The sequence below is a fragment of the Drosophila gunungcola genome, unplaced genomic scaffold, assembly GCF_025200985.1.
Source record: "Drosophila gunungcola strain Sukarami unplaced genomic scaffold, Dgunungcola_SK_2 000053F, whole genome shotgun sequence".
Classification (NCBI taxonomy): domain Eukaryota; kingdom Metazoa; phylum Arthropoda; class Insecta; order Diptera; family Drosophilidae; genus Drosophila; species Drosophila gunungcola.
Genome location: NW_026453217.1, coordinates 137,287 through 276,933, shown reverse-complemented (window position 1 = coordinate 276,933; position 139,647 = coordinate 137,287). Strand labels below are relative to the sequence as shown.

The following is a 139,647-nucleotide window of genomic DNA, read 5'->3' as shown; positions in this document are numbered from 1 at the left end:
CGCGAAAACTTTGTGAACGCAGTAGTTCGAGACGATTTTAATTTGCGAAAAATTGTGAAACTATGTCGAAAGCGCGACGAAAAGGAGTGGCTACGATGATGTTCGATGGATCACTAACAATTATATTTCAATAATTTCTCTTAGAACCTAACTTATGCTACGGTGGCGAGAGACGGGGCGAATTCGCAAGAGCGAACAGACGAAAGCTTTATTAGCTCCCGCTCTCGCCCTACAACTAGTGATTTAAATACAAGCGCTGAGTGCGCAAACACCGCCCCCTCTGAAGGGACGACGTCCTTCAGCCCAGAACGGGCAACAGGGCCAGTCGGTGGACAGCTCGCCGATATTCGCCGTCCTGCGTCCTGACGTCCGCCACGCGAACCTTGCTATCGGCGCCGGCGTGCACCGCTACCACTCGTCCGATCCTCCACTGCTGGGGCGGAAGATTGTCTTCTGCGACGACGACGAGCGCTCCCACGACGAGGTTGGGCTCCCCCTGGTGCCACTTGGACCGCTGCTGGAGGCTGGAGATGTACTCCCGGGACCATCGCTGCCAGAACCTGTGCCTGAGAGACGAGACACCTCGCCATCGTCGCAAGCAGGTCAGGCTGATCTGGTCCGGGAGCGCCGCTGATGGTGGGGCCAGAAGAGGGCCGCCGATGAGCAGATGCCCGGGGGTCAGGGCCTCGCCGTCGTTCGGGTCGCTGCTTAGAGCGCCGAGGGGCCTGGAGTTGAGCACGGCCTCCACGCTGGTGAGCAGAGTTCCGAGCTCCTCCGCGGTCAAGAGGTCTTGGCCTACCGTCCGAAGGAACAGGTGCTTTGCAGACTTCACACCTGCCTCCCATAGTCCGCCGAAGTGCGGTGCTCTGGGCGGTATGAACGCAAACTCGCATCCTTTTTTTGATGCGAATGTTTCGATACCGCCCCCCTGCTCCTCCAGACGGGCTCGGAACTCTCTCATGTGGCGATCTGCGCCGACGAAATTGGTGGCGTTGTCGCACCACACCTTTTCCGGAATCCCGCGACGACTCACGAACCTTTGAAATGCCAACAAGAACGCATCAGTGGTTAGGTCAGACACTAATTCTAAGTGGACCGCTTTGGACGCAAAACAGACGAACAAGGCCACGTACGACTTGTACGGTGGCTTACCACGGATACGATACGTTGTGCTGAAGGGACCACAAAAATCAACGCCACAAATATTGAACGGGCGGAGAGCTCGAAGTCTATCTGCTGGCAAGTTTCCCATAATTTGCGTCAAAAGTTGCGGCTTACAGCGAAAGCAGCGCATGCACGACCGAACTGTTCGTCGGCAGACTTCTTGAGCATTAACTAGCCAGATTTTCTCGCGCAGACGACTTACGAGAGCTCGTGGGCCAGCGTGACAGTTCGTAACGTGCAGGTATGACACATAGGATCTGACGAACTGTGAGCTTTTAGACAGCAACAACGGGAATTTGGCTTCGTACGGGATAGGAGCATTCAATAACCGACCCCCAACTCGTAGCAATGTCGAGGAGCACCAATCCGATTTATTTTCCTGAAGAAAAGGGTTTAACTTTTGAATATTCGTTGCTACCGGTTTATTCTTCCGAATTTTACTTATGTCGTCCCTGAACTCGTGAAATTGGACAACTTCGACAATTTTATCAAAAGCGAAATCCAGTTCTCTTGGCGAAATACTTTTTTCAAAGGGCTTCGACACCTTTCTGCACCTTTGAATAAAACGAAAAACCCACACGAAAACTCTCAGAAGCTTCAGGTGCGACGAAAAAGACTCTATTTTCTGAAGCACATAATTTGGCTCTGGGCTGACTACGAGAGCTATTGCCGATTTGCGTAGCTCCATCGACATTACATCAGCCGGCAGTTCGAAATGTTTATTTACAGGCCAATTATTTTCTGAGTCTAGCAAGAACGAAGGCCCACCGAACCAAATGGACGTTGTAAGCTCCTCTACGTCACATCCTCGGGACACTATATCTGCTGGGTTGACTTTCGTGGGAACGTGTCTCCAAATTGCTTTCTCCGACCACTCCTGAATATCTGCAACCCGGTTCGAAACAAAAACCGACAACGACGAGGGATGGGTTTTAATCCAGTGTAAAGTGATCTCGGAGTCTGTCCACAGGAAAACATTCTCAATGGGAGAATTTAGCAATGGCCTGACACGATTATAGAGATCTGCTAAAAGGTGAGCTGCACACAGCTCAAGGCGAGGCAAAGTTTTCGTCTTGAGGGGAGCTACTTTCGATTTGGCGGTCAATAAAGACACTTTCAAACCTTCAGCAGTTTGAGTCCGAATGTAGATGCACGCTCCATACGCTCGCATGGAAGCGTCAGCGAAACCATGTATTTGAATCGGGACTTGTGGATCTGTGTTGACGAATCGCGATACCTTAATTTTAGGCAGCTGCAGAAGCGTCGCTTTAAACGTCTCCCACGACGTGAGCAACTGCATCGGTAGCGACTCGTCCCAATCTAATTTTCGAAGCCACAGTTCCTGCAACAACATCTTTGCCTTTGTGACCAAAGGACACAAGAGGCCAAGTGGGTCGAAAAGTCGAGCAGTCACCGACAAAATATTTCGTTTTGTCGCGCGAAGATCCAGGAAAGAGTCATCCAACCGAAATTGAAAGTAATCTTTAACCGGTAACCAAACCACGCCAAGGGTCTTGGTTACGTCTGAGTCTGCCATAAGTGGCATTACAGCGCTATCAGATGCGGATAACTCTGGGCAGTTTGAAAACCACTTTGCCAATTCAAAGCCTGCCTCTTGCAAGACCTGAGAAACTTCGTCTCGAAGGCTTTGCAGGTCCTCAACGCATCCGGCGCCAGTCAACAAATCGTCAACATAAAAATCATTCTGAATAACCTTTGCGGCTTTTGGATGAGTTGCTTGCGCCATCTCTCCTAGCCGCATTAAACACCGAATCGCCAAAAAGGGTGCTGGCGAAGTTCCATATGTAACGGTGTTCAACTTAAAGATTTTCAGGGACTCAGAAGGATCTCGTCTCCATACTATGAGCTGGAAGTTACGATCAGCTTCGTCCACCATCACTTGGCGATACATCTTTTTGACGTCGGCCGCAAGGGCAAACTTATGCAATCTAAACCGAAGCAGAGTCGAGTACAGCTCCTCTTGAATAGTTGGGCCTACCATCAAGATGTCATTCAACGCTACCTGCGTAGAAGTACGGCTCGATGCATCGAAAACTACTCTCAACTTAGTTGAAGTACTTTGTGGCCGTAAAACGCATTGGTGCGGAATGAAATAGTGCGGAGTATTCGGAATTTTGTCATTGGTGGAAGACATGTGGCCCAGTGAAACATATTCCTCCATGAATTCAATATACATCTTCTTCAGCGAAGGGTCCTTTGACAATTTCCTTTCTAGCGACAAAAATCTACGTTTCGCAACTTCGTATGACGAACCAAGAGTATTTGGGTCAGATTTAAACGGCAAACGAACCGAAAATCTACCGGACGACAATCTTTGAGTATTTTTCTCAAAGTGTTGTTGACAGAGTTGTTGCTCAGGAGTATGGACTTTAGCCTTGGGCGGCAAGTCCTCCACAGACCAAAATTTCTGCAGGGTTGTGTCAATTGACTCCAACGCTTCCTCCTGGCAGCTGAGATGTACCATTTTTTCAGCGTTTTTATTATTTTCAGAGGCACATCTGCCTGACACTATCCAGCCGAGAACTGTCTTTTGTAGGATGGGGAATTCAGGCCCCTGCTTTATCTGGCCAATAGATAAAAGTTCAAAGAATGTTTCAGCGCCGATAAGCATATCTATTTTTTGGGGCTTGAAGAAGAATGGATCTGCCAACTGAATATTTTCAGGCACCCTCCACCCGCTGGTGTTCACCGCTTGATCCGGATGATAACCAGAAATATTTTTCATAATCCAAAAATCGGACGACAATTGGCTGTTCCCTATTCGCGACTTCACAATCGTGTGTATTTTTTTTGTGGCTTGGGCATTAGTTCCACCAATGCCTCGCAAGCTCATGCACACGTCCTCTCTTGTAATTTTGAGCCTCTGAGCGAGCTCGTCGGTTACAAAGTTAAATTGTGAACCAGAGTCGAGCAACGCTCGAGCTAATACAAACTCGCCGCTTTTTGTTTGGACGCTCACAACAGCAGTTGCAAGAATGACTCGATCCGATGCATTCGCATGCAAAACATGCGAAGTGGATGGAGACTCCTGCATGAGCGTGGGCTGAGAAGGAGGTGGCAACGCGAGATTTGTGTTTGGGGCATATATATGTAGCAAAGTGTGATGTGAGGAATTGCACACTCTACATCTGTTCGATTTGCATTTTTTGACCGTGTGACCCTTTCTTAAACAGTTAATGCATAAGGGTGCTCTTTTAGCGAAATCGAATCTTTGCTGAACTGTCAGGGCTGCGAAGGAAGCGCAGTTTCCAATCTGATGTTCAGCTGAGTTGCAATACATGCATTGAACAGAGTCGTTCCTGGCAGCGACAAACGAAAAACTCCTATTTCCATTCTTCTTACGGTTAGATTGGGCCTGCTGAACAGTTTTGGGCTTGGAAGCCTCTTCTGCTACCATGTGTTGGTATCGCCTGTTGAGGGCCGCCTCACATTCGCTCCAAAGTGGAAGCGAAGTATAATCTAACTGTTCTTCCCATTTTCTTTTAGTTCCTGCATCGACCTTGCTCATTACCAGATGTATTAAAATGGCATTAGTAATGCGTCTATCATCCCCAATAGACAGCAAGGAGTCATACAAGGCTGTGACCGTGTCGATGAGGGTTCTCAAGGCTGTAGCTGAAGGCTGGGAAATTTTTTGCAAATTAAAAAGTGTCGATATGTTGTCAAAAAAAATAAGACAATCATTATCGTACACCCGCTTCAGGCTAGCAAGGGCTTTGGGATAATTTTCCGCAGTGACTTGGAAGGCCCTAACTGTTCCTAAAGCGTCTCCAGCTAAACACGAAATTAAATGATTGAATTTTTCAATATCGTGTAAAGTGTCATCTTTGTCAACGAAAGTTTCGAAAAGGCTTATAAAATTTTTAAATTCGGAGTGTTTTCCGCTAAAAGTTGGGAGTGCAACGCTCGGCAGACGGCATTGAGGCGGGCGATTTGCTGGCGGAGCGGATTTCTCGATATTATTTTGTTTGGACTTATTTAAAATTGAAATCAGCAATGACTTTGTCATTACGGCCCTCTCTTCCAACTCTTCGCGGTATACATCTTTTGTATCTTTCACTTCTATTTGGTTTTGCAAAAGTGAAGCATTTTCAATGTGCGTATTTAGAATCTCTAATCGACACTCAAGCTCGACCGGATTTATAGATAATTTAGCTTCTTTTAAGTGGCGATAAGTTCGGTTAATACTTTTCATGCAAACATCTCGTTGATGTTTAAGCTCTTCGATATCCTTAGTTGCCATTGCGTTTATTTGTATTTATTTAGTTGGTATCGAAGAGGTGTTAAATATTTATTTTTATTAAATTATTTTTTTTTTTTTTTTTGTTAAATAATAAAATAAAATCAACGATCGCACACGGTGTAAGGGAGCTAAGTGCCGAGAGAATTACAGCGAAAAATCTAAATAGGGTTTTTATATTTTTTTTTTATATAAACCCTGCGACAGTATATGCCGCACGCACGCACTGTAGGGGAGTTACCGCTCAAGCTCAAGCGTACCGACAAAACGAACAAACGTTTAGGCAGACCGAAAATTGCACTGCTGCAGCGATCGAGAACGAAAACGACAAAAGATAACTCGAAATAGCGGCAGCGGTGTCGGTGTGCGTGTGTATGTGTACGCGGCTAGCGGTTCTTCCTATGCAGATGCTAACGGAGAATGATACACTTACCGATAACTAAGGGCAACGAATATATAAGCCTGATGCCAAAATGCGCGCAAAATTATGAAAAGCGCGGAAAATTGGAAAAGCGCGGGAAAATTCTGAAAAGCGCGGGAAATGTTCGTACAAACTGCAGCGAAAGTTATTGCCGCTAATTTTCTGAGAGCTTCAATTTTTACAATTTGCACTTTTTTTTTTTTTTTCCAGCTATTTTTATTTATACCCTAAATTGGTGCTCACTACGACGAAAGTTGGGGGAATTAAGTTCGCACTAATTGGGTCGACGACGAGTATTTTATTGCTTGTTCTTTGGCCAAAGCGATTCACATATGTATAATTCGAAATAGATTATGTTTATTGTAGAATTTTGGTTGTTAGTACATGCAAATTTTTATTTCTTGGTTAGAATGCTCACTATCTACCGATTTTTACACGAATGCAAAAAGTTGAAAGATGGGCCAAAACACAATTGACAAAACGCCACAGATTAACTTTCAACTTTTGGCACTCTATACCTGGATGGCCGACTTGATAATTGCAACTTCCTTTTTGTCTTCCATTGGCGGCAGCAGCAAATTGAGCAATTAAAATTGCCGAAACGTCAGGCGCAACTTCAAGAACGGCAGAAAATTTCCAGCGACGAAATTATTGAATTTAATTTGTTGGCCGAACCGACACGAATAAATTGGTTGTTGTTGGTATTGTTTATAGTTTTCACCGACAAAAAAAATTAAAACTCGCGAACTCTACTGCTGATCACGTCGGGGTCACCATGAAAAATTTAATACTATTTTGTATTAACAACGCGAAAACTTTGTGATCGCAGTAGTTCGAGACGATTTTAATTTGCGAAAAATTGTGAAACTATGTCGAAAGCGCGACGAAAAGGAGTGGCTACGATGATGTTCGATGGATCACTAACAATTATATTTCAATAATTTCTCTTAGAACCTAACTTATGCTACGGTGGCGAGAGACGGGGCGAATTCGCAAGAGCGAACAGACGAAAGCTTTATTAGCTCCCGCTCTCGCCCTACAACTAGTGATTTAAATACAAGCGCTGAGTGCGCAAACAACCGACTTTTTCCATTTTTTTGGGAAGTAGCCAAGTCGTGTAATCCCGTTAAATAGTTTACAAATTACCTCAGGTCAATTAGCATCTTAGGAGTTATTAGATCACCGCCTGGGGCCTTTTTTGTTTTTAATTGCTCGCTGATGACTTTTGCAACTTCGTTTGTTTGGAACAGAATTGGCGCCGTCTCAGTTCCACCTCGAATTGACGGCGACGGTAGTGTGAATGAATTATTTGCAGGGTTTGGCTGAAAAACATTTCGAAGGTGTGAAGCAAATGTACAGGCTCTGTCTATGTCGCTTCTGGCCCAGCTGCCTGAAGAGTCTCTTACGGGAATTACTGTTTCGGCCGGCGCACTTAGATTTGGGTGGGCCCTCCACAGGGGATGCTTGGTGCTGGTGGGTGAAAGTTTCTCAATGTACTGGCGTTGTGCTTTTTCTTCTTCGTGCCTTAGAGCCCTGGTAAGTCTGCGACCAGCTTCCTTAAGACTATGTTTTGAGGATGGCGATCTGCTGGTTTGCCAAGCACGCCTCAAACGTCTTTTCTCCAAAACAAGCTGTTCGATTTCAAGGTTAGTTTTGTGTTGGTGTGTGTGCCCATCCCCCCCTTGCGGTGTAGAGACTTTGGCTGCTGCGACGAGTACAGACTCCAGTGCATTGGCATAGCAGTCGATGTCATCCTTGAAGTTGAGCTGTGGAGTTAGTTCGATGTGGGAACTTACGTACTTTTTGAACTTCAGCCAGTTGGTTCGATGCGACGTCAGCCTGCAAGGGTGCTCGATTAATACCGGGCTTTAAAGGAGAGTTATTAGCACTGGTGAGTGGTCCAATGATAGATCCAAAAGCGATTTTGCAGATATTAGATTGCGAGAAATATTTTTTGTCACAGCAAAATCAATTAAATCAGGTAGTTTTCTAGGATCTGTTGGCCAGTATGTAGGATTGCCTGGTGAAACGTAGTCCAGTTTGTTGCATGTTTTGATGAGTGCATTATATAGTTGCCTTCCTTTGGGGGTCACAAGGCGGGACCCCCAGTGTGTGTGCTTGGCGTTGTAATCACCTGCTGCTATGAATCGCTCTCCAAGTGAATTGTAGAAGTCCATGAATTGGTCTTCGGAGACTGTAAAGCGGGGTGGGCAGTAGACAGCGGCAATGGCAAGGTTGCTGGTGCCCAACTGTAATTTTATCGATGTAGCTTGCAGATAATTTTTTGCAAACCGTTGGTGAAAGTGGTGTTTGATACGGTCTCTTATTAAGATGCCGGTTCCGCCATGTGCTTTACCATCTGGATGATCGGTGCCGTAGAACGTGTATCCTCGTATTTGAAAGTTATATTTGCTGGTGAGATGCGTTTCTGCCAGCAACATAACGTCGATGTGATTTTCGTTCAGAAATTGAGTTATTTCAGGTATATGCCGTGAAACACCGTTGGCGTTCCACAGAGTTATTCGGAGGCTAGGCATAATTTATTTGAACTGCTGAGCTGCAAGCATTTGTAACAAGATATTTTGGTTTTGCATTAGAGTTTGCATGGTGGTTTTCATGAAGGACATAAATTCCATAATATTTTGTTGCATATCATCATAGTTTCCATGTTACTTTGTGGCTGTCCCATGGCCTGCTGTATGTTATCAGTTTTCGGCTCTATGTGAGCTGTGCCTGATCTTAGAGCACTGGTGTAGGAAATGCTGTTGGTGGTAATTGAAGGGCCAAATGATGACCTGGCTGCTTTTGCGAAGAAAACTTCGGGTGTCGTTTGTGATTTCATGTACATGTTCTGGCGTGCCGTTGTCGCTCTTTGCATCCGACTTTTCATCTCCTTGTAGACTGGACAGCCTCTGTAGTTTGCTGTGTGGTTTCCTTGGCAGTTTACACACTTTTTAGTGAGAGAGTCTTCCTTGTTGGCAGGGCAGGGTTCGGAGCCGTGGCAGTTTCCACAAGCTACACAAACTGACCTGAGGGTGCAGTAAGCCCTGGTGTGTCCGTATTCCTGGCAGTTTGTGCATTGCACTGGCCCGTTCCGTTTGTGCGGCTCTTCTACTGTGATCCTACGGTGCAGAAGGTACTGCAACTTGTAGATCGGGTGCACTGCGTTTTTTTTTCAAAGTTCTGCTGTCTGGCTCCAGCTCGACCTTGAAAAGTGGTTGCGGCTTCTTGTTTTTGTTCATAATGTTTATAACATTTTTGGCGCAAAAACTGTTTTCTTTTAAAGCCTCTATAATTTCGGAGGGGGTCACATCGGGTTCTATTCCCTTGAGGACAACTTGTAAGCCCTTGCAACTTTTCAGCTAGTACGTGTAGAAATTCTTTTTGGCATCGTTTTGGTACTTCGACGCTGCTCGGAAATCATTTTCGGTTTTGGTTTGCAGTTTGGTTTCGCTTATATTCCCTTTCATAAGCGGAATAACTTGAAAGTTATCCTTTCCGACAAGTTCAACTATTTTATTGACTAGGACGTTGGAGATCTTCTCCCTAATAAAGATATTTTCAGGGCCTTTGCTGGTACGTTTAGTTTGGGCATATTGCCGTCAGATTTTTTTGGGGGGGTTAGCTTGCGCTTGGAAATATTAATATAGCGATACATGCCCGCTTGCGGAATTGTAATTTTTTCTACCGTAGCTTTGTTTTTGCCGTTTGACCCGATTTTTGCACTTGGTTGTGTTGTTGCTTTACCCGCTGCAGAAGAAGAGAGTGGAGTCGTTATTGCATTGTTGGCGACAGAGACCGTTGTAGTTGACGTAGTAGTTGCTGTTGTTGTTGCACTAGGTGGCAGAAGCTCGGTTGGAGTTTTGCATTGCTCACTCCATGGTGTTTCTGCGGTGAAAAGCAGGGCGGGAGAGCAAGAACTAGCTCTCTGGTTTTCGGCGGTCAGTAAACTTGCACTTTCTTGCACTTTCGGTTCTAGAGTATTACTCGTGAACGAGAAATAAGCATTGTTTTGGGCCAAAGAGAGACGACGTTTGTTTTGCTCTCTATGAATTTTTTCACGGGCTTCGTCTTGTTGTTTTTGGCGTTGAGTGCGCTGATCCACATTCTTACTCATTTATTGATAGAGCGTAATATTAATTAATTAATTAACTAAAACTTTAGTTTACGATATGCGAATTAGCATCGCGAATCGCAAAACCTCGCGTTTATAAATTTTTTCGAACGTTTTCGACTTAGTGGCTTATTGTTTTTCCGGAGCGTTAAGAAAACACGTCTACACGCGACCGAAGTTGACTTGATTGTTACTTTTAAATTATTACAATATATGCATGTTTTTTCATAATGATCAAAATATTTGTATCTGAACTTGATTTAATCCAATAATGATTTTTAATTTGTTTTTTTTCCTCTGTTTCACACATAGGACATCAAATTCAAAAGGGAATGTGACAAAATATTTATGTGTGTATGTATGTTTGCGCTCTATAATTTGTCCTTAATTTACATGCACAAATATGAATACAAGTTTTCACAGCAACACGGAAGCTCCCAAGCTGATCATGCATAACCGACTAAAATAATGCAAGACCAGCGACACCTACGGATGTTGCACAACGACGTCGCCAAAAACCCAAGCTTCGGTCAGCGCAATCAGCGCAATGCACTCTGATGCAACGGCGGCTACCCAGATCATGCATGGGCAGCCGGGTCAGCACTTCTAGGGCACAGGGCTAGCTTTCGCTATAAGAATTATTGTACTTAGCAGTTAGTTGAATTTTGGAAACAAACCGTGACGGTCAAACCTCGCAATTACCAAGTCTTCTCATTCGTACAGTACAGTGCGTCTTAAATTAAATCCTTAAACAGGACTTATAATTAATTAACGCCCGTCGTGGGGCAAGACCCTCGACCCGTGTTAAATAAAAAAACGCGATCGTAAGACCCTCGATTCAACGTTAAAATAAAAACATAAAACAAATATTTAAAAAACGCGTTCGATTCGTAAAAAAAAAGACAAAAAACAACAACAAATCAACCAAACAAAAACAACCAGGAACGCCTACAAGAGCGAAACTGAATTAAAAGAAGGAAGACAATGACAGTGGCAACAACATTTAGTTTTATAATTAAATTAAAACCATGTAAGTAGAGTGTTCATTGATATTTTCAAATTGCAAAATATTTTTAAAATATTCGTACAGTAAAGAAGTGATTTTTAAGAGTCTCAGTCAAAAGTAAAAGAAGTTCGGAAACCTTTTTCAGAAAAAATTAAATACGAAAGGAACAAAATTCTTTGTTCTCTGTGTTAAAATCATATGAGCGTTAGAGAGATAGAGGAATTATTAGATAGATTTCAAAAACTAAATACCGCGGAAAGTTCACAACAAAATAGTTCAAGCATGGCACTAATCATTATAAATAATCCATTATAAAAGGCGCAGTTGCGAGCGCACTTGCCGCGCAAGAAAAGAGCTTTGAGAAAAAATTACAAGATGTTCAGAAGCGATTAGGCGGTGTAAATATCGGCACACCAGAAGTAGAAACGAATAAGGATGCCGAAATCATAATAGGTATCGCTTGCTGCGAAACGTTAGATATTATGAAGTCCCTACCGGACTTTGAGGGAAAGCATGAGACATACGCCTCTTGGAGGAAAGCGGCGCATACCGCCTATAAAGTATTTGAAAAATATGATGGTAGTTCCAAGCACTACCAAGCCTTAGGCATTCTCCGAAACAAAATAAAAGGCTCAGCCGATATCGTTCTTTCGTCGTTCGACACGCCTTAAATTTTAAAGCTATTATTAACAGGCTTGACTTTACATACGCGGACAAAAGACCGATATATTTAATAGAACAGGATATGTCAACACTCCGTCAAGGAAACATGACACTTCTGCAGTACTATGACGAAGTAGTGAAAAAACTGACTCTACTAATAAACAAAACAATTATGACCTACGACAACATGGTAGCTGCCTCACTGAACGAAAAATACAGAGCGAATGCGCTACGAGTATTTATTTCGGGCACAAGGAAATCGCTTAGCGACGTTTTTTTTTCGGCAAGACCAACCGATCTTCCTTCCGCTTTAGCTTTATCCCAAGAAGTAGACGCTAATCATGAGCGATACATGTTCGCAAGTAGTTTTGCACGTAGCACGGAGGGAAAACACCAAAGGGCTGAACAAAGAAGTGCATCGACAGACGCTAAGTTTAACCCAAATGGTAAAAACCCCCACTTTAATAGAATACCACCAAAACAACCACCCAGACAGGATCCGACACAACCAATGGAAGTTGATCCGATCTATATTTAATAGAACAGGATATGTCAACACTCCGTCAAGGAAACATGACACTTCTGCAGTACTATGACGAAGTAGCGAAAAAACTGACTCTGCTAATAAACAAAACAATTATGACCTACGACAACATGGTAGCTGCCTCACTGAAAATACAGAGCGAATGCGCTACGAGTATTTATTTCGGGCACAAGGAAATCGCTTAGCGACGTTTTTTTTTTCGGCAAGACCAACTGATCTTCCTTCCGCTTTAGCTTTATCCCAAGAAGTAGACGCTAATCATGAGCGATACATGTTCGCAAGTATTTTGCACGTAGCACGGAGGGAAAACACCAAAGGGCTGAACAAAGAAGTGCATCGACAGACGCTAAGTTTAACCCAAATGGTAAAAACCCCCACTTTAATAGAATACCACCAAAACAACCACCCAGACAGGATCCGACACAACCAATGGAAGTTGATCCCTCATTAACCCGTTTTAGACAACCAACCCAAAACCAACAAAATGGACCGTTTTTAAGGCAAATTCAAAACACTTACCAAAATATTCAACCCAACGGTAACAATAATCAGGGGCAGACGATTAAAAGGCCTATTATTGTAGTAGCGCTAGATATACAGGACCAAAACACCAGAGGATAAAGCATCTGGCTGTAGAAAACGGCCCACAAAATGATGAATACCCAGCAGTAGCCGAAGAGGAATGTGAGAACATCGACGATGACCTAGTACAATACGATGAAATACATTTTTTAGGCATAACTCCCTGCTCCCATTCATAGAAAGGGATATCGCAGGGAGAAAAATAAAACTTTTAATTGACACAAGGGCTTCAAAGAATTACATCAAACCTATGAAAGAACTAAAAAACGATCTATATTTAATAGAACAGGATATGTTAACACTCCGTCAAGGAAACATGACACTTCTGCAGTACTATGACGAAGTAGCGAAAAAACTGACTCTGCTAATAAACAAAACAATTATGACCTACGACAACATGGTAGCTGCCTCACTGAACGAAAAATACAGAGCGAATACGCTACGAGTATTTATTTCGGGCACAAGGAAATCGCTTAGCGACGTTTTTTTTTTCGGCAAGACCAACCGATCTTCCTTCCGCTTTAGCTTTATCCCAAGAAGTAGACGCTAATCATGAGCGATACATGTTCGCAAGTAGTTTTGCACGTAGCACGGAGGGAAAACACCAAAGGGCTGAACAAAGAAGTGCATCGACAGACGCTAAGTTTAACCCAAATGGTAAAAACCCCCACTTTAATAGAATACCACCAAAACAACCACCCAGACAGAATCCGACACAACCAATGGAAGTTGATCCCTCATTATCCCGTTTTAGACAACCAACCCAAAACCAACAAAATGGACCGTTTTTAAGGCAAATTCAAAACACTTACCAAAATATTCAACCCAACGGTAACAATAATCAGGGGCAGACGATTAAAAGGCCTATTATTGTAGTAGCGCTAGATATACAGGACCAAAACACCAGAGGATAAAGCATCTGGCTGTAGAAAACGGCCCACAAAATGATGAATACCCAGCAGTAGCCGAAGAGGAATGTGAGAACATCGACGATGACCTAGTACAATACGATGAAATACATTTTTTAGGCATAACTCCCTGCTCCCATTCATAGAAAGGGATATCGCAGGGAGAAAAATAAAACTTTTAATTGACACAGGGGCTTCAAAGAATTACATCAAACCTATGAAAGAACTAAAAAACGATCTATATTTAATAGAACAGGATATGTCAACACTCCGTCAAGGAAACATGACACTTCTGCAGTACTATGACGAAGTAGCGAAAAAACTGACTCTGCTAATAAACAAAACAATTATGACCTACGACAACATGGTAGCTGCCTCACTGAACGAAAAATACAGAGCGAATGCGCTACGAGTATTTATTTCGGGCACAAGGAAATCGCTTAGCGACGTTTTTTTTTCGGCAAGACCAACCGATCTTCCTTCCGCTTTAGCTTTATCCCAAGAAGTAGACGCTAATCATGAGCGATACATGTTCGCAAGTAGTTTTGCACGTAGCACGGAGGGAAAACACCAAAGGGCTGAACAAAGAAGTGCATCGACAGACGCTAAGTTTAACCCAAATGGTAAAAAACCCCCACTTTAATAGAATACCACCAAAACAACCACCCAGACAGGATCCGACACAACCAATGGAAGTTGATCCCTCATTATCCCGTTTTAGACAACCAACCCAAAACCAACAAAATGGACCGTTTTTAAGGCAAATTCAAAACACTTACCAAAATATTCAACCCAACGGTAGCAATTATCAGGGGCAGACGATTAAAAGGCCTATTATTGTAGTAGCGCTAGATATACAGGACCAAAACACCAGAGGATAAAGCATCTGGCTGTAGAAAACGGCCCACAAAATGATGAATACCCAGCAGTAGCCGAAGAGGAATGTGAGAACATCGACGATGACCTAGTACAATACGATGAAATAAATTTTTTAGGCATAACTCCCTGCTCCCATTCATAGAAAGGGATATCGCAGGGAGAAAAATAAAACTTTTAATTGACACAGGGGCTTCAAAGAATTACATCAAACCTATGAAAGAACTAAAAAACGATCTATATTTAATAGAACAGGATATGTCAACACTCCGTCAAGGAAACATGACACTTCTGCAGTACTATGACGAAGTAGAGAAAAAACTGACTCTGCTAATAAACAAAACAATTATGACCTACGACAACATGGTAGCTGCCTCACTGAACGAAAAATACAGAGCGAATGCGCTACGAGTATTTATTTCGGGCACAAGGAAATCGCTTAGCGACGTTTTTTTTTCGGCAAGACCAACCGATCTTCCTTCCGCTTTAGCTTTATCCCAAGAAGTAGACGCTAATCATGAGCGATACATGTTCGCAAGTAGTTTTGCACGTAGCACGGAGGGAAAACACCAAAGGGCTGAACAAAGAAGTGCATCGACAGACGCTAAGTTTAACCCAAATGGTAAAAACCCCCACTTTAATAGAATACCACCAAAACAACCACCCAGACAGAATCCGACACAACCAATGGAAGTTGATCCCTCATTATCCCGTTTTAGACAACCAACCCAAAACCAACAAAATGGACCGTTTTTAAGGCAAATTCAAAACACTTACCAAAATATTCAACCCAACGGTAACAATAATCAGGGGCAGACGATTAAAAGGCCTATTATTGTAGTAGCGCTAGATATACAGGACCAAAACACCAGAGGATAAAGCATCTGGCTGTAGAAAACGGCCCACAAAATGATGAATACCCAGCAGTAGCCGAAGAGGAATGTGAGAACATCGACGATGACCTAGTACAATACGATGAAATACATTTTTTAGGCATAACTCCCTGCTCCCATTCATAGAAAGGGATATCGCAGGGAGAAAAATAAAACTTTTAATTGACACAGGGGCTTCAAAGAATTACATCAAACCTATGAAAGAACTAAAAAACGATCTATATTTAATAGAACAGGATATGTCAACACTCCGTCAAGGAAACATGACACTTCTGCAGTACTATGACGAAGTAGCGAAAAAACTGACTCTGCTAATAAACAAAACAATTATGACCTACGACAACATGGTAGCTGCCTCACTGAACGAAAAATACAGAGCGAATGCGCTACGAGTATTTATTTCGGGCACAAGGAAATCGCTTAGCGACGTTTTTTTTTCGGCAAGACCAACCGATCTTCCTTCCGCTTTAGCTTTATCCCAAGAAGTAGACGCTAATCATGAGCGATACATGTTCGCAAGTAGTTTTGCACGTAGCACGGAGGGAAAACACCAAAGGGCTGAACAAAGAAGTGCATCGACAGACGCTAAGTTTAACCCAAATGGTAAAAACCCCCACTTTAATAGAATACCACCAAAACAACCACCCAGACAGGATCCGACACAACCAATGGAAGTTGATCCCTCATTATCCCGTTTTAGACAACCAACCCAAAACCAACAAAATGGACCGTTTTTAAGGCAAATTCAAAACACTTACCAAAATATTCAACCCAATGGTAACAATTATCAGGGGCAGACGATTAAAAGGCCTATTATTGTAGTAGCGCTAGATATACAGGACCAAAACACCAGAGGATAAAGCATCTGGCTGTAGAAAACGGCCCACAAAATGATGAATACCCAGCAGTAGCCGAAGAGGAATGTGAGAACATCGACGATGACCTAGTACAATACGATGAAATAAATTTTTTAGGCATAACTCCCTGCTCCCATTCATAGAAAGGGATATCGCAGGGAGAAAAATAAAACTTTTAATTGACACAGGGGCTTCAAAGAATTACATCAAACCTATGAAAGAACTAAAAAACGATCTATATTTAATAGAACAGGATATGTCAACACTCCGTCAAGGAAACATGACACTTCTGCAGTACTATGACGAAGTAGAGAAAAAACTGACTCTGCTAATAAACAAAACAATTATGACCTACGACAACATGGTAGCTGCCTCACTGAACGAAAAATACAGAGCGAATGCGCTACGAGTATTTATTTCGGGCACAAGGAAATCGCTTAGCGACGTTTTTTTTTTCGGCAAGACCAACCGATCTTCCTTCCGCATTAGCTTTATCCCAAGAAGTAGACGCTAATCATGAGCGATACATGTTCGCAAGTAGTTTTGCACGTAGCACGGAGGGAAAACACCAAAGGGCTGAACAAAGAAGTGCATCGACAGACGCTAAGTTTAACCCAAATGGTAAAAACCCCCACTTTAATAGAATACCACCAAAACAACCACCCAGACAGGATCCGACACAACCAATGGAAGTTGTTCCCTCATTAACCCGTTTTAGACAACCAACCCAAAACCAACAAAATGGACCGTTTTTAAGGCAAATTCAAAACACTTACCAAAATATTCAACCCAACGGTAACAATTATCAGGGGCAGACGATTAAAAGGCCTATTATTGTAGTAGCGCTAGATATACAGGACCAAAACACCAGAGGATAAAGCATCTGGCTGTAGAAAACGGCCCACAAAATGATGAATACCCAGCAGTAGCCGAAGAGGAATGTGAGAACATCGACGATGACCTAGTACAATACGATAAAATAAATTTTTTAGGCATAACTCCCTGCTCCCATTCATAGAAAGGGATATCGCAGGGAGAAAAATAAAACTTTTAATTGACACAGGGGCTTCAAAGAATTACATCAAACCTATGAAAGAACTAAAAAACGTTATTTTCGTAAGTAAACCATTCTCTATAAAATCAATCCATGGTCGCAACACAATAAACAAAAAATGTATAATGCACCTTTTTAATATAAATACAACATTTTTCTTGCTACCAAACTTAACAACGTTTGATGGAATAATTGGACTGGACCTACTAAAAAATACTGACTTCGTACTTGATCTAAGAGAAAAAAAGTTAATAACTAATAGCAGTTCGGAGGAAATTAAATTTTTGAAATGTGCTGATGTTAATTTTACAAAAGTTGAGGATATAGTGGTACCACAGGAAATATTGGAAAAATTTCAGGAAATGTTAGGAAACCGTACGGGTGTATTTGCAGAGCCAAACGAAGCGCTGCCGTACAATACTAACATTATTGGTACTATCCGGACAGAAAATGAAGATCCGATATATTCAAAATTGTAGCCATACCCAATGGGCGTGTCCGACTTTGTAAATACAGAAACACAAGCGTTATTTCGAGACGGCATAATCCGACCATCTCGGTCTCCATATAACAACCCTGTTTGGGTTGTAGATAAAAAAGGGGACCGATGAACAGGGAAACACAAAAAAACGCCTAGTAATAGACTTCAGAAAGATTAATTTAAAAACAATAGATGACAAATACCCTATCCCGAACGTAGTTTTTATCTTTAGGAAAGGCAAAGAACTTTACCACATTAGATTTAAAGTCTGGTTTTCACTCGCCGAAAACGACAGAGAAAAAACGGCTTTTTCAGTAGGAAATGGGAAATATGAGTTCTGTAGACTACCCTTTGGATTGAAGAATGCACCCAGCATTTTTCAGAGAGCCATTGACGATGTGCTCAGGGAACAAATAGGGAAATCATGCTTCGTCTACGTCGACGACGTAATTATTTTTTCAGAAAATATGCACGAGCATGTGAAACACATAGCAAGGGTCTTACCTAGACAAATTATATGAGGCCAACATGAGAGTTTCGCGCGAGAAATCTAATTTTTTTTAAAGAAAATGTAGAGTATTTAGGTTTCGTGGTTTCACGCGGAGGTATAAGAACATGCCCTAACAAAGTAGACGCAATCCGTAACTACGAACAACCGACCACACTATTTAATGTCAGGTCATTTCTCGGACTAGCTAGTTACTATAGGTGTTTTATTAAAGACTTTGCATCTATTGCAAAACCTATAAGTGACATTTTAAAAGGAGAAAATGGCAAGGTTAGTGCAGGACAATCAAAGAAAATACCTGTTAGCTTCGACGAAAATCAACGTCAGGCATTTGAAAAACTTAAGAGTGGTCTCGCGTCTAAAACCTAATGCTATTATATCCAAATATAATATCTTTTGGTTTGGGAGCAGTCTTGTCACGGGACGGAAAACCCATAACCATGATATCACGAACTTTAAAGGACAGGGAACTTTATTTTGCAACTAACGAAAGGGAGTTATTAGCAATAGTATGGGCCTTTAAAAGCCTCAGGAATTATCTATACGGCGTTATAAATTTAAACATTTTTACCGACCAGCAGCCACTTACTTTCGCCGCCTCAGATCGCAATCCAAACGCAAAAATTAAGCGCTGGTAAGCTTTCATTGACGAGCACAACGCCCAAATTTTGTATTAGCCAGGAAAAGAGAACTACGTCGCTGACGCACTGTCTCGACAGCACATTCACGCGCTAGAGGAGGATGCCCAGTCAGATATTGCCACAATACATAGCGAGCTATCACTCACCTACACTATTGAAAAAACAGACAAACCGGTCAACTGCTTTCGGAACCAGATAATCATAGAAGAAAGCAGAACTGCCTTAGTTAGAACGGTTATTATGTTTGGTGAAAAAACTCGACATCTCTTATATTTCTCGGATAGAGAAACACTTATACAGAGAGTATGCGATGTTGTCAAAAAAGACGTGGTCAATACAATTTTATGAGAACTACCAGTACTGGCATTTATCCAACATAAGTTAATAGAAACTTTCCCGACAACCACATTCCGTTACACGAACCGTTTGGTGACTGACATCCTAGACAAAAATGAGCAAAAAGAAATTACGGTGTCAGAACATAATAGGGCTCATAGGGCCGCTCAAGAAAACGTGAAACAGATTTTGCAAGACTATTTCTTTCCCAAAATGACTCATATGGCTAATGAGGTGGTCGCAAGTTGTAAAATATGCCAGAAGGCAAAATACGATAGACAGCCTCAGAAACAGATTCTCGGAGAAACACCCATTCTTTCGTACGCAGGCGAAATCCTACACATTGACATATTTTCAACAGACAAAAAATACTTTTTATCTTGCGTAGACAAATTTTCAAAATTTTCAATTGTCCAACCAATCGCTTCCAGAACCATTGCAGACGTGCAAACCGCGATTTTACAAATTATTAATTTCTACCGGCGACCGAAAACAATATATTGCGACAATGAGCCCTCTATAAAATCCGAAACAATTAGGTCTCTTTTAAGCAACCGGTTTAACGTGCAAATCGTTAATGCACCGCCGCTTCACAGTACATCGAATGGACAAGTGGAAAGATTCCACAGTACACTAACAGAAAAAGCACGGTGTTTAAAAATCGAAAGAGGTATTGAGGAAACGGTTGAATTACTACTCCTCGCGGCTATAGAATACAATAGAACTATTCACTCTGTAACAAATAAACGACCCATCGACATAATTCATTCATCAACCATAAAGCTTAACGCAGAAATTAGAGATAAAGTCCCAAATGCACAGAACATCCAACTACAAAGATTAAATAAAACTAGACAAGACACACATTTTCAAGTAGGAGACAGAGTTCTCGTAAAATCAAATAAGAGGTTGGGAAACAAACTTTCCAACTTGTACACCGAGGAAACCATAGAAGCAGACTTGGGGACCACAATCTTAATAAAAGGGAGGGTGGTCCATAAGGACAATTTGAGGTAATTAAAATAAAGTTTATTTTTCTTCTATTCTTTTATTTTCAACACGCCAGGATTTGGACGATACTTCTTCTCGCCGTATCAATAACAGCCGAAATTACCGATTACACGGCCTAAAATTTCATACCAATCATAGACGGAGACGTGACCATTTGGAAAGACTTCCAGTACCTAAAACATTCGACCAATTAAACAATGTATTCGGAGATAGTAAAGGACACGGAAGAAATGAAAGAACATTTCTCTCGGTCACATATGAGGCAGATATTAGACTCGGATTTACGACACATTAAAACTCTCATAGATAGACAGGTAATGTTTACCATAGACTTATTAGGCACCGCATTAAAAATCGTAGCCGGTACTCCAGATTTCGATGACTTCGAGAAAATTAAATTCACGCAGAAAGAACTCATAGAATCAGAAGCCTCAATGTTGTCAGTTACACTTGCGAAAATTGGAATAATCAACCCCGCAATTTTAGATTCAAATGATTTACAAAATTTACCCAATGAACATTCTTCAAATGTTACTGTTACATATCTAATGGAAGTTGCTCAAATTAAAGTTTTATTAAATAATAATTTTTTACACTTTATATTAAAATATCCTAAGCCGTATGTAGCTTGTAAGAAAATAATCTTGCACCCCGTTGAAAACAACGGCACTATTCTTAATTTTGCTGAATACAATACTATAGCTGACTGCGGTAACAAAATCATGCCGATTGGAAACTGCAGCACCGTCCTTACAACAACATTTTGCAGAGAAATGCCCTACACAGCCTGCGCACAGCAACTTCACTCAGGAGGCAACGCACACTGCTCGACTCGCACCAGCCACCTTGAACACCTAACAATCATCGATCAATGGACAACTGGTAAGCAGAACGTTCCTCATTACATTCGAAGACGAGGTAAAAATAATTAACACCGTATACCAAAACTTGAAGAGCTACGTTAAGAAGTCACCAGCCCCAGCTGCATCAACAGTCCTTAACATTACGGGCTATCAAGAAATACTGAGCTTACCATACTTACAAAAATTAAATATGAGAAACCTACGTTACATTGGCGAAAAGGGACTGGAAACACGGCCTATAATATCTGGAGTTGCCACGATCACCTACTTGGTCACCTGCTTTACTATTTACAAGCTCTACCAAAGATGCCAGCGAGATCAACGTCAGCGTGACCTTCAAATTATCATTGACAGCTTCAAGAAGTCCGAGGACGTCCTTCATCTAAGTAAGGAAGGAGTTAACATGGTTTCACAGCAACACGGAAGTTCCCAAGCTGATCATGCAAAACCGACTAAAATAATGCAAGAACAGCGACATCTACGGATGTTGCACAACGACGTTGCCAAAATCACAAGCTTCAATCAGCGCAATGCACTCTGATGCAACGGCGGCTACCCAGATCATGCATGGGCAGCCGGGTCAGCACTTCTAGGGCACAGGGCTAGCTTTCGTTATAAGAATTATTGTACTTAGCAGTTAGTTGAATTTTGGAAATAAACCGTGACGGTCAAACCTCGCAATTACCAAATCTTCTCATTCGTACAGTACAGTGCGTCTTAAAAAAAATCTTAAACAGGACTTATAATTAATTTACATATATATAAAAAATCAACTTTGTAGGTATTAAAACTTCGCGCGGATATAGGTCGTTTTAAAACATAACTCCGCGTTAGTCAATGGGGGAGCTATGTCGCTTTTAAACGACAGAGCTCCCCCAAATAAATCACGACATATCTCCGCCAACAAAATACACTGGGCGGAGATATGACGGCCAGAGCCAATGTTTCCAAAACAGTTAAAAATGTTAAGACCGATCACTTTAAAAAATAAATTTGAAAACTCTGCCTCCGCTAAACAAACTTAGAGGGAAATGAATAGGCTTGGAATATGGAAATGTAAACAAATGAATGACCACTACGTTGATGTTGAGGTACTTTGCCTACCATTTTCAAAACTTGAAGTACCTGAGGCTATGTGCAGTAATTACCTGACACATCAAACCTACTGTGATAATAGTTTTAGCTTCGGTGCGTCCATGCATGTTATGTCTTAGAGTTAAGACAATATGAGCCCTAAATTTCTTAAAATTCTGTTGCCGCTTCTTCTTCCACACATAACAAATTGGAAGAAAGCTAAAGTTATCCCAATTGTTAAACCTAATAAATATCATAGAGTAAGAAATATATAGAGGCACCATTTGCTCTGCCCGGACCTCTGCCCACGCTCTGCTGAGAGCCATGTTCGAAGCTAACCTTGATTTCCCACCCCACTTTTCAGTTTTTGGTTCGAACTTGCAATTCGGTCCTGCAGCGAACTTGCAACTGCACTGCTCGCACCAGCCCTTAGCAATGAGAGCGAGCAGTTCATATGCAAAACTCCCCGCGGGACCGAAGTACAAGTTCGAATCGAACCGTGAGAGACTGAAATTTTCCCCTATTTTAGTCTAGGTGGCATCACTGGAAAAGTCACTCGAGAGAACGGCAGAGCAAATGGTGCCTCTATATATTTCTAACTCTATGATTCGAGAGAGCGGCAGAGCAAATGGTGCCTCTATACATTTCTTACTCTATGCCTCCCGCTAAGAAATTTTGTTGTCCATTTTCATTGTATGAAATTACTAGTCTATATGTTGTATGGTTAGAGATACAAACTTGCCGCCCCGAATTTTTTCAAAATATTACACCGTCAACCTCTGCTGTCCGTATCTTGTGCTGTTTCACACAGTATATTTGGTATATTTTTATACCATCACTTAATAACTGTCATTTTAATTTATTCTTACAGTATTTTTTGAGAGAACAATGAGAAGACCGTCTAAACAAAGTGAAATTCAACCAAACAAAAAAAAAAATTTAATTTATAGGATGTTATTATTATTTTGCCCGAAATAACCTGCCCAAAATAACAAAAAAATAGTTCATTAGGATCCTAACCAACCATTTGAACTTTAAAAGTAAATATTGCAAATTGTAAGTTGAGTATTTGCACTATTTTCAAAAGATAATTTTTCTGCAGTAATTCCCTTTCTATACTCGTTCATGCGTGAATACCCCTAAAGTTTAGCTATGAACGATATTAAAACGATAGTAACGATGTTTAATCCACAAAATAACAAAAATATCGATTGTGCTAATATCTAATGTTTTTGCAGTACCCTTTTGCGTGAAAACAGTTTTTTGATATTGTTGGTTGTTTTTAGAGGTGAAAGTTGCGCACGATAGTGGAGCGAAATGTTAAATATCGATTAGATATAAAAAAAAAGCTACGAGGTCAACGCCAAACACAACTTACACACATTTTTTCCCCATCTTTAGCTGCATATGCAAAATATACAGTTGCGGACTAAAGTCTACATACGACCCTTTTATTTGGAGTTTAACCAGCTCTGTAGAAAATAAATTCCTGTGGCTGTGCGAAAATTGGTACTTTTTTACAGCTTGCGGCAGTTTTGCCGTCGATGGAAATAACACGTCTTGTTTTATAAAATTTTGTCTTTAGCCTCTATCAAAATTATTAAAAACAAGAAAGGAAGCAAACTTCGGCAAGCCAAAGTTTATATACCTTTGCAGCTATTGCAAAAAAAAAATATTCTTGAAAACACTTAAATTTTGATTTATACGAGTATAAGTATGTTTAAGAACATTTTGTCTATCATGATTTTCAGCTCAATTATTCGACCGTTCCTATGCCAGCTATATGATATCGTTTTCCGATTTAAATTAAATTAAAATCGTATATCTGGAATATCAAATAATTTCTGTTTTCAAACGAATTTAAAACCAAATTCAAAATAAAGAAGTTAAATTTTTAATTTTTTTTTTATTTTTTGATTGTTTTGATTTTTTTTACGGAAGCTATATGATATAGTCGTCCGATTTTAATGAAAATTATACTGTAATTCTGAAATATTTAACCATTACTATATATCGAAAAACTAAAAAAATTTAAGAACAGCAAATTTATGTTTTTTTAATTTTTTTCCGAGTGTTCACATGGGAGCTATATGCTTTAATCGACCGATCCGGCTCGTTTTTAAGGTTTTTGTTGTTCAATTAATGTTAAGTCATCTATACCAATGCACACTGGGCCAGCAAGCCCGTGTTTTGGCCAAAAGTTCGTTTTTTTTTTAGCAATTTAACAAAATAAGTTATTTGATCTACCAAAACTAACTACGAAAATCATCCGCCGATTTCACGCGATTTTGATTTAGTTTTCGAGATTCGCGGTTTTAAGTATGAACTTTATTTGAAGGAGAGGCAGTTTTGAATGTTTTATGCAGCCCACTGAAGCAAAAATGTATGCTGCATTTTCACATACTCATAAAATACATACGCAAAACATATACAGACCTGTTCCAGTTTTCACTCGGAAGGGAATTCGTTAACATTGGCCGATTTCCCTTTAACATGTTCAAAGTTCCCTTTCTTGCTATCAAATTTCCTAGGGAAATTACTATTTGGGGGGAAATAAAACAGCTGACTGCCGCTATTATTCTTAACAAAAGACTATGATTTGCCTAAGATTTAATCTTTTATCAACATTTGGCCCGCTGCTGTTGCTAATCTTTGTGTATTATTGGTGCACACATTTGTTATCTAAAATCAGTCAAAAAATCATTGGTAGACAAAAATAACAAATTTCACTTATTTTAAAGGCAGTTATGGAAACTGAATCAGTTGCTTGGCATTAGTGTTGCAAATTTTTCACATGTAGTTTTCGGGAACAAAGTTGCCAAAGACGATGAAAAAGGTCCCAAAAGCTTTGCAAAATAAGTACATTAAATTAAGGGGTAATAAGAACAAAAACACTTTTAAGCTAAACTTAGATCATTTTCATTTCTAACGATACAAAAACAAACCGAAAAGCGCTTGTTAAAATGAAATAATTTTTTTTTTTACCATGACAGCCCTTGCTTTGTTTCTATCAAATTTGTTCGGAAACTAGAACCGGGGCGGCGGATTTGCAGAACTCCAGTAGGTTAGACTGGAAGCGATTCTGAGGCTCATCACAAAATAATTTTTAAAAAGTCCAATATGTTACTACTAACCAAATCTGTTACACATTTATAACTTTTTCTTAAAACATCAAAGAATAAGGTACAAATTTCATTTGCACTTTAAATTATCGCAAAGTTTTTTAAAAAAAATAATTTCTGTTCTTGCGGATCTGAATCCGTCAGCCGGATAGTTCATGGATAGTTAGTCCAATCCAAAGTCGGAAAATATTTCTAGTTTTTGCATATTCTATTTCTAGAAAAGTAGAAAACGGATTCAATTCATTTTGGCACTCAATTAAGTATAAGCTACAACATTAAAAAAAAAATGTAAGCAATTAAAAAATATTAATTTTAATTATCCGATCTGGGGTAGACAGACAAAACATAAACATCGATATCGAATCGAATAAACGCACTTTTTTAAAGCTACGCTTAAGCACCGAAAAATACCTTAAACAAGGCTTAAAAAAAATAAAAACTGCTTACTGCAGCAGCATAAATAAGAGTAAAACACATAAAAATTCATTTTGCCCGGAATATATCGGTTTTAAGCTATAAAAATCGCTTCCTAATAAATCCACAATTTTAAGTGCAACATAACACAAGAGCACAGAGACAAAACCCTCAACACATCAAAACACTCAATCGAAAAACTCTCGTCACCAACACAACACCAACTCAACGAAGAATAAAAACAAAACAAAATAGAAACCTCTGGCTCTAAGCGCGGGCGCCCCTCTGACGCTGCCAATGACACTGCATCACCAATGGTTATTTGTGGAAGGAGAGAAACTAAGGCCGCTGTTTAACAAGCTCTGCTTTGCGACAGACCTTGTTTCGGTGCCGAGAGTCCGCGACATTTTTAGGGTCCGAAAATCGCAAAATTCACTGGTTGACCCGCCAATTCTGAAAAAATTGGAAACTACGAGGGAAAAAGTTTTACTTCTTCGCGCACTGGCTGATTTCCGACGAACAACAAAACAGCAACTGAGCATACACCTGTTGGGTTTTGACTCGCCGGCCGCTCTCTACGTTAATGAGCAGCTCACGAGAGATAATTTCCTTATATTTAAAGAAGCCATGCGTTTGAAGTAGCAGAAATCTCTTGCTGCTGTTTTTACGCGCCGTGGGATTGTGCACGTGAAGTGCAGTGGGAGAGAGGACATTTACATTATCCAGCAGCTTGATGAGCTCTCAGCGATAACGGCGCTGAGTCTGCTCTCCCCCTCTCTAGATCCAGCGCACTGGTTGCCGAAGGTACCCCTCGTGCTGCCCAAAATAGCTTTCGTAAATAAGATCTCTTATGCAGCTAACCTCTTTATTTTTATAGTTTTTAAAGGTAATTTGGGTTTTCTAGTGGAAATCTTTTTTCGTTCAAATCTAGCTTGTGCCTTCTCAATTCATATGTGCGTTTCCCAATTTACCTTATACCCCACTATTAATGCAGGTCAATACAAATAATGCAACAGCGAGCAGTCTGCTGAGAATTCTGTGCAAACAGAAAGTTGGTCTGAATATTGTCCACATAAATGCTCAAAGCTTGGTCAGAAAAATGGATGAGTTTAGGGAACTATTTGTAAGATCAAATTTTAATATGTTTCAGAAACATGGTTTGTAAGTAGCTACAGTGACGTCCCTTTTGAATGTGATGGCTACGTGTTGCATAGGTCCGATAGATTAAAGCACGCAGGTGGTGTAGCGATTTTTGTAAGCAACAAATACACTTCAAAGCTTATTAAATCAAACCCGATCGAAGGTAGAGTTGAATATTTGTTTGTGGAAGTCGTAGATCCTAGTTTCAAGTCAAAAATGTTAATCTGTTGTATTTATAGACCCCATCAAAGGACCGAATATACTGATCTCTTAGTTTCCGTATCAGACATATCTGTGGAGATCTTAACAGCAACATGATCAGAAAACAAAGTGTACAAAATGACTTTAACTTTCTTAGTCTAAACTTGGTAAACTGCCAACTACCTACGCATTTTACAAGTACCTGAAGCTCTTTGTTAGATGTTTTCTTTGTTAGTGAACCGTCAAAAATCCTTCTCTATGACCAGTTGTGTGTGCCAGCGTTCTCTAAACATGAATTGATATTTATGACATACGATTTTATCTCTGACAATTCAACACGATTTTTTTTTCTATAAATCAATCAATTTCAACAACCTACTAACTGAATTTGACAATTATGGACAAACATTTATGACTTTCTGCCCGTCCCGAAATCAAAAAATAAATTTAGACCAATTTCCATCTTGCCTTTCCTTGCAAAGTCTTTTGAGCAATTAGTTGCCCTGCAGATGCAAACTCACCTGGAGAACAATAATCTTCTAAGTTGCATGCAATCAGGTTTCAAAAAGCACAGAAGTTGTACAATGCCATTTTAAAGATATCCGAAGACATGCGCCAAAAAATCGATGACAGCAAAGTAACCCTCCTAACACTTATTGACTTTAGCAAAGCATTTGACTCGATAAACCACTAAAGACTCTGCACAAAGATTCCAACACTGTACAATTTCTCTTCAAGTGCAATAAATTTCATCCGAACATATCTCACAAACAGGGTGCAGGCCGTCGTCTCCGGGTCGCAAAAATCTTCATTTCTGCCTCTCACACAAGGAGACCCACAAGGCTCAGTTTTAGGTCCACTGCTTTTCTCGTTACATGTAAATGATCTCCCTGATTGTATTTCTGTTTGTGATGTGCACCTATATGTAGATGATGTCCAGTTATATGTTAGCCGTCCCCTAAGTCAAATTAGTGAGTATATTAGAATTAGCAACAATGAAATTAAACAAATAAATGATTGGGCTGATGCTTACGGGTTAAGACTCAATCCATCCAAATCAAAATGCATTTTAATTCATAAAAAATTAATTGACTTTAGCTGTCTTCCAAAGATTGAGGTAAAAAATGTTGAAATAGAATTTTTTAAACGAGCCACAAATCTGGGAATAGAATTGTATTTAAACCGCAGGGAGCACATAACATGTTACTCAAATAAAATTTTTGAACTTAGCTTTGAGTCATGGATTAAATTAAAAATACTCTTATTTCTGTATAAACTCCTGACTAAAAAAGAGCCGCAGTACTTAATTGAACATGTGCAACTGGCTTCATCTGCTAGAACCAACAACATTGTCTGCAAAAGATTAAAATGGGCGATGACGGAAAAACACTTTCATACAGGCTGCTCGCTATAGGAATAACCTCCCAATCAATATAAAATGTATAAGAAATGAAACGAACTTAAAAACGAACTTATAAACTATTTAAAGGGCACAAGCTAATTCTTATTCTTATTTTAATTTTAATTATATATTTTTAATGCTAATCTCATTTTGCCTCAAATTCAATTCATTTCTTTATGTTACTCATGTCACCATAACCTATTAAATGTATTAATCTGTAAATGCTAAAATTAGTATTTTTATTGTAACGTAATGTGATGTAATTGTACTTGTAAAACATAAACTCTTGCTTCAAAAAATATGGTCTTAAATAACTCCTATTTACAATTTGTGTTTTGTATTTATTACATTTAAGTTAGCAAACATCCGCCAACATAAACATAGTACCCGACTCACATCAAGTGGGAGGGGGCAAGGACAGGTGAGTTAGAATGTTTGCTACAATTAAATTAACAGAGCACTCAGAAAATATCTGAAATTTATATTGCGAATATAAAACGCGTAATGGATCATGTACCTCGAAATTCGTCTTGCAAATATCGAGGACAATAGGAGAACCGTATTTGACCCAGTAGGTAGATTAAATGTACAAGTCCAGTTATTAATATGTAAAGTAACATGACGCCATGGCAGGTCCGACGATCCTTCAGGTTCAGTAGACGCAGTCTATCTACGTAGGATGGTAGGTGACGATGAGCATCCCAGTATAAGCCACGTAAAGCAAACAAAAGGAACTGTTTCTGTACCGATTCTATAAGGTCCTGATAATTGGTTTATTATGATAAGGAGACCAAACATACGAGCAGTATTCAAGAATTGGACGTACCAAGGAAATATATAAGTGTTTCGTGGTAAAGGGGTCCTCAAATTCCTTAGACCAACGTTTAACAAAGGGAAAAACCTCTTTTGGGGTACAGTTTTCGCTCTCAGTTTTGCAATACCACGGTAGTTTATAATGTCCGATTTGCTTCCTTTTTTATGAAGTGGAATGATAAAAGATCCTTTCCAAACTTCAAACTTAGATAAATGTTTACACAAAGCATCGGAACATTTTTTATAACACAGATTTTGTAAAACATCATCCTCTCTAATTAGGGGCGTGAAAATACAGTTGGAGTGAGGGGGTCCCCAAATTCCTTAGACCAACGTTTTACAAAGGCAAAAACCCCTTTTGCTTTACTAACTATAATGCCAATGTGCTCAGAGAAATTTAAGTTGTGATTGAATAACACTCCAAGGTCTGCTACGAAATTAATGCGTTCAAGATTATTCGACCCAATAGACTATGAAGTGAGGAGAAGCCTCTTCCGATAAAAGAACATAAAGTTACATTTCGAGTTGTTTAAAAACAGCAAATTCTGGATGCACCAAGAATGCAGATTGTTGAGATCGGCTTGCAGAAGTTCATAGGAATTTGGGTTCGATAACGGAAAACAAAGTTTTACGTCGTCAGCATACATCATGACATGAGAAGAAAGAACTACTTGAGGCAAGTCATTTATGAAAATTCCAAACAGTAGGGGTCGTAGGTGGCTCCCTTGCGGAACACTTGAGGTCACGTGAACAAAGTTAGAGAATGTGCTTTTAAAAGCTACTCTCTGATTCCGGTTCGACAGGTATGTTGAAATCCACTTAGTCAACGTGATCGGGAATCCTAAGAATATTAGTTTTTTCAATAATTACTGATGGTCCACGGAATCGAAAGCCATACTGATGTCCGTAAAAATAACATCAGTTTGATTTAAGAAGATTTGTAGTCGTTGGCCTTCGTTTCATAAAGCCATGCTGAGTTGGGGACATTACTGAGCTGCATTGGTGCTGTAGCCGAGCGGTAATAAGCTGTTCAAAAAGGTTGGGGATCGCGCTCAGCTTTGCAATACCGAGGTAGTTTGTAATGTCCGATTTGCTTCTCTTTTTATGAAGTGGAATGATAAAAGATTCCTTCCAAACTTCAAGAAAATACGAATGTAGATAATGGCTTACACAAAGCATCGGCACATCGGCCCGAAGAGAAAGACGTCTTGATTGTTAACAGATTTTGTAAAACATCATCCTCACTAATTAGGGGCGTGAAAATACAGTTGGAGTGAGGAAGAGGGTATGGGTAGGATGAAGTGTTATCGTAACTAAAAGACGAGTATGTGGACTGGAAAAATTTTGCAAATAAGTTCGCAATGTCAGAGACACTAGAGGCGGATTTCGTATCAAGGTAAAGGCAAAATGGAAATTGTTGCTATATTCGCTTCGAATTAACAAATGCGTAGAGCTGCTTATCTGCAACACTTTAGATAACTGTTGTAACATTCGGAATTGAGGACTTAGAAATTTGAACGAACAATTAGATACCTCGAATGGTCAACTTGCAGTCCGCTTCGCTTAAATTTCTTAAAATGTCTGGAAATGGAGTTTTTCAGGAAAGAGAGTCTTCGAGAGAACCACGGTGGCTAATGAGACGCATTTGCAGAGGGAAATGAGGGAACGAACGTATCGAAAGCTGAATAGAAAATACCATAAAGCTGCTCTACAATGTGTAAGGGATCATCGTTCAAAACGACAAATCGAGTTCCGATAAATGCTTATTCATTTCATCGGTTTCGGGAGATGACAGTAATGGAGCTGATGCGTCGAAAGTGACCTCAAGTGTAAGATGGTATGCGTCTTCAGGATTGGAGAGAGGGCTAATTCGAGTTACGTAAGCATTGGCGAGCTCCGAGACAAAATTAAGGTCTAAAACTTTTCTGGAGCAGTTCAAGACTGAGTTAAGATGTCTTTATGAAAGATCAAAAAGACCGTGAACAACCTCATGGGCCGTGGTGGGAACGAGAGCAATTGAATCAGTTGATTGCATCCAAGATATGAAGGTAGAGGCTAAGATCAGAACAAGGGGGAATATACGAGCATGATATAAAAACGAAATAATCGTGCAGCTTAATCTGAACTGCAACAAACTTTATTATGCTGTCCGTATTAATGATCGGATCGCGTTCAGAGACAAGTTCGGACTTGACGGCAATAAGAACACCACTGCCAAGACGCATTGTGCGGTCACATCTGTATATAACATAATTTCCAGCATATATTTCAGACACAGAGGAATTAAGCCACGTTTCGGTAAAAGCAATCACATTGGCATCGAAGGAGACACTGTTGACGTGCAGCTTACTAAGTTCTGGTACTGTAGGGAAAAAGAATTATTTAGTTTTTTGGAACGTTGGCCCATGGTCTCGAGGATTAAGCATGTTTACGCACTCGTGAACAATAACATATTCAGGCCATATAGAAACCTCCAGAGCCTTATTAAGATGTTCCTCAGGAAGTCCAATTTTAAACAAAGATAATTCACGTCTTTGCTGTAACTTGAACTTCAAGACGCTTATTTAGGCTCGAAGAACATTCAGTTTGCTGCTCAGGTAGTTTTTGACGTGATCTTCAAAAGCACCAGGACTAAGGCGGGAGACAAAAATAAGCTTCTTTAGTGCAACGCCCCATAAAGGCTTAGGTTCCAGATGAGCGTCTCCATTTAAGGTTGACTGAGGTGGTTCCGTGTTCGTATTAGAAGGCGTCAAAATTATGCCAAAACCAACTGCAGCGGATCAGAAGGTGCGAGTCGATCGGGCGGTCCAGAATAGGCAGCGGCGGGTGAAGGACCAGAGGAAGCGTTTGCCGTGCGTCCGTCAGCAACATCAGTAGAGGCCATCCTGGTAGTTAAACGGCTTTTAAAGTTGGATTCAGCCTTTTCAAACCTAGTGGAAAAGTCCTTAACACCGGCGAATAAAGACTGGTACTCCAGATCGGCTTGCCTTACAAAAGCCATAATATCGACTTTAATATGCTGCCAACTGGGGCAGGTCTAATCCAGGTTAGAATTGGATTTAGTCCGGTGCCCAAGATCGGCACATTGAGGGCGAGCAATGTAGTCACACATCCAGCAACCAATTGTGGGATGTCGAGAGGAGATTTTACGATTTAAAATGCAAGGCTTGATGCATCAGGCAGACATAGTAAATTGTTATGTTGTAGTCTGATATATACGCGTATAGAAACCACGTAGGATGTAGAAGCGCGGCTTGCAGTTGGGACAGTGATAAGCTTTACGCGCGATGTGAGTGTTCGCGACGAAACGATGAGCAAGCAAATGCACCAACAACAAAACACAAGTGAAGAAGTTTGCGGTAAACTTAAGAATAGTGTAAAGCAACAAAGCAAACACGAAAAACGTTTTCAGATAATGTAATTATGCAAATTACGTATAAGTCATTGTGTTTTTGCGATCAAAACTTTTCGTTATGATGACGATCACCGAAAACTCGTCAAAATTACAAAAATCGATGTAGCTTACACGGGTAAAATTTGATCAGATGGAGGAGCGATAAAAATACACGTCCGACAACGTCAAGGAATCACTGGAATTGAGATAAAAAATAACAATAACAAAATTAAGGAGAATATTTTATAAGGTACAGCACATTGAGTTCAATTTTTTTGTAATACTTATCACAATGTATTTAGTAATGCATTAAAGAATCTATAAATCCATTCAATACATAAAAAACCAATCTGTATTTAATGATATTAAGAAAATGCGTTCATTTACATGCTGGTCTGTCATACGACTGCGTCACATACATCACACTTTATAGTAGAGGTCAACCTTTTTGACGAAACGGAACTAGCCGGCGTAATCAGACAAATTAATGCCACCGTCGCTAGCTTAGGCAAAGTTGACATTTCCAAGACGAGAATTCTATTGGATTTTCTGAACCATAGTAGCATTTCCTTTTTAGGGTCTGTAAACTACAGACTCTCGGAGTTCTATTGTCCTTTTGTGCTTTGTGCTTATCTTTTAGGTGGGAAGTCAGGTTGCCTGTGTTTTCAATTGTTTTGATATCCTCAATTTTACGATTTTAGCTTACCGGCTTATACTGATATTCGATATATCGGCTCAAAAAATATGGCAATAAGAACATGTTTTTCCGAGAAAAAATGTCGACATTTTGATATTTTTCCCACATTCCTACCAGTTTTGGAGTTTCGTCAACTTTAAATCATGTTTAACACAAAATTTTGTATTTAAATAATATTTGTTTGACTCGTGATTAATATCAAAAAGGGATATCGTTATGAATTTTTGGTCTATAGGCTGTCTTACACACAAAACAAGCCACAGCAAATTCAGTTCGCTTAATTTTTTTTTAATATAATATTTTTTTATAAATTAAGCAACCAAGAATATATTGTTATTATAAATTGAAAAACAGACACTGTACTTACCCGCACTGACAGCTCTTTTGTTAAGAAATAAGAATGTAAATGAAAGAACCATTTCAAGTGCACTTTCTTCATTAAAATAGACATAAATTATAGCAAATAGAATTTAAAGAAAAAACGATTATTATAAATTATTATTATACAAAAATGCAAAACAAAACGATAATAAAATATTTTGTTGTTGTAGTTTTATTAATTTTATTAATAAAAAGCTTACAAACCATTCTCATTCTCATTCATGCTCTTGTACATTGAAAGTAACAAAAAAATAATGACATAATCTAAATGATAATAACCATTTACCCCCAAGGATTAATAATTAAATATTTTGTAAAATTTGCAAAGTGTTACACAACAAATATTGATTTGGGTTTCCTAATTCAAACCCGAGGAATAGCAACGACAATGAATAAGATCTTTTGTGAAAATTTTCAACAATACAAAAAAGTTAACCACCCCATGAACCCAGGTTCCTTATGCCATTTATAAACAATTTATCCAACTTCAATCTTAGCGAAGTTTTCGCATTTGTTTTTGCCTTTGGCTTTGAGGTCCTCTCTTAATTCCCCAGCCGAGATAAACAATTCAAACTTGAAGTAAACAACAGCTGCTGACATTTCTATTCCAAAGCCAAATAAATTGCATTGGTCAGCTTTTTGTATTATAAGCTTTTACTAAAAACAAAAAAAGGAACTTCTGAAGCTCCAGAAAAGGCATCTGGGCGAGGTTCTTTGAATTAGATTTAAGATTTTATCGGCAGTCGTATTTTGACCCGAACCGAGATCAGTATAAGTTTTACTTTAATTCAATGTCATGCAAGACATATGTGTAAAATAATTTTAATAAAGGTTTAACATCATATAGTTTTTGGAAATAAAATTTATATTTGTTTTTTCTATAAATTTCCGGGGAAATAATTCATTTACATACATGTTTCTTATATTGTGTGAGGACAATTTTATTCTATTTTTATTCCTTTTTGGGGAATGTGAATGTTTTGAAATTGTGGGCCTTTACCAAAAACATATTTATATTGCAAATTGGTTTTCGTGACTTATATCCATAATAACATTATTTGCCTAGTTAAATTATGTTCTGTGCACGAAATTAAATTTCTTTAAAATAATTTTTGGACGTCCAGTTTTGCTAAAATGACCCCTTAAGTCTCTAACAATCTGCATTAACATATGTATCTTCATTACATTGGCTTGAACAATGTTCCTGTAGGGCTGGAAGGAGAGTAGTCGCTGATGGCTGACTGTGAATAATTAGAAGAATAACTAAGAAAGTTTTATTTAAAGTGAAGTTTTTTTACCTGTCTAAAAACCTGAAATATGAACCTGGTGCCGAGTTAGATCTTCCCGCCCGGACAAATCTTTCTATACGCGAGCCACTTGGTTCTGGGGATTTTTCAGAGGATCCTTTTGTGAATGGATTACCAAATGAATGTTTTTTTAACATGGTTTTTATTAATATAAGTGTGTCTAATTTTGGAATGCTGCGAATGACGGAGTTTATGTCTTCATCATCAACTTGTACCAAGCAACAGTTTTCTTCTTCTGTGGGCAATGGAAAGTCCCCATCAGAGGTAACCCAGTTATTAACCTATAAATAATATAATATAAATTATTATTATTGGAGCAAAAATTATTTTTGTATACCTTTAACTGTGGAACTGTTATTCTGAGTTTAACGTCTTTTTCCAACATTTGAACTAAGCAATTTCTTAAATTTTCAGTAACTAAATGATTTTTTGGAAATGTAACACAATCATGTTTAATTTTTTCGTACAATAAGGGAACGGAATCAGCTAAAAAGGGCACATTTCCAAATATTAAGGAATATAGAGTTGCACCTAAAGCCCAGACATCTGCTGCTTTTCCACAATATTCGTTCTAAATTAAATTTATATTAAAAATTATAAAATTTTAAATTTTATATTATTTAATGAATACTATACCTGTCCTAAGATGAGGGTTTCGGGTGCTCTAAAGGCTGGAGTTCCAGCCGTCGATCCATTGCTTATTTTTGCATCTTCTCCGAGAAATTCATTGCACACACCAAGATCTGCTATTTTGACATGTCCACATTCAGTTAATAATAAATTTCCAGGCTTGATGTCGGCATGAATAATTTTTTGATGGTGCACTGTTTAAAGAAAAGTTATTCAAATATACATAAGTTCCTTGCAAGATATTTGTAATGTTAAACATATGTTTTCTTTGGCTAGCCAAAGTTTGGAATTTTTAATATCTTAATAAAGTAAATGGACCAATTTTTAAACCAGTATTTTTTTTTAGCCTACTCGATAGTTTAAAATTTCAACAAGAGAGAACGGTTTAGAGAGAGTGACAGTAAATACTTTCACGACTTTTGGGCGTTAGAGTGGGCGTGGATTCGTTTTGAAATAAACTTGCGCTGCATAGGAACTTTAAAAATTTGCATGCCAAGCTTTTATAGTTCCGTTCATACAAACGGACAGACAATAGATGTTCCTCAATTACAGGGTATTTTTGCATCTTACATAAAAATGTGTTGAAAAGGTTTGTTGTTGTTGAAATGCAATTGGCCCAAGTCCTAGGTTAGTTCCCTCGAACACCAGTTGTAACTAGGTGGAGTCCTTTATACATATGACGCCCTTAAAGAAATTGTGCGACTCAAAGATCATTTCGACGACCTATGAATGTATCCAAACTGAAGACCAGCGAATTTGAATATTTGTAGAAGTACTGCAAGTTAATGGAACCTTTGGCAATTTTCTTCAAGGTGAACAAACTATGTTTTATGGTTATTTTGTTCCTACAATTTTAACACTGAAGGTAAAATGGTGCGTCCGAGGACCTAAAACTTCCAAATGGTAAAACAGTAGACATAGTTAAAGCGCTGGAGGAAACATGTCACCGAAATGCAATGATGCTTTTGTCCCAGCGATTTTTTGTCCATCAAAAAAGCTGAAGTTTCTACCGGCTTTGTATCATACTGCAGCGGAGTGGACAGAGAAAACAAATGCATCAGTATATGAGTATATTTTGACAAATCTATTCGAACATATACAAGAAAACAGTACTTGAATTTCTTTGATTTATTGATTTATTTAGGTTATAGGCAACCTCTAAAGTAAATAAAAATTAAACCGCAAATTCTTAAGAAGAGGAAGGTCGTACTTTGTTTATTTTGATCATAAGTGGATTACAAAAACTACAAGTTATTTAGACATTGACGAAATATACAATTGTATAACGAATCTACTGAGAATACTTTTAGTCTACCAAACACAATATATTTGATATTGGGAAGGCATAAGAAGGTCATTGTAAAAAAAACATATATACAAATGTTTTGTATGTATGTTATCAGTGTTGCTGCTTTGCTGTTAGTTACAGTTATGAGCGTAGGTATGAGCTACGGCAGGCGTCGAATTTGGGAAGTCTTTGGAAGTCGCAGTCGGGAAAGTTAATGCGTTCCACTGCTGGATGACTTTGCTTATAGTCGCTTTTGTTTTAATTTAGCAGCGTAAGTCTATAAAGTAGCAAGCAAACGATTGTGAATTGTTTACTTATTTTCATTTGCTTTGACATTAGAGCAACGATTGGCACACGACATAACCCAAATAGCTAATAATCGCTTTTCTTTATTTATTTATTTAAGATCCAAGGCATCAATGGCTTTGTCCAAAAAGCTGGGATTTAGTCTTAAATTCTCAAGAAAATCTTGGCCTAAGCGATTGCGGTGGTCAGTAAGGACCAGTCTTAGGGTAGAGAAGGTTCCTTCAATCGACATCTGTTACAAAATAAAGAAATTAATTAATTATAAGTAAACTTCAATAATTCATAGATTATCTAACCTGAATTGGCGTACGGCATAACAAACATAAATAATTGCTTATAACTAGTCGGTGTACTGTTTTACCTTCCAAAACGATAATACGTCTATTTTAATCCTTTGATAAGGAAGTAGAAGATTTTCAATTTTCGTATATATGTACGTCCAATACACTGTTTTCTCCCGTCCAATACACTGTTTTTTCTTAACACCTTGTGATAAGTATGCATCTAGTAATGCGTCTTCCATGTCAAAAAAAAAAAACGCTGTCTATTTGGTTTGAGCTGGAGCTCGGGGTTTGGGCACAAATTTCCAGTAGAGCTAAGCCTGTATAGTCTATCCCAAATGGATTTCAATTTCAGTATGCTGAAAACGGGGATCCAAAAACAAGCAGGAAACTACGAACTTTGTATTTAACAAAATTTTTGTTCGTTTTTCTATACAATCTAAAATTTGTTCTCCAAAAACTTTTTTTAAAGCATGACTTGAATCTTTTACTATTGTTTCTGTAGATATTTTCAGCGTAAGCCACTGGTCGTAAAAGTTACTGTAGTGTAATTATTCCTCTTCAAATTTTTTTTTATTGTTTTATGCAATGGATTGAAAACGTGTCAATAGCTCTCAATAAAAGCCCAAAACGAGGAATCCATGTAAAAAAGTTCTTTATCATTAATTTTTAATTGATTCAATTATTTAAAATATCTTTGGCATCCAATAAGCTTTTCAACATGTCCTACGTTGATCCCCATCTGGTCGGGCATAATTGTGGCATTTTCAATTTTTTTAACTTAAAAATTTTAGAATATTCGTTTGACGTTTTTCTTTTGTCATATTTCGACAATTAAACAATCTAGCGAGTAAGTCAGATGACTTAATTACGTCCAGCGCAACCAGCTGGGCTGTATGTTCGGCAGAACGACATACCTGTGTATTGCCGACTAGTACATTTGGCACCTTTTTATTGACTTAATTTTTTAAGTAATCGTCGTTGCTGCAGTCTTCGTTGTCCTAATTAAGTGGTTGCTCGGATACAAATGATACGATTTTGGTTGCTTTAAGCATACATATTTGCACCGTTATCAGACGTATTGGAGATGATTTGATTTATTATAAATATAGCACTTCAGCGGGAAGATTTTTGGCTCCACTTAATCCTGCCCATCTTAACTCAACCCTTCTTAGCTCGAATTCAAAACATTGAAAGGAATGCCGTCTTCCGTTACTAGCCCGATAATAAGACCTTATTATATATATCTTATTATTTTTTAGACGCCGTTTCAATGTTTTTCAAATTTCTGCAGCTTTTGTAAATTCGTTTTTATATCCATGCTGAGGGTATTATAATTTCAGTCAGACTTTTGTAACACAGTGAAGGAGATATTTCCGACCCTATAAAGTATAAAATATTCTTGATCAGCATCACAAGGAGAGTCGATCTAGCCATGCCCGTCTGTCCGTCCGTTTCTACTCACACTAGTCTCTCAGTTTTAAAGCTTTCTGCATGAAACTTTCCCAAAAGTTGTCTTTCTATTGCAGGTAGTGCATAAGTCGGAACGAACCGGATCGGAGAACTATCGCATATAGCTCCCATAGGATCTACCGGAAAAAGAAATGAAAAAAATTATAACTTTGCTGTTTTTTAATTTTTTTGTAGTTCTTTGACATATAGTAATGGTTAAATATATCAGAATTACGGTTTGAATATTTGAAGCTCCCATAGAAACAATAAAAATATTAAAAATAAATAAAAATAAAAAAATTTTATTTTGTAATTTTTTTTAGAAATTTTTTTTTACTAATTACAGTTTAGAATTACGCTTTTAATTTTATTAATATCGGAAAACGATATCATATAGCTGTCATAGGAACTATCGAATAATTGAGCTGCAAATCATTATATGTTGTTTCAATGCTTTTAAGCATATACGCAAGTAAATCATAATTTTAATACTTTCAAGAATATTTATTTTTTGAAGTAGCTTCAAGGGTATACGAACTTCGGCTTGCCGAAGTTTGCTTTCTTTCTTGTTAAGTTTGTAACTCTATTTTTTTTTTAACTTTTGAATATAATGCATATTGCTTGACAACTTCCGAAAGTCGATACCTGCCGCAGCAAAAGCAAAGCAGAAAGCAATGAAACGAAAAGCAGCAATTGTTGCTGCTTTCTGTTTTTCTCGCTTTTTGATTTTTGCAATTGCTTCGACTGCGACTTGTGCTTTTTTTTCAAGCGCAGAAGCAGAAGCAACAGCTCATTTTAAAAAGTCGCCCTCAGTTAAAGCAGCGAATAGCAAAAATTTTGCGACTTTTGCTACTTCGACTGCAGTTATTTAATCATTTTTTAATATTTTAATAATTTAAAACTTTTTTGTCATAACAACGTTTAATGAAAAGTATTATTAGCATTTTTTTTTTTTCCAAAAATAATGAATGTTTTTCTTTTAGCATTAGCATGATAAATTACACTGGTTGATAAATTTTATTTGATGAAATCCTTTAGAGATAAAATCTTTATTCCAAAAATGCATTTCAAAAATTATTGTATGGTGGTACCCTAATTTTTAAAGTGTAAATAACGTTTTTCACCTTCTTTCAGGCCAATTTTATTTTGTATCTCCACTTCTGCTTAACCATTTCCTTTCATCGACAGTTTGACTTTCATTTCAACATTTCCATTTTATATATACGACAAATCAGAAGGATTTAAAGTGCTGGAAGGCAAAGTAAAGGATTGCTTTTATTAAATCAGCCCAACTCAGCGGAGAAAGCCTGTGGTAAGATCGGAAATTTGAAATGCTGTTGTCCATTTTCAATAAAAGTGTCATGACGGTTCGTAGCGTTGGGTCATTAACTTATATCAATTATTGCGCCCTTTTACTGTTAATTAACATAGAATGCGCTCTCCATCTCTGTTATACCATGTTACCAGATAAATTAGAAGAAGATAGTAAAAGAGAATAGGAAAAAACCAAGACTTCAATTGTAACCTTCGGACGAGGAAGTTGAGTGCAGCCAATTTTTCCACATGTCATCATTAAAAACATACTTAAAACTAGCACTGCCTGACTTCTTATTCATACTCAAAAAAAAGCTCTTGTTTAAACATTTGGCGACCGTCACAGGACTATGTTAGTTTAAGAGCTAAGTCGCGTGGTGGTTTAGATTATGTTTTCTGCCGCTTAACTTTCCTCCTGGTTATCGCACGTGCTGATACGGCTCGCCCTGAGCTCTTCTAGGGTCCTTGGCTTGTTAACGTAAACCTTTGACTTCAAATATTCCCACAAGAAGAAGTCAGGCGGCGTCAAATCGGGCGAACGCGGTGGCTATTTTTTGCTTATTTACGGTCCCATTCAATGTGAAATGGGCTTCATCGGACATCATAATTTGGTTCCAAAATTGATCGTCATCTTCGGACATTTCGATGACTCTCGCGTGGCGTGTATTGTTTCATGGTAAAAATCTGCTTGGACTGACGCTTCAAACGCGGTATGTCATTAAGCGATCTGGCATCTCTGTCAAAAGTTATGGCGTCGTCAGATGGGTCCGTCGAATATGGGCAACCCTGTAGTCGTCTCGCTCATACCTGCATACCATGTATGCGTTTGTGTTACGCACAGCATTGTCGGATCGAATTTGCGTAAAGTCAAATACAATTAGCATGGCGTCAATTGAACAGCTTAAAACTTATCGTTTAAGTGCTCGCAAGAATCTCACTCGTATTGCCAAATGAGTGGATCCCGGCTTTAACTTAACCCCGTTGGAGCTATCATGCCGCTTGTCTTCATCTTGGAATTGTATTTCAAAATCGAAATTTCTATACAGGAATCCGTGGAGCAATGGGATCCAGCAGAGCTTAATCGCAATTATTGTAAGGAATTGGAGGAGGTGTTTATCCACGCAAAGGTCACTATTAAGGAGCAGCTTGGTCCCGACGCAAACAGCACCGGCATTAACGAAACAACTGTTAATCTGACTCAAATTACCACGGTTATCGTTGCCATTATTTGACGGCAAGTACTTCGAATACCAAAACTTCATCACATCGTTTAACCAAGTCATTGGGAATCAACTATCTCTGTAAAACATTGAGAAGTTCAACCAGTTGTTAAACTGTCTTCGAGGACCAGCTCTAAGGAAAGTTCGAGCAGTCCAAGTGACTCCGGATAATTATACAAAAGCGCTGGACCGCTTGAGGAAGCTTAATGACAATCCAACTTTAGTTTTCTTGGACAACATAGCGTCGCTTTTCGCATTGCCAACTGCCGCCAAGTTCAATGGTCCACAGTTGCGCAACCTCATTGATAATGCCTTCGCATTATACAACTAATTGCGCCCTCTGGGCACAGAATCGGAGATCACCCAAGCCATGCTCATCTCAATTGTCATGGAAAAGGTGGACCAAGAGACCAAAAGGAAGTGCAACGAGTCGGTGGATTACTCCACTTTATCTTCATGGGAAACCTGCATTCAAGTCGTGGAACGCCATTGCTAATATCTGGAATCAGGAAAAACCTACTGCTGACGTTGCCATGAGCCAACCAAGTGGCTTTAAGATCCACAACCTACAAGGTTTTTAAATGTTAAGAACTGATCAATTAACCCTAGAAAACCGTATTCATGTTCTAAAGCGCCTTAAGCTTTGCATTAATTGCTTAACGGTCATCTGCTTATTAGCGCATCATTCCTTTAACGCCTTCAACGGAATCACATCCAGATGTATCGCTAGTTACAGACGCAGTTGCCCATTCCCACAGCGGTACTCGGTCTGACTGTGTCATCATAGCCAGCGCCATCAAATCTTCGTTTTATGTTGATGACTTTCCTTGGTGGAGCCGATACAGTACAGAAAATTTATCAAATCAAAAGGGAAGTCACTGCTATTCTTAAGGACGGCCAATTCGTACTCGTGAAATGGCATTAAAATCACAGCAAGTTTGTCAAAGACACTACGATAAAATACCTTCATTTGGATAACAACACTGTTACACGCACGCTTGGCCTAAAACGGGACCAAGTGTCGGATACGTTCATATTTTCATTCTCGCCTAGGATCAACTCAGACCTTTTTACCAAGTGCACGATCCTCTCCATAGCATCCTCGCTGTTTGTTCCTTTGGGATTGGTAACAACCATCATTATAATTGCCAAAATCATCCTGCAGGAACTGTGGCTAATGAAGCTACACTAGGACAAGTCTGTTCCTCAACGCATACATACTGCTTAGATATCGCTTTTTTCATCACTCACGTCGTTGGAATCAGTAGCAGGCATTCTGTATATTCATGGATTTTGTGACGCCTATATAAGAGCGTACGGCTGCTGCATCATAACACGCCCAATAGGGATAGATGGTGTCACCAAGGTTCAGCTAATCAAATCCAAGTTCAGAATAGCACCAACCAAGAAAATTTCGTTACCTTCATTGGAACAATGTTGAGCCCAATTGCTTTCGCAACTTTTTCGGAAAATCATTGGAATATTTGCAGACACGAATCCAACCACATACTTATACTGTGACTCTCAAATAGTCTGACATTAAAATCCCAACACACTGCAACCCGGCAGACATCCTGTCCAGAGGCTCGCCAACTCCCACGGAATTGCAGCGGGCACTACATTGCATCGTTTGGAACAGTCAAGATAACCACTTCGCTCAAGAAAAGTCTTTGCTAAGAAAAGGCCTGGAACTCGCCTCCTACCCTGATACTCAATAGTACCCTTTTCTTCTACCTGCAAAAAATCATTTTACAAGACTGCTTGTTCGCCAGTATCACCTTCAAAATTATCTTGCCGGATCCAGGGTTCTCGTCGCACTATTTCACCAGCAATTCTGGGTAGTTAACGCACGAGATTTGGCGCGTCAAGTCCTTCGATCGTGCTTACGTTGCGTTCGCTATCGACCAACTCTAGAAACACACCTGATGGGACAGCTAACTAAGGAACGAATTACACAGTCTTGTCCATCCTCAAGATGCGGCATAGACTTCTGCGGGCCAGTGAACGACAAGGCTTATTTGGCAGTTTTTGTATGCTTCTCTACAAAGGCAATACATGTCGAGGTGGTATCGGACTTAACTACTGATAGCTTTCTTGCAGCACTTAAGCGCTTGATTGCTCGACGGAGACTTCCTTGGGTCATCTTCTGCGCTAACGCTACGAACTTCGCAGGAGCCAACAACTAGCTAGCGGATGTAAAACAATTTCTCTTCAAGGATGAGACAGTCCGCTCCATCAATAACTTTTACATCACGGAATTTATTCATTTCTATTTTATTCCTCCCAGGGCTCCACACTTTGGGGGAGCATGGGACGCAGCCGTCAAGCTTGTGAAAGGACTAATGAACCGCACTCTCCGAGAAAACAGACTCACTTTTAAAGAGCTAAAAACGCAGCTGCTGACGTCGAGGCCATCTTAAATTCGCGGCCTTCGACACCGCTATCGTCGGATCCAACCGACCTAGCCGCACTAACGCCTGGACACAATCACTCACTATCATGGGATCAGACAACGTTGTGGGAGTGGCTAACAATTATTTGTCGACCAGTACGGAAACTTTCACTATTACCTGTCTCTTGAATGTCAATCGCATACTTTGGGTCAAAAACGCAATTGTCCGTTTCTTATTAACTTATTTCAATTATTGGTCCCCTTTACTGTTAATTAACATAGATAGCGCTCTCCATCTCTGTTATACGATGCTACCAGATAAAACAGAAAAATAGAGTAAAAAAGTATAGAAAAAAACAAGACTTGAATTGTACCCTAATTTGTACTCAAGAAAAAGATCTTGTTTCAGCAATAAGTATTACATTTTAAAAATCGATTTTCATATAATTTTTAAATTTTGATTTTGTTGACTATTTTAAAAATATTACATTGTTAATAAACTCTCTTTTAATAAATAAAGGAATGTTATTATACCCGTTACTCGAAGATTAAAAGGCTATATTGTGTTCGTTGAAAGTGTGTAACAGGTAGAACGAAGTATTTCCGATCCTATATACCGCAGCTCGCCCGCTCCTCTGCCGCGCCTTTGGCGCCCATCTGTCGCTACTCGGCCACTGTTCGGTCGCTACTCTGGGGGTAATCGTTGCAGTATGGACACAAAACGAAATAACTGTTTGCGAGGGGAGGGGCTGCTGCACGCACTTACTTTTAGTGTTGGCTATGCAGTTCGACAGATGGCGCAACCTAAACTTCGATTGTTTTGTAGGGAAAATACGTAGTTATAAGTTTTTTAACGGGTATCTAAAAGTCGGGGAACTCGGCTATAGCTTTATTTCATGTTTGTTTTTAGCTTTTAAATAAAACAATTTAGTGGGTTTATTATAAAAAAAAAACTTAAATATATTTTTAGAAGAATTTTTTATAGTCGAATTATACTTCCATAGATTTCTGGGTTGCATTTTTAAACGCTGAATACCTCCCAAAATCGAGAAAAATGTGGTATATATTAAAAGTTTTGTAATCTCAAAAGCTATTAGGACTCGAAAATAAAAAGAAATCGTTAGTGACGTTTTCAAATTAAAACGCTAAAATGTGAACACAAAAACCTAATTTTGGCTATAATTCCGTAATTATTTTACTTGAAGAAACCGTGTTTGGATGATAGCTTGGTGTAATAAGTTGTAGAGCACGACCTTGTAGTGAAGTGAAGGCCATTGGCTTTTAGTTTTGTATGTATTTTCTTAGCTCCGACGTGTCTCGGCCACGTAAGTCGTTTGTCAAGGTGGACGCCTAAATACTTTACATCGTCGACTTGTTGGAGCTGCGTATTATTCAGAAATAGTGGAGGACACGTTTGCCTGTTGAGAGTGAATATCATATGTTTGCACTTTTGCTCATTTATTTTTATGACGAAAAGAATTGTAACAATCGCGCAACCTTTATGAACTCCAGCTTCTATTACGTACTCGTCAGATATTGTATCGTTGCATCTTACTGAAAAGACTCTATTGTAAAGGTAAGACTCAAGTAACTTGTGGCTGTTTTTAGGCAAGATCGTTTTAATTTTGTGCATTAGACCATCAAGCCAGACTGGATCGAAAGCCTGTGCGACGTTAAGGAATATTGCACTGCAGTATTCCCGATATTCGAATGCTGTCCGTATTTTTGATGTTATTCTGTTGACAAGCTCTACGGTTCCATGACTTTCTCGAAAGCCAAATTGATGTGCCGGGATAACACTGTGCGATTTCAGATATGGGATTATGCGCTTTAGAAGGCATTTTTCGAATAGTTTTGAGAGGCAGGAGAGTAAACTAATTGGTCTGTACGAAGCTGGTTGTGTACGATCTTTGCCAGGCTTCGGTATCATTATGACTACGGATTTCTACTTCTAGACAAGTATTTTTGAGTAATCAAGTCACCGCCTGGAGACTTTTAAGGTTTCAATTGCACTTTAATGACTTTAGCAACTTCGTTTGGCAGAAACATATTTGTTTCAGTCCGAATTGGAGGCAACGGTAGTGCAAACGATTCAATTGCAAAGTTTGGATGGATTACGTTGTTGTTGTTCTTGTTCTTAGAGGGTATGGCTGCTCCGCCAAAGAAAACTTCAGGTGTGGTTTGCGATGTATAGTGAACGCTTTGTTTTGTCTGAGAGAGTGCCATTGTTGCACGATGAATACGACTTTTTAGCTCCCTTTAGACAGGACAGCCTCTATAGTTTGCTGTGTTTGTTTCCACCACATTTACCACATTTTGTCATTAGTGAATTTTCTTTATTGACAGGACAAGGTGTGGAGTCGTGGCGGTCTCCACCCGCTACACGACTAAACTTAGGATTCAGAAGGACCTGTTGTGGCCGTATTTCTGTCAGCTTGTTCATTGTACTAGCCACTTCCGTTTGTGTGGCTTTTCTACGGTGATCCTACGGTGCAGAAAGTTCTGGAACTTGTGGATCGGGTGTACTTCGTTTTTCTTGGCTGACTGGCTCCAGCTCGACTTTAAAAAGGGGTTGTGGCTTTTTATTTTTGTTTATTATGTTTATCATGTTTTTGGCAAGAAATATTCGTTTTACTGGGGCTTTTGATTTTCTTCAAGCTAATTCTACAGGTTTGACTCAGACTCCGCCAAGAGCGAAAATTTAATTTTTAATTTTTATATAGCAACCCATACCAGTCCTGCCAAACCGGTGCCGCTTGTTGAATTTTGTCTTTGTCTGAAGCTTTGTTTTTGCCAGCGACGCCGGCAACTTTTGGTGGTGTTGTAGTTTTGTTGTAGTGTTTACCAATGCTGACGTAGTCGGTGCATCGACGATGAGAGGGGAGATGGGTATTGCGAGCACCAAAACTAAGCTGTTTCATTGTCGGCATTAGGTGAAATGTGGGTTTATTTGTTTTTCCCGGCTATTATATTTGCAAGGGAACTGTGCCCTTGCGATTTGGCATTGCTGCAATCGTCTTTTCGCTTTTAAGTTTTATTTTTGTTTTGTTTTTTTATTAAATTTTTAGAATTTCGCTTACGCCACTCTCGAGGAGCGATCGAAAACACGTCTGCACGTAGCAACTGTTGATTATCAATCGAAAGTTAATCTTTAATCATGGATCCAGTTTAGGGACTCCGCACAGGCGGAGTTTGAAGTCGCCTGTGACTTGCGTTGGCATGGGGTCCCACAAGTCCAGGGGGAAAATGTGAAAGCACTTTTTCACGTACTGTGCTTCTCTCTCAAACTGACCCCGCCACCTTAAGTACATTCGATTTTTCAAATGCGACCGTGAAAATTGGACCTTACAGTAGTGGATCCAATTATAATTATTAAAATAGAACAAGTGCACGATAAGGCGACACTGCTGCGTCCGATCGGGGCATACCGAAAAGAAAATAAAACGCAACTGAGCTTAAAGCTCATCGGTCTAGACTCGCCAGCGTTTATATATATAAACGAACAGCTGACCAAACCAAAATACGAAATCTTCAAGCGGGCGATGCATCTCAAGAGGCTCACTCACTCGGGCGAACTGGCTAAATGGAGATTTGCACCCCCGATGAATTAGCTGCTCTGGAAGCTGCTAGTTCTGGGACTTTAAATGATTAAATCATTTCGCGCCTGAAAGTCGTTTATATTTATATTCAATTTTTTGTGAAATTATCAGTAGTTTTATAATATTTATTTAGGATTAGAATCAGTCGCATTAATTTTATTTTGTTTCTTGGTATGGACTTGAACAAGACATGAATGTAAATGAACTTAATAAAAAGTTCTTAAGCTGCACAGTACCTGAAATCACTGATAATAAATATCTGAACCCACGATTTGTACTTGAAACTGTCTGTGCTATTAGATTTAGGTTTTTGTGTGTTAATCAGTGTGATGTCCTTCAAAGTATACTAAGAATTAAGAGTGACGCCACTGGGTCTGACAACATAAACCCTAAATTCATAAAAATTCTGCTGCCAAAAATCCTGCCATACATAACCTATACCTTTAATACTGTACTGACAAAATCTACTTATCCGGAGTGTTGGCAAGCGGCAAAAATTATTCCGATTCCTAAATCAAATAATGAGTACAGACCCATCTCCATTTTACCATACCTATCAAAGGTATTTGAGAATCTCATGGCTAATCAAATTAATAAATTTATGTCCTACAATGCAATCTTTAATAATAATCAGTCTGGTTTTAGGAAAAACAGAAACTGTACCTCAACTTTTAAAATTGCAGACGACCTATGGGAACAAATAGACGAAAACAATGTTACACTCTTAGTTTTACTGGACTATAGTAAGGCATTCGATACAGTAAACCATAATGTCCTTTGTGCAAAACTACGTAATATTTTTATGTTTTCTAAAACTTCTGTCAATCTTGTGTCTTCGTACCTACAAAATCGTCGACAATCTGTTGACCTGTCTAGCATTTCGTCTTCATATGAAAATGTTAATCGTGGTGTACCCTAGGGTCTGTGCTTGGTCCCTTATTGTTTACGTTATACGTTAATGACCTTCCCAATGTATGTGAGTTGTCCTTTAAACAGAATAAATGAGTGTATAGATGTTTGTAACAGAGGACTTGCACGTGTAAATGAGTGGGCCGGCAACAATATACTTGGGATCAACCCATCAAAATCAAATTGTCTTGCCATAAGTAAACGAAAGATAGTCTTTAATAATTTGCAGCCACTGAGTATAAATAACACGCCACTTGAGTATGTTGAAACAGCTTTTACCTGGAATGATCATATTAGAAAGTCTGTAGGGAAAACATATGGCATAATACAGACGTTATCCGTTTATACGTTTACTAATAGCTAAAACCTGCTTTGTTATGGAGTAGAAGTTTTTTCAAACACACTTTGACACTATCAGTACAAACAAAATTAAAGTTCTATTTAAATGCATATCCAGGTAAAAAAATTAAAAGTTCTATTTAAACGCATATCCAGGTATTTATAAATTGTCTGCAACTCCTAAAGCATTTGAGCGCTTTATTACTTCTCATTTGCAGCATTTGCGTTCCTCACTAATATCACCTTATCAACATGGTGTTGTTAAGCGAACCTACTTGAATTGGGATCTATTATAGTTAAAGAACTTAATATTAAAATTCAGACTGATGTTATATATACAGATTTTAGTAATGCGTTTGAATCTGTAAACCATTCTCTTCTTTTATTTAAATTATGTCAGCTCGCGTTTTCTTTTAACTTGGATTTAAAGGAGTGCCTCAGGGTAGTCATTTGAGCGCATTGCTATTTACTATATTCATCAATAATCTTCCTTCTGTCAAAACACATTCTCGAGTATTAATGTATGCTGATGATGTTAAACTTTGTTTGTCTTATAACACTATGCAATCGGGTTTTGGTTTACAGTCTGATATTGATTGTTTTCAAAAATGGTGTCAGTCCAACCTCTTAAATTTGAATTGCCTTAAATAGTAACGTAATGACTTTTTATAGGGGTACGGACCGTATATATTTGGTCAACGATTTACGAGTTCTTCTTGATCAAAAATTAAAATTCGACTGTCACATGAAGTCTTCTGTAAACAAGGCTATGAGTCTTCATGAGTTTATTTGACGATCCTTATACAACTAAATTATTGTTAACTTCCCTTGTCCGTCCTTATTTAAAATAATGCGCTCCCGTTTGGAGTCCCCAATATCAAGTACACATTGATCGTATTGAGTAGGTACAAAAAAATTTGTTCTTTTCGCCCTTAGTGGTTTTAACTGGGATCAAAACTTAAGGTTGCCTTCTTACTCAAGTACTTAGTACTAGTACTCTTGTAAATCGTAGAATTTTTATGCACAATCTTGTCAGAGGTGGTGTTGACTCCATATAACTGGTAAGCCGCTTTACTTTTGCCTTTAGAGCAACCCCCAACTCCCATCCACTTAACTTGCCAAGATGTACCTCAAATTTTAGACTGCATGAACCCTTACGTGTTCTTTGTAATAATTATAATAATCTAAATTATCAAATTTGCATTTTAACCTATATCCCTGTCTTAAAAACCACAATTTAAACATATTTGCAACGAACATAGTTTTAGTTTTTTATAAATGTTTCTATATATAACATGTTTTCCTCGCGAACTTGATAGCTAGGCTAAACGAGCCCGCGCGTAACAAGCTCTTGGTTTCGTTGGGCCACTAGTCTGTACTGTTTATAAGGCATCAACGTTCAACAATATATGTTTGGACTTGTTTCGTTAGTAAGTATCGATGAGACGACTGTTCGTGAAGGCGCGTTAAGGCTGTGGGAATGTCCGTATCAGTAATTTTTAATTAACTACTGTACTTGGTTACAATGTTTGGTAATGTTCCTGAGCTGTTACTTTCGTCGCCGTTGGTTAAGAAAGAACCAGGGATGGGATCTCGCAATCAAGCTTTTTCTATCGAGAAGTGCCATTCACGGAGAAACGCAGGATCAGCTTTTTCGCATTCACCGACAGACGCTGAGACGTGGTTGGACCTCATAAGGAAGTCTTCCACATTACTCCCCCCAGTAATCAGTACGGCTGATTGCAGGACCAGGAAGTTGACAATTAATTTGGGAAACGAGCCGGTAGCTGCACACGCCGTCCTCCTCGCGATGTCGTTGATGTTGGCTGCGGGACGTTGGTTGCTGGAGATGCAGCTGGTGTTGTCGGCTGATTCGATTCATGCTCTTCAATGGCCTAGTCGTCAGGCAGGAGTGCTGGCTTAAGTCGATCCTTGCTGACTCTTAGTCGTTTGTTTTTCACTTCCATGTCGAAATATTTGTCCTCTCGTTGACAAGATAGGTCGATCTTACAGCGTTTTAACTGGCGCGTACGGTGTCGTCTATGATGAGCACGCCTGCAGATGCTTGTGGACAAATGAGGTTCTTGTTGCAGCGTGGTCTGAAGTTTGCGGTGCCTGGAGCTGCGCATGATGCTATGCAGGCTCTTGCCGAGGTCGGAATGCAATCTTCAATCCGGCTTGTTTCGAAGAGGTCACCCGGCAGGCGTATGGTAGTGCAGTACAGCATTTCGGCGGGCGATGCTTTGATGTCTGTTTTGAGTGTCGCTCGCAGTCCAAGCAAGACGATGGGGATGCGGTTGTACCAGTCTACGGTGCTCTGACATTTCAATGCTACTTTTAGTGTGCGATGAAAGCGCTTAATGACACCATTCGACTGCGGGTGGTATGGTGTATTCCTGCTCAATTTTACGCCTAGGATGCGCGACAACTTTTTGAAAAGGCAGGACTCGAACTGGAGTCCTTGGTCGGTCGTGATCCTCACCGGTACACCATAATGTGCGATCCATCCGTGCAGGAGTGCGAATACTTCAGCAGTGATTTTAGTCAGTCATCTGCTGAATCGGTCGATGACCGTCAGGCATCGGGCACCGGGCACATCGAAACTGCCGAGGGCGTTTCTGTTGTAGCGGTGTATTTTGCATCGCTGGCACTGAAGGCAGGACGATGACCCTGAGGCGATGTCCTTGTTGAAGCTGGGCCACTCGAAGCGTTCAGTGACTAATTTGACAGGGGCACGTTCGCCAGAATGGGCCATACCATACCATATGGGCGAATACGGGACGACAATACATAACAATATAGGCTGATGTTAGATTTAGGCAGCTGAAGTTTACGCAATTGCAACGATGATTTGCCTGCCGTCGTCATCCGCTGTTAGCGGCACCAGTAATATGCTCGATTTGACTATAAAAGATAACTGTCTCACCTGTCGTGGCGATGCTTTCTCGGGATCCTGCCGAAGTGCATATTCTAGTGGATTGTGATCGGTGAAAATGGTGCAGTCGCGTCCTTCCATCATGAAGCGATTGAATTTGACGGTCTGGAAAATTGATAGCAGCTCCCGGACGTACGTACTGTACGTAGCTCAGTTATTGCAGTTGCCCTTCGTTAATATGGTGAAGCGCTGCACCGATTGCATAATTGTTGGCGTCGACATGAAGAGCAAGGGGCGCGTTGGCTATTGGGTGCACCAACCGCGTTGCGCTGGCCAAGTAGAATTCGCAGCGCGGCATCCTCGGTCCATACCAAAGGCGATTGGCCGTTCTTCTTGTTGCCAGGGATGAGCTCTTTAAGAATGCCTTGAACGACGGCTGTTTGCGGTAGAAAACGGCGGAAATAGTTCAGCATGGCAATGAATCTCCGCACGATTTTCACTCGTAGATCACGTCGGGGTCACCAATGTGGAAGTGTTGATTGAATTAAAGCCAGGCAATTAAACAGTTAATAGAATACATGATTAAAGAATGGGAAAAATTTGACTATAAAATGCTCTAAGGCCGAACCAACGCGTCCTGGAAAAAAACTTAAACTTTCTACATAGTAAAGGATGTTATTTTAAAAAATATTTTCCGGCTTATAAATGGTAACTAGATTTATTCTTCGATATTATAAATTTGTACTACTTATGTTTTTCGTTTTAAAATATTGTTATATATATAATAAAAACTTTTAATTTTTATTTTAAGTTAAATAAAATTTTTTGGTGCAGCCTTCAAATTTTTCTTCTTATACCATAAAATGTGCTGACCTACTTATTTACGGTATGGTTAATAAATACTAATTATAATTAACATTTATACTATAATTACTTTAATCGTCCTTGTTTACAATATTTTACATTTTCTATTCATTTTTTCAAATTTGTATCGTTTTGCAGAAAAGTTTATGTAGCAATATATGACCCTTATCCATTAATAAAGATGTGAGAAGTCGTAAAACTCCCCACAAATCCCGATACAGGATAGCGAATGAGTCGAGAATGCTGGAGGAGTCAAAGGCATACAGGTCAATCAGTACACATCGTGTCTTGGACCTACGCATAGCCGGTGCCACCCTGGACCTTGGTGTCACATACAAAATTAGTCAAAAAATGAACGATGTGGCATCGTAAAACCATATCTCCTGTATCTAAATTTAATTTTAAGATTAATTGGTATATTTATAGATTTTAAGTTCATATTTTAGACTCCGTAATCGCAAGGATTGACTTTGCGTTAAAAAAAAAAAAAAAAAAAAAAAAATTCAAGGCATATATACATTGAATAATCACTGTAGTTGGTGAAAAAAATCCCCTAATATCCGTTGGTGATTTTTACTTACCTAACCTCTTCTAGTCTCATTCAACAGATTCCAACATTCTTATTCCAAAGATAGGTTTTTATTATACAAATCTGTTGATAAACTTCAAGATTGACTCAGCTTATCAATTCAAAAGCTATATGGGAGCTATATGCTATAGCTATATATATACTACCTGCAACAGGAATACAACTTTTGGGAAAGATTCATGCAGATAGCTTTAAAACTGAGAGGTTAGTTTGCGTAGAAACGGACGGACAGACAGACGGAGAGACGGACATGGCTAGATCGACTCTTATAGTGATGCTGATCAAAATTATATATCATTTATAGGGTCGGAGATGTCTTCTTCACTGCATTTCAAACTATAATAATAACAAATAAGCCCCCAGTAAACAATTTTATGCAATAAATGTATGTACTAATAGTAAATATATTGTTCAAAATTTTGTTCAGCTTTTTCCCCGAAAAACTCAGTCAAAACCTGATACATACTTTTGAGCGAATACAAAATAGTTTAATATAAGAATGAAATGTATGGTACACAATTTCGTCTTCAAAGTTGAATATGGTTAAATGCATAATTTTTAGGAGCCGAAATGTATAGTTTAGCTATAATTTTGCGGCGTTACATTTTTAAGCCAAGTACTCGGATTAACAAAGTCCGTTTATTAGCTATGAGAGAGTCAGAGTCAGGGATCTTTTCTTACGATTTGCATAGCGTTGCCAACCATCTAAAATTCCCTTTGAATAAAAAGAGTTGATATTATCATATATTTTTTTTATTGAATAGTCCCAACATTGCGGTTTATTTGTGTGTTCAATTATATGGCTGCCCGGGGAGCGCTTGCAGAAGGCCAATTAACCGACCCGATTTTTCGGCCATTTTTTCGATTTAGAAAGGTACCGTGGCAACGTTGGCTGTGTAGCACGAAGTTCCGACCTGCTGCAACCATATGTTATCGATTTCTTTAACTTCAATTCTAGGAAGAGAAAGTCTTTCTGGTTAATAAAAAAAACATAGTTTAAAAATATCAACCCGATTATTCAAAGCAAAAAAATATTTACAAAATATCACTGTGTCAAATAATGCTCAGACATAGATTCGATTCTTATTGACACAAACAAAAAAAATGATTCCACTCAAACACCTAAGTCCACTTAAGTCTATTTATGTTCGTCAGGCAAATTGTGCTGAAGTGGTCAAAAAATAACAGACCAAATTTGCGTAAATAAATGTCACGTCTATAACAAGAAAGGAAGCAAACTTCGGCACGCCGAAGTTTATATACCCTTGCAGCTATTACACAAAATCAATATTCTTTAAAACATCTAAATTTTGATTTATTCGCGTGTATGTTTAAAAACATTGAAGCTATGATGATTTTCAGCTCAATTATTATTTTTATTGTTTTCTTATTTTGATAAAATTAAAAGCGCAATTAAATTAATATTACCAAAACAATTTTTTAATAAAATTAAGAAACAAAAAAGTTAAATTTGCATTTGTTATACCCTTGCAGAGGGTATTATAATTTCAGTGAGAAGTTTGCAACGCAGTGAAGGAGACATCTTCGACCCTATAAAGTATATATATTCTTGATCAGCATCACTAGGAGAGTCGATCTAGCCATGTCCGTCTGTCCGTCCGTCTGTCCGTCCGTTTCTACGCAAACTAGTCTCTCAGATTTAAAGCTATCTGCATGAAACTTTCCCAAAAGTTGTCTTTCTATTGCAGGTAGTATATAAGTCGGAACGAGCCGGATCGGACGACTATAGCATATAGCTCCCATAGGAACAATCGGAAAAATAAATTTAAAAAAATTATAACTTTTCTATTTTTTAATTTTTTTTTTTAGTTCTTCAATACATAGTAATGGTTTAATATTTCAGAATTACGATTTAAATTTCATCAAAATCAGACGACTATAACATATAGCTCCCATAGGAACAATCATAAAAATAAATAAAAAAAAATTATAACTTTGGTGTTTTTTAATTTTTTTTTTTTTAGTGCTTTGAGATATAGTATTGGTTAAATATTTCAGAATTACGGTTTAAATTTCATCAAAATCGGACGACTATAGCATTTAGCTCCCATAGGAACAATCTGGCTGGCATAGGAACTATCGAATAATTAAGCTGAAAATCATCATAGCTTCAATGTTTTTAAACATACACGCAAGTAAATCATAATATTAACGTTTTCAAGAGTATTTAGTTTTTGAAATAGCTGCAAGGGTATATGAACTTCGGCTTGCCGAAGTTTACTTGCTTCCTTGTTTTTTTATTAATATTTTGTTTGTTTTCATGGCAGCTATATGTTGAAGTCGGTCGATTTTAATAGAATTAAAACCGTAGCTCTGAAATATTAAACCATTACTATTTCTCGAAGAAATAAAAAAAAATTAAAAAACAGAAAAGTTATAATTTTTTTGCATTAATTTTTCTAATTGTTTTTATGGGAGCAATACGATATAGACGTCCGAAACGGCGCATTCCGTCCAGCAACTGAAGGATAACTTTTGGGAAAATTTTATGCAGATAGTTTTAAATCTAATAGCATGAGTCCATTGCCGCATTAGTGGACTTTTTAAATGTGCCTGACAAGGAAGAGAAGCTGATTGCGTTGTTATGACGGGTTTGCAATGGAGACCACCACAGTTTCCAAAAAAAGCTAGGGTCCCCGTATATGTGGGAGCTATTTTATGCCAGAGAACCAGCAGTAATGCATTGTGGAACTGCGAGCAGAATTTGCAGCGTGCGCTCTAGGTTTCAGTAATTTTTATACAAAATTGATTTTATATTCAAAAGACATCAACCAACCTTGCATATAGAAAACAGCTGTTGTAGTGGTGGCACGAACAAAATGTCGTTCAACATCGGTATTAACCGGTATTTTCTGAAAATGTTTGAGGCGAATGGTTTTTAATCGCATTTAAAAATCGCATGTAAAAATCGCATTTATTTTAAATGAGGCATTTATCCTTATGGGATTCCCTGTGTAAATAAATGCGCATTAGGCTAAATGCGTTATAAAGTGCCAATGGAATCAGAGTGTAAGACACTAGTTTGCGTAGAAACGGACGCAGAAATGGACGCACAGACTGACGGACGGTCGGACAGACGGACGGTCGGACAGACGGACTTGGCTAGATCGACTCTCTTAGAGATGCTGATCAAGAATATGTTTTCTATAAAAGGTCGGAAATGCCTTCTTCACTGAGTTGCAAACTTCTGACTAAAATAAAAATACGCTCTGCATAGGTATAATAAGGGGTAACATAAGTGGGACAAAAATGCAAGTAAATGACGAACAAGATCATCGATCACTGACCAAGTACCTCGACACCGGAAAAATAAATTACTACACCTAACAACTTAAAAGTAGCAAAGGACTACAAGTAGTTATCAAAGGAATCGAATCAACAGTGGCTATCGACGAGATAATAGCTGGACTTAATGAAAAGGGCTTTGATGTTCAAATAGCTAAGAACATAACATATACAAATAAAATGGCCCAACCAAATGCACTATGGCGCCAACGATCATTTTTTGTGGCATTAATTGATAAATTTAGAACGAAGCAACATTTTCGGGCTATATTTTTTAACTTAATGCAGGAAGGAAGATATTTTGAGTAAAATGGTTAATTTTTGGTTAATATTAAAATTTTTTATAGTTTGAAAAAAAATGAAAAAAATAAAAGTTTTTTATTGTTTCCGATATATTTCGGTGGCACTTCGGCAACAGTCTTCGTGGCAAATTATTTACACGTCTGCATTGGTAAAGACATTGGTAATATATTACACTTTTGAAAAAAAAAATGGTCGTGGGCCTCCCTTTTTTTTCCATGAAATCGCAGTTTGTTTTTTTTTTCCCAAGTTTTATTTAAAACCAATGCAGAAATAGTGTTAAAAAATGAGTAAAAAAATCGGTAAGAACTTCTTTTTTAAGAATATTTTTATGTTGCATATTTATTGTTCTAGCCGAATATCCTATTAGCTTCACTAGAATATCAATATTTGACACTTTTTGAAGCTTAGACTTTGAGGATAAATAAACGATTTGACAGCTGATAGCGAAACCCCACTGCCACTATAAAGGCTGCACTGTCGATAGAGAGCTAAAAACTCGCCCAAGCCAACAAATAATTGCATCTCAAAAACCAGTCCCACGACAAAACTTTCCGAATATACCATCAGCCCCGGGAGTTTCTTTTGCTCAGGCGTTACAGCCAGCATCAAAGCAACTCAGCCTCTAATCCTACACTTCACCAAACTACTGCAGAAATAATGCAGAAACTGACATTTTATCAAGATTCAAAAATTAATTAATTAAAATTAAAAAAAAATTATTGTGTGCATCAGGCATTATCAATTGCCATTGTTGGCTATAGCCTATATACACATCAATACCTTGACGCTATTGACCGCGTTTCTCCATTTCCGAAGCAGAATTTGTAAAATTTACCTGTTAGGTGACCGCTTTGTAGCAGCTATAATGCAAAACGCTTAAAGGCTGTCTGAACAGTTCCTGTAAAGGAGTCATTGCTCAGAATAAGCGTTTGTGTCTTTTATGTCACTGGCTGTCCAACACTAAACTCCAGTTATAACTGCTTATAAACCTTCCAACCGCAGTTGTGCTTCTAGGCATGTTAAATAACTGCTACGCAATAAGAGAAGGCTTTGACGAAAGTGACCCATATATAACCTGACAGGAGATTCGGCTATCAAAGATATTTGAGAAGCTGCTCCTAAATCGTATCAGGCAATACCTAGAGACCTATATTGCCATCATAATGCACCAATTTGGTTTTTTCGAAAAACACGGAACCATTGAACCTCGGAGATACGAAATGCATTTGAACGTCGAGAGTATTGCTCCGCTGTTTATTTTGGATGTCTCCCAAGCTTTTGAATGCGTTAGGTTGCACGGCTTTATTCATAAAATTAAAAAAAAAAACTTCCACAGAACACCAAAAAAATATCTACGGAAAAGCAGTTCCGCAGTACGATACAAGGATTTTATTTCTGAATCTCATCCAGTTGAAGCTGGCGTACCCCAAGGTAGTAGCTGCATAACATTTACACAGCAGATCTACCGACACTAATACTTACAACATCATCATTTGTTGATGACGCAACGCAAAACTCAACAAGTCATCTCGTGCTTATAAAAAAATGACTAGCATATTGGTCAAACACATGAAAACGAGCAACCGGAAGACAACTTTTGGGAAAGATTCATGCAGATAGCTTTAAAACTGATAGACTTTTTTGCGTAGAATCGGATGGACGGACGGACGGACGGACGGACAGACAGACGGACGGACGGACAGACGGACGGGCGGACGGACGGACGGACAGACGGACATGGCTAGATCGACTTTCCTAGAGATGCTGATCAAGTATATATTTATTTTATAGGGTCGGAGAGACGGAAATTATAATACCCTCTGCAGGGGTATAACAATCTGGTTTGAAAATGGGGATAAAATTAATTTGTTTTCTGTTGACAATAAGCCCAGCTGACTGATAATAATACACAGGTTAGGATGAAATCTCAAAACTCTAGAAAGATTTTAATTCTCCCGCTGGCGAAAGTATTTTTCGACTTAAGTACTAGGCTTTTGAATAGAAAATCATTTTATAAAAAAATGCGCTTTGCCAGAGTAAGGAAAAATATTAATATAAAACTTTTACTTACAATATTCCAATCCAAGTAAAGATTCCCGAAATATACACCAAGCTCTTTTTTCAGATAACGGCTTATCTGTTGGAATTCTTAGAACTTCACCTTGCTTTACCAATTCAAAAACCATATATAGTGAATCCTCAAGTGGGTCATCCAACACTTCAACCAGCTTTACAACGTGGGGATGGTCAAGTTTTTTTAAAACTGCTATTTCTCTGTAAACCCGATCTAACGGTGATGTTGCTTTCCTGGGTCCCCGGCGCATAAGTCCAGCTTGCCGTAAGAGGCGCTTTTTCGAAAGAATTTTCATAGCGTAATGTGTTGAGTCTTCTTCGGAATAAGCCAACTTTACGAGACCGTAAGAACCCTATAATGACATAAATAAAAATGTATTTATCTTGAGAAGTGTTGTTCTTAAATATAAATTAAGGCCAAGAAATATTGTAAGAAAGTCCTGACAATGGCATTAAAGGTCCATCTGATTTAAAATTTTGTTATTTTGTGTTTTATTTTTTTTTTAGTCTACAAATATCAAGTTAGTTGGAGTTAAACTGAAGAAGTTTCTTTGGTTGAAGCAATTCGAGCAGCGTTTTTTTGGCTTTCGAGTAGTAAAAACTTAAAGTCCAAATGCCATTTGTGGAAACGGTGAACATTCTTGCGCAAAGGTATCAAAACAATTTTGAAATTTATTACACATTTTATATACATAAAGCAAAAGGTAATCCTTTAAAATAAGGTTTGGCTCCTAAGATGAGTTTTAGGCTATTTAAGGGGCATGACACAAAAAGTCCTAATTAAAATTTATATTTCTAACCTTCTTGATGTTATTTCTAGCGTCCCACAAAAGACCCATCTTAACTGTTTTAAGGAGAATTTTGTTCATTTTTTTCAAGTCAGATAAAAAAAAAACGAAAAATATTTTAACTAAACATTTTTGTATATGTTTTTTTATTGGCATTTAAAGAATACAAAAAAAACCAACAAAAAATAAGAAACAAAATTCGCCGAGAGTGTGTCTTCAAAAAAATCCTGGTTGACATGATTAAAAACCTTTTAGAGAACGGAAAAAAAATCAAATAAATTCTTCATTGATTAAGATGTTACTATCGAGTTGACTTTTTTCAAAAAAATTTAAAATAACAAAATGGACTTTGGTGCAAGGAGTACAAACATGTGGCTCAACGAAACCAAGCACGAGCGTTTTTAAGACAAGGATAAATGTTGAAATGAAAATTTGATTATATAGATTATTATAATTATTACAAAGAACACGAAAGGGTTCATGCAGGCCAAAGTTCAGAGGATGGCAGTTGCGGATTGGTTTGAAAGGCACATTAAACGTTGAGCGGCTTACCAATTCTATGGACTCAATATCACCTCTTACAAGTTGTGCATAAAAATAGTTCCAAGCCTTCTACGATTTACAAGAAAAGGTAAAGTAATAAATCGTTCTGCTTTGCAGACAATTTAGAATTACCTCTATAATTTAAAAAACATCCGACTTTCCTCTTTTTTATGGAGTGGTAAAAAAAAATCGTTCAAGATAGTTAAAAAGAACTGATTTTGAGGTAGACAATTGAAACAGTTTAAGAATCGGTTTACAAATTGTTGAGGCATAAAACCTAAGCACGCACCCAGTTTAATTGTACTATTGAAGACAAGGCGAAGTCTTTTGACTTGACATTTACAAAGTTTACAAACAGTTACAAAGTTATAAAGTTGCTTCGGATAATTTAAAAAATTCGGTTTTACACAAAATACATATAATAGCATTGACTGTTAAGAATTTTAGTAGAGCAACCACATATTTCAAAAAATCAGATGGCTTGCCCGTCCTTTTGTACTTTTTGTAAATGTTTGTTTTTAGGTTTTTAGGTCTTTGAAGCTCTTGTGTAAAGTACGAAGGTCTGTTATGTCTTGGAGGAAGACTGTCAGAAACGTATTCAATAAATAACGTGTTAAAAACTCTATAGAATAATTCAGTTTAACTTTGTCAAGTTGGTTTCGGAAATCAAGTAGTTTAGCTTATTAAAGTCACATTTACGGAAGCATATCGTTTTAGTTTTTTAAACTAAATAAGAATAGGTATCATGGCACGGCCGGGAACATGTGAATTCTATTGTGGGATAGAGGGTCGATTCTAGATGCAACGACTTCGGACGGATCCAAAACAAAAGCCTGGTTCCTCGCCTTAAATTGCCTACTTATAGAGTTATGGATAAAGCTGTTGTAATGGTAGGTCTAGAAGTCCATAAACAAAGTCATGATCCGGCAAAGTGTGTCAGTAGGAGATGACCAAGATATATCTGGGAGATTAAAATCTCCCAAAAACAATCAAATGATCCCTGTCAGAAAGTAGAGATAGAACATTTAGTAGCACACAAATGATGTTCATAAATTTAAATGTCAGACCCAGGGGGGACATAGAAAAGGTTACAAAAATAGTTAAGGCATGTAAGGAAACTTCTACACTAAGAAATTCTAATCAGTCTGAAATATCTCCGATGTAAGACTGGAGTTAACAGCAATAAGCACCAAACCTTCCCAATGTAAAAAGCGATCAGATATATAAAAAATATATATTTATAAAAAAAAATTTAAATTAAAAAAAAACAAGAAGTGTTTAATACTTTTGCAAGCCGAAGTTTATATACACTTGCAGCTGCTGCAAAAATTAAATATTCTTTAAAACATCTAAATTTCGAATTATACGCGTATATTTTAAAAACATTGAAGCTATGATGAATTAATACAGCCTTCCTATGGCAGATATATTATATCGTTTCTATATTATTAACAACTATTACAATATCCAGGAAAAAAAAATTGATAAGTTAAGAGATTGTTTAACTCATTTTGTTGACGCCTAGAAGGCGTTTGTATTTTCTGCCGGTTTAGAGCTACAGGTCTCTATCCGCAGTCTCTACCCTAATTCCACATCCATTTCATTTAAGACATATACCAAGTGTGTGTAAAAAAACTTTAATCCAGCCACAGTAAAATTTTCGGAACTCAATTTTCCCTCAAAAAATTTTTTTTCACTGTGTTCCCGCTGCGTTCGTTTTTATTTTATACATATTCCTATACAGTGTTTCTTTAAAACAAACGCCCTGCCATATACATATTTTTAATTTCTCCACAACTTCGTTGGCATACATTATTTCTGTTATTTTTCAACATTTACATACATGCAAGTTCACTGCAGGACCGAATTGCAAGTTCAAACCAAAAACTGAAAAGTGGGGTGGGAAATCAAGGTTAGCTTCGAACATGGCTCTCAGCAGAGCTTGGGCAGAAGTCCGGGCAGAGCAAATGGTGCCTCTATATAGTTCTTACTCTATGCCTAGGAGACAATGTCCCATGAATACTCCAATTAGGGTAGCAATATTCTTTCTGATAAATTTTATGCGTGCCCTAGTTCTTTTAGAGTTAATTCAGGCCCATGTTACTATCGTTTTATAGTGATGGAGTTTCATCTGCTGCCTGACATTCTGGTGACGGATTGTTTTAGTACCAAACGATCGAGAGGATAGACGCGAGATATGAAAATTGGGATAAAATTCCGGGGAAAAAGTAGGATCTAAATATACGTTACTAACGTAAGAATTAAAGAGCGGCATAATAATCTGAAAGTCTCATGCAAGTCATAATTAGATCTACAATGATTTAATATTAAGGGAATATAATTTCTAGTTAATCAGGACAGTACTCCAGAATCGGATGAATTACCGAAATATATAAAGTCTTGGTGACAAAGGAATCCTAAAATTACTTTAACCACTATTTAATCAAACAAGGCACACCCCCAGCTTCATTGACCATCAATCTTAAGTTTTGGTTTTAGATGGACGCCAAGATTGTTTAAAAGAGCAATTCTACCCAAAGAGCAGTCAACTAGGGTATGATTCACGGTTTTTGGGTTAACACGATAAAAATTACCCGGCAGCAGTTTTGGAAAAAAATTAGATCGGATTTTAAGTCCTTGTGGCAGAAAATATCCTTACTCTGCAGACATACCTAAATTAACATTATCTGCGTACATAAGTTCGCGAGAATGGCTTATAAATAAAGAAAGAAGTATCGGACCGAGATGTCTCCCTTGTGGGAGACCGGAGGTAGCTCGGAGAAGTTTAGAAGTCGAATTTTTAAAGAGGACTCTTTGCCACTCAGATAAATTAAGATCCATCAAAGCAGATCAACTGGAAACCCTAACAGACCTAGTTTCCGAACAAAAACAAACTGATTTACAGAGTCGAATGATTTACTAAAGTCGGTGTAAATGACGTATGTTTGAAGATAACATTTGAAGACCTTTATCACAAATGAAGTGAACTCCAAAAGGCTAGGTGGTTGATCTCTGTTTCATAAATTCGTTTTTATTTGTATTTATTATAAAAATGGTATTTTACCCCTACAATTTGAATCTTATAGCTTTTTTCATTGGGGAGTATAATTTTCCTCTTATTGACCTAAGCCTAAGAAATTTATATTATTTTTCATTTGTGACTTAAGCCCAAACATTTTATTTCTTAATCCTAAGTCGCTTTTTAATTAAATACTAACTTTGTGAATTAGTTAGCGTGGCTTTGCTAATATTTTTGAGGTAATCGGGAAGCTGGTTCCACGATCTAATAGCGTTAATAAAAAATTGTCTTTCAAAAGTCAGTGATCTAGATCTTAAGGCAATTAAGTTGTTAACTCGTCTAGAGGCGGAATATGTTAGTTTTTATACCCTTGCAGAGGGTATTATAATTTCAGTCAGAAGTTTGCAACGCAGTGACCCTATAAAGTATATATATTCCTGATCAGCATCACTAGGAGAGTCGATCTAGCCATGTCCGTCTGTCCGTCCGTTTCTACGCAAACTAGTCTCTCGGTTTTAAAGCTATCTGAATGAAACTTTCCCAAAAGTTGTCTTTCTATTGCAGGTAGTATTTAAGTCGGAACGAGCCGGATCGGACGACTATAGCATATAGCTCCCATAGGAACAATAGGAAAAATAAATTTAAAAAATTATAACTTTTCTATTTTTTAATTTTTTTTTAGTTCTTCGACACATAGTAAGGTTAATTATTTCAGAATTACGATTTAAATTTCATCAAAGTCGGACGACTAAAGCATACAGCTCCCATAGGAACAATCATAAAAATAAATAAAAAAAAATTATAACTTTGGTGTTTTTTAATTTTTTTTTAGTACTTCGAGATATAGTAATGGTTAAATATTTCAGAATTACGTTTTAAGATAAAACAATACTCGCATACTTATCCATTTATTTAGTCTGCCATACGGGGCATGTTAAAAATGTCATATGTTTTTCCAACTGTCTTTGAGATTTGATCAGCCAGGTTTTGTTAAATATGGAGCCAAAATTTACTGCTGTCATTAATGAAAAGAGGCTGGAGATCATCAAGAGGAATCTTTCTTTTACTTGTCACTAGACACTATTACTTGGCTTGGTCAGTTCCTTTGGCAAGCAGTCTTGTTTATTTGAGCTCCGAAAATTCAAACGTTTTTCACTGAACAAAAAAACTATCACAGACACACAGACACTGATAAAGAACTGACTTGTCCCTGGAATTGAGATTCGGGAAAACTGGTCGCACTTCAGAAGCTCTATCCCCGCAACTGAAAGAGCAAATAGACGCACGATTATCAGCGCCTATCAACGTTCGCTTCGCTGAGCTGACTGAGCTCATCAACACCACTTCGCGAGAGGCTGAAAAAAGGTTACTGAAAGCGTTACCCAGCGAAATTGACCAGAAATTCGACGCGGTCTTGGAAAGCGAGTCCAGCAACTAGAGGTCAATACGGCTGAGCGCCTGGACAAACTGGAGCGGGATGTGGAGGAGCCTGAAAGCCAAAGTAGGGACTGTCGAAGGGAAACTACAGGCACAGCGTGCGGAAAGCCATGCGTGCGCGGTACATTTGCGTGGCGTTCCGTAAGGCTGGAGACGACAAGGGTGCATACCGGCGAGCAAACAACCAAAAACTTAGCATTCACCGGCTGTGCTCTATGTTAATGAAGAACTCACGAAAAATAATTTCTTTATCTTGAAAGAAGCTATGCGCCTTAAAAAGCTCTGCGGTATTTACACGATTTGGGATTGTGCACGTGAAATGCACAGGGAGAGATGACGTGATCTACATATATCGATATCACTGCTGTTGAATCCCTCTCTCGCTCTGTCAACGCTGCTGGGTTCCTCTTTCTTTCTGTTTCTGCCTCTCCCTCCGCTCTAGATAATGGGAATAATAATAATTTTCGCGACTAATTTCTCTTAAGAGTAAATCAAGTTTAGTAAGTTTACTATTTTTTTTAGAATTACAGTGTGCCTATAACGACCATTTGTGTGTGTTTCCAATATTAATAAATGCCTATTCTAATGCGGATCGTTTCAAATAATAATATGGCGAGCAGTCTCTTTAATATTCAAAGTAAACGAAAAATTTTCTTAATTGTCCACATAAACGCCCTTTGGTAAGAAACATTTATGAGTTTAGAGAGTTGTTTGTGGGATCTCATGTTCATGTAATTTGTGTGTCAGAAACTTGGTTTGTCAATGGGACTAGTGATGTCCCGTTTGTGTGTGATGGGTACGTGTCGTTTAGGGCTGATCGGGTGGGCCATGCCGGTGGCGTAGTCATCTATGTATGTCAGTAAGAAATTTGCTTTTAAATGTATCCAAGCCTTGATTGGTTTGGAAAGTACCGTTGAATCTGCTTTCATTGAGATTAGTGATCGAAAATTTAAAAATAAAGCTCTCATCTGCTGCATATACAGACCCCATCGCCTAACCCAACTCGGAAAATTTATGAGAACGCTTGAAGAAAAAACCGTTGGGTAACAAAATGTCATTATAACAGGAGATCTCAACAGCAACATCTGAATTGAAGATTTTGTTCACAATGATTTCAATTCAATATGACCGAAATTGGTCAACATTCACGCACCTACTTATTTTACAAATACTTTTAGCTCCTTGATATATATATTCTTTGTTTGTGATTTGTCGAAAGTCCTTTTATATGACCAACTATGTGTTCCTGCTTTTTCCAAACAAGCAGCCCCCATCTGTAATTAGCTTTAGGGACTATGAGTCAATTAATTATAACAACTTTCAGGCTGAATTTGTCAATTATGACTGGGCCCTTAATTACAACTTGACATCTGCTGAAAATGAACTTGACATCTGCTAGAAATGTGTCCCAGTTTGAACTTAAATTTTAAAAACACCAGCCTCAGAAATAAAGGCACTAATTCGATTGCTGGACGCAGCCTATAAGCGCGAACTGAAGATTTGTACAATATTTTTAAACAAATTGACGTCACGAGAAAGATAGCAGTCTCCAAACGTAGGTTTTATAATAAAAAATTTGGAAAGGCACATATGTCTGGTTTGGTTTGGAAGGAGCTAAGAAGTATGGGAAGGGGCAAACAAATTCAGGCTGCTAAGTCAGACCTAGATGTGGATGCTCTCAATAAAAAGTTTGCTCGAGTTAATTCTTATAGTCCGCCCCAAAATATGTACCTGAACTCGACAACCATCTGTGATAATGTTTTTAGCTTTATGTATATCCGTCCAAGTGATGTTATAGAATGTTTACTAAGTGTAAAATCCAATGCAGAAAGTCAGGACAACATAAAAATATTGATACCAAAGTTAATTCACCACATCTCCCACATCTTTAACCACATCTCTGTTTCCGGAAGCGTGAAAAATGGCAAAGATACTCCCGATTCCTAAGACTAAAAATTGTTTTCGATCCATCTCTATCCATCCATTTCTGTCCAAGTCATTTGAAGTTTGCAACAAACAACTTCTTTATCCTCAGCAACAAGCAATCTGAATTCGAAAAGAGTAAAAGCTGTACTTCTGCCACCATGAAGATTTCTGAAGATATACGCCAACAGATTCATGAAAGTAAAGTGACACTAATAACCCTTCTTGACTTTAGCAAAGCTTTTGACTCTATTAACCATGTGATTCTTTGTACCAAACTGTGAACGCTTTATAATTTTTCTCCATGTGCAATAAAGCTTCTCCAAACTTGTCTTACAAACAGACTGCAGGCAGTTGTTTAGGGGAATCGGAAACCTGATCTCTTGCCCCTCGCTCAGGGGGTCCCACAAGGGTCAGTATTAGGCCCATTACTTTTTCCGTTATACGTAAATGATCTTCCTATTTTTTTCCTAACTGTGATGTACACCTTTATGTAAGTCGTCCCTTAGGCCAAATTAATGAATATATTAGAGTTAGCAACTATACAATCCAAAAAATAAGTAAGTGGGCGGAGGCGAACGGGCTGCACTAAAATCCTAGTAAAACAAAATGCCTATTTATTTACAAAAGATAAAAACACGTTTGCTCCCTATAGTCAATGATAACAATATAGCTACTAAGTATATTGAAAGGACCACAAGTCTCGACATAGAATTTAATTCGACGTTGACATGGGATGATTAAATTACTAAGGCAACTTAACTTATGCTATACTCAGGCAGCTGTCATTAACCCAGAATCTTGTTCCACAGAATATCAGAATGTTAGTAGCCAAAACCTGTGTATTACCGACTCTATTTTACGGCCCTGAAATTTTTGCCTTCTCTGACGCAGCAATTATGCGCAAGCTGAAAGTTGCGTTTAACTCAATAGCACGATGTATTTTTGACCTAGATCGCACAGAGCATTTTACAGCTTACTCCCCAAAGATTTTCGAGCTATGCTTTGAGTCGTGGATTAAGCTAAGAACTCTCTTATTTTTACACAAACTAATATCCAGGAAGGAGCCACAGTTGTCACTTCTTGCAGATGTCAGCATCCGCTAGAACAAATAATATTATATGCGAACGACTACATTTAGGATCGGCAGAGAAACACTTCTTTATCCAAACTGTTCGCTACTGGAATGATCTTTCAAACAATTTTAAAACATTAAAAATGAAACACAATTCAAAACTATATTGTTATCTAACCTTCAAGGCACACTCTAACTTTAACTTCACTTTTTTCAAAAATCCCAACTGTTTTTCAGGGACGGACTGCGTGGAAAGAGGGTTGCACCGCAGAAACCTTATGGACCATCCCTTCAACGGATGGTGGAAGGTGGATGGAACTCTGTTGAAATACGGTTTAGTGATTCACATAGATTCATATTAATGGAAAGGAAAATAAGAAAATATTTGTACCAATACCGAAACCGTAATCGAAATAGTTATATTGGTTTTCATTGCTGTGTTTAATTTTTGCAATAGCTGCAAGGGTCTATAAACTTCGGCTTGTCAAAGTTTGCTTTCTTTCTTAATCCAAATTAATAAATCCGTTTCGTTTCTATCCTATAAAGCCAAAAAATGTGCTTTCCTTAGAAATTTTGAACGCAAATACATTCGATGGGTTGGTTATAGCACATCGAAAATATAGTCAGTGAGAAAATATGTTCAGTGAGAATAAAGTAAAATTCTTTGAGTTAGAATTATGAGCAACTTGAAGTGGATCTGATAAATTGTTTTTAAGGGTATCGTCTAGGTGACTTAAAAGTCGCATTGATCAAATATGTTCAAAATCTCGATTTTTTAACTAAAAAATAGACTTTATATAAGTGTTGATGGGAAGGAAAAAATATATATTTAAAGCTGTAAAAACAGTGTTATTATTGCAAGAAAATTATGGAATATATTTTATTCGCAATAAAAAAAAATTATTAAAACATTTTTTATAGGAAAACCTAAGTCAACATATTGCAAATAAGTTATTATTATTATTTTTTTTTGTTATTATTATTATTATTATTATTATTATTATTATTATTATTATTATTATTATTATTATTATTATTATTATTATTATTATTATTATTATTATTATTATTATTATTATTATTATTATTATTATTATTATTATTATTATTATTATTATTATAAAGCAATTACCGACAATTACAAAGTCCGGGTCATTTTTGGTTTGTGCTAAGAATAGCAACAATGGCCTTCTGCTTAAATTCTTTGTTTTACTATGCTTGGCCAGAACCCTAATTGTTTCGCCAAAATCTGACATTTCTTTTCCTGTACAGCTAGGAAGCTAAAATATACCAGATTATCTTTTTTGGCCTGCTGGCCCAGTGTGCTATGTAAGAATCACTATGGACGACAGTACATGTAGTGACGTTGCGCATCAAGAGCTTGTGTATAGGAGACTACTATTATATAGCCGCAGAATTAAAAATCTGATCTGATGGTTCGATCGTGAGTAATACACTAGTAATACACCAATCGAAAGGTATCGCTAAATGAATATATTGCTTGCTCCGGTCAAAAGTTATTCAAAAACATTCTTTTTTGTATATTTAAAAAAAAGGACTTGTTTTAGAATTTGGAATAATTTTTTTTGTGTTAAATAAAATAATAAATTGTTTAATTTTTTTTTTCAAATTTTTGAAAATTGTTAAAGTTGATTTTTGTTAATTTTTTACGTTGAAAGCTTTTGGGATTCTTCGAGACGTATATCCACAGCCATTGCACTTAAAACATTTCGTTTCCTCCTTGCATTGGGCTCTCATATGCTCAGGTAATCGGATCGCTTTCATAAAGTTCCTGCTTTTTTAAAGTCAGGATATTTAAGATTAACACGTGGCTTTAATCTGTTGCCTATATAACGCATCACCAACTCTTCTTCAATTATTCCAAGAGCTGTTATACGTTCTCGTAAACATTTTCTTTCTGATTATTCTTACGATATCTTAGCTGCTTGTGTATCTCAGCGCTGGTCAGCGTCTTGTCAAATTCCTCTAAAAGTACAGCAGTTGAGTTATCATAATCTGAAACAGAGGTGGACTCCAAAAATAACTTAGCTGTTCCCTTAAATTTTATCCGAACGCTAACATATTTCTGCTTGCTCGTCAAATCTTAGGCATAAACATTTCAGCCACTGTCTTATTAGACAGCTACTATTATTTGAACGAACAAAAACAAGAAAGTAAGCAAACTTCGGCAAGACAAAGTTCATATACCCTTGCAGCTATTGCAAGAATTAAATATTTTTGAAAACATTAAAATTATGATTTACTTGCGTATATGTTTAAAAACATTGAAGCTATGTTGATTTGAAGCTCAATTATTTGATAGTTATTTTATATTTTTTTATTATTTCTATGGGAGCTATATGATATAGTCGCCCGATTTTGATAAAATTTAAAACATAATTCTAAAATATTTAACCATTACTATATGTCGAAGAACTAAAAAAAAAAATAAAAAACAGCAAAGTTATATTTTTTTTTGTATTTTTTTTCCAAGTGTTCCTATGGGAGCTATATGATATAGTCGTCCGATTTTGATGAAATTTAAAACGTAATTCTTAATTATTTAACCATTACTATAAGTCGAAGAACTAAAAAAAATTAAAAATCAGCAAAGTTATAATTTTTTTTATTTATTTTTCCGATTGTTCCTATGGGAGCTATATGCTATAGTCGTCCGATCCGGCTCGTTCCGACTTATATACTACCTGCAATAGAAAGACAACTTTTGGGAAAGTTTCATTCAGATAGCTTTAAAACCGAGAGACTAGTTTGCGTAGAAACGGACGGACAGACGGACATGGCTAGATCGACTCTCCTAGTGATGCTGATCAAGAATATATATACTTTATAGGGTCGGAAATGTCTCCTTCACTGCGTTGCAAACTTCTGATTGAAATAATAATACCCTCTGCAAGGGTATAAAAAGCGTGCTAAAAATAGGTCTCACGAAATTACTTGTTTCGTACCATGACAACCCTTGCCAAAATTCCGAAGTCTAGAATCGAATCGATTCTGAGACGCAACCACAAAATAATATGTAATAGGTCAAATATGTTATTATAAACCAAATTTGTAAAGCAATAATTTTATTAAAACATTTAAGAATAAGGAAAAAATATCATTTACACTTTAACTTATCGCAAAGTATTTTTAATCAATTAATTTCTTTCCTTGCGGAATTGAATACGCCAGCCAATTGCTTGGCGGAAAGTTTCCATGAGATTTTTACTGAAGTTTACAGAGAATGAACAGAGGGAATTTAGAGTCCGTGTGAATCTTTCGGAAGTGAAAACTGGAACAGGTCTGGGAATATCGAATCCGAGTGAATCTTTCGGAAGTAGAAACTAGTACCCTATATAAAGTCCACATACATCTTATTGAGTCGGTAAAAACAAATTTCTTCTTTTCCCGTTGTGGTTTGAACTGGGATCAAAATGTAAAGCTGCCCTTTTATTTAAGTACAATACTATTGCTTAATTTACATACTCTTGCTTGATTCCATTTTATTGCCCAATCTTGACCGTGTTTTGGCTAAAAAAATTAATAAAATTAGTAAAACACATTAGGATAATTAAAACACATCAATAATTAGGTTAATTATTACATTTCAAAGAACTTCATTGGATGGGTTTTTGGCATCTTATTTCATACAAAAGAATAAAAAGTACAAAAATCTAGTAAAAAGAAACGAAATTAATTAACATAACAAGTAAAAAATATTATTTAGCTTAAATTTAAATTATAATTTTTATATTAGGTGTACAAGTAGAAAACTGCCGTTTTTTTGTTCATAGTTTGAGGCTTTATTGCGTAAAAATAGCTACATACTGATTATTCAAAATAGAGAGCTCCTGTGATGGATTCTTGTTGACAAGAATCTTCATCCAACAGACTCTCCAAAGCTGCATCTTCAAACTTTTTTACGCGACCCGGCCGATCCTTGTCTTCCACGTCATAATCACCATTTTTGAATTTTACGAACCATTCTCGGCACGTTCTTTCACTGATACACGACTCACTATATGTTGCTACAATCATTCGACGCGCTTCAGGAGCAGATTTTTTCGAATGAAACGCGAAAAGCGAAATCTCCAGAAAAACGTTTATTCGGTTCAAGTTTCGACATCTTCGCGCACCAACAAAAAATGGACAATGAGAATAGACGAGCGAGATGATGTGGAGTTGTTGACCGATACCTAAGCTTGCCATGTGATGCTTCTGATCGGAATTCCCTCACCGATTTCTAAAGGTGGCGCCACCCAGTGGAAAACGGCGGTTTTCTACTTGTACACTCAACAACTTTTAATGATGTATATGCAAATACGAAACAAAAAAAACAAGAAAGAAAGCTAAATTAGGCAAGCCGAAGCTAATACACCCTTGCAGCTATTGCAAAAATTAAATATTCTTTAAATCAGCTAAATTTTGATTTATAGCGTATAAAGTTTAAGAAAATTGGAGCTATGATAATTTTAAGCTCAATTGTTCTATCGTTCCTAAGGCAGCTATATAATATTGTTCTCCGTTTCGGACCATATAAAGTATGTATTCTTGATCAGGATCAATAGTCGAGTCGATCTAGCCATGTCGGTCTGTCTGTCCGTTTGTATAAACGTCGAGATCTCGGAAACTACATAAGCTAAAGATTTGGGATTTGGCATGCAGATTCTAGTTTTTCCTATGCAGCACAACTTTTTTTCAAAACGGTCACGCCAACTCTAACGCCCACAAATAGCAAAAAACTTAACACGCATGTCACGTCGCTCTGAAACATGTTAAACCGTTGGTTATAGCTGGAAAACAATCGATTAAAACATCGATAGTATCGATTGTCTCAAACCATCGAGAAATTCGATTTTCCTCACTATCGATGCATTTTTTGTCCAAGGCATACCTTTGCGTTCCAGCAACCTCCTGTGACTCAGAAAGACTCTTTAGTAATGCATTATAGATAATTTCGGAACGACGATGTGGGCTTAAGGGGGCCTTACCAATGTAAACCCCGAAAAAAATCTTTACAATTTTTTTCTGAAAAGATAGAATGTTTCGAAACGTTTTGCACATAATAAGGTAACTTTTCATTTTATTATATAAAAAAAGGCACAAAAATGTTTGGCCGTTTTTTTATTTGAAGTTTTTTGTTTTGGGAGCAATGTTGGTCCCACCGATGGTATTCAATTATTTATATAAACCATCGAAAACCATCGATAGTGCCACTATTTGTTTCGGTCATATCTATCGGTAGACAAAGTTTCAAAATAGAGCCAATACTTTATAAGTAATGTAGTTTTGATGTCCTCTGGCACGGCAGAGGCGCTGTTCAGCCGTTGATTGCCGGAAATCGCTGCAGTACACACTGGTTGGGCTTGTATGGAGCCGCGGCTATAAATATTTCCCGTTGAGATATTGTTATGAAATTTTCCTCAAAAATCTAAAAAAATATTGAGAATATAGAGTAAAAAATTGGCTAAATCGGAAGACTCTATCCTATAGCTCACATAGCATCTTAGTATGGTTTATATGGCGATGGTGCGCAAAGATACTTCCAGTGAAGTTACAGTGCTAAAATTTCATTATTAGCATCTAAGATATGTATATTTAAATTATCTTCAGTATAAATTTGTGAAAGAGTAACTCCTCTCCCCCTCTCCACAAGCTTTTCAAAATATAAACAAATGAGGTCTCTAGTTCTTTCAATGTATTTAAATCATAAAAAACAAAAACAAAATCATTTAGATTTTAATTTCAGTACAAAAAACAACAAAAAAAACAAAATTTAACAAATATCTTCTAATAAATCAAATGTAGAGAAAAACAATCTTGATTTCTCTTTCTTTGGTAGTTTTCTTTGACTTGTTATAAAAGGATCTGAACGCAACAGAAGTGTATTAATTAAATCTGTATTTGTCAGTATGCAAGACATCTTCCGAGTATGCTGCAGCCGGCACTTCTTTATTTCTTTGTTGTTCCACTCCGCAGCTTCTTCTGAGAGCTCTCCAATTGACAGCGATTGTGCTCTAAAGTGATCGATTACTTTCGCACCATGAATTAGGATTTTATGCACTGTTGGTGGAAGATAGTGCCATGGATATATTTTAATCAACTTCTTAGCAGTATCCAACGCATAGCTTTCAAATTTTGTAGCATTAAAGGAATATCCTGATACTGCAGTAGAGAGATAAAACGAAAGAACTGTAAGCGGGGGATGGGGGTGCAGCACACACTTAGCTTCTTGTGTTGTTTATGCAGTTCGTAAGATTGCGCCACCTAAACTTTGATTATTTTGTAGGAGGAATACTTAGTTTGAAGTTTGTTGGCTGAGTAATGGGTATCTAAAAGCCGAGAAATTCGACTACACCATTCTCTTTTGTTTTTTAATATGTTGATTGCTCCCATAGAGCTATATGGTAAAGTCGGCCCACTTAAATTAAATTAAAGCCGTATTTCTGAAATAATAAACCATTAATATATCTCAAAGAACTAAAAAAAACAACAAGAAAGAAAGCAAACTTCGGCAAGCCGAAATTAATATACCCTTGCAGCTATTGCAAAAATTAAATATTCTTGAAAACATTAAAATTTTGATTTACTTGCGTATACGTTTAAAAACATTGAAGCTATGATGATTTGCAGCTCAACTATTTCATAGTTCTATGGCAGCTATATAATATCGTTATCCGATTTTAATAAAACTAAAAGCGTAATTCTGAACTGTCAAATTATTAATTAGTCAAAAAGAATTTCTAAAAAAAAAATTACAAATCAGAAAAGTAAAATTAAAAAAAATATATATTTTTAACATTTTTATTGTTCTCACGGGAAGGTTATGTTATAGTCGTCCAATTTTGATGAAACTTAAACCGTAATTCTGAAATATTTAACCATTACTAAATTTCGAAGAACAAAAGAAAAAAAAACAGCAAAGCTATAATTTTTCTTCATTAATTTTTCCGATTTTTCCTATGGGAGCTATATGATATAGTCGTCCGATTTTGATGAAATTAAAATCGTAATTCTGAAATATTTAACCATTACTATATGTCGAAGAACTAAAAAAAAAATTAAAAAACAGCAAATTTAAATTTTTTTTTAAATATTTTTCTATGGGAGCTATATGCTATAGTCGTCCGATCCGGCTCGTTTCGACTTATATACTACCTGCAACAGAAAGACAACTTTTCGGAAAGTTTCATGCAGATAGCTTAAAAACTGAGATACTAGTTTGCGTAGAAACGGACGGACAGACGGACATGGCTACATCGACTCTCCTAGTGATGCTGATCAAGAATATATATACTTTATAGGGTCGGAGATGTCTCCTTCACTGCGTTGGAAACTTCTGACTGAGATTATAATACCCTCTGCAAGGGTATGAACAGCAAAGTTGTATTTTTTCATTTATTTTGTTATTGTTCCTATGGAGCTATAGTCGTCCAATCCGGCTGGTTCCAACTTATACAAACCTGCTATAGGAAGACAACCTTTGAAAAATTGGAAATAATTTCCGACATTGGTTTGAAAAAACAATACTTATAAAAATCGTTAAAAATTTGATTTTTAGTTAGTTGAAAAGTGATAGATTTCCCAGAGGACCGATACCATCCCACAATGGAAATGACAATCCCCTGTCCTGCCCTGTCAGCAATTCCCAATTAGGTTCTCAAACTAAAACGCTAGTAAATGTGACTTAAACTACTGTAATTATTTCCATATACAACTTCTACAATTCATGGCTATGGAAAGTGTTACTGAATTATTCTACAGCGTTTTAAACACGTTTTTTAATGAATACGTTCCTGACAGTCTTCATCCAAGACATAACAGACCTCCGTGGCTTACACGAGAGCTTCAAAGACTTAAAAACCTAAAAAAAAACTCTTACAAAAAGTACAAAAGGATGGGCGAGCCATCTGATTTTTCGATCAGATTTTAATGTTCAAATGAGCCAAAGCAATTTTATAACTTTGTATAACTTCCAAACTACCTATAGTGCGGATTCTTGTCTAAATTTAATTTAGCCCTCCAATTTAAACAGGTCAAAATTTTTTTTTTCACGGTAATATTAGAAAGTTCTCTTCTAAGGGATTTGGAGACCACAACACCAACTTATTCTCCAGTGCCGGGCGGGCTTCTTGGCTCCGTGCTTTGGTTTTATGCCTACACTATTTGTAAACTGATTCTTAAACTGTCAGCCTCAACATCAGTTTTTCCACCTATCTGAAAAGATTATTTTATTATGCAACACCATAAAAAGGGAGGAAAGTCAGATGTTGAAAATTATATAGGTATTTATAAATTGCCTGCAATACATAAAGCATTTGAGAGTATGTTAACTTCTCATTTGCAACATTATTGTGAAGCGAAGCTCAACTCCCGCATCTATTGTAGTTAAAGGATTTAATAATAAAATGCAGACTGATTTTGTTTTATTATTTAAAGAATGTTTGGTTAAATGTAAAATATAAGAATACACTTTAGCAGATTGAAATAGATTTCTCGTCTTGTCATCTTCTTTATAAATGTCTTAGAGCCACACTTGTCAAAGGCTCGAACTCAACTCCTTGGCTTATCGTCGTCTGCAGAAAGCCACCTCGCTTTGTTCTCATCCTCACCCTCGTCGTTCGTTTTTCGTCTTAGCTTCTTCTAATCTTTTGTCTTTGCTCCAATTGATCTTGATCTCGTCTTCCGTCTTAACTTCTTCTCGTTCAGCTCGATTGGTTGTTGTCTAGAGTAAACGTATGTCATGCTCGCTCCTCAAAACTGACACACCCCACATTCGGCCATCCTGCTAAGCTTTCACCTCGATTGCATTGACCAGCGCTTTAAATACTCAGCACAAGTTGAAGATTTAATAGGAACATCGAAATTGCCGATCTTCTGTACATCGTAGGAGTTATTGCTTTTGGATATGACTATTTTATACGGGCCCAAGAATTTTGGTTTTAGCTTTAGGCCGCTGCCGAATTGAGTCCTTTTAATAGCGACAATGTAACCGACATCGTACTTGTTGCTTGCTTGCGACGCAAGTTACAGGATTTTTTTTTTCATTTTGTACCTTTGAGATTTGAGTTTAAGCTTTAACTCTTAAATTTCGCCCGTCATTGATCTAGAGAACTGCTGCATTTTGTCGACGTGCTTGTACCACTTTGTTGGGTCGTCGATACTTAACTTTGGAGGATTGCAAATATAGTGGCGTTGAATCTCTCGACTTGCTTGTTCACGCGTGGAAGTCCTGTGGTCGTCTTGATAGGTTTAATGTTTTCTTCTTCGCAATAGCTTAATAATTCCTGCGAAGTAAATGGGGACCCTCTATCCGAGATGATGATTGCAGTGTTTCCAAATACTACACTCTGGTTATCATCTTTAGATGAAGTCAACTTAGTCGGGTACAACCAGCAGAACTTGGTGAGGGAATCAATTACTCTTGGATATGCTAGTAGTCCTTGTCAGTTGCGTCTAACGGACCTAAAAAGTCGATATGGAAAGTGTGCAGAGCAACATCTCCTTTGTTCATTGTCCTTACCTGTTTACATTTTTTGCGATTCCTCAGAATACACAGGATGCAGCAATCGATGACCTTCTGACCTTGTTTCTCAAGGCCTGGAATGTAGTACTCTGCGGTAATCAGATCCTTTACTTTCTTAGATGCAAAGGGACCCTTCCCTTGGTATGATTTGTCTTTGCATGTCTTTCGGTCCTACTACTAATTCAGCGTAACTGAGTAATTTGTGAAGAATGCTGCCCTTTAAAAAGTAATCATTTTAGTCTTCTTTTTCGTCGTTGAGGATATCACATATCGATCTGAGATGTTCATCTTGCTTCTGCGCTTTTTGGATACGTTATACTTTGGTCAAAAATTGTCATGACTGGGTAACGGCTGAGGGCGTCCACATGTTTAAAACGAGTTTTAGATCGATGCTCCACCTGATAGTCATTCTCTTGTATAAACAGGACCCAGCGAGCGACTCTTGTGAAAAGATTTTGTTCACCCAAAGTGTTTTTGAAAGTGATAATTTTAAAGTGAATGCCTAGCAAGTAAACTTTAAACTTGGTGCAAGAATCACAAGTTCGTAACTGGGATATTTTCGTTGAGCGTTTTTTTACTCATTAAATATACTGGGTGCCTCTGATTGTCGTCTAAAGATTTCTGCAAATCCGTCAATGGAAGCGTCGTTGTGAACATCAGTCTCGAGTTTCTGATTTTCGATGCTTAGAACTTAGAACAAAATCTTTTTCATGTTGCTCACGGATATTTCTTCTTTAGGACCCATACAAAATTTGATATTGTTCTTTGTTAGGTCTGTAAGGGGCTTGGAAATAATGGCATAGGCTCAAAGGAATTTTCGGAAATAGCCCTTCTGTCTTAAAAAACTTTCCAGCGGCTTAAAAGTTTGCGGAGACTTAAATTTGGAAACAGCCTCAATCTTCTCTTGTGTTGGGTAAATATTTTGATTTTCAATGATATGGCCAAGGAATTTTACTCTCGTTTTTAAAAATTACATTTTTTAAGATTCAGCTCAAAGCCATGTTGACATGTGTCAATAACCTCCCTCAGATTTAGCAATGAGTTTTCTTCGTTCATATCCGGAATGATGACGTCATCGTACAGCAAAGCAATGTCTTTGCGAGTTAGCTGCCGAAAAAGCGTTAACGTGCCTCTGGAAATTGCCAGGCGAATTTGAAAGTCCAAAAAACTAATGCAAAGGACGTAAATTTTCGACTTGACTCTGCCATGAAAAAAAATTTTCAAGTCGATTGTGTGGAAAATCTTTGCATCTTGTAGCCGGTCTAGTTGATCATCAATAAGGGGTAGGGGAAAATGACCTTTAACGATTACATTATTAATCCTTCGAAAATCAATATATAGTCGTGGAGAGCAGTCGCGCTTTTAACCATTTCTACGGTGATTGTGAACACAGAGTCTGACTCTTCGATGATTCCATTTTGTAGCCATCCCTCTACTTGCTCATCTACTAGGCGCGCCTCAGCAAACGGTAAGCTTTGTGGTCTGTCAAAAATTAGTGTCTCGTGTGTGCGCATCTCGATTTTAGTTGATTTTAAGTGAAGCGGCTTGTAGTTTTTAATTATTTTACAAACTTTTTCTTTCTCGATCGCACTGGCTTGCTCGTTAATATGTAGCTAATTTTTTTTCAGCCGTATCAATTTGCAAATTATTACGATTGAAAATAATCTCAGCATGTAAGCAAAGTTCATCACCAACAATCAATTTAAAGTCCATGCAACCGATTGGAACCACATAGAAATCTAATAGGAACGAGTCATTGTCAATTTGAATTTTCTCTTTGAAATGTCCAATTGGATTTATTTTGCTTGCATCGCGCTCACTCCCTAAACCAATGAGAGCTACACTACAGTTTTGCAGCCTCGGACGTCGAATTTCATCATAAAAGTCTTCGAGGACAAGGCTGCACTTGCTACCGGTGTCGAAAAGAGCTACGCACTTTTTGTTAGCGAGAATAACTTCCTTGCTCGTAAAATTACTCTTCTACTGCACTCTATGGGTGTTCACTTTCCTGCTCTCAGTTTTTTTATGTTAATCACAATTGCGATAAATATTTTGTGCCTCGTTCTTTGTTTTTGCAATTATTCTAAAGGTGCCCTCTTGCACCACAATTATAACAGTTAACCGCTTATTTAATGTTTTTGCTCACCATTGCACCTTTCTTGTTCTGAAACATGACATCACTACGCTTTTTTTTTTCGCGGTAGTAGACTTGTTCTCTTTCGTTTTTTTGTGACGTAGCTTTTCAACTACTCTTTGAACTTACTCAAATTTCTGGCACAGCAAAGAAGAGTTTTGTCAATTTGATGATCGTCTATGCCATCGATTAAAAAAAAAAACTGAATCACTAATGTCACCACGAATGGCCAACTCTTCCATTCGGTATAGGTAAGCAAAACTACACTACACTTTTTCACGTTCACTTTTACTAAACTGCTCGTGTATTTGTTTGCTGCTTACGACAGTTTTAAACTCATTTAAGAGAGCATTTTTAAGCGCGTTCCAAGTGCCTTCGTTTTGATCCCAGCTCAAAAAACGAAGGGCAAAAGAAGAAAATTTTTTTTTAACCGAATCAAAAGGATCGATGTGTACTTGATATTGGGGACTTCAAACGGGAGCGCAATATTCTAAATTAGGACGTACAAGGGAAGTACATATTTATTTAGTTGTATAAGGATCGTCAAATTCTTTTGACCATCGTTTAATAAACCAAAAAACACTTTATGTGACAGTCAATTTTAAATTTTGGATCAAGAAGAAATCCTATTATAAAGAGAGCTTATAAATGAAGGCACTTAACAAAACTGCTTATCAAGTGAAATATTTCACCATGGTAAACGATTTTATGAAAGACATTATACATTCATTTTAGGATTCATTTTAAAAAAATTTAGTTTGAGAAATTGTTTTTAAAAGAAGAGAAAAATACTTGGCTAACAAAAATCCTCATACTGAACCCTCGTCGAGGGTGCCGATGTCCGGTCGCGTTCGGCTAAGATCAAAAGTCAAAGTCAAAAGCCAAGTCATACCGGACTCACTCATGATCGTGGTGTTGATGTAGTCTTTTATTGTTACTAGGTCTTAGAGCCTTGCAGAAATTAGCTAAAGTTTCAACAAAAACTTCTGATATCAAACAAAAACACCTCTTGACGAGGTAAGTACATAGATACCCTCAACTCCAAAACTGTTGCTATAAAATGTTTTGACAATTAGTATTTACTTTAATTAAAATTAACTTTTATTTATTTTTTAATGTTAGCAAAGGCAACATAGAAATCATCCAACGTGCGCAATCAAAAATCCTGAGAGCAGTCGCTGGTATACTTGCAACGACAACATCCACAGAGAATTGGTATAAAACCCGTTTAAGATAAATGGGTGCATAAAAGTTAAATGTAAAGCCAGACTGTCAATACATCCAAGCCAACTACCAGACAGCTAAGCCGGCTCAGTAGCCTCTCCCTATTAAACCAAAACATCCTTCACCCCCGAACCTCCTGGGGTCAAGAACTAAATGACTAAAGAACAAGCAACAATTCTTGCTCTGGTCTTATCTATGGCCAACGTAGAGACCGCATCTGATTGTTTGAGCAGGTCTGAAAAAAACCTTAAAACCTTATATAAGGTCATCTAGTAATTATTCCAAGCAATAACCAAAATAAGCTCCGAAAGCTAAGCAAAGTTGTGCTAAATGGCGCTTAGCTAAACAAACTCCCCCCATTGAAGGGCACCGGTCTTAAACATCCTTCGTTGGCAGTACACACAGCTTGGCAACAGACCAAGGTATTATGCCACGTACGGTCTTAAGATCAGCCACCCTCACAATGCCAATAACTCCGAAGACTTGCTTGGTCGCTCTTGCTAGTGACCAACTAAGTGGGGGTAGGTTTTTGCTGTTGATGAGGTCTATATCACCAACCGCAAGTCCAGGTTGATTCAATTTTCTCTTTAACCACTCCTATAGAAGGGTGAAATACTTCTCCTTTCAAGGCGATTTCAGCAGAGCTAGCAAATATCAGATGAACGTTTTTCAATCTCCTAGAAAAAGTCTCTCATTAACCAAATTGTCAGAACTGAACCGTTCAGATAGCTCAGTCAGTCAAACGGTCTGTGCTCAACGGACAACAGATATTTTCGATTCAGTTTTGTTTCGGTTGTTTGCTGACCGTTTGATCAAAATAAAAAAAGAGTCTTTTTAGTTTTTCATTGTTGTTTTCTACTAATTATTTAAGGTGCATGCCAAAATGTGGTAGAGGGTGGCCAGATATATATTTACTGCAAAAAAATGCAGTTTTCTGAATACTGGGATAGCGTAGAGACACTCTCCAAAGCCAAAGACCCCGTTTTTGTCAAACTGCTTAATATTTAATATTTATTTATTTTAATAATGTCCATAACTTCAATCTGACGAAAGCTCCTTACTTCTTAATGCGAACAATTCACATTTATTTAAAATATATAATAAAAAGTATTATATATTTCCAAACTATTTTTTTGTATACAAGTAATAGTACCGTTGGTCTAGGAAAAAATCTATATAAAAAAAAGACCAAACAACTTGTAACCTTTATTTTTTCTTCTTAATTTTTAGCAAACGAGATGATAAGACAATAGAAAAATTTTTGAGCTGAGTATTTTATTTATTTTTCATCTACTGATTTTAAATATGTAAGCGTTGGATCTACCAAGCGCTCTGTAAAAGTTCTTATTAAAAAAAATTTTAGAATAGTAACACAACACTCGACCGAAAACCAAAATGGTACCAATTGATGATGTTCAGAACGAAAGCAAACGAGAAATACTTTTTTTGGTTATGTTCGGGCATAGACCTTAAAAGGAATAATGGTCAACTGTTATTTGCTAGCTCTGTATTTAAGTTTAATCCAGTAACATCTACATCTGCCAGAGGTTTGGGTTAAGTTGTGCCCAAAAAATGAGCCGGCGTCAGCACATCCACGTCGCCTGGATGTTCTGTTATTGGTTTTAATGTTTGTAAGCATATAACTGCAGTTATAATGCAAACTAGAGTACGTAAGTCACCAAAACTGTGCGTTTCGATGCAAATGAACAGACAAATGTAACATTTTATCGGCGGCCTGGTACGCACATCGCTTTATAATAGAAAGGGTCACATAAGTATACTCTTTGGGGAGGTCTGCCATGATGTGCTACAGTAAGCGTAGTTTAGCTTAAAAGCACCTGATGACGAATTATAGCAAGCAACCCACGAGGTCCAGCGTGGAGATACCTTTCATAAAAATGTAAGATCATGGCGGCTGTGTCAGGGTGGCCCTTAGGAAGTATAATTTGATGGCGAGTATTTAACTCCAGAGATGAATTCCAAAGTCATCCACCGACGCTCAGAATCCCAAACTCATCAATGGATAGCATGGATATCAGCCACTGACAACCCTCTTGATTTTGTCTCCTCTGATTAAACTAGGACATGAATCCAAAGGTACGCTGTCATTTGTGCAACGAGTTTGCGAATTTATGCCCTTCCGTTAGATCCGATAATGAACATTTTTATGTTCGTTTTCGGACGTTGATGCACCATGATTAGTAGAAATAATTGGCCCTTACGACACCAAACAAAGCTTTTTACGCTCAGATCCCTTTACCCCTGGCGTAAAAATGAGATCGGGAGAGGTATAAAAAAAGGTTGAGTGTAATATTGGGCTGACTATTTCAAAATATATACCAATCTAAAAAAACAACTAATAATACTAATTACGTGGTAAAGAGTCAGTAGTAGAAATGACATGATAGAGTTTGTTATAGTCATTTCACAGTACTCTAAATGTTTCATGCATGTCATAGTTTGATCTACAATATTTCAAAATAAGAGAAATAAAGTTCATAGTCATACGATTAGGCACTAAGAAATAAAGGCTGCCCATTAGTTCGGTACTCTCCACTTCCACGTAAATAAGTTTACAAATAAAAGTAATACCAAGCACGTCAATCAGGAGAAGTCTACTAGAGTAAGATGGTAAGATAAGGTTTGCTTCCTACATAAGGCTCCGTAGAGCAAATATTAAAAAGTTTCTTTACATGCACACCATATTGAGGACTCCAAACTGGTGAGCAGTACTCAAGGATTGGACGAACTAATGAAATAAGTATGGTCTTTGTGACATATGGATCATCGAATTCCTTTGACCACATTTTTGTAAGTCCAAGCACACCCCTGGATTTATTCACCTTGGATTAAATATGTTCAGAGAATTTAAGTTTTGGGTCCAGAAGAACGCCAAGGTCATCAATTTGTCTAATTCTAGTCAACCCACAGTAACCAAAAGTATACGTGGCATACTGTGGATTGAATCGATAGAATGTCATTATTTTGCACCAGGTTTGAAAGGCGTCAAAATATTATAAATCCATGCCGACATGGAGATTCAATCGATCACAAAGATCTTGCAAACGTTTTCGAAAACCTTGGAGATAGCGGACAACCTGTAGATACCTCTATAATTGCTCGTATTTAATTTATTTCCCTTTTCATGAAGGGGAATAACAAATGATTCCTTCCAGATAGGTAGAAAGTCAGTAGTTTTTAAGGATAGGCTAATTAATTTGTGAAGTGGTCTGCACAGGGTCTTTGAGCAGTATCTCAGCACACAGCCGGCACGTAGCTGAAAATGTTGTTTGAAAAAACTGCGCAAAAAAACGATAATTACCTGATCGATGTTCACCGTAGAATTTGCAAATAAAAGCGATGCTGGGGAAGAGGCGGGCTTACGCTTAGTTTTAACAAAACTGTTTTGGATCTATTGAAAAATGGATCCTACAACGAGTTAAATAACCATATCAACATAAAGCACGGTAAAATAAGACCGAACACTTTTTTATTTCGAAAAGGCAGTGTACATCCATATTATTTACATTTGTTATACAGTCTGGACTTAACAATTTTTAGGCTAGATAGCATTTATTAATAATGCACTTAATGCACTTTTAAAGACCTCTGCCATGTTAGTGCATAAATAAAGTTCGGACCAATTAAAGCCATTTATACAGGTATTTGAGCGGTCAACGTTAGTCTTGGAAGAGCAGTGGATTCGTTCTTAATAAAAATACGCTTTCTGGATGTGACACAAAACACAAATCCAGTAAGCAACCCAAAGAATTCTGAACATGGTTCACTTGTGATAGCGAAATATCAAGCAAATCGTCAATAAAGTCATGCTGCGCCAAGTCTGTGGACCAAGTCGCATTCGGTATATTGAAATCACCTTAAACTATTAACTGATCTCTAGTTGACATTTCAGTAAAAATGGACTGTATAACGTAAAGATGGTTCACATAAATCGGAAACTTAGATGCTGGCGAATGTATGAACAAGTAACTTATATAAAATTACCGGGAAACGATAATTTTATATATAGAAAATTAATTCAGACGTGAGGTTTGAGTCTACAGAAATCAAGATTCCTCCTGTTTTGACCAGGTTTCTGTAAACAGAGTAACATGGGATAAAAAGAAAAAAAATACTAAGTAACCTCCATGTATTTTGATAGGAATGAAGGAGGCGGGATGTTAGATTTTTGAAGAGGGAGCAGAAGAAATAGGTGAAGATGAAGATGATACACTAATCGTGCCCTGATTGGGAAAACAGACTCCCACGAGCATTTTCTTTTTCGTATTAGCTTCGATTTATTTTGCGTAAGAAAAGTTGAATTTTTTCACTTTTACATTATCATGATTTTTCTTGTATATAAAACAGCACATCAGAAGACGTTTGTGTTGGGGAAAGCCGAGAAACAAATATTTTTTTTTGAGTGGAGCCACTGAAAGGGGTTTCGGAACTGCAGACAGAAATTTCTGCAGAACCAACTTCAGCCGGTATTCCGGACACAATATCCCCCGGTAAAGTTAAGCTACTTGGGTTTTGTAGGTTCACTGATTGTGAAGCCACATCGGACAAATCAGAAATTTGGGAAGTCTCTCGCTGCACACCCTCCGCCACGGATTGTTTGGGTTCCGAATATTATACCGATCTTAGCAGCTTTTAGGGGTTGCTGCGATCGGCTGCTGATTCGCGGGAGTGTTCTGCTGCTTGCTTGCTGATTGCTGTGGGGTGTTCCCCTAAGGCGACCTACCACTTAGGAGGTTCCGTTAATAGCTTGCGGCTATTAAACTGCGAGACCAGCGCAGAGAACAGCTCATCTGCTCGGCGAAAACTATATCTAGCCTCACCGAAACATCCGACAAGCTTTAACAGACCGCAGATTGGGCCACTAAGAAAGGTCATCAAGTGATCGGCCTATAAAACTAGCGCACTAGTGTGCACTAAACTTTCACAAAGCCAGCAAGTCATATTTGTTTGGTCAGCCCCGACCATCAGACTGCATTTCTTGCAGAAACACGCAAAATTTTTAAAGACTCTTTAACGAAGCTCTGATTATGGTTATTTTTAAATTACAGATTGGCCATATCGTTTGATCTTTAGATATGAAAGCTGGCCATTGCAACCATAGTTTTAGTGGGCATATAACGCCACTATGCATAAGACATTAAGCACAGCAAAAGCGCACGAGTTGTGCCATTTGCCCTTTCTACAACGTATACGCAAGCGACAATTGCGAGTGTGCTGGCGTCGCAGAATCCATAGACTTCAACTTGAGAATCTGGAAGTAAAACTAGTCGTGGGAAGGCAAAGCTCTAAGAATTAGACAGACTATCGTAGGAAGTTATTCAGGCCGATGCCAATGAGGCTTGCAAGCTTTCATCCCACTAAATATACAAATATTTTGGCTTTTGTTATTACGGAACCAATTAATCCTAGGGGATCATAAAAGTGAGCAAAGAAATCGATCTGTAACCGGATTCCAGGACCGGCCAAGGGTCTTTGTGATGTCCGTTCCGCCCTGAAACTTTAGTAGCTCCTCTCCCTATCCTGGCCAGAAATTCCGTTCAAGAGTTCCGATGCATTAGAGCACCACAATCTAATTTGAAAATGGCTTTCCTTTAATAATTACGTTGTCTGCTTTATGATCTATGTCACATTTTCAATAGATTCGCCTCATGTCATTAAATTATCGTGTACAAAAGGTTAGGTTACGTGTATAAAAGGTTAGGATTCCGAACAGGCGAAATTTTTTTATTTTATTTATTGCACTAAAGCTAGCAAATATTATGCCGTTCGGCCTACGTAACGCTCCCCAGCGAATGTACAGACTGACGGACCAAGTTGTTCCAGCAGCATTAAGAGAATTTGGCTTCGTGTATCTTTAAGATTTACTGGTCTGTTTTCCAACTTTTGAAAAACATTTCGAAATGTTGCGGCAAGTCAGTGACTGCTTGAGGAAAGCAAAATTAACAATTAATATGGGAAAAAGTTAGTTCTGCTACAGCCAAGCTAAATACCTGGGATATGTAGTAGGTGGGGGTTGCACAAAAGCCGATCCAACAAAAATAAAGGCTATTCAAGAATTTCCACAGCCAGTATCCGCTAAGCAGATGCAATTTTTGGGAATGACAGGGTGGTACCGGCGTTTTATACAAAACTACGCACAAACTGCAGCACCGCTTCATGAAAGTCTCAAAAAGGATCGAGTCAGAAAATACTAGCCGGATTTTTAAGGGTACATATGGATGAGGTAACATTGGGACTTAGGGATGCGGCAGAGGTAAACTTCGATCAGCAGCTTTTCAGTAAAAAGAATACAAAGAATTAGTTCAATCTGTTGAAAAAGACGCAAAAAAACTCCTGATACCCAGACTTCGGAAAGATACGTGTATAAGAGGTTAGGATTCCGAACAGGCGAAATTTATATATTTTAATTATTACATTAAAGTTAGAAAAAATCTGCCAACATACACATAGTACCCGGCTCACATCAAGTGGGTTGGGGCAAGGACAGGTGAGTTAGGACGTTTGTTACAATTAAATTGATAGAGCACTCAGAAAAATAAAAAAAATACAGTTCATTATATTGCATTCAGAAAATATAAAAAAATACAGTTCATTATATTGCGAACATAAAACGCGAAATGGATCATGTACCTCGAAATTCGTTTTACAAATATCGAGGGCAATAAGTCGAAAGTGACGAGTAGACTTTACAGGGATGGATGACCGTATTTGACCCAGTTATTAATTTGTGAAGGAACATGACACCATGGCAGGTACGACGATCCTTGAGGGAGGACAGGTTCAGTAGACGCAGTCTATCCACGTAAGATGGTAGATGACGATGATTATCCCAGTTTAAACCACGTAAAGAAAACAAAAGGAACTCTTTCTGTACCGATTCTATAAGGCCCTGATAATTAGTATATTGAGGAAATAATTAACAAGGACCATGCTTGGAAGCTTTAGGATTCTGAGGAACTTCAGCAAGACCTAGTTCATAAGGCACACCATTCTCGAGTGGCAGGTCACGGCGGTATACACAAAAATTTGGCTCGACTATTATTTCTGGCCCGCAATGACGGTTAATGTACGAACAACTGTTAAAAATTGTGAAATTTGCAGAGTCAGCAAAGTAACGAACAAAACCAGCAGAGCGCTGACTGAACGGCCAGGGCAAAGACTTTACATTGATTTCATGGGACCTTATCCCCGGACCAAATTCGGAAGCACCAAATTCGTCTGGCTGGAGGCAATGCGAAAAGCAACCGCAACAGCCGTAGTAACAATTCTCTAAAGAAACATCTTTCATTAGTTTGGAGTGCCAGAATGCATTCACTTCGATAACGGTAAGCAACTTGTGTCGGCAACATTTACCGAATAAAACAGGCTTTCATTCGCCACACGCGCATGCAGCAGAACGCGTAAACCGATCCGTGCTACAAATGCTCAGGGCAGCTACTGACAAGGATCAGCGGCATTGGGAGAAACACCTGAGTCGAATCGCGTGTACACTATGAAGTGGCTATCACGAAACTTTGGGATTGGAACCATATTATGCAATGTTTGTGTAGTTATATGATACAATGATAAGCTCGGGCAAACGAAAAAGCTGAAAGGACGTATAATACCCGCAGTAAGAAAATTAAATTTGCGGTAGGTCAGGTTGTATACCGAAAAAACTACAAGAAGAGTAGCCGAATAGAAGGGTATAATGCAAAGCTAGGGCCCAATCGGGTACGATTGGTATATCACGCCAAAGACCTTTTCGCTGTTTGAAGCTTGGTGAAAACTACCAGCGATCAGTGCAATTGTACTACCCAGCCAAGCAAGAACAGATTTGTCGTTTAGCAAAACAAAAGACAAAAAAAAAGGAAAGATTGAAATTATAAGGGAGGCCGTAAAGAAACACCTTGAAAGGTGCGAGGCTGAGGGAAGACCCTCCCCCTCAGAAGCCGACGCTCGAGACCGCAGAGACATAGCGGTAGACGAGCGGGAAAGACTAGCCTGGGTGGATATTCCCCTGGAAGATACGCTGCGGTCAACGCAGCGAGAGATCGAAAAAACTATGGCGAGGATAAACGCCAACTACGTACGACTTAACGTCCTAGTACGACTGAGGGGCGACACGCAGCGGAACTTGCGGATATGGGCGGAGGACTACCGCCAGGCACAACAAAAAATAAAGCACGATAAATTTATTCTCGTTATACCGGCATCCAGCGAGCCTTAACAGGACGCAACAAACATAAAAAAAATCAATCAACTAATTTATGTCTTTGCGCTAAATTTTTAATAGGTCTTCTTGTTTTATCGATAATTTAGAAAATATTGACAAGTGTAAACAACTCGGTGTTTTTGATATCGAGTTTACTTATACGGGTATGACATTACATTGTTCGTCTCATTCATTAACGGACCCATTGAAGCTCAGAGACAGAGACAACTATATGGATGCTGCTTAAGATTCTCTTGGTATACAGTTCACGGTCACACTGCCTTTTTAACGTTGTATTCAAACTTTATTGTTTTGTTTATTATATTGTGTTTATCCCGCTAATTTTGACGTTTAAAGGTGTTCAGTTGTTACCTTTCGTATTTTGTTCATATTTAAGCATCGCTTTTTATACCCTTGCAGAGGGTATTATAATTTCAGTCAGATGTTGCAATGCAGTAAAGGAGACATCTCCGACCCTATAAAGTATATATATATTCTTGATCAGCATCACTAGGAGAGTCGATCTAGCCATGTCCGTCTGTCCGTCCGTTTCTACGCAAACTAGTCTTTCAGTTTTAAAGCTATCTGCATGAAACCTTCCCAAAAGTTGTCTTTCTATTGCAGGTAGTATATAAGTCGGAACGAGCCGGATCGGACGACTATAGCATATAGCTCCCATAAGAACAATCGGAAAAATAAGTTTAAAAAAATATAACTTTTCTGTTTTTTAATTTTTTTTTTAGTTCTTCGAGATATAGTAATGGTTAAATATTTCAGAATTACGGATTAAATTTCATCAAAATCGGACGACTATAGCATATAGCTCCCATAGGAACAATCATAAAAATAAATAAAAAAAAATTATAACTTTGGTTTTTTAAATTTTTCTATTAGTTCTTCGACATATAGCAATGGTTAAATATTTCAGAATTACGGTTTAAATTTCATCAAAATCTGACGACTATATCATATAGCTCCCATAGAAAAAATAAAATTATATAAAATAACTATCTAATAATTGCTTCAATGTTTTGAATGAGCAAAATTGTACTTTTTAAATACAATTTTGATCATTGATGTATAGTCCCATTGTTCATTGGAATCGTTAGATGTTTGTCTTGCTCGCACTTACGTAAAATCGCATAGTAAAAAAAATAAACGAGCAATAAATGAGGCCAACAATGTTGTGTCATAAGCCCATTATTGATGTTAGAAAAATCTGACAAAATCACTCCAATCTATTGTGGTATATAAGTCGGAACGGCCGGGATAGGATGACGAAGGCGGAGTGGTAGAATAAATAAAAAGAAACTACGTGATTTTTAAACATAGTTTCTGGGCAACATGACTTGCCAAAGTCTTGGTGAATCTGCTCAGTAAGTTTTGGTGCTGACAGCCTGAGGTTTTCTTTAATTTTCCTCTCTATTAAGCGCTCGTCGTAAGCGTTGAAAATCTTATTCGGTGCGTTTCTGACCTTATTTTCGACTCGATTTTCGTGTACGTAGCGCTCAATTATATGCTGAACAGTAGACGGACTTAAATCCACAATTTTGGCAATTCCGCGTTGGGAGACTCCATTTTTGAAATGTTGTAGGACTAATTCACACTTCTCAATTTATGTGCGAGGACAAAAAAAAACTTAAGCAACTGTAAAATGCAGTATTGAGCTTGCATCAAATAAGCTGTGACCAGAAATTATCTATTATTTTTTTTAAATAAATTATAAAATAAATTTAACAATTTTAATGAAATTAACTATTTTCATTTATAACACTAGATATTATTAGCCATAAAATTTTTAACATAATTCTTTACGTTCAAAAGTTACAGCCGAATACATTTTTAAATAGGCTCTGCATCAAATAAGCTGTGAGCCACTGTTTGTATATGCATTGAACTCGAGATAAAAGCGCTTTATACGGTTTTGTGTTTGTTCAAAATCGTACGACTATATCAAACAGCTGAAAACTTTTAGAGAATGATACATTTTGTCCTATCCACACGCTTTGGCTTAATACGAATATGAAAATTAGTTAGAAAATTAGAATCAAATATTTACCTGACCGATTTGTTCCATTAATTTATATTGGTTTAATTGATGAAAACTTCCCGATTTTTCTATTGATATTCTTCTGGACTCTCGAAAAGCCGGGCGACGTCGATTGGTTTGAGGACTTCCAAAAGGACTACTGTAGGGGCTATACGGTACATTCGGATATATAGGTCGAATTTCCATTGACTGAAGTCTAGATCCTGTGTCATGTTGATTTGGTGCACAAGAAATGTTGCTTGAAGATATTTCACGGTCTTTATCCAAACTTAAGCAATTTGTAATATTTTTTGAATTCTTTGACACGGAGTCTGACATTTCTAATAAACTCACTTGAATATTAGTTAAATAATTTTCGTGTATGTTTGTCATTAATTGAAAACTTGGAATTTGATCACTTGGCACATCGTTGTCATGGATGGTAAGCTCACACAAAATTTTTTGGTAACGATTTTTTGTACATTGGAAGATAAAAAGTTTTAAATTCTCATGTCAATCTCAATCTTTTACTCGCACAGGTAAACAAAAGTAGCTAGCGTCATCATTATTGAGCTTAGCGAATTCTTTCAATGATCCTTGCTGCTTGATTTTTTTTGCTTATATTGTGATCATTTGATGGTACTATGGCTTCCATTTTTTAATTATAAAGTTTTCAAGAAAACGATCGTGCTTTTTATTTACTTTCATCTTGCGTTATTTATCGTGTGATATTATTTTCGCCTGGAAACAACAAACAAATTTTATAAATAAATTATATTCCAATTAAACTTGGACTTTGATTATTAGTTCTTACACTTACTACATGTTCAGTAAGTTTACAAAATAATGTTTATATATTAATTGTCAGCGCAAGGCATTACCGTACAAGCTAACACCTACTTGGAAAAAAAAAAATAAAAACACACGATTTGTTTTTTTTTTCAAAACGCCATACGAAATAGAAAGCTGTTAATAGATCACTCAAACAATTTATTATAAAACTACATTCATTAGTTTGTAAGTTTAAATATTTTTCAAATTATAATTTTGGCTTTAATTATTACAAGTGCTTTTACTCATTAAAAAATATGTCTGTGGATTTTAATTGTATTTATAATTAATGTATCATTATTAAAGTATGAAGCCTTCTGCACTTCTATTCATAATCTGACATTATCAAAAAATGTCGTTTCCAGTTTTGATTTCATTGAGTTAGGCGCTCAAGGCTTTCTGGAACATCACACAGGAATATAGCCAAAACCCACTAATAACGTTAAAGTGAAAAATAAAACTGTAAAGTAAAAAAAAAAATTAAAACTTGTTCAAGCAACGTAAGCGCCGGGGGATTCACAGGATCACATGGCAGAGCCTATCAACCACAGACGAGCCGAAATTATAAAACGAAGCAACAAAGCCGTTAAGATGGTCAATTAAAAAAATTAATTGCAAATGAATAAACAAGTATGTATGTAACCTTCTGTTGCCAGTTGTTGTTTGTGGTAAAATCCTTATTTCAATAAGATTTAGCTTTATAAAGTTTCATTAGCTTATCGCAGTTGTTTTTTCGTACCTTAAGTTTAGTTTCTCTCGCTTCGCCAGTGAAAACTACCTGTTTAGTTACAAATACTAAGAAAAAATTTTAAACATTTGTGTTTCTGTTCTGTTTTAGAACGCTCCCGCAGATCAGCAGTCAAAAAATATTAAGAGGGGATATTGTTTTCGAAATACTGGCTTAAGTTAGTTCTGCAGATACTCGGTTTGCAGTTCCAAAACCCTTTTTTGTGGTTCCACTCAAGAAACCAATATTTGTTTCTCGGCTTTCCCCTTCTCAAACATCTTCTGATGTGCTATCTTATAAACAAGACAAAAGTAAAGTCGATCACGTTTATGTGAAGGTGGAAAAATTCAGTAGGGAAATTTCATCTTTCAAGATTACTGTCCAAACGAGCTCTTCGCAGTGCTCTTGCGACTTTTGGCCGCAACATTTAGTAGTAAAAGGGTCGAAGCTAAGGCAACGGTTTAACAGTCCATTTTTAAACAACTGTCTTACAAAAATCAGTTAATAGTTTAAGGTGATTTTAATATACCGATTACGAATTGGTCCACTGATGAAAAGACTGTTATATATTTAACAGCTAGAGTACATTATCGCAATAGTTGACTTAATAATGAATGATTCGCAGTACCACAATGTGTTACCTTTCTAGTACAGGTAATAAATCGGAATAAGTCGGACCAAGATGGAACGGACGACTATATCTTATCTATAACGGACTTTTCCCATTAGAACAGTCGAAAAATTAATTTTAAAAATGATTACTGCGGTGTTTTTTTTAATTGTTTAACATATTAATTCCTGATTAAAAAAAAAACGTTTTTCACCTGATTTCATGCTTATTTAATTTTTTTCTCCAGTTCTGCTTAACCGATTTCGGTCGTGGATAGCTTTTCTATACTTGAAATATAACATTTATCAACTTTTTCATACATGTTTCTAGAGGTTGACAAAGTTAGAATAAACTGCTAAAATTTAAGCTCGGGCTAAGCCGTCAAATTATTACTTGAATTGTGTTATCGCGCCTTAACAGAGGCAAGTTTCTCTCTACCTAATCGTCTACTAAAAGGAAGACAAGACGGTAGCAATCTGTCCGGTACTACACCTGCCACTTAAGAGTTTGTAGGCTATCCCAACAACAAGAACCTCAAATCTAGTAATTGGCGACTAACCAACGAAAATACTGTATGTGTAATATTTTGAACACTGAGAAAAAATTTAATGTAAATAACTGTGCGCTAAAGATAATTCAAAGGTCCAATCACAAATAAAAAAAAATATATATAAATATAAAGGTAGTTCAAGTTACACACTTATGCGAAAGCCTTATAAGAAACGTTGTTCACAAACTTTGATTTTTTCGTGTACCTTGCGTTCACCCTTGCCTCGATCTCCGCAAGGAGTACCTAAAGACGCGACCGAAGGCCCATAAAACAGAGCACGCCAAGAGGGGTCGCTCCCACGAAGTCAGCGCGCCAAAGCGAGCAAAAGAAGCTCAAGGAAGATCGAGGCCTACCTCCTTCGTAAAGAAGAAGTTCAGCGACGTAGACAGAGACTGGCTAGCGATGGCACTTGCATGACCTTCACGGCGACGGACGCCTGATGTCCGAGAAGGGGAAGGAGATTGACGTCAAGATAGCCGACCTGATAGCCGAAAGGCTAGCAGCCGTTTCGTCCCTCCTTCGACTCGTCAGACATGGTCAGAGGGCATCGGGCTACCAAGTATGATGACTCGTTCTCGAGGACTTTCCTGGCGGAGTGTATTGCCAGGATGCATGGGAGGGCCTCAGAATTAGGATCGTCCACGCCAGGGAGATTCAGAGGAGACCACAAGCACGCATTTGGGTGTTGTCGCTTCTGAAGGCTCAAAACCCAGAGGTGTACACTGCAGATTGGGCGATTCTAAAAGTGGAGATGAAAATGAAGTCGAGCCAGCTTTGCCTTTTCCTGCTTAACCAGCGCTACCTACCGCAGCTGGAAAAAACGGATCTAGCAGTCGCAAGATTCGTAGTGGCGGATGGAACGGCGCTTTCGGTATCCTTAGACTACATGGCCCATGATGAATGGCCCTGAGCCTGTCATCAGCCTGATACGATGGGCTTAAGAAACCAAGACGACCCTAGTGGTCGGGTGCGACGCAAATCCTAAGCATACACTGTGGGGTGGCTCTGAAACCAACGAAATGGGTGAGCTCTTTTTGATAACATAATATGCCGTAACATCAACATCTGTAATGAAGGCAACACTAGGGATTACGCCTTTGTAATCCCAAGCACTAGGAATTTTCAGGGATAGGAAAATGTGATACATCTCACTCTACAGGCGGAATTTAGCAAATATAAGGTCGATAAATGGATAGTGTCCCAACTACATTATTTTTCTGATCCCAGGTATATATTTTTCGAAGTAGCGATTTTATTTAGTCAGTTGGAGCCAAAACGTAACCCTCGTAGAACAAACTAGGACAAGTTCGGTAAGATTGTCCATTCGAAAGTAAAAAACAGGAAGATAACGGTACAGTCCTCTATGACAGGACTCGACAAGGAGGTAGAGGACCTAACCAAAGAACTATATACTCTCAGGAAGCAAGCACGAAAAATGTACAGCATCACCTATGCTAACAAGACATATAAGGAAGCACTAAGAGAATACAAAAAAGCGGTATCTCCAAGAAAAACTCTTGGACGAATAACTGCAAGTCGCTTAATGGTACAAAAGACACGTCTAGAATAAGTAGGATTCTAGCAAAGGCGAGGCTTATTATAACTTTCAAAATAATTATATGGGCAATTGACTCCCTTCCCGAAGCCAGACGGCATTATCCCAGCAATGCTATAAACTACAAAATATAGCCTTAGTAAGTGGCTGCAAGCAATATACGAGGCATGTGTCAAACACATATACCGATTTCATTGAGGAAAGCTAAGGTTGTATACATACCAAAATTAGGAAAAAAAGGTCACATTCTGGTAAAGGGTTATATTCCAATTAGCCTTACCACCTTCATAATTAAAACACTGGGGACAATAATCGATATTCATATCCGACATAATACGGAACAACAGCATTTTCCGGACGCACAGAACGCATACCGAAAGGGCAGATCAACAGAGACGGCACTGCACGAGGTAGTACGTCATAAGGAAAAGTTGCTACGTTTTAAACAACCCATGATGGCCAAAATTTTAGATATAGAAGGTGCGTTCAACAATGTGAAGGCCGAAACCAAAACGATAACAGCCTAACTGAGTGGCACTTACCTCACACGCTTTGTGAAGATATGCTCACCTCAGGGTGGGTCCTATCGCCACTGCTCTGGCTACTCAACATGAACAACATACTGTGAAAACTCAATAGCGGAGGAGTAAAGGTAATAGCTTACGCAGATGACGTAGTACTGCTGGGACCATTCCCAGATGTTTTTAGTGGAATAATCACAGGCCCCTCAACCGACTCAACGAATGGGCTAAAAGCTGCGGATTACGAATTATCTACAAAAAAAAACCAAGCTAAGAACAAGATCCCGGAATACAAGACACCCAGAAAAAACTAAATATCTAGGAGTCATACTAAACTCGAAGCTCTCATTGAAAAAGAACAATTCGGAAAATGTTTGGAAAATACTGAGGTATACACCCAAGAATAATAATTCCAATTCTGACATGGGAGGCCCTAGTATGGTAATCACAAAACTGACAAGAATACAGAGATCAGCCTGCGCAGTAGCTACACGGGCGTTAGGATCATGCCCAGCGGCCGCACTGAACACAATGTCCAGTATGCCGATGAAACTGTTCATAAGGAACACGGCAGCACAAAGTGCGGTCCCAGAGGACATTAACTCTCTGGCAGAGGGCAAAACGGACTACATGACAACGAAGTTAAGGCTTGAATACGAGTTCACAACGACATTTCCTAGAAGAGAAGATTTGAAGATAGAATGGGTGACACGACGAGATGAGGTATCACTCTACGCCGACGGCTCCAAGATGGACTATGGTGTCTTTAATTTTCGCTGAAAGCTGGATAACAGAGTCGAATCGTTTTTTAGGCTGAGGTTCTCGCTACATAGGAAGCAGCACTGAACACAGTCCAGTCAAGGATTCATGATAATTTTAAAAATACAAGCAGCAAGAGATGGTCGAAAAAACAAGATCACGAAACAACAATTTAGAAGGATAAGGATCAAAACGAAGCCCTGCTCTACTTGGAAGTTTTTCAAAGCGAACCTATATATACCTATACCTATACCCTACCTTTACACATAAATAAATAATAAAAGTTCGATACACTTCGGCTGCCAAAAAACAAACACACTTGTATAGAGATCACGACATCAGCAGAACTTGTAAAAACGTGAATTTATTAATAACATAAGTAATATAAGTAATATAAGATTTGCATCACAGTTGAGGCACCGTTAGGCAAAGACTAAAAAGTTTTTTGTACTGATTCAATGCGGTCAATATGTATTCCATTCCTCCAGACGGGAAACCCGTACTTCAGACCATTTTAAATAAAACCAAGCACACCCCTAGCTTTATTTACGATGTACGAAATTTGATGGGAAAACTTTAGTTTTGGGTCGAGAAGGACGACCAGATCGTTTACAACAGCACTTCTATCCAAAGAGTATTCACCTCGAGAACAATTTGACAAGATAAAAAGCCATCATCTTATACTTAAAGGCTTTTAAATGAAGTAAATTAACCCGGCACCAGTTTTGAAAGTGACTTAAATCGTATTGAAAGACTTTATGGCAGGAAATATCCTCGTACTGCAAAAATAATTCAACATCACCTGCGTTCATAAGTACGCGAGAATGACTTATAACTAAGAAGGGGTCGTTAAAAATGAAGTAGAGAGTAGCGGGCCGAGATGGATCTCTGTGGAACGCCGGAAGAAACACGGAGAGGATTATAAGTGGCATTTTTAAAGAGGACCCTTTGAGTTCTGCCACTCAGATAACTTAAATCAACTGAAAACACTAACAGTTCGAGTTTCCGAACCAAAAGTAAGTGATTTAGTCGAATGTAGAATGCTTTACTAAAGCACTTACCATGCAACATACAGACTGGTCATTTCATACAACGAATTTGGACACAAAAATTTGATAGTGGGAGGCCCCACGGGCTCTCAGCAGCAGGCCCCGGCGCTTCGTGTGCTTTCGGGTTTTTTGCTCTCTCATTCTTATTCTCATTTTTATGCTCGCGCACTCACTGCACGAGTTCAGTCGTTCAGTCGCAAAGAGGCGCATTTTAAAGAAGGTTGCCCGGTGCTTGAATTGGTCTTTGTATGAATGCGTGATCATGCATTCTCATACACGGGAGCATGTGTGCGTTTATTTAATTTCGGCGCATCAAGAATATTTTGTCTTTTGCCACTTTTCAAACTTGGTACCCTAAAAATATGGGCGTATTTACTATTGGGTTATGATAAAAATAAGAATATTATATGTTATAATATATTTTATAATATTTCAGCATACATTTTATTTTTGTTTACAAATTCAAATTAGTGGTAGCAGTAAAATGATTTACATATATCGCAGTCATGTATATAAAATAAAATAAAATATCTCGATAGGTTTCAATAATCCTTGCGATATGCCATGCTGCTGGTTGTGTATTAGACTCATAAAGCAATTCAACATCATCAATCGATATGTTGGGTGTTGACGTGGCCCACTTTGGGCGCTGTTGTAGAGTAATCAGGTACTCCTGATGCCACTTTTTCCAGAAGCCTTGATACAAAGTTTGAATGGTTTGCCAGTATCCACATCGACCCACTAGAATATGCTTTATATCAGGATCCGCTAGAGAGGAGTTAGCTTCTGTGTCCGGTGTGTAGCATAAGGGGCATGAGTTTATCACTGCACTGATTTGTGTGAGCAAGGTGCGCATCTGCTCAAAGGTGAGCGTAGAATTCCCGATGATTCTGTGAAGATGCAGTTTTACACATATACTTGCGGATTCCCACTTCCCTCCCCAGTGAGCTGCTCTCGGAGGAATGAATACCCATTGGATTCCATCATCCGTAAGGGTGCTGGTGACAATGTCCTGATGCTGTTGTGATGATAGCAGTTCTTGCAATTCGTTCCGTTGTCTTTCCACGTTATGATATGAAGCGCCGCAAAGCTGCCAAAAACGTTCCTGTGGTCAGATCCGTAACGAGTTCCAATGTATGGCCGAGGTGACCAACCAAACATAAAGGCATATGAAGCCCTTGCTTATCTGCGGCTTGCGTAATTTGGCATCTTTAGGAGAACTGGTCCTGCATAATCGCAACCAGTGTTAGAAAATGGAAGTGTTAAGTTATACGCACGCTTGGTAAGCCCGCCATTTGCTGATGTGAGCAAGACAAGCAATCATGTGTAATTTTCCTTATTAGATTACGTGCTCCAAATATTCAGAATTTTTGCGAACAATAACGAAGAGTGAGAAAACGCCAGGGTGCATGTTTACTCGATGCTCGTGCTCAAGTATTAGCTTCGAAATGCGATGAGCTTTTGGTAGCAAAACTGAGTGTTTGGCCTCTGTTGGTAGCTGCGAGTGGTGCAGACGTCCGCCAACTCTCAGAAAATTGTGCTCGTCAAGTTGGATTTCGTACGCGCTGGACAAATCGTATAAAGAGCCGATAATGTGAATGAGCATTAGCCAAGAAGACACTCGAACGACGAGTTCATCGAGTGGATGCAATGAACTTGGATCAGCAATTGTAGCCAAACAGGTGCTTTTGACTTCTCCTTGAATGCGTTTGTCTGATATAAATAAACCAAATCGTGAGTCGTTCAGCTTTGCCGAGTAATACTCTTGGTCCCATAGCCACTCAGGTCCATTCCTCCACAAATTAAAGTCCATCAGATCTGCAGCCATCAGACCCCTGGATGCACAGGGTATGATTTGGAGTCCACGTGACGCCAGGCTTGCATAGGAATGATTTTTAAGATTTCCGAGGTCCTGTTCCCAACAAATGTCTTAAGCTGAGCCGGTGCATACGAAAGCCAGGAGAGAACTATGCACTATGAGTCCGTCCAGGCAAAAACGGTAATCTGTTTGTGTCGCAATCCATAATGATCGAGCATATAAGTTGCCTCAGAAGAAGTGCAGCGCAAAGTTCCAGGCGCGACAGCGATTGTTGTTTTAGTGGTTTTTGCAGCCACTATTGACACCGAAAATGAGCAATCCTTTTTAACCATCCTGCTGTAGACAACAGCAGCGTAGGCCCTTGTTGATGCGTCGGAAAATCCGTGGAATTCAATGTTGGAAATTGGAATTTCTGAAGAATGTCTAGATCTGCTCGCCATTTTAACCAATTGTCTGCCAGTTTGCTTGGCTGTTGATCATCCCAATCCAGATTGAGAAGTCAGAGCATTTGAAACAATATTTTTAATTGAATCACGATGGGTGCCAAAAGTCCAGAAGGATCAAATATCCTTGACACGACCGACAAGACTTGTCTCTTTGTACAGTTGGGATTTGCAGCTAGCCCAAGAGCTTAAACTGGCCACGGTTGAGTAGTGCCCTTGGAGTCGATCGCTCGTATGCAGGGAGTATTAGATACCCATTTACCGAGCTCAAGATTAGCGCAAGACATCAGCTCAATCAAGTCGTTTCGGTTTCGTAATAGTTCATCCTCGCTATTCGAACCAGTAAAAACGTCATCAGCGTAAAAATCATCCAGCAGGATTTTCGCAGCGTTTGCTGTTGATGATTGACAGCCAGTTGCTCCAGTACGCGAATTGCCAGAAATGGTGCGCTTGAAGTTCCGTAAGTCACTGTGCATAATTGGAAATACTTGACATGATCGTTTGGGTTCTCTCGTCACATAATTTTCTATTTACAGCAAATAGATCGCGCTGGATACTAGGAAGCAATTTCGTCTGGCGGTACTTCTCTCATGTGTCAAAGATTGATGTATTCCCCTTTAAAGTATACGTACTGTGTACTCAGCTGCTCGTTCTGTTGTTATCGTCGCTCCACAGATTTAAGACGTTTGAGCGCTTATTGAAGAGCACCTCCAAATTCAGGGTTCGGTGTGTTGAATGGAAGTTCCACGATATACTTTCCGTTCTCGTTGCGATGGTGAGTGATAAGAAAGTGCTTCTCGACTTGTTGATACTCCGGTTCCGATTTGGTGCTATTTGAATGTTTTCCAGTTCCCAAAACTTCTGAAGCGATGCGTCAATGTCCATTGTTGTAGTTAGTGCAATAGCGTTGCTTGGATGGGCTGCCATGCCAGCCGAAGACCGATGAAATTGCGATTAGATCGCCCTTGTTGTTGTACAGCTTTCTAACAGTAAATAAGGACCAAACGTGTTCACTGACCAAAAGAGTTTGCACTGGTGCGTTTGCGTTGAAGTGTGTATCTGCCAGCTGGAGATTCTTGAATACCTCCAGTGACGATGCGTCGATGTTTTGTCTTTCTAGCGAAGAAGTGATTATTCCCAGCACGTGAGCGTTGACAACCAAGTTATCATCCGATATACGCGACTTAATATGGAGTTTGCTGCATCCCCTTGTGGTGTTGCTTTCACCGATGTGTTTCCTGTAACCAATATGCGAAATGAAGATCGTGCAAATTCTAAAGCCTGGATGCAACGTTCGGAAACATAAGAAAGCTCGGAGCCGGTGTCCAATAAGATTCGGCATGTTAAAATGTCTCTGTTCGCGTTCTGAACATACACCATGGCAGTGGGTAGTATGCTTCACTTGATTCCATTTTCCTTTGAGAATACTACAGTGCCTGGTGCACCTACAACCGCTGGTGTGCCCGCTCCTTGGGCCAAGTGACTTGTTGTGACGGAAGTGTCCTGATCAATCGTGTTGTGCTCGTTTTTTCCTTCTATTTGGGCAAGATTTCCAACAGTTTGTTGATTACCATGTATATGGAGAAGGGAGTGATGATGTCTGCATTGCTTGCATTTGTATGTTGACTTGCACTTTCTGACCCCATGTCCAGGACTCAAACAGTTGAAGCATAATGATTTCTCCTTCACGTCTTTGAACGCCAGACGGACCCAAAAACTGCTGACAGCCATACAAAGTGTGCCCTGTAAAATTACATTTGGTGCAGCTATTGCCTTCAACTGCAACCATCGATTGTGTGACCCTTCTGGGCTTTTCGCCATACATTGCTGATTTGCCTACAGCCGCAAGCTCCCGTTTACTCAGCTCTAGTTCCTCGCAGCGGGAATCTAGAAACTTGAAGAATTCCTCAAGAGTGGGTGAGTCCGTGTCCATAATGCGCTCAATCCACCTGCGCCGAGTGTCAGCGTCAAGTTTCTCCAGTGCCAGATAGATGATCCAGCAGTCTCGTTCTGTTTGATTCACTTCATCCAGCCCTCGAACAATTTCGTTTGCTCCGTCAGACACCTTGCGTAAGGTTGTTGCATCAATTTTAGTGGTAGTTGGCAAGCTCAAAAATTGCTCCAAAAATGAATAAACAATGTGCCGAGGATGATTGTACCTTTCCTTGAGACGATCCCAGGCAGTGCTATAAGCCGTATCAGTAATTGCCAGGAGTCGCACTAAGTTGGAAGCTCCACCTACAAGAAGTGTTTTCAAGTGACGAATTATCTGAGTGTTGGACAGATGCTGCTTGTTATGAATTGTGCTCTCATAAATATCTTGTAGTTGTCTGTGTAGTTGCCAGAAAACCGCTTGATTTGAATTTTGGGCAATTCGCTCTGTGCTGCCAGACCCGATACCGAATGCGTCAGCACCTTCATACAGCTTCATGTTTAATACTTCCCGATTTATTGCTAGCCGCTCGAATAGTTGTTGGTTTTGTTGCAGCAAGTTTACGATGACGTCACTGTTTGAATGAAGCACGTTGCTTCCACTTCCCATGCCTGCAGATTTACTCGGTTGTAGAGCATTACTTTTCTCCATGAGTAGTGCGTTTGCCCTTAGAAATTTGGATTCGTAGGTCGCGTTGTCGATCTCCGGATCAACATTACCTTCCACATTCTCGTGAAACTGCCTGCGGCAGTTCCATACGTGTAGTGTACTCCGACTGCGCAGTAGACTCCGTTTGTTCAAAACATGCCAGTGTGCGTGTAATGTTGACCTTGAGCCTGGCACGGCTCTTCACTAGTGCTTTTAATTGATCCATTGCAACCAATTACCCTGAGTTCCAAAGCACTTCACTAACTGTCCAAGAATCTGGTACGATGGACTAACAATATGTTCAGGAATAAGACAAGCGGGGCTTCGTGGACTGTATGATTTTATTCTTTCCAGTTGCGTAGCCTATCTGGTACTGAATTGAATTTCTCAACGAGACGCTATAGTTGCGGCGTTGCCAACACTAGAAAAGTGAATACATAAAATATAAGAGAAAAGTTCTTCTTAAAATATAAGGATATAAGCGATGTCAAATTACGCCAAAATTATAAGTTGATTTAATTAGATGCAAGCGTTCAGGAGCAAAGCCCTTTATCACAAATGAAGTGTACTCCAATAGGCTAGTGGTGGTTGACCTCCGTTTCAAAAGCCCGTGTTGACGCGGAGAATTAACTGATTTACAAAGGTCTGCAAATGTGGAGTCGTAATATTTCAAAAATGTTTGGAATAGCCGACAACATTCTTTGAATCCAGTATTTGGTTATATTCTTGTAAAGACTCTCCCAAATATGTGGAAATTAGGGAATAATTTAAGAAGGGTTTGCACAGAGATTCCGCACTCGGTCCATGGCAAATAAACAGGTTGAATATCTAATAGCAGAGAACTGTAGTTTAAGGTGGAACAGAAACTGTGTAGGAAAAAGTATGCGTTGAATGTGTTGAGGTAAAATAAGTCGTTTGAAATAACTAGGCAAATAATTCGGGTATTGCCTGATCTTTAGTTGCAAAGTAAAGCAAAGAAAGATAAGTATTAGGTTTACGCTTAGTGTTAACAAAGTTATAAAACTACTTAGGGTCCTGCGAGAACTGCGCCCTACAACGGTTTTAATAGTTTTTATAAACTCAGTGAATCTCAACCGAGCACCTAAAAATCTAAAAAACCAAAAAAGGAAGCAAACTTAGGCAAGCCGAAGTTTATATACCCTTGCAGCTAATGCAAAAACTAAATATTCTTTAAAACATTAAAATTATGTTTTACTTGTTTATGTTAATGTTTATGTTTATGTTTATGTTTAAATACATTGAAGCTGTGATGATTTGCAGCTCAATTATTACATAGTTATTTTATAGATTTTTATTATTTCTATGGGAGCTATATGATATAGTCGTCCGATTTTGATGAAATTTAAAACGTTATTCTGAAATATTTAACCATTACTATATGTCGAAGATCTAAAAAAAAATTAAAAATCAGCAAAGTTATAATTTTTTTTTTATTTTTCCGATTGTTCCTATGGGAGCTATATGATATAGTCGTCCGATTTTGATTAAATTTAAACCGTAATTCTGAAATATTTAACCATTACTGTATATCGAAGAGCTAAAAAAAAAATTTAAAAACAGCAAAGTTATAATTTTTTTTATTTATTTTTCCCATTGTTCCTATGTGAGCTATATGCTATAGTCGGCCGATTCGGCTCGTTCCGACTTCTATACTACCTGCAATAGAAAGACAACTTTTGGGATAGTATCATTCAGATAGCTTTAAAACTGAGAGACTAGTTTGCGTAGAAACGGACGGACAGACGGACTGACAGACGGACAGACGGACGGACAGACGGACATGGCTAGATCGACTCTCCTAGTGATGCTGATCAAGAATATATATACTTTATAGGGTCGGAGATGTCTCCTTTACTGCGTTGCAAACTTCTGACTGAAATTGTAATACCCTCTGCAAGGGTATAAAAAACAGGGTATAAACAGCCGGTTTATTATAAAGTGTGGACTTCACACTTCTTAGGAGTTTCAGTTGTTAGCTAAACCAAGGTAATTTGTTGGAGATAGACGAATAGTACCACGGAACACAAGAATTAAAAAAACATTTTATTGCAGATTGTATTGCATAAGTAGAGATCGGACCAATCAAAGACAAATATAAAATTATTTAGCCTCAAAAAGACTGCATTGCGAAAACAATGTAATCGCTTAGCATACATTTCTGATTTCCTCTTCTATAACAGTACCCGTGTCGATTTTCATACCGAGAAAATAGTGAAGTGGATCTACTCTGGACAGAAGCACGGCTTCAGGTTTTGTTACAAAGCACAGCGATTAAATATGTTTTAAACGTGGTTTATTTGGAAAAAAGATATGTCAAGCAAGCCATCAGTTAAGTCATATGCCATAGGTAGTAAGACATTTAATTTTTTTTCTGTTAATCACGTATTTTTAGGTAAATTAAAATCTCCTAGAACTACCAACTAATCCATATCGGGAAGTTTGTTAATTGTGGTTAAAATAACCAGAATCTTCAGGCGTTGGTCGATTATAAAAGAATGTCATATAGATTTAGCTACAAGGAACGATAACTTAATGGAAATTAAGTCAAAATTATTATATATTAGATACAGTAGCAGTATTAGATACAGTATTCGATACAGCGTTGAATAATATATTATAAGACATAATAGGTACCCATTATCTTGTGTATTTGGACGATATTGTCATATTTTCAACATCTGTGCAATCTCTTCGATATTCGAACGTCTTCGCAGATCAAATCTTAAACAACAATTAGATAAATGTGAGTTTATGAAACGAGAAACTTAATTTGAAGGAATCAAGGCAAATCCAAATAAAATTCAAGCTATTCAAGATTCCAAACTCTCCGAAACAAATTAAATTGTTTTAAGGCCTTTGCGGATTTTATCGCAAATTTATAAAAGACTTCGCAAAAATCGCAAAACCAATGACTCTTTGTTAAAAGAAAGGAACCAAAATAAATGTTAAAGATCTCAGTTATAACGAAGCATTTGAAAAATTAAAATCTTTAATACGTAACGACCCAATTCTCACATATCCGGATTTCAAAAAAAAAAATTGATTTAACTACAAATGCAAGCAATTATGCATTAGGTGCTGTTTTAACACAAGAAGGTAAGCCTATTTTTTTCGCCAATAGAACTTTAAATGAACATGAGTTAAATTACGCAGCTTTTGAAAAAGAATTACTTGCTATAGTTTGGGCAACCAAATATTTCCGCCCCTATCTTTTCAGAAGAAGTTTTAAAATATGCTCAGACCATAAACCGCTTGTTTGGTTACATAACATAAAAGAACCTGATATGAAGTTACAACGTTGGAAAATAAAACTTAGAGAGTTTGATTACGAAATACAATACATTAAAGGAAAAGAGAATCACGTAGCAGATGCTTTATCAAGAATTACAAAAAAGGAAACTAAAGATTAAAAAATTGAAGAAGTTTTTCAAAATGATGATGAATTAGAAACTACAGTAGCAACAGTGCATAGTGCACAAGAAGATAATGGTAATTGCATATAGATAACTGAACGACCTATTAACGTTTTAATCACCAACTAATATTTGAAAAAAGAAATCAAGACACTAACGAACTTACTCACTACTTCAACAAAACTATTAACAAAATAATTTACAGTGACATGACTGACCGTTTAGCAAAAGATATAATTATAAAATTCATATGTGGACATTATTTTGTTATGTTCATAAATAATGACGGAGACTTTGCTGTCTTTCAACGAGCTTATAAGGACTTAATTAAACCAAACACTCTTACAAAATTAATGATAGCTTCAGTTATACTTCCAAACTTGCCCACATAAGCAGACTTCCACGAAAATATATTAGAAATACATGAAAAGACGATACATCAAGGCATTAAAACTAAATGTTATTTCCCAGACGCACAAAAACTTTTTCAAAACATTATAAATAAATGCGAGGTTTGTAATTTATGCAAAGCAGAACACAGAAAAATTTCACTCCCTTTTGAAAAGACTCCTGAAACCCAAAATATTCGTGATAAATTGTTATTGACTATTATTTTATTGACCTACGTAAATTTTTTACATGTATTGACATTCATTCAAAATTCATTTCTATTATAGAAACAAGAAGGGAAGCAAACTTCGGCAAGCCGAAGTTTATATACCCTTGCAGCTATTGCAAGAATTAAATATTTTTGAAAACATTAAAATTATGATTTACTTGCGTATATATCTAAAAACATTGAAGCTATGATGATTTGCAGCTCAATTATTAGATAGTTTTTTATATTTTTTTATTATTTCTATGGGAGCTATATGATATAGTCGCCCGATTTTGATAAAATTTAAAACATAATTCTAAAATATTTAACCATTACTATATGTCGAAGAACCAAAAAAAAAAAAATAAAAAACAGCAAAGTAATATTTTTTTTTGTATTTTTTTTCCAAGTGTTCCTATGGGAGCTATATGATATAGTCGTCCGATTTTGATTAAATTTAAACCGTAATTCTGAAATATTTAACCATTACTGTATATCGAAGAGCTAAAAAAAAAATTTAAAAACAGCAAAGTTATAATTATACTTTTGCAGAGGGTATTATAATTTCAGTCAGAAGTTTGCAACGCAGTGAAGGAGACATCTCCGACCCTATAAAGTATATATTCTTGATCAGCATCACTAGGCGAGTCGATCTAGCCATGTCCGTCCGTCTGTCCGTCCGTTTCTACGCAAACTAGTCTCTCAGTTTTAAAGCTATCTGCATGAAACTTTCCCAAAAGTTGTCTTTCTATTGCAGGTAGTATATAAGTCGGAACGAGCCGGATCGGACGACTATAGCATATAGCTCCCATAGGAACAATCGGAAAAAAAATAAAAAAAAATTATAACTTTGCTGTTTTTTTTTTAAATTTTTTTTTAGTTCTTAGATATATAGTAATGATTTAATATTTCAGAATTACGGTTTAAATTTCATCAAAATCGGACGATACATGGTCAAATCTATTTAAATTAAACACATAACGAACAATTGAATTAAATTCTAATGTTAGTTTGCTCATATCTCGCGAGTCGCAACGACCAAATATTTCAAAATCGTAGAATAGTGTAGAAACGAAGACGGCTTTGGCGATTAACAGCTTTGTTGCTTCTGGCGGGAATAATTTTATATCGGAATGTTTACGTAGCACGCCATATGTTCGCCCGGTTACTGTTCCTATGTGCTTGCTCCTAGACAATGTGTTACTGAATGTAATTCCCAAATTTACTGCGTGTAATACGTGTTCAATAGGTTATTGTTTATAAATAAATTATGTAAAGTTAAAGTAACAACGGGTCTTTTGCCGATGAATATGCATTTAGATTATTTTGGGTTTATCCCCAAGCCATTTTCTTTTGCCCATTTCTCAATTACAGATAACATTATATTCCTTCTAATAACTTTGGAAAGAAAAGGTAGGATGGAAATTGGTCAATAGATATTGTTGGCCTTTCGTATCGGAATTATTTTTGGTCTTTTCCATACCGTCGGAAAAAAAGAAGTATGTAAAGAAGTTAAACTAGAAGTTAAGAACTAGGATCTTTATGTTACTATTCGAAACATTTAATTGACAATCAACATTGTTGTTACGATAAATAGCAGACCAGTCACATACATTTAATTCTAGTTCCAGAGCTCGATAGTCAAAATTTGTATAGTCCTTATATTTAAAAGAATGAGTTGTATAGTCTAAATTAAGGTCATAAGTAAGAAATATAAGGTCATGTTTTGAGAAAGCTGGTACTAAAATCTGGTTATAAAGTAAAATCTTGTTTGGGTCAATTATGAGGAAAAGGTCAAAAAGGGTATCAAGATCATCAAGTAGATTATTTTCCTTTCAGAGGTTGCTATTGAAGTCACCTGCAAGGATAATGTCAACATAAAAAGCTGATAAGTCCTCAATGGAATCAATGACGAAATCGTATGTTATTGTACTGTTTTCGTATTATTTATGCCAGATATTTCTACCAGTAAAAGTTCTAGTGGACTATCTTTTGAATATTTCGACTTCATTTTACATTTAAGATTGTTATTGACATAGATCGCGACACCGCCAGCATGACTAACACGATCAGCACGATACACATTATAGCCATCACACATAGTTCACGAGTCGCACATATCAGATGTAAGCCAGGTTTCTGACAAACATAAGACATTCACATTTGACTGAATAAAAATTAACCTAAGTTCATCAATTTTTCTTAATAAGCTTTGTGCGTTGATATGAGTAACTTTTAAACCATTTTTGAAATTGCTTATTACTTTTATCAAGCTACCAGTTATGGAACCACCTGTTGTACCCGACCTTTTGATACTTAAGACTAGCAAGCTCAATTTTTAGAATACCAAAAACGTTTTTTAAAAACAATAAAAGCTAATACATATTTAATAATAATAAAGATATCTTAACTAGAGATTCGAAGAGAGTGCATTCAAAGTAATTAAGAGAGAAAGCTATCATCTGCAGATGAGGTGGTCTTTCTCCCCACCAAAGCTTGAGTAATAGCAGCATTTGAAGAGGTGGTGAGAGGATCGGCGTACATCAAAGAAAGCTCTTCTATCCTCCCGACGCAGTGAACGCCCACTTTTCCATCGCAACGGACATGCACAAGACCGCAACGTATAAAACCAGCAGAGAGGAGACGACGCGTCTTCATTTGCATTGCATCTTTAAATATTTTGTAATTCTCTTTAGAGAGCTGCTCGTTGATGTATACTGCAGCGTCTGATCCGAGAGCTGACTTTTTCTCTCGCGCCGGTACAACCCAATTTATGTAAACAGTGATATCTTCTTCCGGACGTTTTTATACCCTTGCAGATGGTATTATAATTTCAGTCAGAAGTTTGCAACGCAGTGAAGTAGACATTTCCGACCCTATAAAGTATATATATTCTTGATCAGCATCACTAGGAGAATCGATCTAGCCATATCCGTCTGTCCGTACGTCTGTTCGTCCATCTGTACGTCCGATTCTACGCAAACTAGTCTCTCCGTTTTAAAGCTATCTGCATGAAACTTTCCCAAAAGTTGTCTTTCTATTTCTATTGTCTTTCTATAGCATATAGCTCCCATAGGAACAATCGGAAAAAAAGTTCTTCGACATAGTAATGGTTAAATATTTCAGAATTACGGTTTAAATTTTAGCAAAATCTGACGACTATATTATATAGCTCCCATAGAAACAACCGGAAAACGAAATAAAAAAAATTATGCTGTTTTTTAATTTTTTTTTTTAGTTCTTCGACATATAGTAATTGTTAAATATTTAAATGTCATCAAAAGCGGACGACTATTTCATATAGTTTTCTTGAAAACTATAAAAATATGTAAAATTTTTTTTAAATGTAACTTTTCTATTTTGTAATTTTTTTTTTTAATTCTTTTTGATTTATAAACAATTTGATAGTACAGAAGTACGCTTTCATTTTTATTGAAATCGGAAAACGATTTCATATAGCTGCCATAGGAACTACCGAATAATTAACCTGCAAATCAACATAGCTTCAATGTTTTTAAACATATACGCAAGTAAATCATAATTTTAATGTATTCGAGATTATTTAATTTTTGCAATAGCTGCTATTTAATTTTTGCAATAGCTGCAAGGGTATATAAACTTCGGCTTGCCGAAATTTGCTTCCTTTCTTGTTCAATTTGATAATAATCACCGGGTCAACGTGCGTGTTTTGTGTTTTACGGGCGCGAAAAATGTATCGCTTACGTGGCGGCGGTGTCAGCTGGAGATTAAAGCACAGTTTGTGGTACAGAGCTCGTAAGTTTTCCCCGTCCAAATACACACATCGCAAGAGCTGATTGCAATGTTTTCGGCAGACTGCTTCGCTTCTAGCCCCCATATTTTTTCACCCAGTGCATGCAAGTCAGCTATTTCCTGATTCAGCTGGTCGACCGGCTCACCCAATTTATCTTGTTCAGAGCGAAGATCAAGTACTTTGCGTTCTAGGCCTACGATTCGTGAGCCCATCTCCTTGACATCTGCGGCGATCATGTCCATCCGCTTCTCGATACTGTAGAGGATGCGTTTTTCCGCTTCATGGACATGTGTCGCGATTTGGTTGGTTTAAGGAGCTCCAACAGTTGTGGCGAGGGGCGTCCGAAAGGCGTTCACTGGCAAGCCCAGCATTATTACGGGTGCGCTTTGTTCGGTTGCTCCGTAGTAACATTATTTTGTTTTATATTTTTGTTTTGAAACGTGTTTATATGATTGTTTTGTAACGTGTTTATATGTTTGTTTTGTAACGCGTTTATATTTTTGTTTTGCATGTAGATTTAGTTTTTCAGTTATTGAAGTGTGGATTTTAAGAGTGCACTTGGAAACTAAACTGTGTGAGTGTTTGGGGACCTGTGCACTGAACTATGGGGCCAACGACCACATTTTTTGGCCAAAACCCATTTTTTAAAAGTCTAATCTTAAATGTTGCAAGCACAAAATTTTAACAGAGCGCATTACTGTTAAGCTATCAGCTGTCAAAGTCAGCTGTTTGTGCAACTTGAAGCGAGCGCTGTTAAGTCGTAAATTTTTCTTCCAAATTTAACACTAAAATAGGAGCAAAAAAACCAATTCAAGTGCAATTTTTTGGCATGCAGTCCAACAATAGTGGTTTGTAATATGTGTTTCTAAACGTGAATTGTAGTTATCGATTGTGACGTCCCTGTTATTTTGTGTAAGTTATAACCCCAAAAAATATAAAAGCTTGTAGTGATTTGTTATTTTTAAATAGAGCTACAAAGTGATACAAGCACTTTCAAACTCTTAAACTTGTTACATGTTGTAGATTATTCAATTACTTTTTTATTCTGTTGGTATAAAAGTGCACTTTTGCGCACTTTTTCTGAAAATAAACTTTTTAAGTTCTAACCTCAAATTTGCAAACTACTAGTTTTTTAACATATGGAAAGCAGAGGCGACAAAGAGTGCAAAGGAGATTGCCATCTTCGAATTTTTGAAAGCGTTAATACGTTGTCCTTGCTCCAAGCAAGATGAGGCAATTTTGTTAAAAAAAAAGTCAAAGCCTTTGCTACAATATAACTCAGAAGGGGGCAAAGTGCAAAAGAAACTAAATTTTTTTCAGCCAAAGGCATTCTTCTTGGCTAAGGAAACGAAGCGACAGAAATAGCATCCCTGCAGGCGGGCAATGCTAGATAACTAGTTCAAGCTGCAAGTGCAGCTTTAATAAAACGAAATTATAGATTTCTTTATTTCAGAGTTTTTTAAACAATTTTAATACAACTACTGCGTTTGCTCTGAAAATAACTTCTCCCAAAAGAAAAAAACCTGTTGTATCCTAACAAAAAGGTAAGACCACGCCCATTTTTTTTCCAATCGTGTATTTTTTAACATTAACTTCTGAATAAAAAAAAATGTTTTTTTGTTTAGTATTATGAAAAAAAAAAAAAAAAAACTTAAAAAAGGGGCGTTACCTCGCCCATTTTTTTTATAAAACCTTGCTTTTTGTATCATAGACTAAATTTAAAAAACAAAACCCGTTTTCTTTGTTCGTTTTTAAGTTATTAATTAATGTCACAAAAAGTAGTCGTTTGGCCCATAGTGCACTGTGTGGGTTTGATGTTTGATAGAAGTAGAACCCGCAAAACAAAAACAAAACACACAGCGGCTGTGAAAAATAACTTTAAACAGTTCTTTTGTTGAATATACTGTTTTATCCGTTAAGGTGTTTTATCCGAATAAAATATCGATATGGACAACTTTAACCAGAGAGCAATTAAATATACGTCTGCTCACAATAAATGCTACACTTTATTTTAATTTTAATTTTTTTTTAATTTTTCAAGGCTGCTGCAGATTTGTGTGCAATCGATTGCAAGTGAAATAATAATTTCAGGTGGCTATTGCATACGCTCGGTTTCGAAACTCTCGAAACTCCAAAGCTAAGAGGCAGCCGTAGCTAGTGAGTGGCGAACTTGAAACTAAGACGTGAGCTTTGCCTCTGGTTTCGGAAAGTCGGTCAGCGAAGATAATCTACCGCGAAAACCTCCGTATCGATAGGAAGAAGCCGACAGCCAAAGGAACTGCGTGAGATGATTAAAAGGAGCCCTGTTCGATTTATTTCCTGTGCTGAGCGACAAACTTTTCGTTTGATTGTATATCGAATTTAGGATAGATAACCTATTTGCGGCATCCTCCACTTTTTCCCATATGGATTTGACATGGTCGCGGCCTACATTGCAGGTAGATATGGTTGGAGTAGCAGCAGCAGAATTTTTGACGCTGGCTTCGAAATGACTCAGACGATTGGAAAAAGAAATAGACTCGAAAATTAAGAATTAAGTTTATTCAATTGCTGAGAATATTAATTTGAAATTTAAGAACCAAATGGCATATACGACCACACTGAAATTCTTAGGGAAAGACTTTTGTGTGCACCCAAAAATATAATTAATTAATGGCGAACTAAAGAGTATATAAGGTCTAACTGACGCATGGAGGTAGGATTTCTAACTGTATTGTATACAGTAGGGAGTATAAAATAGATAATCAAAAAGTTTACTGGAAATAAAAATGTATTGGCTGCGTAGAACCACTCTGCAATATTAGGCGAATATGTATTTGTGTCTAGGGTAGAAAATCTGCTGTTTTTGTTTTGATTTGTAATGAAAAATAAAAAAAATTAAACAGTAAAGCTAACAAAATCTATTTAGTGTTATATGTGATATAACTGAAATGTTTACAATAAGCAATGTATACTTGGAAAGGCTACCCCAAAAAGTTTGTACATTTTATATTTTATCTAATATATAAAACCAAATTTTAACAACAATTTTACTTGCGAATGACAAAACTAAAATCCATATCCTACCATCTTTTCTTTATCAGTGTTTGTTGTAGTTTATGTCAATAGTTGCCCATGATATTCCAGCAAAAGGCCGAATAATATAAAAAGGGCGGGAAAAAATTTAAGGTCCTATAGCCGAAGCCCATTGGTGCATTAAATCGCATTTGGCCTAAAGAGCATTTATTACATAATGATTATCATAAGGCTAAATGCCGCCTTTAAAACAAATGCGATAAAAATTCATTCGCCCCCAACGTTTTAAAAAAAAAAAACGGAAAATACCGATATTTAACGATGGTTCATTAGTTCTCTCACTACAACAGCTAGCTTTTATATATCAGGTTGACGCAATTTTTGATTTCATTCGAATATAAAATCTTTTTTTCATAAAATGACAGAAAAAAAGAGCAAGCGCAACAAAACCTTTACTTTTATAAAAGAAAAACAAACCAAAAAAACAGACATTCTTTGCTGTCATTAACTTTTTTTCATTAGTAATGAAAGAAAACTAAAATAACTAATACTTCTACCTCCTTCTGGGACAAGTCGGGATCGTCCGTCCGTTTCTACGCGAACTAGTCTCTGAGTTTTAAAACTATCAGCGTGAAACTTTCCAGAAGGCTTGATTCTAGCAGACCCTTAATTTCATTTTTCATCAAGATCTTTTTATCAATAAGTAAGGTTTCTTTGAAGCGATTCGAGAAGAAGGGATTAGCCTAGGAGAAAACTTACCAAGTTTAGTAAATACAGCGTTTGGTTGGATTGTAGGTGGCAACATAGGCGTAGGAAGAGCTACACTTATTCAAATTTGTAATGTCAGCCAAGAAAAGATTGTTCACTACAAACCAATTTTGGGAAATAGAAGAGTGAAGAAAAAAAGAAGAACACTTCGGCAAGCCGAAATTTGTATTCCCTTGCAGCTATTGCAAAAATTAAACATATAAATTTCTATCATTATTTTTACTTCAACTATTCGATTGTTTCTATGGCAGCTGTATGATATCGTTTTCCGATTTTAATAAAATTAAGAGCGTAATTCTGAGTGTTTAACTATTGTTATGTCCAAAAAAAAAATTTTTTAAAAATTGAAAGTTTGGGAACTTGTTAATTGTTAATTTTTTTTTAATATTCCGATTGTTCCAATGGAAACTATATGATATAGTCGTCTGACTTCAAATTTAAACTATTACTAAATATCGAAAAACTGTACAAAAAAATTGAAACACAGCAAAGTTTTAATTTATGTGATTATGAATATATATACTTTACAGGGTAAAGTATCACTGCGTTGTAAACTTCTGACTGGACACCTTCAAGGACACCTATGATATTATAATACGCACCAAAATGTTTCACATTGGCAAGGCTACCATGGAGTACATCACCGGTGATCTTCGTCAGTTAGAAAATCTTACTGTTCCTCGTTATGTTCTAACTACAAAATCGGAAACATGTGTTGAAATTTGGGATGGATCCCCAAGCTGGAATGCGATGCGTTGTTATCGAGTAGAACGTGGCAAAAAATTGCAGGATTGCTAAAACCTTATCTCTCAGCTGATTTACTAACGCCCCTCGTTGGATGACAACGCATTCTTCACAATTACAATTTTTGTAGCTAATTAAAGCAAAAACCAGGCAGATATCATATTACGAGAATGTCGAACCGAAGATCTTTGGACCAATATCTGGTATACTGGACCAGCGTTCTTGAAAGAACCAAAAAAAAAATTGCCTGTTCTTAGTGGAGCACATACGGAACCAAAATATGTGCGGATTCGAGTTGTACTGCAATTCGCCAGGACCAAAGAGTCTATTTTAGAGTCAATCATCAACAGTTCATCATATGTAAAAACTGTTCGGAATTCACTTATGTCTACCGAACTTTTAACAAATAACAAGACGAGGACATCATCCTGCCCGCGAAATGGAACAGACATTTTGCGTTAAGAAAAAGAAAGCATGTGCACCCTTTTTACAGGAAATTACATCAGAAACTCGTTTTGATGAGAGTATTTTACTCTAAGTTTCCAGCCATTTTATCAAAGAATCATAGGTTTCTGTATCTATACTTTGAATATCTTTATCGCTAAAATCCTCATGCTGGGTCTGAGGCACTGCTAGCAATATTGCGTCATACATTGTTAGTACTAGCCGCACCTAACGAAAGACTCTTCTACGCCATGGATCCAAAAGGATACACAGTCTTCAGCAACGGACCACGTGGACAACAAAATAGCCAAACTTGGAGGTTGGCCAGCTTGTCGTTCTTCAAAAGGACAACATGCCTCCACAACACTGGCTCCTTGCAAGGGTGAAGAAGGTTATCACTGAACGGGACGGAGCCGTGCGCGTCGCCGATTTAAATACTTCAAACGGTATTATGAGGCGTTTGATTCATAAACTCGCTCTTCTCCCCGTAGCTTAATCTTAAAGAATGGTTCTCTAACTGGAGGAGAATGCTGGATGAGATTTATCGTTATAATTATAAATTTGAATTTGAATTTAAACGGAACTGAAAACATGTAGCAACAACACACGGTTGCATTTAACTTTTTCAACACTGCGCCACGCATAACATTCTGTAAACTTAAGCCATATCTACTGTTAGAGCTAATATCCATTTTGTTGTCGGGAAAATTGAATTTTGTGTTTTCTTCTTCTTGTTCTTGTTCTTCTATAGATAACAAAACATTAAGATAAGGAATGACAACGTGGTTCGAAAATGTATACCTTGGTTTTACAGGCCGGCACTCACCAGATTACAACTAGAATCCATCAATGTGGAAACCGCAGAGTAAGATACAGTTAGGAGGTAGAAATCAAGGGAATCTTTCAGAATTTTTTCTGAAAAAAATTTGTAGGTTTATTGAACTAAAACTCCATTATTTATTTGAAAAGGAGCTACAGCTGATCTCCGGGAGCTGCTCTGAAAAAAGATGTTTTGCGATGACCACTATATCTCTAAACTGGATCCTCCGAACAAACTTTGCAGAATTAATGTTTAATCAAGTAATTAATCAATTTTTTTTACCAAAAGGGCGGTTTCTTAAAATAAATTTGAGTTTCGACCACAAATTTGACTTTAAATTGCTTCCAAAATTTTTTTTTTCGGTAAAAAGAAGGTTTTGTTTAATTACTAAAAAAGAGAGCTCGTGTAAAAATTTGAGACTAGTTGTTTTGGCCGTTTTTGAGTTATGTTTTTTAGCTTTAACTTTAAAAACAAAATTTTGAGAAAAAAACGTTTAAAGTTTGTACTTGTACTTTGGGTGTCACTTCTAAAATATTCACTTAAATACATGTACACTAATGGGCTTATGACACTTCATTGTTGGCCTCATCATTGCTCATTTCTTTTTTTAACTTTTGGGAGTGTCGGTATCACAGTAATCTTTTATTAACTGATTGTACTTGGTTTTAACCTGTTAATAATAGCGAGTTGTTAACCTCGCTGCGGCTGGTAAAGGTGAAGAAGGAACCAGTCACGGTAACGCACTATAAAGCTTTTTCTAACAAAAAGGCCCATTCACGAAGCCTGCTCAGGATCGGCTGTTTGGCATTCACCGACAGACCCTGGCATGTGGTTTGAACATGCCAGGCTGATTGCTGGACCAAGAAGTTAAACACTAGTTTGGGTAACGAGCCGGTAGCTGCACACGCCGTCCTCCACGCGATGTCGATCGATGCTGACTCTCAGTTATTTGTTTTTCACTTCTACGTCGAAAAATTTGTCCTCTCGTTGTAGGACAGGATATGGTCCATCCAGGGCGCCTACGGTGTCGGCTCTGATGATGACTTGTGAGCACGTCTGCAGATGCTTGTGAACGAATAAGGTTCTTGTTGTTGCGTGGTCTGCGTCATGATGTTCCGCAGGCTCTTGACCAAATCGGAATTGCAATCTTCAATCCGGCTCGACTCTTAGAGATTACCACAGGCGTATGATAGTGTCATAAAGCATTTCAGTGGGTGATGCGTTGATGTCAGTTTTGAGTGTGGGTCGCAGTCCAACAAAGATGATGGGAATGCGGTTGTACCAGTCGACGGTGTTATGACATTTTAATGCTGCCTTTAGAGTGCGATGAAAGCGTTCAATGATGCCATTTGAATGCGCCTAGGATGCGCAACAGGTCTTTGAAAGGCCAGATTCGAACTGACGTCTTTGGTCGGTCGTGATTCTCACCGGCACACCGTAATGTGCGATCCATCCGTGCAGGAAAGCGAGTGCTACCTCTTCAGCAGTGATTTCAGACACTGGTAATACTGCTGGCTATCAAGCAGTAACAATAGCCATTGGACGGGGGTAGCGGGCCGATCAGGTCTATGTCAAATTGTTGGAATCGGGTACATCGAAACTGCTGAGGGCGGTTCTGTTGTATTGCATCGCTGGCACTTAAGGCAGGACGATGACAATCACGATGTGATGCTGGGCCACACGAAGCGTTCAGTTACCAATTTGACGGTTGCAGGTTTGCCAGCGCGGGCCATTCCATGCAGGACGTCAATTATGGTTATTCGCATTGGCGACGGAATGTATGGACGAACACGGGACGATGATACATCACAATACACGCTGATTTCAGAGTTGGACAGCTAAAGTTTGCGCAATTTGCCTGTCTCAATGTCTCTCAATAGCCGGTTCAGCTCGTAGCCCACTTCTTGTAGGCGTGCGCATTCGTCCATGTCGATCTGCTCGATTCCCGCGATGCGTGATAGGCCGTCTGCAACGGTGTTAGCGGCACCAGTAACATTCTCGATTTTCGTGCAGAATTCGGCTATAAACGACTAATGTCTCATTTGTCGTGGCGATGCGTATACTAGTATTTTGTGATCGTTGTAAATGGTGCAGTCGCGTCCTTCGATCATGAAGCGATTAAATTTGACGGCCTGGAACATTATGCACCGATTGCATAATTGCTGGCGTCGACATGGAGAGCAAGGGGCGCGTTGGCTATCGGTTGCGCCAACCGTGTTGCGCTGGCCAAGTGAAGTTTGCTGCGCGCAAATGCCTTTGTGGCAACCTTGTTCCATACCAAAGGCGATTGGTCGTTCTTCTTGTTGCCAGGGATGAGCGCTTGGAGAATTCCTTGCGGCAGGAAACGGCTGTAATAGTTCAGCATGGCAATAAATCGGCGCAATTATACTTTTCTCGGTCCTCTGGCGCGAGCGGGATCTGATGATAGGCGCAGACCAGATCGATGGTGGAGAATATGGACTTGCCGACGAACACCTGGTTGATATCGTGGACATGTGGGAGCGGGTATCGGTCGGTTACAATCGACAGCCATCCGCCATTCTTCTTCTTCACCATATGTAATGGCGACGCCCTGCTGCTGCTGCTCGGTCGGCATATCCCCGCTCCAAGCATCCGGCGGTAGTAAGAGCCTCAGCATTCAGACGACGAACCATCGCTAATACAGGCTGGCCTTCCGTCGCCATGTAGTGCTGCACTTTTTCACCGATAATAGCTTTGGACACATTGGCCACTATGAAAGTCTAGTTGAAACAGCAACGGAGTCCTGGTGTAAGAGTATTGGTTCTCGTCCCGTAGGAATTGATTGGTGTTCCATTGGCAGCGTATAGGCGATGGGATGACGATGGTTTGAGGTGAGGGAACCCGTTGGAGGGCAAATATGTATGTCCGCATCTGTGTCTATCAGATATTCGGTGTTTGTATTTCTGTCGAATATCACCAGACGGCTGGATTGGATCGCGTCCTCTTCAAATGCTGCCTCGTGCGAAGTGTCAGTTAAGTTCCCGCCGGCCACTCGCAAGGGGATCTACAATTGTTCGCCTTCTCACCAAATCGATTGTGGTAGTAAAAAAAAAAGCGATCGTCATGGGACTTCGATCGATTGCGGCTATACCGAGATTGTTCGTAACTTTTTCTGATGTACCGATCACGGCTGTTGCGGTCTTAATGCCTTCCGTGCTCGGCCACCATATTTCTCAACTCCGCCACTTGCAGCTCCAGAGATCCGTGTTGTGATGTCGTGCATGGGTTAGGGGTGGGGTGCGCGTACTCCCAAGTCCGGTCATGCGCGAGATTGTCGAGCTCGCTTTGTGCCATCGCCACTACGAGTCGCAAGCCCTCGGGCAACAGTTCCAGCCACATGGCTTTTAGTGCGTCTTCTCTAATTCCGCCCCTGGCCATTTACCGCATACAGCGCAGAAGTACAGATGTCTTGCTGTCCCCGAGCTCCAACGCCACGAACAACTGTGCGAACTGCGCCTGAGTTGAGGGCAGGTTTTCGTCAATAAATTTTGCCTTTATCTCTTCGTTCTTTCCAGTGGGCGGTGGATTTCGTAAGATGAACATGATTGCTTTCTGGTATTCTGCAGGCAGTGCCACCCCTACAACAGCGAGGAAGGCGCAATTTTTGATTTCTTTCGAATGTAAAACCTAGTTAGAATAAAAACGCAGCACTACAATACATTACTGCTGGATCTCTGGCAGAAAATAACTCACACATATACGGGGATCCTAGCTCTTTCTTATAAACTGTGGTGCTTTCCTTTGCAAACCCGTCAAAGAACGCCATCAGCTCCCCTACCTTGTCGTCTCGGTGGTCGCGACTGGTAAAGAAGAAGAAGCTACCAGTCACGAGAAAGCAGGGCAAAGCTTTTTGTTGTGTTCCAAAGAAATAAGAAGGCACGATCGGGTTGAGGTCAAATATGCAAGTGATTTTATTCGGCTCCCTTCGCAGTCTTTTAAACATGTTTTGAGTGTGTTAGTATTGTGCGTGTACATGTTATAAGATGATGCAAGAGGATCAGAGTTTTAATAAGAAGGGCTGATACCAAGAAATAACTTTTAAGAAGAATGATGCATATTCTTTTGAATTTACAATAATTATCACTTTTTCTATCGAAAAGTGCCATTCACGATGAAGCCTGCTCAGGATCGGCTGTTTGGCATTCACACACAGACGCTGTGGTTGGAACTTTTTGGGTTTCCCCAAAAACTATACGAATATACGTAAGTGCGCCTTTTTATCGTTATATTCAAACATTATTGTTTTGTTTGTTATATTGTGTTTATCGCGCTAATTTCAACGTTTAAAGGTTTTTAGTTGTTACGTTTAAATGGTAAAAATATTCTGTTTTGTGGTCAACTCCAACGAACGAGCAAAATTTTACTTTTTAAATACAATCTTGCTCGTTGATGTATCGGCCCCGATGGTATTTTATCGAATTTTATTTTTGTTACCGAATTCCGTCTAGTATTTTACTAACGGGTATCAGGCTCTGTCATTTTTTTAAATTCATTGCTCATTGGAATTGTCATACGTTTGTCTTGCTCGCACAAACGAAAAATCGTATAGTTAAAAAAATAGATGAGCAATGAATGAGGTCAACAATGTAGTGTCATAAGCCCATAAGCGGGATTAACACAATATAATAAACAAAAAAATCAAACTTTATTGTTGTGATTGTTGCTTATTACCAAAAAAATCGCAAGCAGTATAAATATAGTTGTCTCTGTCTCTGAGCTTCAATGAATCCATCAATGAATGAGGTAAACAATGTAATGTCATATCCTTTAAGAAAAAAATTATATTTTTTTTTAATTCTAACTGTATATAGCCCCTTAATATTGGGTGTGTTCAGCAGAACAACATTATCATTGATCACTTATGTATTTTTTACGATAGTTCTGCTGAAGGCGTATGATCACTGATCATGATGCAAAAATTCTTCTATCATGATCAGCAAAAAAGGAGCGTAAAAATAGTACGCTACCTTTTCTTGATACATGAAACATGTCTGCCAGACTATATCGATGGTGTAAACATCGATAAGAATAAACAGATAAATTAGGATGTTAACAAAACAAAAATAAAAAACAAAGATAACAAGCAATTAATTAATGAATTAATATGTAATGTATTATAAGCGTTCAGCAGAACAAACTTGGTCACTGATTACTGAGCCATTAGTGATCAGTTATCATGTTGTTCTGCTGAATACGCCCAATGAGTTGTATAATCTTTTGATATATACACTTTCAAAGCAAGTGTAGCTGAAGAGAGCGGACGTGTTTCGCGCGAGCTCCGGTAAAAGTTCAAGAAAGTGAATGTTTTAAAGACAAATGAAAAAGCGAAAAGACGCATAAACAAAAAAATTGTTATTCAACTCAAAAAAAGCAATGATATGATTAAAACAAGTGCGTAATTATTAAATAATAGTACTACGCTAAAAAAAAGCTCGATAAGCGACGAACCAAATAAAGAGCGTCGAAGCTTCGCGATCTGAAGAGACGGTAACTTCTCGTATATATCAACTCGCGATAGCGAAATGCAAAAAACGTCCACTAAGGGTAACTCGGCCTTACTGATAGTCGATAGCCAATAAGCACGGTCTTACTCCTAATCTCTACTTACTCTTACACCTTCGTCTACGGCGTTGAGTTCTAAGTGTAAAATTCTCCCACCATCAGACTCGAACACTGGTCAGACTCGACCACGTTTGCAATTGCACCAAAAGAAATATCAACAACTTCAGCAACGGAAGCAAAATTAACAACAGAGACAAAAACGGCTCTTACCGCGAAACCCATTGCGAAGTCATCGACCGCAGCGCCAAATATAACGCCAACAAAAGCTCTGACAGCTAAAAAAAAACCAAAACAATATTCAACAATCTGGCCTGGCCATGCAAACCGACATGGATCGTTACATCCAAATGAAGCGTAAGCATAGCCCGCAAACCAAAAATAAACCGTGTCCAAAGAGACAACGAATTACCCGGGAGATCTAAAAACAACAGATTTGGCCTCTTAGCTGAAATTCAACCAGAACTGGCTCAAGAGACCCAACCGAAACCTAAGCCCCTACCAATTTACATTAGGGAGCAAAACTCGAACGTAATTGTTGCGCTGGTCGGGGACGGAAATTTTCATGTTGTTCCGCTCACTAAAGGGAATATTCACAAAACCAAACTTCAGACCAAATCTGAAGAACATTTCCGAGTTGTGTCCAAATACCTCAGGTAGCTAAAAAAAAATAACAACACCTTCCAACTAAAAATCAGAAAGGGCTTGCAGGTTTTATTAAAAGGAATCTAGCTCGATGTAACCAAAAATGAAGTTATCGATGCCCTCAAAGAAAACGGTTTTCCTGAAAAGAAACATAAAGCCGCAACCACTCTTCAAGTGGTTGAAGCCAGACAGCAGAGTCTTGTGTAAAATGCATCCTATCTATAACCTGCAATACCTATTGCACCGAAGAACTACGGTGGAAGAGCCACATAAAAGGAACGACCCAGTGCAATGCACAAACTGTCAGGAGTATGGACACTAGCACACTCCGAACAGTCTGTGTAGTTTGTGGAGACTTTAAAAAGAAGAAATATGGGAACTGCGGAGGAAATCACACGACTAACTACAGGAGCTGTGTGGTCTACAAGGAGTTGAAAAACCGCATACGACATGTAACAACCACGCGGCATTAAAATCCTCAAAACGTGTACACTTATTCAAAAACGACGCCGGAAGTTTTTTAAGGGCTTCCCATACGCCGATGCCTTTTGAACAGGAACAAAAAACCCACTGCAGTCTTATCTAGGAAACCTTTAGAAGATACCAGGACATTAACAAAGCACACTGGAATCAATGATGGTTACCATGCCACAAAGTATAATGGAATTTATGTCCTTCATGAAAACGACCATACAAACAATGGTTCAAAACCAGAACATGGTGTTACAGTTGCTTGCAGCTAAGCAGTCCAAATAATTGATAACCTTGTGGTACACCAAGGGCATTCTACCGCACAGATCATCTAGATGGTAAAGCGCACGGCGGAACCGGCATCCTTATCAGGGAACGCGTCAAGCACCATTTTCACCAGAGGTTTGCAACTAACTACTTGCCGGCCTCGTCTATCATAGTGCAGCCAAGTAACGGAAACCGCTGTATACTGCCCCCCTCGCTTTACAATTTCTGAATGACAATTCATGGATTTTTACAACTTACTTGGAGATCGTTTCATAGACTCGTGACTCCCAAAGAAAGGCAAATCTATAATGCAATCATAAACCTGAGCAACAAAATGGACAATGTTTTCCCTTGGTGGCCCCACATACAGGCCAGCAGACCCCAGAAAAGTCTCTTGCTTAATAGATTTTGCGGTGACAAAAAAATTCCACGCAACATAATAAGCGCCAAAGCGCTTTCGGACCTTTCATCTGACTATTCCCCAGTGCTATTAACTCTTCTTCAAAGTCCAGAAACCACAGGCCACCTCCACAGGCTGACATCGCACACGACTAACAGGTTAAAATATAGAATGTATGCAAGTTCCCACATTGAACTAACCCCGCAGCTCAACATCGAAGTGGACATCGACTGCTCTACCGATGCTCTTAAAGATATACTTGTGGCAGCAGCCACTATTTCAACAGCACAAGGGAAGGACGTGCAAACCAGCCACTGCAGCGCAATATTCCTCGATGTATCTCAAGCTTTCGATCGAGTCTGGCTCGATGGCCTCATGTATAAATCATGCCTACCTACACTCATAAGCTACTTGAGTCGTGTCTCTACAACAAAGTGTTTGCAGTAAGGTGCAACACAACAACATCTGACAACTACATTATCAAAGCTGATGTCCGCAAGAAAGCGCACTTGTACCTACTCTGTTCGACCTATATACAGTGGACATCAACGTCATTGCAATCTTAAGTCGCTCTAGGTGCCCAAACCGAGCAACAACACAACTAGCCAATCACCTCATCATAATAGAGAGGCCTATTAAAAAAAATGAACAAAAATGCAAACACACTACGTTTATTTTGAACAGGCAAATCATGCCCTCCACTATCATTGAATAGTAAGCAGATTCCCCAAGTCAACAAAGTAACGTATCTCGGCGTTCACCTACGACTTACCTGGAGAAGACACATCGAATGCAAGAAACTACATTTAAAACTAAAAGCCAGCAGCTTCCACTGGATCTTAAACGCTCGATCGCCCCTGCGTCTGCACTACAAGGTCCTGCTGTACAATTCCACTCTCAAGCCCATCTAGACATATGGCTCCCAGCTTTGGGGGAACGCGAGCAGCAGCAATATAGACATCATACAGCACGCACAACCAAAAATCCTGAGAACTATCACTGGCATTCTTGCAGTAAAAGATGAAATAGACAAACAAAAAGGCGACCTACAATAAAAAACTCTCTGTCCACCAAAATGATCTCGAAAGAGGCTTGACTCGGGTTTCCAGCAGAACCCGCCTACAACGCAACGATAATTTTCATGGCCCCATAACTCAATCATACGACTGTTAGTTATGTTATTACAATAAAATTTGATACACTTATTGTTAATATCCGAAAGGAAAAGATTCAAAAAATTATTAACAAAGCAAAAAAAAAAAAAAAAAAACATAAAAATGTGTATATACACATAAAATGTGTGATTTTATTGCCGCATTAGAGGACGTTTTAAATGTGCCTGAATCCATTGGCGTAGCTAGCATTTACCTAATGCTATTCTGACATGTGAATGTTTTTAGAAAAAAATACCGAAAAAAACCTATATTTATTGATACTGAGTTAGTGCCACCACTACAACAGCTGTTTTCTATATGCAAGGATGACGCAATTTTTTACTTTTTTCAAATATAAAATCTATTTTGCACACCTGCTGGATCTCTGGCAGGAAAAAACTCACATTCCCGTCAAACAAAACCATCACCTCCCCTTCCTTGTCATTCAAATTGGCAAATGCCTCCATAGCATTATGGAGTTCCACTAACGCAAATTTAAGTTAAATACTTTTTTTGGTATATCTCAAAATTAAAATTTTTCTGGGTCTGTTTGTCAGTTTCAAAAAATATCAAAGAGTTCTTCAATAATATTCTTGTGCTGAGCAGTTTGTTAACAACAAAAAATTGTTCTACGATTTTTTAAAAACTAGCCTATTTGGCGGGAAAACGCTAAAAATAGCTAGTTTGTGCTGGGCAGTGTATTATAGCCTGATTCCATTGCCGCATTAGTGGACTTTTAAATGTGCCTGATTCCATTGGCGCATTAGCATTTAGCTAATGCTACTCCGACATGTGAGTGGCACGAACAGTTGATCTGGGTTTGTTTACTTTTGAATTTTTGGCAAATCCAAAAGAAATTAATTGAAAATAATGAACATGAATGAGTTTAGTCAACTCTTTAATGCTCAGCAATATGAATGTCCGACCGAAGCATTTGTCAACTTGAACGACAAGGAAGAGAAGCTGGTTTTGTTATACGGGTTTGCAATGCAGACCACCACAGTTTCTAAAAAGGGCAAGGATCCCCGTATATGTGGGAGTCTTGCGAGCAAAATTTGCAGCGAGCGGTCTTGTTTTCAGCCATTTTTATACAAAATAGATTTTATATTCGAATGAAACCAAAAATTGCGCCAACCTTGCATATAGAAAACAGCTGTTTTAGTGGTGGCACGAACAAAATATCGTTAAACATCGGTATTTTTTCTAAAAAACGTTCGTGGCGAATGGTTTTTAATCGCATTTAATTATTGCATTTATTCTAAATTCGGCATTTAGCCTTATGGGATTCCCTGTGTAAATAAATGCGCATTAGGCTAAATGCTTTTTAATGCGCCAATGGAATCAGGCTATTAAAAAATAAGAAAAAATAATCATATTTATTGGTAATTCTACAACTTCTAAACTAGTAAAGCCAATTAAGCTAATTGGTCTAAATAATGTATTTATTTATTTAATTTTTCTTATTTTGCAAATTATTAAAAATTGTTAGATCCGATTTGTGTTCAACTTTTTACGTATGTAGCCCATCCCTCAACTTTTGGTATTTGAAAAGTTTTTCTGCAAAATTGTTTTCAAAAGTTATTAGGCAACAAAAACTGCAATTTTTCTCAATAAAGAACATTTAACGCTGCCTTGTCAAGAATTTACTCCTTAAAGTATGCACCAACAATTTGGTGAGGGAAATGTTGTAAAAGCAAGGTTCCTGGTTAAAGGAAGAAACATTTTTACTTAATATTTGTAAAATGTTAATTATTTTTCAAAAGTTAAATTTAAAACTAGTATTAATTTAAGCAAACTAATACGAAATCAGATACTTTGTAAAAAAGTCATTAAGATGAAGCAAATATCTTAAAAACAACGAAGTTATGAAGATTTGAATGTTCTTTTGGGGTCCAGACAACTTTCTCGTTCAATTTATGTTCTTACAAATGGTATTAATGGAAGAACGCATTCCCGACCCTATCAGGATCACTACGAAGTCGATCTAACCATGTCGGTCTGTTAGTCCTCTGGTTTCTACGCAAACTAGACTAGTTGAAACGAGCCAAATAGGACGACTATGTCATACAGCTCCCATGGGAACAATCGGGAAAAATTTTGAATTATTTTAATTTGGCTGTTTTTTATTTGATTTGAATATACTTTGATACAAAGTAATGTTTTATTGTTTCAGAATTACGGTTCTAATTTTATTAAAATCAGATAGCTGATTGTATTAGCCTGATTCCATTGCCGCTTTAGTGAACTTTTTAAATGTGTTTACAAAATGAACAAGTTAATATCATAAAATTTTTTTTAATATTATTTTTGTTTTAATGGTAGCATTTTGTTATAGTCGTCCGATTTTGATAAAATTTAAATCGAAGAAATATAAATTAAATTTAAAAACAGCAAAATTATAAATTTTTTCATTTATTTTTCCGATTGTTCCAATGGGAGCTATATGCTACAGACATCCGATTCTGATAAAATATAAACCGTAAATCTGAAATATTTAACCATTACTATATGTTGAAGAGCTAAAAAAAATTAAAAAACAGCAGTTATAATTTTTTTTATTTAATTTTCCGATTGTTCCTATGGGAGCTATATAATATACTCGTCCGATTTTGATAAAATTTAAACCGTAATTCTGAAATATTTAACTATTACTATATGTCGAAGAACTAACAAAAAAAAAATTGAAAAACAGCAAAGTTATAATTTTTTTTTTCCGACTGTTCCTATGGGAGCTATATGCTATAGTCGTCCGATCCGACTCGTTCCGACTTATATACTACCTGCAATAGAAAGACAACATTTAAGAAAGTTTCATGTAGATAGCTTTAAAACTGAGAATAGTTTGCGTAGAAACGGACGGACAGACGGGCGGACAGACGGACGGACAGACGGACATGGCTAGGCCGACTCTCCTAGTGATGCTGATCAAGAATATACATATACCTTATAGGGTCGGAAACGTCTGCTAACTGCGTTGCAAACTTCTGACTGAAATTATAACACCCTCTGCAAGAGTATAAAATTGCCTGTGTAGTCAAAATACCTGGATGGAGCGATCACAATTGGGAATATTTTATTTAGTCGAATGATTATTAATTTTTTGTCATAAATTTGGTTTCAGATATGTATTTTGCATGTTGAAGATCGTCACGTCTTTTTAACCTCGTTAAGAGGTGTTTTTGTTTGATTTCTTTTAATTTAAAAACAAGAAAGAAAGCAAACTTCGGCAAGCCGAAGTTCATATACCCTTGCAGCTATCGCAAGAATTAAATATTTTTGAAAACATTAAAATTATGATTTACTTGCGTATATGTTTAAAAACATTGAAGCTATGACGATTTGCAGTTTAATTATTTGATTGTTCTTTTATATATTTTTATTATTTGTATGGGAGCTATATGATATAGTCGTCCGATTTTGATGAAATTTAAACCATAATTCTGAAATATTTAACCATTCCTATATGTCGAAGAACTAAAAAAAAAATTAAAAAACAGCAGTTATAATTTTTTTTCAATTATTTCTCCGATTGTTCCTATGGGAGCTATATGCTATAGTCGTCCGATTTTGATGAAATTTTAATCATAATTCTGAAATATTTAACCATTGCTATATGTCGAAGAACTAAACAAAAAATTAAAAAACAGCAAAGTTATAATTTTTTTTCAATTATTTTTCCGATTGTTCCTATGGGAGCTATATGCTATAGTCGTCCGATTTTGATGAAATTTTAACCATAATTCTGAAATATTTAACCATTGCTTTATGTCGAAGAACAAAACAAAAAATTAAAAAGCAGCAAAGTTATAATTTTTTTTCAATTATTTTTCCGATTGTTCCTATGGGAGCTATATGCTATAGTCGTCCGATTTTGATGAAATTTAAAACATAATTCTGAAATATTTAACCATTGCTTTATGTCGAAGAACAAAACAAAAAATTAAAAAACAGCAAAGTTATAATTTTTTTTCAATTATTTTTCCGATTGTTCCTATGGGAGCTATATGCTATAGTCGTCCGATCCGGCTCGTTCCGACTTATATACTACCTGCAATAGAAATACAACTTTTGGGAAAGTTTCATGCAGATAGCTTTAAAACTGAGAGACTAGTTTGCATATAAACGGACGGACAGACGGACAGACGGACGGACAGACGGACATGGCTAGATCGACTCTACTAGTGATGCTGATCAAGAATAAATACTAGTTACGAGAAAAACGCGCTTAAAATTTAGGTAACAGTTATTATGGCTTCATGCAGATAGCTTTAAAACTGAGAGACTAGTTTGCATATAAACGGACGGACAGACGGACAGACGGACGGACAGACGGACATGGCTAGATCGACTCTACTAGTGATGCTGATCAAGAATATATATACTTTATAGGGTCGGAAACGTCTCCTTCACTGCGTTGCAAACTTCTGACTGAAATTAAAATACCCTCTGCAAGGGTATAAAAACAGCAAAGTTATAAGTTTTTTTTATTTTTTCCCGATTGTTCCTATGTGAGCTTTATGATATAGTCGTCCGATTTTGATGAAATTTAAACCGATATTCTGAAATATTAAACCATTACTAAATGTCGAAGAACTAAAAAAAAAAATTAAAAAATAGCAAAGTTATAAGTTTTTTTTATTTTTTTCCGATTGTTCCTATGGGAGCTATATGATATAGTCGTCCGATTTTGATGAAATTTAAACCGATATTCTGAAATATTAAACCATTACTAAATGTCGAAGAACTAAACAAAAAATTAAAAAACAGCAAAGTTATAATTTTTTTCATTTATTTTTCCGATTGTTCCTATGGGAGCTATATACTATAGTCGTCCGATTTTGATAAAATTTAAACCATAATTCTGAAATATTAAACCATTACTAAATGTCGAAGAACTAAAAAAAAAATTAAAAAACAGCAAAGTTATTATTTTTTTTCATTTATTTTTCCGATTGTTCCTATGGGAGCTATATGCTATAGTCGTCCGATCCGGCTCGTTCCGACTTATATACTACCTGCAATAGAAAGACAACTTTTGGGAAAGTTTCATGCAGATAGCTTTAAAACTGAGAGACTAGTTTGCATATAAACGGACGGACAGACGGACAGACGGACGGACAGACGGACGGACAGACGGACAGACGGACGGACAGACGGACATGGCTAGATCGACTCTACTAGTGATGCTGATCAAGAATATATATACTTTATAGGGTCGGAAACGTCTCCTTCACTGCGTTGCAAACTTCTGACTGAAATTATAATACCCTCTGCAAGGGTATAACAAAGGAGCTGTAATTATTTATATTGTATTATTACTATAATTATTTGAAAATATAAATACAAAATAACGTTTGAAATTATTAAACCATTACCAAAATCACAAAAATAACTTTTCTTAAGGAGTTGACCATCATTTACCCAAAAAAAACAAAAATATAGGATTTGTGGAATCAATTCAATAAGTAATACAAATTATTGTTGAATAGAAGGATGATTAAACTTTATATTTGGATTTTTTAAATGGCCATAAACATTATCTACGAGTAAAGTTTCTTACTTCGTTGAAATAAGCTGTGGCTAAAGACTCTATAGCTCTATTGTAATCTTTGCTGTCGTCATATTTTTGGAATTTTTTCGCTTATTAAGCATACGAGAATAATCCTGCGTTAAAATTTTTTGATAAACTGATCAGTTTATTTTAAATAGGCTGCATAAGTTTTGGATGGTGTTTATTTGAAATAAGCTGTGTTCCGCTATATATATTTTGACCACCCTAATTAATGCTTATGCATATGTATGTTGGTACATTGTACACACGATTCCTTCTGGAAAAACAATTTCTTATGAACATACATATGTAAGTTTTATACAGCATATCTGTGTACACACTTTCATTACTTTACTTTTGTAAGGATTATTAAGCAATTCAATCAATTCGTCTGCTGAAACTGGATATTATTTATTTATTGATTTGATTTATAATGATTATTATGTATACATATATTTTTATAACGTTGATTATAACGCGTAAGCTTATGATTTCCAACACTACTTCATATAATTGTACTCACATATGTACGTATGAATATTTCATATCAAATATTGTTGAACGGTGATGCACTATAAACAGTACAAACAAGTGGCCCAACATATGAAAGTAAGTATTGCAGTAACATACATACATATGTAATTACACGAAATTAAAATCTATGTATTGTTGTAATAAAAAAAACCAAAATGTAAAAAATTGCAGCAAAAAAAGTTATTAGCAGATGAATAATTAAAGTTATTTAAACAAAAGTGGAACTGAATAATTACTATCAATTATGTACATTTGTGTTTACTTTCAAATTTATTTCGAAGTTTAAGCAAATCCCGTTTATGTATGTATCTACACAAAAATAAGCGACATTATATACAATATTCGAACGATGACTGAAGAAATAACGACTGACAGCTAAGCTTTAGAAAAAAGGTGAATTGAAAGTTTTCAAATGCAGCTTTTAAAGCTTTACTACCATTTATACAATTGCCAGGGCACCTTAATATGAACCTCAAAATAAACTCATCTCCAAATTTTGAACATGCGTACTTTACTTGTTTCTATTAAAAACAACTTACATACGTACAGATTTAATGGGAAATTAGGGTACCATATGCTATCTATTCGTTTGGAACAACAATAGTATTATACTATAAAAGTAAAACAATCAGGGCTGATATACTCGAGTGCCCCGAAATTACATATCCAGTACTTAGCTAATCACCTTCAAAATAAATATTCCCCCAAAAACAATCGGGGTTTAGGTGGCGCCATCTGCCGAACGGCAATGTCTTTATATTACGTCATCACGATTTTGTATCGATATGTTGTCAAAAAAAAAAACTCGGTAGCGTCTGCACACAGGCGCTTAAAACGGTTCTGGTCTGGTCTTTTAGAATAAATGTTTGTTATGTATATATTTTATTGACATATTGGAAAATTAAAAAAGAATAACAAGAAAAAATAAAACAAATTTCGCCAAAATACAGTCTATGATTTCAACACTTCAATAAATTCTTCATAAATAAAGCTGTTACTATCGGGTTGACCACCTTCAAAAAAATGATTTTACTCAATATTTATTAAAATTCAGGGCAGATGCGATAAAGAGTTGTATAAACAAGATATAAACAGAATTTTAAAGGAATCGGTTCGGTAGAACTTGAAATATGTCAGCCACCTAAAAATACTAGTTACGAGAAAAACGAGCTTAAAATTTAGGTAACAGTTATTATGGCTCGGACGCCAAGTCACAATAATATTTCCTAAAATGTTTCGAATTTTTCTTAGGATATTATTTTTTAACTATTAAAATAGGCAACAAAAATTTAGTCGATTTATTCAAATTTCTAGACCAGCATACCCCTTTGAAGAGTTGAAAAGAAATAGTTAAATCGACCCATTTACACAGGGATCAGCAAAGACAGCTGATCAGCCTACAAGAAGTAAACAAAGTTAAAACAAAGAAGAGAATACAAAATGTAATTTCCCCGCCAATTAAAATAAATATCAACGCAAAACTAATAGACGGATTCCATTGGCGCATTAAACCGCATTTAGCCTAGTACGCATTTATTTATATAGGGAATCCCATAAGGCTAAATGCCGCATTTAAAATAAATGCGATTTATAAATGCGATTAAAAACCATTCGCCTCAATCGTTTTTAGACAAAATACCGAAAAATACCGATGTTTCACGATATTTTGTTAGCGCTACCTCTACAACAGCTGGTTTTAAATGCAAGGATGGCTCATACGCAGCAAATCCTGGTCGCAGTACTACAATACATTGCTGCTGGATCTCTGGCAGGAAATAACTCCCACATATATGGGGATCCCTACTCTTTTATCGAAACTGCGGTGGTTTCCTTTCAAACCCCTTCAAACAACGCAATAAGCTTCTCTTCCTTGTCGTCCAAGTTGGCAAATGCCTCGGTCGCATTATGGATGTCCTGCTGAGCATTAAAGAGTTGAGTAAGCTCACTCATATTCATTATTTTTAATTAATTTCTTTTGAATTTGCCAGGTCAGTTGCTCGTGCCAGTCACATGTCGGAGTAGCATTAGCTACATAAATGCTTATCCGCCATTGGAATCAGGCACTTTTAAAAAGTTCATTAATGCGGCAATGGAATTAGGCTATTACATAAGATATTTCATAAAACACAATTTAATTTAAGTTTACTTACGATTTACACGTTTTCCTTGTTCGATGAACAGTTAGAGATGGAAAACATCGATGTTGTCTTGCGGAACATCAATGTTACCGATGTTTCGAAAACACAATTTCGAATTTATGTATACATATATATATTTTATGCATATATTTTGTAATAGTACTTAAAACTACAACTAAAAATATTAGAGATCAAAATCCATTTCAGTTTGGTATAATAAAAATAAGGAATTCAATAACAAAAGAAGAAAATTCAAGTCCAAAACTATGTATCAAAAAAAAATATTATTCTAACCATGTATTTCGTTGCCTCGATATGAAGTTGTTCATGAAATACGTGGCGGATGCTAGACCCTCACCAGACTTAAGGCTACACTTTATGAACTCCAAAGTGTGCAAAAAACCACAAGTTAAAGGAATACATAATGATATCGTCACTGATGTATTAGAAGATACCTGTCTCGTAGCAAATTCAAATGGAGCAAGTATTTTCGAAAGGTCCGATAGAATGTCCAGTTCGTCCACAGTAAATGTCTGTGGTGCCTTTTACGTATTTAGAAAAACTTTTCCGATAGTCTTATTTGTTTTCAAAATCCTCTCAATCATATAGAAAGCACTGTTCCATCGAGTAGGAACTTCCTGTTTGCGACTATATTTTGGTTCTCCATTTTGGTAGTCTTTTAACTTTTATATGAAATAGAACTGGCGTTAGCAGTTACAATTGCAACAACTTTAGAAGATATGTCCCACTTGTCGAAAGCTGCCTGAAAAGTTTGCTTAATATTTTGATTCGCAAAATAATTTGTTTGTTGATAAAGCGGAGGTTCGCAGCATAAAATCTTTTGAGACGAATGTGCATGTCACAGTTATAAACTCTTCATTGGCCTGCGATGTTCAGAGATCAGTAGTTAAAGCGCATAAGTAAATTATTTTGTAAAATTGCAATCAATTAAATCTTGTCTCCTCGAATTGCTCTGCCATTAACACACATTGCAATGTCCTGCGAGATGTCGCAAAATCCAGTGTCTTCCCATAGAGTAAGAAATGTTTAGAGGCTCCATTCGCTCTCTCGAGTGACATTTCCAGTGATGCCACCTAGACTAAAAAAGGGGAAAATTTCAGTCTCTCACGGTTCGATTCGAACTTGTAATTCGGTCTCGCGGTGAGTTTCTGCATATGAACTGCTCGCTCTCATTGCTAAGGGCTGGTGCGAGCAGTGCAGTTGCAAGTTCGCTGCGGGAGCGAATTGCAAGTTCGAATCAAAAACTGAAAAGTGGGGTGGGAAATCAAGTTTAGCTTCGAACATCGCTCTTAGCAGAGCTTGGGCAGAGGTCCGGGCAGAGCAAATGGTGCCTCTATATATTTCAGCTGATCTGAAGTTCAGATCAGATTCTGAACAGCTGTAGCTCATCAAAACATAAACAAAGATTGTTGACTTTGTTAACGTTCTGACGAGCCAGATTTGTTCAGATCAGCTGAAATCGGAAGGTTGATGTGCTCTGTGAAAAACGGAGTTTCATATTTGTTGAAAATTCCAAGCGTTTCCAACGGATGGGCTGTGTGGAAAGAGGGCATAAAATCATACAAATGATTTCGGTAAAAGACTTCTACACCGACTTTAAGTCAACATCGAAGTTCACACTGTGCGAAAATGAAATCAAAGGATGCGGAAACACAGGCAACCTGCCTTCCAAACTGAAAATAAGAACAAAGCACAAAAGGATAATAAAACGCCACAGCCCCTAAAAAGTAAATGCAACTATTGTTCAGTATGTCATTTTCTAATTGGGAGACAAATCCATTAGAATTTGGATTTATACCGCTAGTTCTTCCATTATGATTAGCAAAACGGAGCATACAAATAGTACGCTACCTTTTTCTTGATACATGATACATATCTGCTAGCCTATATCGATGGTCATAAAATCAGAGTGTGAACAACACAAAATAAAAAAACAACGTAACGTATCATTATCGTTTAGCAGAACTGATCCATCAGTGATCAGTGACTATGTTGTTTTGGTAAATACGCCCATTTATCATCGATAGGATATTTAATAAAATAGCCGAAAAACTATGTTTCATTAAAAAAAAACTTTAAGCCAAGTGACAAATTTTTGTCTTTTACGATCAATTTACAAATAAATATCGGGAAAGTCCCAGATATGGGATGGAAAATAATATAGCGCAAAACTAAAAGATTATCACAGCTACGATTTCGCAATCAATTTTAATCTCTCTTAAAATCTACAATTGTCTGTGTGTTGTAATTTCGCTTAATAGCCCAATTCCACTGCCGCATTATTGGTCTTGTTAATTCTGCATGGTTTCATTGGCGCATTAGCATTTAGCTAATGCTACTCCGACATGTGAGTGGCAAAAACAGCTGATCTGGGTTTGTTTTTGGCAAATCCAAAAGAAATTAATTAAAAATAATGAATATAAGTGAGTTTACTTAACTCTTTAAGGCTCAGCAGGACATCCATAAAGCGACCGATGCATTTGCCAACTTGGACGACAAGGTAGAGAAGCTGATGGTGTTGTTCGACGGGTTTGCAATGGAGACCACTACAGTTTCTAATTAGGGCAAAAATTCCCGTATCTGTGGGAGCCATTTCCTGCCAGAGATTCAGCAGTAATGCATTGTGGTACTGCGACAAGAATTTGCAGCGTGTGCTCTTGTTTTCAGTAATTTTCATACAAAATAGATTTTATGTTCGAAAGCAATCCGATATTGCGCCAACCTTGCGTATAGAAAACAGCTGTGGTAGTGGTGGCACGAAAACAAATCGTTAAACATCGGTATTTTCCGATTTTTTTTCAAAAAAAGGTGCGGGGCGAATGATTTTTTATCGCATTTATTTATCGCATTTATTTTAAATGCGACATTTAGCCTTATGGGATTCCCTGTGTAAATAAATGGGCATTAGGCTAAATGCTTTTTAATGCGCCAATGGAATCCGGCTATAAAACAGTATTTATATATATTTATAGCCTGATTCCCTTGCCGCATAAGTAGACTTTTTAAATGTGCCTGATTCCATTGGCGAATTAGCATTTAGCTAATGCTACGTTCAGATGATCTGGGTTTGTTTTTTTTTTTGAATTGTCGCACATCAAAACGACATGAATTAAAAATCATGAATATGAACAAGTTTATGATATTATAGTGAGCAACAGGTCATCCATAATGCTATCGAGGCATTTGCCAACTTGGACGACAAGAAAAGGAAGCTGAAAATGTTGTTTGACGGGTTTGCAATGGAGGGCATCACAGTTTCTAAAAAAGAGCAAGGATCCCCGTAGATGTGGGAGTTTTATCCTGCCAGAATTGCAGCAGTAATGCATTGTAGACCTGCGAGCCGGATTTGCTGCGTTTACTATTGTTTTTAGTTATTTTTACGCAAAATTGATTTTATATTTAAAAGAAATCAATTAATGCGCCATCCTTGCATAAAAACCCAGCTGCTATAGTGGTGGCACTAACGAAATATCGTTAAAAATCAGTATTTACTGGTATTTTTAATTGCAATTTTTTATCGCATTTATTTTAAATTATGGGATTCCAATGGAATCCGGCTATTAGTTGGATTTTTTATAGCATTAAGAAACAATATTTTTCGGGTAATGTTTACAACTATTTTTTTTGGCTTCCTTTAACATGTCTTGAAAACGTATGTTCTGAGTTGTACCCGCAGAGCAATCATCAACCAGCCGCCCTCCACCAGCCATTAAAAGTTACAGTGGCGTAAGCAGTGTTATTTGAAGGGGGTCTTTAACTCTATTTCCTGCTTCTACCACCAAGATTTTAGAGTTGCACCGAAAAAACAACGGCTAAATATCGGCAAGAAACAAGAGGTTAGGAACGTAAACTCCACAGTCAAGGAATAACCGGGAAAATTTTTGGCACGGCAAAACCTAACGGAGCATCTTTCAAAGAGATGGTGGAAGGTTCTCTGTGGGACTAATAGCCTGATTCCATTGGCGCTTTAAAACGCATTTAGCCTAATGCGCATTTATTTACACAGGGAATCCCATAAGGCTAAATGCCGCATTTAAAATAAATGCGATTTTTAAATGCGATTAAAAACCATTCGCCCCGAACATTTTTAGAAAAAATACCGGAAAATACCGATGTTGAACGATATTTTGTTCGTGCCACCACTACAACAGCTGTTTTCTATATGCAAGGTTGGCGCAATTTTTGATGTCTTTTGAATACAAAATCTATTTTGTATAAAAATGACTGAAAACTAAAGCGCACGCTGCAAATTCTGCTCGAAGTACCACAATGCATTACTGCTGGATCTCTGGCATAAAATAACTCCCACATATGCGGGGATCCTAGCCCTTTTTGGAAACTGTGGTGGTCTCCATTGCAAACCCGTCATAACAACGCAATCAGCTTCTCTTCCTTGTCGTCCAAGTTGGCAAATGCCCTGGTCGCATTATAGATGTCCTGCTGAGCATTACAGAGTTTTGTAAACTCACTCATGTTCATTAATTTTAATTAATTTCTTTTGGGTTTGCCAAAATGCAATAGTAAACAAACCCAGATCAGCTGCTCGTGCCACTCACATGTCGGAGTAGCATTAGCTAAATGCTAATGCGCCAATGGAATCAGGCACATTTAAAAAGTCCACTAATGCGGCAATGGAATCAGGCTATCAGCCATTAAGGTCGCAAAGCAGTCTGAGGCTGTTTACGGCGCTCTTATGTTTGAGGCCAAACACAGATTTTTTACTTAGATTTGGCACACGCACAGCCACATAGAGACGGCGAAAAAGTGAGTCTAAGTCGTGCTCGGTTCCAATATCTTAATATTCCAAAATTTTCTTACTTTTCATGTATCTATCAAAACAAATGACAAGCATTTTCCTCTAACACAATATACTGGAGCCTGCTAAACGTACCCGGCAGTTGTGTTTTTTATTGCGTTCATTCCGATAACGATGAGAAAAGCGCTTAAGTGTACTTAGGCTATAAACTACTTTCTAAATGCCTAGATCTGTTCCATTGGAAATAGGGTATAATGAGCACCGATTCCTATGGCTTTGACATACAAATTTTATTGTTATCTTGACGGGAATCAAGTAGTTTTTGAGACAAGTTTTAAATATATTTACATTGTTGGACTTCAAAAGATACTAGGACTTGACAAAAATAAAATGGGAAGAAGAAAGTCTAAAAGAAAGCCTCCGCCGAAAAGAAAAAACATTGAACCACTTGACCAACAATTTAATTGTCCATTCTGCAACCATGAAAAGTCGTGTGAAGTTAAAATGTATAGCTTCGAGCATGTTCTGATTTAAATTTTAAGCAACTTTGGCATCCCCTATATATAATAATAATATATTTAAACGTTTTTAAATCGATTTTAACTAATGCCAAGCCAATCCTATAAAAATTATTGTGTCTAATCTTTAATTAATATATTTTGTATTAATTATTTCAGGGATAAAGGCAGAAACACTGCCAAAATAACTTGTAGAGTGTGTTTGGAAGACTTTCAGACTGGAATCAACTTTCTTTCAGAGCCGATTGATGTTTACAATGACTGGGTGGACGCTTGTGAAACAGCAAATTAAATAGAGTTTATGTATGTCCAGTAAACGTACAATTAAAACCGATGAATTACTGTTAGTTTTATAATAGTCATAATAACAAACATACTTTAAATAGACAAAATACAAATTTACATGATAATAGACATAAACAGCTTAACTTATTTTGTTTAACACATGAAAATATTTATGTAAAATAAATAATGTTTCCCAGCATTTTTAACTATTTATAAAGTTCACAAAAATTTTATAAATTTATAAAAAAAAACTACCTACTTTAAATTAGAGATGGCGGCTGTGCTGCGGGTCGCCATCGATTATTTCCACCACCATCGACACATCGAGTGAAACAACCAAGGCTGGTGCATTCTCAACGGATTCTGATCGGATGTTTAGCAGAGCCGGACAAATAAATTCAGACAGAAGAGCCTTCTTAAACAGAGAGCCATTTAAACATGTTAATGCTAGACAAAAATTGATGGCTGCTGGACTATACTAATTTTTTTTTACCGTATGTTATGTTGCTTTACTTTTCAAACTACTGAACTAAATTTATTTTTATTCTTTGACTTATAGCCTGATTCCATTGCCGCATTAGTGGACTTTTTAAATGTGCCTGATTCCATTGGCGCATTAGCATTTAGCTAATGCTACTCCGACATGTGAGTGGCATGAGCAGCTGATCTGGGTTTGTTTACTTTTGCATTTTGGCAAATCCAAAAGAAATTATTAATCAAAATTAATGAACATGAGTGAGTTTACTTAACTCTGTAATGCTCAGCAGGACATCTATAATGCGACCGAGGCATTTGCCAACTTGGACGACAAGGAAGAGAAGCTGATTGCGTTGTTATGACGGGTTTGCAATGGAGACCACCACAGTTTCCAAAAAGGGCTAGGATCCCCGCATATGTGGGAGTTATTTTATGCCAGAGATCCAGCAGTAATGCATTGTGGTACTTCGAGCAGAATTTGCAGCGTGCGCTTTAGTTTTCAGTCATTTTTATACAAATTAGATTTTATATTCAAAAGTCATCAAAAATTGCGCCAACCTTGCATATAGAAAACGGCTGTTGTAGTGGTGGCACGAACAAAATATCGTTCAACATCGGTATTTTCCGGTATTTTTTCTAAAAATGTTCGGGGCGAATGGTTTTTAATCGCATTTAAAAATCGCATTTATTTTAAATGCGGCATTTAGCCTTATGGGATTCCCTGTGTAAATAAATGCGCATTAGGCTAAATGCGTTATAATGCGCCAATGGAATCAGGCTATTACATTCCTTAAGTTTCAAAATAACGGATTTCATTGTTTTGTTTCGTTAGAAATCATAATAATAGTATTTTCAACAAATTGAAACTGTAGAAAAAAGAACTATTATAACAATAAAGCATTTAAAACAATGTTTTTAGGTCGATAGTATCGATATCGATTGTTTGAGAGTATCACTATCGAAAATATCGAGTGGGGGCACTATCGAGGTTTTTACAGCTCTACATTATATGATAAATTACATTTAGCT

The 139,647-nt window shown here is 37.6% G+C and overlaps 2 protein-coding genes across 18 annotated transcripts; one reads left to right on the top strand and one right to left on the bottom strand.

The window, feature by feature from the left end:
* Window positions 1-34,034: 34,034 nt before the first annotated feature.
* On the bottom strand, window positions 34,035-131,142 carry LOC128264036 (calcium/calmodulin-dependent protein kinase kinase 1). Of its 17 annotated transcripts, none has more exons than XM_052999324.1 (8): window positions 130,686-130,792; window positions 130,413-130,461; window positions 90,812-91,522; window positions 58,867-59,221; window positions 35,765-35,952; window positions 35,466-35,699; window positions 35,120-35,409; window positions 34,037-35,062 (listed from the first exon to the last, which is right to left on the bottom strand). In XM_052999324.1, exons 3-8 carry the CDS (start codon window positions 91,172-91,174, stop codon window positions 34,972-34,974), a joined length of 1,521 nt encoding a protein of 506 aa, XP_052855284.1. In that variant the 5' UTR covers window positions 91,175-91,522; window positions 130,413-130,461; window positions 130,686-130,792; the 3' UTR covers window positions 34,037-34,971. The 17 variants fall into 17 exon arrangements, with proteins under 17 accessions (XP_052855286.1, XP_052855284.1, XP_052855279.1 ...); XM_052999319.1 differs by having other exon boundaries at window positions 130,413-130,548; window positions 130,686-130,791; XM_052999325.1 differs by lacking the exons at window positions 130,413-130,461; window positions 130,686-130,792 and adding an exon at window positions 130,971-131,075.
* Window positions 131,143-137,629: 6,487 nt separating this feature from the next.
* Window positions 137,630-138,358, top strand: LOC128264039 (transcription elongation factor 1 homolog). The gene is made up of 2 exons (XM_052999338.1): window positions 137,630-137,844; window positions 138,016-138,358. Exons 1-2 carry the CDS (start codon window positions 137,729-137,731, stop codon window positions 138,146-138,148), a joined length of 249 nt encoding a protein of 82 aa, XP_052855298.1. The 5' UTR covers window positions 137,630-137,728; the 3' UTR covers window positions 138,149-138,358.
* Window positions 138,359-139,647: the final 1,289 nt, after the last annotated feature.

What these genes read in the sequence shown, in the direction of transcription:
- LOC128264036 (XM_052999325.1), bottom strand. Translation starts at nt 91,174, where the DNA reads ATGACAAACATACACGAAAATTATTTAACTAATATTCAAGTGAGTTTA. An exon ending in TAATGGAACAAATCGGTCAG is followed by an intron (nt 59,222 to 90,811) that starts GTAAATATTTGA and finishes ATGTCATTATAG; the next exon opens with GGTTCTTACGGTCTCGTAAA. An exon ending in TATTTCAGGTTTTTAGACAG is followed by an intron (nt 35,063 to 35,119) that starts GTAAAAAAACTT and finishes AATTATTCACAG; the next exon opens with TCAGCCATCAGCGACTACTC.
- LOC128264039 (XM_052999338.1), top strand. Translation starts at nt 137,729, where the DNA reads ATGGGAAGAAGAAAGTCTAAAAGAAAGCCTCCGCCGAAAAGAAAAAAC. An exon ending in AAGTCGTGTGAAGTTAAAAT is followed by an intron (nt 137,845 to 138,015) that starts GTATAGCTTCGA and finishes TAATTATTTCAG; the next exon opens with GGATAAAGGCAGAAACACTG.